The sequence below is a fragment of the Panicum virgatum genome, chromosome 2K, assembly GCF_016808335.1.
Source record: "Panicum virgatum strain AP13 chromosome 2K, P.virgatum_v5, whole genome shotgun sequence".
In the NCBI taxonomy this organism is placed as follows: domain Eukaryota; kingdom Viridiplantae; phylum Streptophyta; class Magnoliopsida; order Poales; family Poaceae; genus Panicum; species Panicum virgatum.
The window spans coordinates 41,800,845-41,945,023 of NC_053137.1; the positions used below are offsets into that span (position 1 = coordinate 41,800,845).

The 144,179-nt window shown below is 43.8% G+C and overlaps 5 protein-coding genes, 3 long non-coding RNA genes and 1 pseudogene across 13 annotated transcripts; 4 read left to right on the forward strand and 5 right to left on the reverse strand.

The window, feature by feature from the left end:
• The first annotated feature begins 5,708 nt into the window (after positions 1–5,708).
• LOC120696039 lies at positions 5,709–8,312 on the forward strand. Its single transcript, XR_005683997.1, has 2 exons — positions 5,709–5,947; positions 8,160–8,312. It is a non-coding gene; the product is annotated as an uncharacterized LOC120696039 (long non-coding RNA).
• A 4,372-nt stretch (positions 8,313–12,684) lies between these two features.
• LOC120696040 (protein ACCELERATED CELL DEATH 6-like) lies at positions 12,685–18,109 on the reverse strand. Its single transcript, XM_039979203.1, has 3 exons — positions 17,734–18,109; positions 13,776–14,410; positions 12,685–13,680 (listed from the first exon to the last, which is right to left on the reverse strand). The coding sequence occupies exons 1-3, from the start codon at positions 18,071–18,073 to the stop codon at positions 12,973–12,975; spliced, it is 1,683 nt and encodes a 560-aa protein (XP_039835137.1). The 5' UTR covers positions 18,074–18,109; the 3' UTR covers positions 12,685–12,972.
• A 3,527-nt stretch (positions 18,110–21,636) lies between these two features.
• LOC120677690 lies at positions 21,637–22,725 on the forward strand. Its single transcript, XR_005676404.1, has 2 exons — positions 21,637–21,682; positions 22,469–22,725. It is a non-coding gene; the product is annotated as an uncharacterized LOC120677690 (long non-coding RNA).
• A 1,924-nt stretch (positions 22,726–24,649) lies between these two features.
• LOC120677695 lies at positions 24,650–28,923 on the reverse strand. Of its 6 annotated transcripts, none has more exons than XR_005676427.1 (6): positions 28,767–28,923; positions 28,459–28,675; positions 26,275–27,742; positions 25,916–26,139; positions 25,265–25,427; positions 24,650–25,040 (listed from the first exon to the last, which is right to left on the reverse strand). It is a non-coding gene; the product is annotated as an uncharacterized LOC120677695 (long non-coding RNA). The 6 variants fall into 6 exon arrangements; XR_005676425.1 differs by having other exon boundaries at positions 26,275–26,609; positions 27,146–28,675; XR_005676415.1 differs by having other exon boundaries at positions 25,270–25,427; positions 26,275–28,675.
• Positions 28,924–29,815: 892 nt separating this feature from the next.
• Positions 29,816–33,009, reverse strand: LOC120696042 (annotated as a pseudogene).
• Positions 33,010–35,843: 2,834 nt separating this feature from the next.
• On the forward strand, positions 35,844–45,899 carry LOC120677722 (putative hydrolase C777.06c). Its single transcript, XM_039958894.1, has 12 exons — positions 35,844–36,139; positions 36,248–36,423; positions 36,538–36,650; positions 36,737–36,778; positions 36,877–36,932; positions 37,102–37,178; positions 37,359–37,478; positions 37,967–38,043; positions 38,131–38,194; positions 38,339–38,389; positions 38,469–38,517; positions 39,895–45,899. Exons 1-12 carry the CDS (start codon positions 35,965–35,967, stop codon positions 40,011–40,013), a joined length of 1,119 nt encoding a protein of 372 aa, XP_039814828.1. The 5' UTR covers positions 35,844–35,964; the 3' UTR covers positions 40,014–45,899.
• On the reverse strand, positions 40,360–45,557 carry LOC120677712 (protein HOTHEAD-like). Its single transcript, XM_039958885.1, has 6 exons — positions 45,180–45,557; positions 44,353–44,707; positions 42,346–42,659; positions 41,815–42,203; positions 40,718–41,289; positions 40,360–40,639 (listed from the first exon to the last, which is right to left on the reverse strand). Exons 1-6 carry the CDS (start codon positions 45,253–45,255, stop codon positions 40,585–40,587), a joined length of 1,761 nt encoding a protein of 586 aa, XP_039814819.1. The 5' UTR covers positions 45,256–45,557; the 3' UTR covers positions 40,360–40,584.
• Positions 45,900–56,295: 10,396 nt separating the features above from the next.
• Positions 56,296–60,728, forward strand: LOC120677728 (zinc finger CCCH domain-containing protein 59-like). The gene is made up of 10 exons (XM_039958908.1): positions 56,296–56,448; positions 56,544–56,820; positions 57,121–57,244; positions 57,374–57,493; positions 57,750–57,867; positions 58,420–58,838; positions 58,933–59,224; positions 59,325–59,421; positions 59,990–60,135; positions 60,258–60,728. Exons 1-10 carry the CDS (start codon positions 56,353–56,355, stop codon positions 60,384–60,386), a joined length of 1,818 nt encoding a protein of 605 aa, XP_039814842.1. The 5' UTR covers positions 56,296–56,352; the 3' UTR covers positions 60,387–60,728.
• A 54,042-nt stretch (positions 60,729–114,770) lies between these two features.
• LOC120695312 lies at positions 114,771–123,384 on the reverse strand. The gene is made up of 4 exons (XM_039978595.1): positions 123,108–123,384; positions 122,738–122,757; positions 119,723–120,404; positions 114,771–115,174 (listed from the first exon to the last, which is right to left on the reverse strand). The coding sequence occupies exons 1-4, from the start codon at positions 123,382–123,384 to the stop codon at positions 115,092–115,094; spliced, it is 1,062 nt and encodes a 353-aa protein (XP_039834529.1). The 3' UTR covers positions 114,771–115,091.
• Positions 123,385–144,179: the final 20,795 nt, after the last annotated feature.

Sequence of the window (144,179 nt, forward strand, 5' to 3'; positions counted from 1 at the left end):
ACCTTGTGGTGTAAGGATCACCGGGGTGTCCGACCCTAGAGGGGGAGGGGGTGAATAGGGTCGCTAATCGCTTTTTAACCTAGGGCTCAAACTACTTGCATAAGATAAACCTAACACGTCTTATACATGCTAGTTATGACTAAGGTTTATCTATGCTACTCTCTATTTACCCCTAAAAACTTGCAACCTATAGCCAATCATCACCGGTTTTGTCATCACCGGTTTAACCGGTGAGTGCATTTTCCAACTAGCCGTTATACTTCAACGGCTACCTCAATCGATCGACGTAATCAACCGATGCAGTGTCGGTTTAACCTATGAGTGTAGTTGCTGAAAAACTAACTCTCTGGACAACTGCACCATCGTTCACCAATATCTAATCGTCGGTTTAACCGGTGTATAGAATTTCCTCTGTCTTCATCTGTCAATGCACCGACGTATGCAATTTCTTTAGCGTCGGTTCAACCGGTGTACAACCCTAGCCTGGTATACTCCAAGTCAATGCACCGATGAGTGTAAAACACCCGACGTCGGTTAATCCGGTGCCAAGTTCATTGCACCGATGAGTACAAATTTGCTCATCATCGGTTTAATCGGTGATAGCAAATTTGCTTCGTCTTGATCTTTTCGACTTGGATTCTTCACGGTTTCTTCAATCTTCGAATCCTTCGGGCCTTGCTACACCTCTCTTCTCTTTGTCATCACTTGAACCTAAAAGCCTGAGAATGTTTATCTTAACAATCATATTAGTCCAAGTGTTGTGTGTGTCATCAATCGCCAAAACATTATATTGAAATATGGCATGAGAGGCCATTTTCGCTACATGTGGTCACGATAAACTTTCTCAACGGAGAGTAGAATTCACACGTGGTGAACGTGGTGAATCCGAACTTCGGTGAAACAAATCACTGTGTCTCCTTTGCATCATCTTCATTTGGTTTGTCTCACAACTTGTATTTGAGCTTTATTTATGCTTCCACTTCGATCTACTCGGTTGTGTTGTTTCTGTGTGTGTAGGGACGTAAAATATATTTGTTAGCACCTACAAAAACACTACACCAAGTTGTATTTGTGCTAGAGCTCGAGAAGAGGGAAGTAACTTTGTTTTGTGCAGGTTCTGCATAGGACTAGTCTAACCGGTCCGCTCAACTGGTCTGACCGGTTGGTTGGTTTGCTGTCTGGTTTAAGTGTTGGACCGGTCTGACCAGTCGGTGACTGACAATTGTGTTAAGTGTTTTAATCTGTAGAATTTATTTTAAACTCCTATTCACCCCCCTCTAGGCGACATCACGCGATTAAGATCCTTTCAGATATGTATCCTGATAATAAAAGTTATATTTTTATGATATCGATATCCATTACAATCTTATCCGGCAAAAACTAACTCATTGTCAAGGCCAGAGTGGTCAACCTTTCTGAAATTCCTTGGTTCATTGTTTGTTCAGAAGGCGACAAGTTTGAAGGTGATTGTTGGACGGCACAGTGTGAAATCCCCAGATTGCTTGGAGGAGGGGCCAAGATGAAGAACTCCCTCCTAGTCCAGTTGACATTCAGCCAAATCTGTTTCAATTTTTTTTTGGGTTTGGTCAACCTGGCAATGGGCCCAATGAACAGCCTCACCGACACATTAATCAGCCCAATCAGAACCTCCCAGCTAATGGGCCTAATTTGGATGGGATTAACCCTGCTGCTGGCTGGGGTTTGTGGCCCAATGAATTGAATCCTGAGGTTCAACAGAAAGTGCCTGTCATTCCTGGGATGCCTCAATTTATCTTCTGAAAAACTTGTCATTGAGCTTAATGATTTGATTAATGAGGAGGTTAATCAGGAAGGAGTTGATCTGAATTTTCCTCCCCCTTTAGATCTTGGTGGACTGGAGGATCTTGCTCAGGGAGTTGATGACTTTGTTGATGAGGAGATTTTGGATGATGGAGTACAAGTCATTGCTGATGATGATCTCATAATTGAAGAGCCTTTACAGGAAGACATAATTATGAATGACCTCAATGTGAATGTTTTTATACTAATGGAAAATGGACAGTAGTTGTTGTGGCAAGGAGAGGAGATTCAGGAGCAGGATTTGCTCGATCATGATCCTGAGCTTGATGCACCTGTGATAAATGAGATAGCTCATCCTGAAAATCATGTGGCTGGTGATGAGCAACCTTAAATTCATGATTTGGTGGAAGAAGATGTTATGAACAATCAACACATGCAGCTGGGGTTTGTCTAACTTGTGGAGCTGGAAGTTGATCCTATGTTTGGGAATTCATGTTGATACTATAAGGCTTTGGGCTAAATTTTTCTCCCCTGCACCTGGTTCTACATGTCGCAACTGGAGATGTGCGACTACAAAACTACCTGATTGCTTGTGTCTCGCGCGTTGGATCGGAATGGCCTAGCACACAATGACTCAAGGGATTTAGACTGGTTCAGACCGGAAATGCCCTACGCCCAGTATGAGGGGTGGTTCTCTAGCTCTATTGCTCGAGCCCAGGTGCTCAAAGTTGCAGAAGGGAGCTTACAAGCTTTCGAGTAGTGTAGGAGTGGTTCGATCTCCCTTCTATGTGGGTGGGATCCCCCTTTTATATTTCAAGGTGGGACCCCCTATTTACATTTCTCTATTTCTAACGTGTTCCTCTTGCTCCCTGGAGAGGGTTCTTCGTCCTTATCAGTCGGCAAGCCCTGCTCCACCGATCGAGAGTGGTGGCAGTCCTCCCTGTCAGTTTTCTTGGGCAATGGGTCTTCACACTCCCGTCCCATCCTGGTCGGTCGGGACGGTCTCCTCGCTCGGTCGGGGCTCGGCGGTCGTCTCGTCATTTGTCCGTCCGTACCGTTCCCGCACGTGCTTCCCTGTGAGGGCTTTGACCTGGGCGCGACATGCCTGCTGATGGGCGCTCAGCCGCTGTCAGGCAGCCTCGCCCTGTCACCGTCGCCCGGCGTGAATGAAGTGGTGTCAACGCGTTCATGATGACGGCATGCGGGTGGACGAGTTGACGCCCCCTCTCCCGTCTTCTGCCGCGAGTATGGGTAGGTGGCACAGTCCATATTGTGACCTCGTCAGAGGGTCCTAATCGGGCGCACGAATGCGCTCTGCGAGAGTGGGCGGTGCGTACGGCGGAATGGGGCTGGTGTGGCCGGCACGCCCTCGGCCTGAATCGCCTCCATGGATAGCACGGTCCGGTCGGCTTGGTACGGAGTGAGCCGGCGCACACGTCTTCGGTCGGGCGGCTGCCATGTGTCCCTTTCTCTTCTGGGGTGGTCGAGAGCTGAATGGGCCATGCCCGTTCGTCGCCGTTCTCTTGGGCCCTTTTTGGGCCGGTCGGTCGGCCTGTCTTCCAGCGGAAGCACGTTCGTTGGGGGACCCTGGGTCCGTATCCCCGTCACTACATTTATTAGCATCCCAGATATTTGGAGTAACTTCTTCACTGCTTTGCTAATGAATCATGCTAGTTTTGTTTGGGCTAAGCAGTTTCTCTCATCTCCAGCCTGGACTTTTTTAAGTCACAATGCTCACTTAAGTTTGCTCCGCCCAAAAACTGCCTCAAGTCTCTGGGCTTCTGCTCCATTAACCTTCCTCATGTTGACCTCTCACTGAATTAGACTCGGTTGGTAAAGAACCAGGTTCTGCCTGCTTCTAGCTCTGTGGTTCTTCCTGAAAAGGAGACAAAAGAAAATGAAAAGGCAGCTGAAGGCTCAATCTCTCCTTCACAGACTGTGGGTAGCAAGGATCAAGATCACGAGGAGCAACTAGGCCCAAAAACTTGGTCTCAATCTGTGCTACAAAATGTGGATCTCCTACATAATGATGGTGCTGTGGTGGAAAGCATCCTTCGAAGAAGTGAGAGGCAAAAAGATCTCAACAAAGACTTCAAAAAGTCTGCTTGTTCTATCAAGGGTTGCTTGGGCTGCTCTATGGACCCCCAACTCTTTCCCTTTCTGTCATCAGAAATCTAGGAAACTCTTTTTGCAAGATTGATCCTGCTTTATTGTCTGATGATGCTTTAGGCCCAAAACAACTCAAGAAAAAGAAGACTGCTCCTTCCCCTAGTGGCAAGAAGCTAAACAAGAAGAAGCCAGCTGGTGATGATGATGATAATGTCAAGCAATATGGAAAGAAGCTCAAGAAGTCAAGCAAGATGGAAAGAAGCTGTTTTTGGCCTTTCTTTTGGTTTTTCTTTTGCAGAAATTGGGGCCTGTTTTGTCCTTCAGCCTTGTATAGGCATGTGGTGACATTGTTAAACCAGTACTAGGCTTTTGTTTTGCACTCATGGTCTTCTTGTAGTGCAATGTTATCTTTTATCAGTTAGTTTAATGGGATCTGTGTCTAATACCAGTGCTTGGAAGGTTTTTTGTTGGAATGTCAGAGGACTTAACTCCGAAGGAAAATGGAATTCAATTAGAGACAAAATTACTGAAAGTCCAACTAATATTGTTTGTTTGCAAGAGACCAAAAAAGAATCCTTTGATTTGGCTTTTTATCCACAAAATCTGTCCAAGTGGATTTGATGCTTTTGAATTCCTGCCTTCTCTGGGTGCTTCAGGGGGAGTCATCACCATTTAGAAATCTAGATTTTTTACTGGATTTCTTACCTTTAGAAATGAATTTGGAATCTCTATGGAATTTAAATCGCTGAACAATGATGCTTCCTGGATTCTAACAAATGTCTATGGCACTTGCACTCCTGAAGGGAAAAGAATTTTTGTTCACTGGCTGAAAAACATCCAAATGCATGAAGATTGGGACTGGCTTATTGTGGAGGATTTTATTTTTTACAGAAGTCCTGATAATAGAAATAAACATGGAGGTGACATACAAGAAATGTTTCTCTTTAATGAGGCTATTAATGCTCAAGGCTGGGTGGAGCTATTTTTTCATGAAAGGAAATTTACTTGGACTAATAAACAAGAATCCTTTTTGTTGGAAAGAGTTGATTTGTTTTTCTCATCAATTTCATAGAATCTGTCATATCCTAATTCTTCAGCTTGGTTCCTCGCTATGGGAGAAACTTCAGATCATGTGCCTTGCACAATTCACATCAATACCTCTATTACAAAAGGGAAAAATTTTAGATTTGAAAAGTATTGGATGGAGCTCTCCCATTTCATGGATATAGTTCATCATATTTGGTCCTTGCCAGTTTCCTATACTGATAAAGCTAAAATTATCACAACCAAGTTCAAAAATCTTAGGAGAGTTCTTGTAACACTATAAAAAAATAGAAAAAAACAAGTGAAAGGAAATAAGGCCTTCAAGGGGTATAAGCCCCAACAGGCATGTCAGACCCGGGGCAGCGGGACTGCTCACAGGCATGGAATATTCTAGAGTAAGGAATAGTACATAGAATATACCTTACCTCTTTGTAACTACTCGTACAGCAGTAGGACTAGCTGAAGTACAAGGAAACTACTCGACCTCATTGGAGTAGGACTCTAATAGTACTTGGCTAAGACTTTCCACGTAACCCTGTCCCCCCAGATTGTATAAGGGTGGGCAGGGACCCCTCCGAAACATCGAACAATAGCTAAGGTAATACAAGCAACCACACAGGATGTAGGGTATTACGCACCGGCGGCCTGAACCTGTCTAAATCTCTGTGTTCCTTGCACCATCGCATTCTGATCTCGGCGAATCCCCGCCTACAATCAATCTCCTCAGGCTATACCTTGGAGAGCTTGCCGGTTAAACATCGACAAGGCAGCCCTCCCCCTTTCCTCTCACGGCTTCTCCTTCCCGATGCCTCCTCCCTTCTTCTCGTTCTCTTTCTCCTACTCCTCCTCCCATGGCTGCTCCACCCTTAAATCACCCAAACTCAGCGCCTAATACTTGAGGGGAAGTAGCAAAATGGAACGAGGAGAGCGAGAGGAGCATGGAGAGGTGTATCTTCGAGGTGGATTGACCCTTTTTCCTCCCTTTCCGTTGTCCTAGGGTTTGGGGAAAACCAAGGTGAGTCCGATTTTTCCGTTCTCTAAGCTGAGTTAGCTGTTTATGATGGAGTTTGGGTTGGAGATTTAGTGGATTAGTGGGAAGGAATGATGTTTTAGAGCTTTCCTATGATTTCAGATTCACCACTTTACTGCAGCAGTGTTGAGAGTGGATTTCAGGGCATGTAGAGGCCGAATTAATTTTTGGGATGACCTACAAAGTTGTAGGGGACATTCAGATCTAGTAGCTCGTCAAATTTCGTGATTTTAGTCCAAGAAGTTTGAGAGAGATGGATTTTTTGAGCTAGCTGTATTTTTCTGACGAAAATCTGGACAGGGCTGGAACAAGGAGGTTTATGAAAACCTTAAAGGCATAATTAAACTTTTCAACCTTGGGCAACTCGCGGTACTTTCCATTATCTTTCCAGATTGGTAAAGATTGTGTTTTTAGAATAAGTATAGCTTCAGTTTTAGATTTTACAAAATCAGCCTCTTTGTTTTGTTAGCAGAAATTTGAGTTAAGGTTGAGCCCATCTTTAGGGCATCTTATTGACTCTTTCAGCAAAAGTTCATACTACCAACGTTGGAGGTTATGCACTTCAAAAAAAGTTGGAGGTTATGGGGTTCTCTACCTTCTAGTGAAATTTTATAATATTTTTGCATACAGATGTGGAGATACATAATTATTTAGGCTTGCTGTCCTGCAGATTTGATCATCTTAAAGCCACAATAAAAATAAAGATCCTCAATGAAAGTTTTAGGTCTTTATCTCTAAATTCCAATAATGTATTCTTTTGCTATCATATCATTTGTAGATTAAAAGATACGAAAAAGAGAAACAACAGTGCTGCACTTGACTTAGGCCTCTTTTGCTTTTCGGGTGAGATGTTGGATTGGGAGAGCACGTAGGAGCGCCCTTACCATAAATACTTGTTGGTATGAGTCATTTTTATAATCTTGCAATGTCAAAACAGGTGGTAGTACTCTGGATTGCGCCTAAAGCGGTCATCCTTTCATCGGAGGCAAATAAACATAGTGGTGGTTGCTATTTGCTTTAACTTGTTATTTATTCTACCTCCACTTCAAAATTCAAAACTACAACTAATATATATGATCTATTTAAACATGTTTTAATTGGGTTGATATATGTTTTATGGGTTCGATGCGAATATTTATGTTTCTCTATTTTGTGGTAATCTAAAAAGTTATACATGACTTTCATAGTTATTGTAAAAGGTGTGAATATATTTTTCTTCCTAACCAATGTTGCTAGGTGGTGGGTATTTTTCCGTCTACTTTAACATTAGTGCCTATATGCATAAAATGTTTATTAGATGATGGTTTTGATATTGTGGTTGATGTTGATAAATTATTTACATATGATATATACTAAGTAATTTATCCTATGCCATGTCTTCCCGTGAGAAAAATCTATGGAATGCTTGGCGGTTTACTAATGAGTGGGCTGGTTATAGTAGAGGTTATGTTAATCTTAGTTTATGATAACCTCTGTAGTGTTTATGCTACTTATGTCTCCTAATGTTATCATCCATTGGGTAAATTGGAGTTTAGATTACGAATAAGGTTCAAAGTAGTTTCCTACTATTCTTTGTATATGTGTTTTAAAATATAAGGATTGAACTTTGGGTTGACTAGCTCTATTTAGAAACATTATTTTCTTTCTTTCATATGATAGATATGCTTATCGTACTTTGGATATACTATATGTGGGTTGTATGGATACTTGGATATTGGTTTAATGTAGTTTCATTGAAACTAATATAAGAAGTGATAGTTTTTCTAGTGAGGTGAGTTACGGTTTGGCTAAAGGGATCGTGGAGATATTATTTATTTTTCCCTTCCTTTCCATTCATAAGCCCCTTCAATTTTTTTTACATGTTATTTATTTGGTTATAGAATATTATCTACATTTATGCTACTTTATTTTCCCGGTTGTTATGGTAACCTATATGTTATGACTTGTATGGGTGACTTTCTATTATTCTATTAGGATCCTAAACTATTGGTCAGGGGTAACTCATTACAAACTAATGCTATATATGTTTTTCATACCATGATCACCTAATTCTTTGAGAAAGAAGCGATATGCGAGGGCTATTCTATACTTATTGCAATATTAAATGATTAATTAATCTGATGTGGTGTAAATAGCTTGTTAAAACAGTTTGCTTGTTGAAATTATTCAATCTCACCCTTATTTTTTCCCTCCCCAGGTTGTGCTTTGAAGAGAGCATGGGAAAATGGGTTAGTTGCACATCCTACACCTTTACAAGATCCCATAATGCTAAGACGGTTTGTCCTGAGTCCAAGAGATGGTAGAGAACCCTTGCTAATGTTGTTAAAGATAGAGTTGTTCTATCGGAGTATCACGCTTTTCTTATGCATCCATCTTTTGTGGCTTCCGCGTCATGCTTGTTTATAGGTTTATGCTGCTGAAATTTTAATTTTAACTTTTGATAGTATAGTTGTGTGACATCTCAGGGTTGCGTGATACTTGGGGTGTTACAGTTCTAAAAGCTTGGCAGCTCCATCTTTCCAGCTTAAAGACAAACATCTCCAATGTGAAGCTCGTTCTGGCTTTCTTGGAAATCCTTGAGGAATTTAGAGACTTGTCGTTATATGAATGGAACTTCAAATCTATTTTATGTGACAAGCTCAATTTCCTGCTTGATCGGCAGCGTATTTATTGGAAGCAAAGGGGCACCATTAAATGGGTAAAATTTGGGGAAGAAGGCACAAAGTTCTTTCATGCAAATGCTACAATTAAGTTTAACAGAAATTTGATTAGCACACTCAAAGATGGCAATGGGTCTTTGGTTTCTAACCATGAACAAAAGCTGCCAGTTTATGGGAAGCTTTTAAAGAAAGGATTTCCAACAAATGGCTTTTGACCTCCAGTCACTCATCAATACCTCCGATAGCCTCCATGACCTTGATGATCCTTTCATGGCAGAGGAAATTGATGAGGTTGTTAAACACCTTCCCTCGGATAAATCACCGGGGCCAGATGGCTTCAACACATATTTTCTTAAAGCTTGTTGGCCCATAGTCAAACAGGATTTCTATGAGTTATGCTTTGCATTCGAGAGAGGAGAGATTAACCTACAGAGTATTAATGGCTCATACATAACTTTAGTCCCAAAGACTGATAACCCAGAAGTTGTCAATGATTTTAGACCCATCTCTCTGCTGAACATTTTAGTCAAGATAATCACTAAATTGTTGGCAAACAGACTACAAAGACATATTATGAACATCGTTCATAAAACTTAGTATGGCTTTATTAAATCAAGAACAATACAAGATTGCTTGGCCTGGGCTTATCAGTATATCCACATATCATAAATCAAAAAAAGAGATCATTGTTCTAAAGTTAGACATTGAAAAGGTTTTTGACAAAATTGAACATCAAGCCATGCTTATGATCATAGAACAAATGGGCTTTAGCCAAACTTGGACCTCTTGGATAAGTAACCTTCTTTGCTCTTGTACTTCAGTAGTTCTTCTCAATAGGGTTCTGGGCAAAACTTTCCATTGCAGAAGAGGTGTCAGACAATGTTGACGGTCACTAACGACCTATTTTGACCATCACCTCCTACACAAAATTGAACCATAATGTGGAATAAATGCTAGGATAGACTTATTTACTAACGAGTTCCACAGATGATGTTCTAGAATGTGTGCATGTGATTTTTAGCTAATTTTACAGCATAATGGTGCGACATGATCCAAGACATGACGTTCCAGCGAATCAGGACACGACATGTGTCAAAACATGGATTAGAGGGCCCACCAGAGCAAGAAACCGACATACCAGAAGCCAAGACCAGTGCCAATGACAAGTGGGCCCAGAGCTCAACCCAACCGAAGAAGGCCGAGTTCGGTTGGGCTCACTGGGTGGCCGGCCGACCACCCTGGTCGGCTGACCAGCCCGTGGGCCCCACCGACCTAAGCTTGCCACGTGGAGACAGATCATTGGATGCTTAAGTCGGTTTGGAGAGGATCAGCTGCAGAACACACTCCCCTTGGCTCCCTCCTATAAATACAAAGGGGGGTAAAGGAATGAAACACAACACACAACTCAACTCAACTCACCTCTCTTCCCTTGGAGTTTGAAGCCTTCATCCTAGATGCTTAGATAGTCTAGGAGGTGTAGAAGAATAGGAGGCGAGTGAGGAGGAGTCGGGGGAAGTGCCGGACTTGTCGGCACTCATCTCCTCTTATACCTCGACGAATGCTTATTATTCGGTTGTAAGTGTTCGAGACTTTCTTATTTAGAATTAGAGTTTCGATTGCAAGTTATCATATCTGCCTTATATAAGTTGAGTGTATGCTTAGAGAGTAGCATTTGATCTTAGCTTAAGACCTCGAATAGAAAAGGCAAGTCTTGGCCAGGGCTAAGGTTAGTAGGGAATAGCGTAGACGTGGTGTCTAGGGTGGACTATACCACTCAGTTGTCTGATAGTCCCACAGTTTGTAGAGATAGCCGATAGGTGGTGACAGCCCTGTTCGAGCCCTAGTAATCCTCCATGTTCGGATATTGGATAGAGCATTATTATTGGAGCTATCGACTTCTATAAGCATGTCGAAACCAGTAGCTCGAAGTATAACGGCAATGTGATCTCTTCTTTTGAACATAGATTCTAGATCTTAGAAAGTCCTCTCTCTTCTATCTCTCCTACACCGGCGTGTGTGTCCTTGGATGAGCCTGAACCCATAGATAGTGCACTCACGTTCCCCAGTGGATACGATACTCTGGAATACTCTTGGGTAAAAGTTACATCGGTATCCGTGCACTTGCGGATTTTATTCGTGATGTTACAAAGTACCAACAGACAAGGAGATCCCTTGCCTCCTCTTCTTTTTGTACTTGCTGCAGATTTACTTCAAAGTCTTCTCAATAAAGCTAGGCAACAAGGAGTTGCCCATCCCTGTTCAGCATACTCTTGGCTTTCCAATTCTGCAATATGCTGATGATACCCTGATCATCATGGAGGGGTGCCCAGTTCAACTTTTCTTTCTGAAAAGCTTGCTCAATTATTTTGCTACTTCCACTGGACTCAAAGTAAATTATGCTAAATCTATGATGGTCCCCATAAATATTCAACAAGATAGATTACAGTTGTTGGCAACCACTTTCGGTTGTTCCATTGATGACTTCCCATTCACCTATCTGGGAATTCCTCTTAGTCTGTCAAAGCCATGTGGTGAGGACTTTTAGCCAATTGTATCAAGATATGAAAAAAAAAGGCTTTTATCCACCTCAATCTACCTCTCTCAGGCTGGGAGATTGCAGTTGACAAACTCCATCTTTACTGCACTTCCAATGTTTGCAATGTGCACTCTGTTCCTCCACAAAACGATGATCAAACAAATTGACAAATATAGAAAACATTGCTTGTGGAGAGGTGCTGATATCAATGAAAAAAAGACCTCCAAAAGCAGCTTGGGAGATGGTATGCCTGCCAAAAGATGAGGGAGGTTTAGGAGTGATTAGACTTTAGATTCAAAATGAAGCCCTTCTTCTCAAGTTCATACACAAATTTTACAACAAAGCAGATATTCCTTGGGTTCACCTTGTTTGGGAGAAGCATTACTCTAATGGTAAACTGCCAGGACAAGTCAAAAAGGGATCCTTTTGGTGGAGGGATATTGTCAAACTCCTAAACAACTTCAAAGGTCTAGCTGCTGTGACCACTTTTGATGGAAGTACTTGTTCCTTATGGGATGATATTTGGGCTGGTATAGTGCCTAAGCATGCTTTCCCTAAATTATTCTCTTTTGCAAAACTGAAACATGTTTCACTTTGAAAAGCGGCTGATGTTTCCTCCCTGGATGTCCTATTCCGCCTGCCCCTCTATGAATTGGCTTTTCAACAATTAATTCAGATAGTTCAAGACCTTGAAGATGCTGTCTTTAGTGAAGAACATGACGTTTGGTCCTTTATTTGGGGTTCCTTACAGTTTTCATCCTTAAGAATCTATCATCACTTGATTGGAAGTCAAAATGAGAATGTGATATTTAAAAAAATCTGGAAAACAAGATGTCAGCACAAACATATTGTCTTCTTCTTGTTACTTTGAAGGGACAGACTAAGCATTAGGAGTTTGTTAAGAAGAAAAGGGATGGACCTCCCCTCCTAATTGTGTGTTGTGCTCCTCTCATGCTGAAGAATCTCAATTTCACCTTTTCTTGGACTGTCACTTTGCCCAAAGGTGCTGGGAGATTTTGGATTTGCAAATCAATAATGATGATCCCTTTCAGATTATTGAGGATTTCAGTAATCAGTTAAGGGTCCCTTTCGCCTTGGATATTATCATCATCATGTCTTGGTGTATTTGGATGGCCAGAAACGATATGATCTTCAAAGGCATTATAGCGTCCTTAAGTTTGGTCAAGATCAGATTAAAATCTAAATTTGCTCTAGTTGTTCTCAGAGCAAAACAGTCTTCGCAGTCGGCTATGACCTCATGGATAGAAGCCCGATTGTAATTTTTTTTTATTTTCTTTGTCTCTTTCTTTGTTTCTTGAGCTCTTTTCTTTTGCTCTCTACACTCTGTGTAGACTTTGTACTCTTGCTCGCTTTATTTCTAATATATATATATATATATATATATATATATATATATATATATAGTAGGGGCATTATATCCAATCTTACACGATCTAATAATGGATAGCAGCAGAGATTTACATAAGAGATCAAATAAGTTGTTACAATACAAATCCCTTGCATTATATTCCAACAGAAACTAGAGATCAAATTTGCAGTTTCGGAGACCATATATAGGTCCACATATCTCCTACTTTTCCTTACTGGAGGAAATAACAAAGCAGATAGCTGAAGAACATGTGTCTCATAAGATTCTGAACTAATGTACATGGATGTACAATAAAGTTGAACACAGACGACTCGCTAGCTTGTACAATGGCTCATCAATTATCAAGCCATCTGTGACGACCACCGCCAGTTTTTACATGCCTCGTTTCATCGATTCAATAGCTTCCATGCCTCGTTTCATCGATTCAATAGCTTCCGTGGATCTTCAGAATTGCGGGCAAGCCAAAGATTATTATGTAGATCCAAAATCTCGTGCACATTATTCGAAGGATCGGTGTTACTTGAGACCTTGCAGCCAAAATGCCGAATCTAACGCGGAACGTGTTTGCCTGAACAAGGTAGTGCCAAATGTCCATATTTTCGCTCCCGCAAAGCAAAGAACCAAAACTGATGACCCACACAGCTATTGCAACCCTAAGAGCGACTGGGGCTAGCACGACGTACATACCCATCGAGAAGGCGGCGACCAAGCTTCTAATGGATGCATGCTGCAACATTCTCGATAACAGGTAGTACTTGCGGCGGACCGATACTTCCCTGGAAGGCACCCCGGAGTAGAGCAGACTGGCAGAGGAGAGCAACGAGAGGATGAACGCAAGGGTGTTAGAAATGATGAATGCGTCAAAAGCGTAGCTCCCGTAGAGTGTTGGAGTGCCTCCATTGACGTGGTCATCGGCTCTATAACCACCAGGGAGAGTGAAGGCCGCTGCGAACGTCACGGTTGCCACAAGTACAGACGAGAGGCCCACAACTTCCGTTGCCTTTGTAATGTACTCATAATCTTTGGTTTCATCCCTCTCCTTTTTATATTTATCATAGAAATGGTCCGGGCGACTGAAGCCAACTGCTGATCTTGCGTGCAGTAATGATTGATGTATCATGAAGCGTGGATTCTGCAAGATTAAGATAATTATTAAAAATGTCAACAACATACGGTTTGAGTAATACGTAACTGGACTAATTCCATGTTCCAGTAGTAGTACAACACCTTTCTATTGTACCATCGTTGAGGAATGTTAATCCATGAAAGATCACGTGGTGTCAGCCCATCTTTGTTCAACAAATCCAAGCGCACGTTCCTGTTTCGGAATAGAATGTTGAAAATCGAGAGAACTCCAACCTGGACAGCAAGGTGCAGCGCGGTGTCCCCTTGTTTGTCCTGCTCATTCAAAATGGACGAAAATTCTGCCCCTGTCGATGCGAACTTAACAATATCAAACCTCTTGTCCTCGACAGCAACGTGAAGGAAAGTCCTTCCCCTTTTATCACGCAAAGTGGCACATTCTGGGAACCGTCCGAGCAAGATCTGAACAGCCTTAAGCCTCCCGTTACAAGCGGCGACATGTATGGGGTATGATCCTTCATTGTCAGGCTGGTATACCATAAATTCGTTAGCATCAAGCAATTGTGTGGTCGGACTTGTTGGTTTCGGCCAAAACTGTTCGGACAATCTTGAGAAGCAACTACTCCAAGTTTCCAGCGACGCAGCGATGTGAAGAGGAGTGCTCCCATTTTTATCCCGTTGGCTAGTGAGGTGGAGCAGAAGAGACTCTGTGTGTGTTTGGCCCCCTTCTTGTATATCCACCTTCACATCCTTGCACTTCTGTATTAGTGTTGGTAGCGCTGCATGAGGTAAGGGCAAATCGTCAGTCTAATGTAGCCACCAGATGTTTTGTATAGTCAAATTAGTACACAAAAATCGTTTAGATAGGTTGTGAGCGTTCCGCACACAACACCTCAACCCTCTTCCACATAGCGTCTACGAAAGTAAGCAACATACTTGCGTATGTGGGCACATACACACTCTGCATGAAGGCTGAGCTATAAATGAACTTTAAACGCAGGCTGTAACATTTTAGCAGCCATCAATTGAAGAACACTTTTATATGACATTAATGTTGGATATTTGTGACCTCGGATAACCAAAATCAACTTGGTAAACAAGTTTCCACCTATTCCTATATTATGGACTCAGCCCCGCAAATTTTCGCGGAAGGCCGACGTGTGTATTTTTTCTGGCCCACCATAGATACCTGACCCATATAGGCTGAGAGCTACATGCTGATGCGGACATGCACATGAAGATTCATATGAAAAAGTTCATAATTTTGGGATCAAATATCCAAATAAAATTCTAATTGTACTATGTTTTGATTTTTTTTCACAGAAAAAAATCTTTTATATATGTGATATATTTTTTTCAAAAGGTGAATAATTGTTCCGCCTTCATAATAAAATTGTTTTAGTATAATAATTATTAAATATATTCAAGTATGGATATTATCATAAGAGATATAGATGGTGTGATCGGAATTTGATTTTAATGTCTATATTAAAAAATAGTATTGCTTTGTATGTTGTAATGGACTTTCTTAGTTTTCTTGGGCTCCATATCAAAGCCCATCCTATTTTTTTCTTTATGTGATACCATCCCTCCAAGTCACACATGTGACTGTTAATAGCTCCCCTCGGCCGGGAGAGGCTATATATCACTTCAGGTACGTGATGATTGAATCACCCATTGCCGGAAGAAGTGCGATTTATTTCCTGCACTGCTAACGTTGTATTGGGCCGTACATTAGGCCCGTTGGTGCAAATTCCTAGAGGGAATCCGTGCATGTATGGAAAGTGGACAACTAATGTTAATGTTAGACACATGCATAAAAATTTAAAACAAAATAAGTATAACTATTAAACTAAGAATCCAAATTTAATTTAGATTGCACCATTATCTTTCTTATAATAAAAACTTCAAAACAAGACCATACATGCCTATATTTGCCAGTGTTCTAAAAAACGTTTTTAAACGTCGTTTAATCTTGATTAAATGCTGAACGGTGGCCAAGCGTTGCGTTTAATCACAGTGTCGTTTAATCACAACACACGTTTAATCATGTTCAATCTACGTTTAATCACAAAAAACTCTAAACCATAGGCAAGCGTTCGCCTAGCGTCTAGCGTATTTTAGAACCTTGATATTTGCAAGATATTTTTAATAGTATTTTTAATAATAAATAATTAGTTTTGGCTACTCAAAACAAATATTTTAACAACACAAACAAAAAATATTTCTACAACAAAAAATTAAAAATAACAAACAAAGTATTAAACTTTGCGAACATTTGATTGTATAGATTAATAATAGAAAATAAATATCACGAACAAATATGTCAATATGGCCGAACAATTTAATCTGGAATGCGAACAAATAAAATATACACCTAGAACAATCATATTATAAAGACATAGTAAAATATTTCTATCTATAAAAAAATAATGTATAAATTGGACAATAAGGAGCAACAAAAGAATAAAAGAAAACATAGAAGGAAAAAATGTGGAAGAAAAATAAGGGGTTTAAGGAAAAGGATATGAGAAATAAAGGTGGAAAAGTTTAGAAGAAAGAAGGAAAATACAAGAGAAAGTATTAAAAAATAAAATAGTAGAAAAAATAACTCACTATTGTACCATATATCACATGCAACAAAGATGCGCTGGAAGCAAGCATCAACCTCGTCATTTGTTCTCTTTAATGCAGGTAAAAAACAAGAGAAACAAGTGAATAAGTTATTGGGCTAAATTTGGACAATACAGCCTACAATAAATCATCACTCTGGCTATATAGACACATCGCACCTAATGGGCCGAAAAAGAAAACAGTCAGCCCAAGAGAATGCGCGCGGGCCGAATAAAAAGAAAACAGCCCACGAGCAGGTGATGGCAGCCCGCGCGATGTATATTCCCTAAGCCCTCAGCCCTGCCCCACAGCACTACGTAAACAAAAGGGCACAGCAATGTAAACAATCACAAGAAAACCATAAGCTGGAGTGGTGCAGAAGGACGTACGTCCAGGGCATAATGGGAAACATTAAGAGGATGATTCTATTCTGGATGAAATTAAATTTGAACTTAAATTTAGATAATTCCGGACACGAATGTTACTTCACCGACAAGGATAGATCCCCACCCCAGTGTTCTTTTTTTTTTAAAAAAAAAAGAAAAAACCACCCCAGAGACCATGAACTGCATGACGTTTGCCATACCTGTAACATCTCAACTCGTGGCTATTGGCCCAGGGGCTAGGTGCTGGGAGCACTAGCGCTAGGATTAACATTTAGTCCCACATTGTCTAGACAAGAGGAGCTACATCAACTTAAATAGTTGGTTTGAGTAAACTAACTCCTATTGCAACCTTTTGCGCGGTGCGAAGATGAAAACTTAGTTAATTAGCAGATGTGGTGTGTTCATTTTGCTAGGCCAGATCGTTACAATACCCATACCTAGGTTTCTATGTTTGCCACTAATTAGTTCAACAATCTACCCACCTAATTTGAATGTTAGGCTAATTTGAATGTTAGGCTAATCTCAGTGGGTAGTTTCATTTTGTTATTTCCAAGAGTGTCACATCATCAAAACACAAATGAAATCAAAGATGAAACTCACTCCACAATGCATTGTTTCATGTGTACTATTTCATAGGCTCTCATTCCATTATTTAATTCTAAGACTCATCAAGAGTTGGTGACCGTACATACATGGTTTCATCTAGATGAAACTTTTCATCTCTCTTCTTATTAATCCAGTGTCACATCATCTAAAATAATGACATGATACCTTATTTAATGTGCATTAAACTTTCATGAAACCTCCACTGAGAACAGCATTAGTAGACGCGTTCATGTGCTTAGGATCTTTGATCCCCTGACTTACATGTTTCCTAGTTATGCTAATATTTTTATGAGAGAAGAAAAAAGTTCATTTTACTCCTCCCAACAATTCACTTTTTGCACTAACCCCCTAAACAAAATTTAGGGAGTAATAAAGTACTGTCTGAAGAATGGATGCCGTAATGCCTTTCATTCCCCCTCTATTTAAAGTTTCAGGAACATTTATTGGAAATGATATGTAAAAAAGTCTATTTAAACAGGAGTTAGTCAAGTGCGTACCTTCGGGCTTAAATACAGCAATATGAAAGACATTTTGACCATCTGGTCCAGAGTAAGACAGCCTATTAGAACTTTTCTTCATCATGTCCCACGCGACATCCAGACGTCCTAATGAAATGGCAAGATACAGTGGTGAAATGCCATCGGACGGAACGTTTGCCAGTCCCGGAGCCGTCGACATAAGCTTCTCTATCACTTCTGTGTTGGCACTGCGGACTGCCCCGTGCAAGGCTGTCTCCCCGAGCTCGTTCTTCTTTTCCAGGAACTCCATCACTTTCTTTGACGCATCATCGTCGCGTGTAGGCGTGGGTGTAGCCAACTTAATGAGATGAGAGACCATGTTAGGATGCCCAGCTCTTGCAGCGCAGTGCAGAGGCGTGTCTAGAGGGTTGCAAGAGCGTTGACCAAACGCCATTCTTCTTAATTAGAAGGACTGATCTGGATCCGATGTTTAGTTCCAGCTAGGCTGCACCTGGTTCTGATTCTTTAATTCGGAAGGTCGAGTTGCTTGTTGTGGATCTAGAGGTTTGGTCAACTCCCCTCCATTCTGGGAGGTATCAAGAACAATGAGAAGGGGTTCTGCAAGTAGTTTTGTATGTAGACTTTATTAAATATTTTTAAATAGTAAAATATTTTTAAATAGTGAAATTTTCTAGGACTAATTTTTAGCCCCTTGAATCCAAATACTTGTTTGTCCATAGATGTGGACTTAATTATCTCCAGCGACCTACTGGTCAAATAAATCTGGAATTCTCGATGCGAGGCTACAAAATCCCAGATGCAACTTGCAAAAAATAAGTATATACCTATCCATGTTTGACACCAAGACTCTTGTGTGGTTGGTCTGCTCCACTAATGTGTCGCATTAGCAATCACAACCGTAGCTTCTATCTATACTTCTCCAATTTAAACCTACATAAATATATTAATATGGTATGCTCTGTAAACATTGGTGACTTTGTATTGCATAATAGAATTTTTTTTGAATTAGGCCTAATCTTCATAGGAAACTAAGGCAAAACTAAAATAAACAAGATATATTGACTCTTGCTCCTATTTTCCTTGTGAATTGTCATTCCATGATTATTTAATATATACCATGACAAAATAGTCCATATTAGTGCGGTCAATAAAAAATAGTGCAAATTGTCAAATTGTTGTACCTACAAATATTATGGAGTTTGTTCGGCCCCTTTAAATTTCTTTTCAGTTCCTCCACTGGGTCTGCTAAGTCAAATTTTGTTTGTATGAATAGTTCTAAATTTGTTTAAGAGCATAATGACAAGGTTTGTTAATAAGTCAACATCCATATGCAACAAGTTGCAGCCGACTAAGGTAATATTCCTAAACAGCTGTCTCGTATGTTCACATCTAGCCTTGTAGCCGAAATTATTAGTTGGGGGCCACCAATACAATTTGCAAGGTTTTCTAATGAGCCGAGCAGGCTTATTTTAAACATTACTAGTTTTAAGGTTGGTTAAATATCAAAAAGTCTGCTGTTGGTATTTCTGTTTATGAATAAATCCATTTATAAATAAATCTGCGAGTGTACGGATATACCGTTGTAGCTTTCACCAGTAAGTATTTAAGGGTATCGTATCCATAGAACGTGTGTACTAACCTTCTAACTGATTCGTCCAAAGACAAATAAGAGGAATCCATAGAACGTGTGTACTAACCTTCTAACTGTCTCAGTAAGGTAGTCAAGCATAGAGATGAATCCTTATGGTTTAAAATTTTCTAGTAAAGATAAGCTCAGCCTTTACATACTTATTTCAGGCGTGGGTTTAACTCTAGTCTGCCAGGGATCTCCGGCCATTAGCTCTACTTTGACCCCTAACGTGAGGGCTTTCAGTGGACAGTGCCACTCAAGTACATTGCTACACGTCAGCGGTCTCATGGCTCGCTTCATGCAATGCCACGTAAGATTATTGGTGATGTGGAGGGGGGGGGAGAGAGAGAGAGAGAGAGAGAGAGAGAGAGAGAGAGAGAGAGATGTGAGAGAAAGAGGTCATTATTTCGCGAGACAACCGCCTCATAAGCTAAATTTTAGGACTATGAGACAATTAGACCACCATTGTACGAGTTTTAGTTACCATGCAACATACAACATTCCGTTTTTTATTTACATAAATTAAAGAATTAAAGAGTTTCTATAAGACAACCTTTAAGACAACTTATTGTATAAGTTGTCTAATAAATCATCTCAAAATTACATGTCATGCATGAGACTACCTTTTAGACGACACCAATATACTTGACCTTACCCTGCAACACCGTGGGGCCTCGCAACATAAAAGTAATCTAGAGCATAGACCCCACATATATGTTGTTGATTACAACTGTAGCGTCGATCAGGATTTATCTATCTTTATAATAGGCCCTTACTAGAGCATCCACCACAAAAACGGATGATGATCTCATAGGCAAGTAAAGAAAGAACTTAACTAAGAGACTCACTACCATAGGAGATCACAAATACTTACTGAAGAAAGGAAGCATTCATTGAGGTACAAGGCCGAGGAAGAGTGCTGATAGGCTGGCACCCCCTTCGTACTACCCCTAACTTTCTTCATATTTTCTGAGCACTACGGAGGTAGATTTTTGTCTTAGAGTGGAGCTCTTCTCTTCTCTTGTGGTGTGTTGAATGAGTGGCTCTCCTCCTTTTATAGCTTGGATAGTGAGGTTCCTGGCATCTCTTGGTATGGAAACATTTGCCATTGCTTTTGGAAGAGCACGGAAGGGATTACTGCCAAAGTTGGGTGTGCCGGGGGAGGGGGTCCTTATGTGGGTACATGGTGTTTGGTACCGCCAACCCCTCGGTGCCGCCTGTCGAACCTCCTTTTGTCGGTAACACTATCCTGTGGGTCCTTATGTGGGTACATGGTGTTTGGCGGTAAGTTTGATTTTCCTTTATTTGTGAGCCCATGGATCCACATGCTTGCCTCTGATTTGACAAAGACATGTTTCTTTACCCTTTGAATGTGTTTTGAGCACACACTCCTCCATATGCGGGTGTGGTCTTCGTGATTCACCAAAACTCATAGAAATGGTTAGAGAAAAACTCCTATGTTTAGTTTAGTGTTTGTTAATTTACAGAGTTGACGATTAGATATGACACATAAGGACAGTCAACAACAACCCCACACTTAGTCCTTTGCTCATGCTCGAGTAAAGATTTGAGGACTAAGGGGAACCATGTCCTCACATGTTGTGGTACGTACATATAAATTATTCAAAGCCTCAACCTTCCTTATGAACTTTGAACCTTCCAAAATTTCAATCTTCAAAATCGAGCGTGTTCAATCTCATATTGGAAATTCATAGGAAACAAAAAACTAACAACCCCATTTGAAAGTCTAACCAATAGATGTTTATACAAACTATAAGTGCTCAAGCGACCAAAGGCTCTTTGTTAACCAGCTTAAAACAATATCTTTGTCAAGATCATGAAGATTGTAGAGTCTGATGACAATCATTTTTTTCCTGTTATATTGAAATTTTTTTGACACTCCTGGCAACACTCGGGCTGTAGGTAGAACGGTTTTTGCTAGGGTCTCAATTCCACCAGTTGTAAGCTGAACACATCTAGCCTTTGTGCTATATTCAGTTATTTTTGGTTTACAGTTGTATAATTCGTATGCACGTTTTTTATCTTCTTGGATGAATGTGAGTATTTTTACCTTGATAACGGGATGTGTGAATCAGTGTAATACTGAATCATTCTGAACTGGATATTCTTACTGCACACTTATAGATTTGCGATGGTGCAGTGCTTCTTTGTCCGTGAGCCATTGCTTTTCCTAAGATATCTACTACTTTTTGCATCTGATGTGTATAGTTTAGTTTAGTATATCTCAAGATACATGTATATGCTCACAAATATTTGCGCTCAACAGATTGGAGCTCGTGCAGTGGCCTGTCGCTCAACCGTTCACCTCTGCAGCAGGTAATTAATAGGACATGCTCAGCTGGTCTCTTATTGTACGTGCATGCGTTTGGGTTTCACAATTGAGCAATCAGTTGCAGTTAGTCTTTTTTTTATGATGCTAATAAGCACCCAGCATAAAAGAGCCGCACAACAAATCATCATGCATTCTCCTTTCAGCTGCCATTGCAGCAGCTTGTACTGGACTAAGCACACTCATAATAGAAACCAAAAGTTCCAAGGTTTCTATTTATTTAGCCTGTCCTATTGTGCTATATATCTGTAGTCCACCAGGTCATATAAATTTTGTAGCAGTAGAGACAAAAATATTTTTTTAGGGTCCTTTCTGCGCATGTTATAACCAGCTACCTAAATTTTTTAGGGTCTGTACTAGCTCCCTTCTGCGCATGTTAGAACCAGCATGCTACATAAAACCCTGCAGTAATCAATCAACTATGTATTTATTCAGACTTGTTTTCTGATAATGCCATGATCTGTGCAAAATTCATCTGTACGAACTGTTACCTGAGTTCTCATATTAATGTCGATGTACTTAAGCCAGGTTTCAAGTACTTTGATCTTTTTCCGGCTTCTTTGTTCTGATCAGTTAGTAGCCAACAAGTTGTCAAGAGAATTTAAACTGATTTCAGAATGCTGCTGTGAACCATATCCATGAGCTGTGAGGCTAATCTGTATATTTTTGTTGGTGCTGGAAGAATCTTCACTCTACTATTTGAGTTGATTTGTGTAGTGATATATGAGGATTGCACATTAGCATGTTCACTGAAGGAGGCGGCGATGTTTCAGGATTGCAGGAATCCAAAGGGCTCCTTTGATCAGCTCTGGTTTGATGTTGGTGGTTTCTGCTTGTCGGATCACTCCAAGGTAAACCTGATGTCCATCACTGTTATGCCCGTCAGATCACAGTTTGTATGCTCTGGAATTTCTATCCTCTATACTGCTGAGCTATTTAGCTTCCATCGGTTTGGCCTGAAACTCTTGGTCGTTACTCTCTACGATCGATGAATATATGATGAATATTGTTATTTATTGGCAGTTTTACATCTTTTTACAACTTGATTTTTTTTTACTCCCGTAGCAATGCATGGGCATTGGGCATTCAACTAGTAATGGCAAAAGTGCCGTGTGTACTGACATCATTTGTACAGTATTACAAGCGTTAATAAAAAGGCAACATCACTAGCAGATTACACTTCTTGAGGCTTGGTTACACAAAACTGAATGCACAACTAAGAATTTGCATGACGATTTCCGGACTCCTGTCAATGAAGTCCAGCTGAGATGAGACGCAACCATGATGGCAGCTTTCTAACTCTATGCTCCACCAGGATGCAATGATCACAAGCTCCTCAGCCTCCTGTCACATTCAAGATGGCATAACTTCTTTATTATTTTCATCACGATGTGGAAATTAATGACAGAAATTAACACATACTTCTTGAGCATAAAAAATTACTTATTTCAATGCAAATTAGACTCTGATCACAAATATTTTAATGCATGATCGACAAGAATCAATTATATGCAATCTAGAATAAGCTAGTTTCATATTGTAAATAATAGCATTTGTACAAACTAAATCCTCGCTGCCAAAATCAAATGAGTGAAACATAAAAGTATCTCAGAAATTTGCAACCAAAATAGCCTAGTCCGAAGGAATGACATTTGTGAACAGAAAAACTGCAATTATAAATACATTCATGAGGATGGAAACAACGGCATGATGATATTGCGCAGAATTAGTTTGTAATGTCATCATATAGCATTATTTAGCAAAGGCATAGAGCTGCTAAATACTGTGCCTACGTTAATAATTACATTCATGAGGATGGAAGCAAGGGACTAACAGTATAAATATTAAACTCACACATAAAAAAGTACTTTCTGCATTGCATCCATCTTGTTGGAACCAAACTAAACAGAGTACAAGAACATAAGAATTTCAGCTTCTTGGAATGAGGAAACTAATTCGAACAGTATAGATGCCAGAAATCTTTTCTAAACTCTATACAAGAGAGACCATACCGTGTACAGAGAATTATTGGTGCGTGGAATGTAGATTTTACTTGTACAATACAATGTTAAATCCTGTTTTGAAAAACAGAAAAAAAAACTGGTATGACTAGATCAATAGCCAATTAGTAAATAGTGGCATGTGCCATGTGTGAGCAAAAAAACTCGAACCCTATGAAATTTATAGTTCAATTATTTTTGTAAAAAACACTCTAGGTTTTATAACCAAAGTAGCATGTGTGATCAGCAAAAACTTCAATTCTACGCAAACTAGCACAAAGTTAGTATTCTGATAAAAGTAAAAAAATATAACATCATATAAAAATCTCGATTACTTATAATTAAAGTTGCCTACTGATACAATCAGTTAGACAAATGATGTGATACAATCACCTCTGCTCTGCTTCTGCCATTGCCAAAAAATGAGGAGCAATGAAAAGTTCAGGAAATAATCTCCAATGTTAATATTTTATAGAAGAGCTCAAAACTGCATACAACCTTGTCAAAAAAAAGGAATAATCTTCAATGTTTCTAAAGCTAGTCAGGACATGAAGGGCGTGCTTTCATAGTTTCATTTATGTAATCGTAAAATAATTAATTGCATGGCTACTGGAAGAATCGTGTATATATCAGTATACTGGAAAGAACACTATACCACAGTCACAATATAGCGACTACATTATGGTTGCTATAAACCCCCATAGCGACCGACCATCGGCCGGCATAAAGCTATGCCGACTCTAACTATTTGTCGGTAAAAGTGGCGTCGTTATAAATCTATACCAACCGATACATTTTTACCGACCGACTGTCCGATGCCCCATGAAAGAAATACCGATCGACAGTCCAACGACAACTATTCCCATGAACAAACATAAATTTTATTCAGTATATATATATATATTAAAATTATTCTATTAACAGTTCAGGTGATAAATCGACAATTGGAACATATAACGATTCACTGAAAGTGAGCTTATAACATTGATACTAAATTATCCATAATTCATACACATGAGGTAGCTAGCTATAAGCTAGTCCAATTGCACATTACAGCCATACAAAGCTAGCTAGCTAGCTCAGAGGCATGAGGTCTGCATCTATGAGCAGAAACATCCATCATTTCTAACCAAAAGACATCAAGTTTGCATATGAGGAAGCCGTTAGCATTTCCACATCTACCATTACAGGTCAAACTATCAGACTTCACTACAGCCATTAAGCTTGTGCAAAATATTCTGCAGGACCTCCAAAACAAAATAAACACAAAATCTTGATGTGATCTTCCAACTTGTAAACAGGTTCAAGCATCCTTCCTAGTTCTTAGCATTTCTTCCAACACTGCCTGAAAGTGAATATAGCATGTAATCAGTTTTCAGCAAAGTATGAAAAAAAAAGAAATGACATACAACCATTAAAAATGTAGTTACTGTTATCTTAGTGGATATCACAGGACCAAGTGATCTTAATTGTTTACTATTTTGAGAAATATCTAACTAAGCATACTAGTGTAGTTCCTTATGTACACACTACACAAGCATGTTATATGCTTAGTCATTAGAGCAACACCTAACTATGTTTGCAGAATTCTTCTACTATTTTGACAAGGAGGCCTCGAGAATAAGGTCCTCGGGAATAAGGTCAATCTGATGCTCGATCCCACGGATTGGTGGCAGCCCCGGTGGCACCTCCTTTGGAAAAATGTTTGCATACTCCTTCAAAAGTTTAGTGACTGCAGGAGGCAAAGAAGAAGGTATGTCCTCAAGTGGAAACAAAAGTTTGTTTGCAAATCAAAGCATAGCAAACAACAGTACTAGCATCAATCTCATCCAAGTCAGATTTGGTTGCAATGAAACATAACCCTTTCAGCTTAATCTCATTTTTGTTATTAGGGCCAGATTTGGTGTTGTTCTTTTTGTGCTTTTCAAGCTCATTTGCCACAATCTGATTTTCAATCTTAGCATGCTTCTGATTCTTTACTTTAATAGCTCTAGCAAGTTCATATTTCAAAATAGCTTCAGGAGACATTGAATGTAGCACAATCCTTTTATCATGGTATAGAAAGGAATACTGATTTGATCTACCATGATGCATAGAATCTTTATCAAATTGCCATGGCCTTCCTAGCAGAATACTACATGCTTGCATTGGCACAACATCACATTCAACAATATCTTTCTAGGAGCTGATGGCAAAGTTGATTCACACAAGTTTGGTTACCTTTCCCTTACTGCTGTTATTGAGCCATTGAATGTAATATGGATGCAGGGGTAAGATTTGGTGGTGAGCTCAAGCTTCTCCACCATGTCGCTGTTGGTCAAGTTGTTGCAGCAACCTCCATCGATGATCACTCGGCACGAACGCTCTTTAATGACACACTTTGTGTTGGAACAATGTGTGCCGCTGATTTGTTCCGCCTTCTCCATTTGTGCGCTCAGCACGCGCTGCACAATGAGGCTCTCTTAGCGGTCAGCTTCAGCTGCATTAATGTTCTTCTGGGCAGCCCTCACTTCTTGTATGGTCAGTCGCAAGCAATGCAAGTGTATCTTCATCAAGTTCACTAGCAGATGAGTACTCACCATCATTTTTTACCACCAAAACATGCTTGCTTGGGCAGTCACGCATGCATATGTCCAAATCCCTTGCAACGGTGGCACTGAATGTCTCTTGTTCTGCCATGGATGCCACCGATGAAGTGGTTGTAGCAGGTTTTTGCGCGGTCTTTGCTGCTGAATTTGCGGGGCTATCACGAGGCTTGTCACTAGAAGGTGGGGTTGCTGTCCGAGCTGATGATGAATATGGTGCAGCAACATGTCCAGTTAATGGAATGCTCAAACTGGGCTGCGTGGAAAAATTCTCCCTGCAGAAATGTTAGTCTTGGTACTTGCACGTTGTCCCTGTACTTCCCTTTCAGCTTTACAAGCAAGATGGAACAAACGGATTATGTTAGTGTACTCTTTATAAGCCAGGATATCCTGAATTTTTCAGTTTAACCCACCAAAAAATCTAGCCATAGCAGGTTCCACATCCTCCTCTAAATTGCTGCGTAGCATAACCATTTGCGGCTCTTGATAGTATTCTTCAACATTTTTAGTATCCTGTTTTAATTGTTGTAGCTGGTTTAATAGGTCACGTGCATAGTAATATGGAACAAATCTAGCCCTCATGACCCGTTTCAAAGCATCCCAAGTTTATGGCATATTATTAGGATTTTTTTCCATGTTCTATTCACCAAACGGAAGCAAAATCTGTGAACTCACTAGTTGCAGCTCTAACACATGCATTTTCAGGAAAATTATGACAAGTAAACTTTTGTTCAACAGCCATCTCCCAAGTAAGATATGCATTAGGATCATATTTAGTATCAAAAGAAGGTATCTTAAATTTTATTTTACTGAAAACATTGTCATTGTTATATATGTACCTCACGTGGACGTTGTCCACACATACCTCGAAGGTTATGGCGTAGATGTCACTGGCCTCGATCCTCCACTTCGGTGTCAAAAGCATAATCAGCACCTGAATTTTCATCATTTTTCTCTTCCTCTTCGCCATGTCCTCTATGCTGATCATTTGTCTTTACATGGAGCTCATCAAAGTGCCTCAAATGAGCAGCGAGACTCTTGTCTACGCGACCAACCATTGTCTTCAACCCTGCAAGCTTGGTGTTGAAATCTGCGGGGCCTCCATTTGCCCAATCTTCTCATTTATCACCTGCAAATCATTATCAATCCCATAGGTGTACTCCCTCAGTAGCTTCTGAAAATACTGTGTGATGCTCTTGGTACGAGGTGTAAGTGGGCCTCCATCATCCTCATCCTTATTCTCTGAACCTGCCATGGAAAAGATGCAAGAGCAAACAGAAAACAAGTAAAGTAGGAAATTTCCTACAACTATTAGATGTAATTGTTGTCTAGTGCTCTCTCACTCTCAACCTGTTGTACAAGCTCCTATCAATTCTTACCCTGCTCGCAGGAGGGTTGGCAATCAACAAGTCAGGCACCAGGAAGGAAGTGTATCGGTGCTGCAGCAACAACTCCTGTAAAGCTGAAAATCGAGTATGTGGAGCTGTAGGTGGGCTAAAAGAACATAAGGAAATACTAGCACCATGTTAGTCACAAAAGCAAGCTGAGTAATCGTTCGACGGTAGTCTTGTGCTGATCCTAGCCTAGACCGTGCTAGATATGCGAGCCTAGACACAAGGGAAGTCACAAAGCACCAACCAAAACAACAAGAATAGCAAAGGAAGAATCATACCCTTTTCTTCTTCTTCTTGTTTTTTTTCTTTTCTTTTTTCCAGAGGACACTCAGAAACTGATTATATAAAAAAAAGGACTGCAATTGAGAAACTCAGCACATACTCTCTCTGTTGAGTAAGGCCGAACTCCACCTATTTGCAAAACTTACTTGGCCTTCTACACAGATTAGACCGAGCTCTATTTATTGCAGTGAGGCACTCGGTCTCCAACAGATTTGCTCTAGGCGCACTTCCAACTCGATCCAGAGATCAAAACCAACTATAGGTGATGCACGGCTGTGACTGAAAATGTGTGATAAGAACTCGAAACTCTAAAAGTACTAAAACTAAGACCAGCAACTCGACACAACCCGACGCAACCAAAGACTCAACAAGCCCTAACCAAGCAGTTCTAGTAAAGGCTCAAAGGGTCTATGGGATCTCAGAAAAACTAGTCTACTAATTTTTTTTGGCCTTTTCTAGACTATAGGACAAGTAAAACGATGAGGAAAAGGAAATCTCTCACCTATGAACCTTGCTCCGATTACCAACTGATGAGAACCCAAGGGGGATTTCCCGATCTTTCGGTGAGGACGAACTGGATAACTCGATTTGAGGGGAAGAGGAGACGTTGGTGGTCCGACTTCAGCAATCCAATGGCGCTGCGCCTTAGCAACCGATACACCTCCTCCCTGGTGGCCGCGCCCTTGCGATGCGCGACACCGGCCATGAGGGCACCCGTCCTGCAAGTAAATCCAAGAACTCGCAAGAATAAGTAAAAAAGCACTGAAATCGCAAGGGGGAAATCAAGAACTCAGCCTAGATTGAACGAACGTGGGGTTCCGAATACAAGGAGACGGACGGCTGGATCAGCACGCGCGGTCCAGGAGAAGTAGCAACTGCTAGTTCGTGAAAACAAAACCCAACTCTCCCATGGCGGCTGCTGGGGGGGATAAGTACTGGGAAGACGACCTCCAACCCTAGGACGCGCCCCAAGTGGGCTCAACTGAATACACGGCCCATTGGGCCAAAATAGAGTGGCACAACACCATGGACTGAAAACCGTTCTGTACGAAAATGACGACTGCGCCCAACTCAGAATAGGTATACTCATGAGGCCAGATCCGTTTGAAAGAGGACTTCATAAGCTTTCCGTGAAGTACTTGAACGTCCCAATCGGAGTCCGAATGAAGTCTTGACCGTTGTCACAAGTTTGTGCGGTCCTGCTGTCCGAAACCAGCCCACGCGAATCCGCTCCCCTTCTTATCCTCTCCATCATTCCTAAGCAAAACAAGAGTGCACGTCTTTCCATTGTCAAAATATAATGGACAAGAGCTTAAGAATGAACTTATTTGATGATTGAGTTGACGAGCATGAGCTTGAATAATAGAGCCAGGTGGTGGTGTGGATGTATCATTGGTGTTGATGTCCTCATCAAGGCCGATAGGGAGCGGATGGTGGCGGTGCAATTTTTGTTGTAGAAATTGCTACGGACAATGACAGGTGGGTCCCAGCGACATGTCTTCGGGCTGCAGGACACCTCGGCATGGTGACATGGCTCCATTTGACAAAACCGGTGTGGAAAGGGTCGGGGGGCACGTGCGTGGTTTTCACTGTTTGAGGAACCAAAATAGCCGATTTTCGACTCCAAGGTGAAAACATAGACTCGGCGCATCGTCCAGAGAGATAAAAAGATTTTTTTTTCCACCAAAATATCCTGGCGCACCAAAAAACTACAAGCGTCCAATTTTACCACCATCTTTTTTTAAAAAAAAAGAAAGTAATGGTCTAGGAAAAAGAAACAGATTTGTGTTGTGTTGTGTGCAGTTTCATAATTACACTTATCACATCTTACGAGCATGGTGAATTGGTGAAACAACACATTGTAGAGCACAATAATTTCTGCATCACAATTCCACATTTGGTATTTGTACATGCCTTTCTGTTAGGCAGAAAAACCTCAATGGCACAACGAAAAACAGTGTACTCTTAACAGCTTCAGAGCACGTAAACAAAAGACCACTAGGTGGATATCTTGGTTACGCACGTAAATGCATTCATCTGGGTATAGCTCATGTTGATATTTTTGCAGCCGGTGAAGCCAAAGAGTCCCCCAGGCCCACTCACTTACTGTCTTGTCCCTTCTTCGGATGGATAGCTTCGGCAATAGCTTCGATCTCTTCCTTGTCACGCTCAAACACATTCGGTCCTTTGACTTTGTCTACTGGTGTGTTCTCGCTTATGTCAGTACTTGTTCTATGAGTTTCATTTGTGTGAGTTTTTATTTTCTGCAGGCTCCCTTGTCTTCCTTAAGCGATTCTGCATGCATTCAGATTTCAGAGGTCCGCATCAATTGAGCATAAGTTCTGAATCTAAGTGCTGCTAGTAATATGAAACAGAATTAAAAACTTGGAACTAAGAATTTAAGATAATCAATACTGTTTTAAACAACAATTGAACTCTGCCCCAGTTTTTGCATTAGTATCTTGAAAAGCAGCACCTCAGTAAGTAGTCCAGAGAACCTTTATGCTTGAAAGACTATCCACAACTTTCCACGATCAAGCAGCAGTAAATTTTAATATTGGGACAATGACAATCATTATGAACTCAGTATGCTCAATAAGTTCTTTCTACAACTAGGAAAAAGTCGGTATGCTAATGTTCTGCGAATTTTTTTTTATCTCAGGAAAATTTTGACAAACCTACGCTTTCCCAAAAGGTGAAAGCATTAGGAAAAATGCATAATACATTCTTTTCATCAATACAAACAAAGGGACTGCACATGCTCTAGAAGGAAACAGGAAGCTGAGTTTTCACATTTGCAAATATTTTAGTAGAGCAGGAAGCCTAAGTTTCACATTTTCAAATAGTTTACTGTTAAATCACTTGTTCATCTAGATGGAGTTAGTTTAGAAAGAATTTCCCTTAGCTTATCATACTTATTTGTGTAAGCTTTGGGTCTTTGTTAAACTGTGCACTGTAAAATCTGTAATAGCTGGCAACCCCAGCATGGACCATCTTTTGCCTTTGGTCTAAATCACTGGCTTTTGTCAATGATCACATTAAGGTCTGAATAGTGTGAACAAATGACAGGGTAAACCTTGTGTAATTATCTTAATCACTATACTGAGTAGGAAGGCTCAAGCTGTAGATCTGCAGTAGATGGGCCAAAAGGTTTTCCTGTGAACTACCTAAAATGCACTTGGGTAGGAAGGATCGATCACCCATCCTCATGGTGACCAGCAAGTAGCCAAATTGTACTTAGCTCACATTGGTATAGATGAACAATACGCAGAGTTAAAAGTATACTATAATCCTACTGTAAAAAGCAGTAAGATGTTAATTGTTTCTTAGTGCAACTATTGTTCTTTCTTCCTTATCCTAAAAATTTCCATCTTCCCTTCTCTATATTAAAAAAAAACATAGTAGTAAAGTAAATTACCATCCTCCTTTTCATGAACAGCTCCAGCGAGAGCTTCAATCTCTTCCTTTGCTCGCTCAAGCAGATTAGGACCCTTCACCTCGTCTACAGATGTATTCTCATTTATATCGCTGCTTGTTCCGTGAGTCTCCTTGCCATGAACTTTGTCTTTATTCATAGCATTCCCCATTCACAGCAGAGTGCTTCCACTTCAGCACTCCACTGTGCCTGAAAATGCAAGAGCTTCCAGCACATCAGAAAACAAGAAGGTAAAACTTGGAAGTTGGAACATTTATTTGCTAAAAGGACCTGGGGCCTTCACTTAGAGAAGGGACGAACAAAGAGCACAACATAATATGAAACTCCTGTTACAGCTCATTTCAATGGGAAAAATGGCGAGTTAAGGATCTTACTAATCCTATACTGGGAGTGCTGAAGGCAGCCCATCTGGTAGTGATGTTCACAAAACTAGCAGCAAAGATGCGACATATATGCATGATTATCTTGTCGTGGCCTCAAGACATTGCCTGGGGAATCGAATCCCACCAGAGGTCTGGTTGCGAGGAGGATATTTAAGAACTGGCTAGGGTGCCCACGTTTTCCAGCAAAAGAATTTGGAAGCCCTAGGAATTGCCATTTCCCCTTTCAGTAGCATAAACCGATCTATCGCTCTATTAGGGACAGCAAGAGTGCACCGTGAATGCGATTCGCTCATTCAATAACCCGAAAGCTTCTATGAATTGTGAATCGAAGCATGGGCGCTGCTAAGAACCAACGATTCCTTCCTAGGACTGAAACCAACCAAGGGTCAGGCCAACACCATGCCTCAGTTGCTCCTCAAGATGGGAATGGGCCGACCCGGCCCTGGCTTTGGACCCGGCCCCATGGCCTTGAGGCTAATTCTAGGGGTCATGAGTCGACCCATTTTTCCTAGATGTTATGGCCTTAATGGCCCATTGGGTATTATAAGTCGACCTAAATATTTTTTTAATCCTAAACTATGAATACTATCAACACTTTTAAAAAAGATAAAATTCAAGATTAAAACATATCACAATAATATATTAAGATTGTTAGCAATGCATCAAATTAAATATGTTTACTAGCGATTCATGATTTTAATTTTATCCATTTTCACTTCTAACGTATAATATTCCTCACTATATTTTGAAGTATATAGAATCTAACAACTTATGACCAGTTGTATTTATTCAAAAGAATGATGAAAACCAATAAATCAAATAAAAAAATCATTAATATGATAAGTGGGTCGACTCATAATACTCATTGGGTCAATAGGTTCCGGCCCTATTGATCCATTTTGAAATTTAGGGTCGGCCCCTAAAATCCATTGGCCCTATTTTTTGGGTCGGGTCAACTACATCCATAGTTGCTCCACACGCCGATACCAACCGACATAAAGAAAAGAGTTAACAGATTCAGAGAGTGAGGGAGAGAGAGAGAGAGGCTGGTGGGAGGGAGAGCGGAGCGGTCGTGCCTGTGGCTAGATGGCGTCGCCGGCGAAGTCGATCGTCTCCGGTTCCGGGAGGGGCAGAGATGCAAGTTCCAAAATCCGCCGAACAGCGCACGCTTCGGGGAAAGCCGAAAGCAGCAGGAGGAAGCCCGGCCCAATCGAGTCCAAAGCCCAAAATCCAGATCTAGTCCAAAGCCTAAACTCCAGAATCTAACAAGTACTCCCACTAAAAAAAGAGGTTAATTGGATTCATACCACTTCAATTTTTGAAATTCCAAGATCTACCATTACAAATCACCTATTTTGAAATTTTCCATTATAATTCTTCATCTACATAATTCTTGCCATTTTTTATGTTTTTTGGGCGCATAAGCCCACTGTCATGTCAATATACGCGTATGCATCTTCTGTATGGATCAAAGCACCCCGGTCGTATCTCTATCTCCACTCGCTGACATATGTGTCCTATAAGTCAGCTTCTCCTTCAACCTCCAGTCATCCTCCACCATACAATCGCTGTTGTCGCCCGCATCCGCCTCCTGCTTGTATGTCCGCACGCGCCAGAGCTCACCGCGTCCGGCTGCCGTCAGCCCTCTGGGACCGCCAGCTCTAATTTGGAGTTTGGGGGCGGCTACTTGCATCTTAGTTGGAGTAGTAGAGAGGAAGGTTGGGCCTGCATAGGTTGTTTGCTCGGTAGATTGGACTGGAAGGAACCAAGGAGGGAAGAGTAGCAGCTGTTGGCGATCGATTAGGGCGATTCTAGTGCTAACATGTCCTACCGATTCATCCTTGTGCTCTCCTCCAGGAAGAAGTCGATGTCGAGCCGTGTGTTGCCATTGGAGCCCCCAGAGCTCTGCTTCAACGTCGTCGAGCATCTCCGACCATTCCTCGCCGCCTTTCGCCCCTCCCCCCAACGGATCCTTAGTGAGCTCCTTGACCGATCCGACCCTTCTCCAGTCCCCCGCTTGATTGCTCACCGCGTCGCCACGAATGTGGCGCCTCCGCACCGACTGAGTTGCCCCCTCCCTCCCCCCGCCGCCGCCGGGAGCCACGCGCCACGAGCTCCAAGTCAGATAGGGGAGGAACATGGCGGTGCCCGCCCGCTGGAGCGGCACATGAGTGCGGCGGTGGGGTAAGATGTGAGCTGCAGGCCGGCCACCAGCACCAACAGGGAAGGGTTCTGTTAGTCAAGGCATGGTCGAGACCAGCGGGTGGTTTATGGAGGATGGCTGGAGGTTGAAGGAGAAGCTGACTTGTGGGACCCACATGTCAGCGAGTGGAGATAGAGATGCAACCCGATGTGTTTTGATCCATATGGAAGATGCATACGCATATATTGACCTAATAGTGGGCCTATGCGCCCAAAAAACATAGAAAATGACAAGAATCATGTAGATGAAAAATTATAAAGACAAATTGCGAAATAGGTGATTTATAATGGTACATCTTGAAACTGGAAATTGAAGTGGTATGTCCCCTGTTTAGTTCGCGAAAATGTTTGGGTTTTGACACTGTAGCACTTTCGTTATTATTTGACAAATAATGTCCAATTATGGACTAATTAGACTTAAAAGATTCATCCCATACTAATCAGTTAGACTATATAATTAGTTATTTGTTCAACTACATTTAATACTCCATGCATGTGTACAAACATTCGATGTGACGGGTACTGTAGAAAATTTTATGGAACTAAACGGGGCCTAACCCAAAGAAAAAAAGAGGAGCCCTCCCACTAAAAAAAAAGGCAAAATAGCCAAATTCGTCCCTAAACTATCGCGCCGGCTCAATTTCGTCCCTCAACTATCAAAACGTCCAATCTAGTCCTTGAAATATCTATATTGGTCCAATTTCGTCCTTGTGCTGAGATGGCGTGCCACAGTGCACTGTCTCGTCAGCGCACAGTCATATTAGACTTTCAACTCATGTTGAAATGTCAATTTTACCCCATTCTTTTTTGTCAAGACATCTGCCCTCCCTCTCCTAGCCAGCCTCTCTCGCTCCCTGGCAGTCAGGACTCCGCCGTTGCAGTGAGCGCGGCGCCGCACCTCGCCGTCCCCCTCCTAGCCTGCTCGCCGCCCCCAGTAAGCCTGCTCGCCGGCTCCTTCCCAGCCGCTCGCTGGCCCTTGCAGAGCGCCACGCAGGTCACTGCTCCTACAATGCCGCGCGGATCTGCTTAAGGGCGAGGTGGAGGCTCAACCTGAGCAAGGAGAAAAGTAGCACACGCATTCAATGTGCACACGCAATGGGGCGCTCATCTAGAATCCGTGGGCATTGATTGGAGGTAAGTGTTTGTGATTCTTTTTTTAGGGAAGTGTTTGTGGTTTTTTTTCTTAGGGAAGTGTTTGTGATTCTTGGTTAGGGCTTGTGATTTAACTGAAATTTAGGATACAATGGTTCAATTTGTGACGAGAATGTCCCATTTTGCCTATTGATTTTGCAATTTGAACAGCTATTTGATGAGCATATGGAGGGGATGGTGGTCAGGATTGGGCTTGCTGAGGGCGGCGAGCAGGCTTGCTGGGGCGGCGAGCAGGTTTGGAGGGGGGTGGCGAGGTGCGGCGCCGCGCTAGCTGCAGCAGGCGGCAGCTTGACTACCAGGGTGCGAGAGGAGTTGGCTGGGAGAGGGAGGGTAGATGTCTTCAGAAAAAAACAGGGGTAAAATTGATATTTCAATGTGAGTTGGAAGTCTAATCTGACTGTACGCTGATGAGGCAGTCCACAGTGCCACGCCATCTCAGCACAAGGACGAAATCAGACCAATATAGATAGTTTAGGAACTAAATTGGATGTTTTGATAGTTGATGGATGAAATTGAGCCGGACGTGATAGTTTATGTACGAATTTGGCTATTTCGTCAAAAAGAAACAAAGAGCATCCCTGTAAGAGAATACTGTTATCAACGAGACGTCAACACCTTTCACCGACTTGCGGGGACCACAAATCATGGCCCTACCTGTCAGTGGCTGACACCTTTTCCGGGCTAAGTACGGAAAGCTTCGGAGCTTTCTCTGCCACCAGACGCGCACGGGGATCGGGGCCCCACCTGCCAGCGTCCCTTCCTCGCCCCGCGACAAGCGGCCGCCGGCAAGAGCGAGACCCGCCCCCGGATCGCCCGCCGGCCACCGCCGCTGAAGATGACGCGCGCAGCTACGGGCGCGATCGCCGCGGCGATCCTGCGCGGGCAGGTCCCGCTCATGGCGCCGCCGGCGTCGCGCGCGTTCCCCGGCCTCGCCGCCGCCGCGACGCGCGTCGCTCCCTCCTCATTCTCGTCCTCGACGCGGCTTCGCCACCTCCCGCGCCTCCGCCTCGGTGCGTCGCGTGCGCCGAGCTGCACGGAACTTACCGCCCTCTCGGCCGCGTACGAGCTGCTCGACGTAACGCCTCGCCCCGCTGATGGCTTGTTTGCTCCTCTTCCAGTTCCAGCGCGCTCATTCTGCGGCGTAGCCCGCTCGTCTCCCGGCGGCGCGGGCCCTGGCTCCTCGGTGGAGGAGGGGGACCAACCGCTGCAGTCCGAGCTCATCTTCATCGGCACGGGCACCAGCGAGGGCATCCCGCGTGTCAGCTGCCTCACAGATCCCACCAAGACTTGCCCCGTATGCCACATTACGCTCATTCGCCATCTCTGTACCAATCCCAGCAACATTGGCGCTGTCCGCGGCACAGTTTTGTTGCTCAATGTAGCTTTCCTTGTCCTGTCCTGCGTGCAGGTTTGCACCAAGGCGGCCGAGCCGGGGAACCCAAACAGGAGGCGCAACACCTCTATCCTCCTGCGCCACGCCACCCCTTCTGGTACTGCTAACATCCTCGTCGATGCCGGCAAGTATGTGCTATCAATGAGCGTTGCAACTTGCTTCATTTCTTTTGCTGACCCAAATAACTAGCTTATGCTTTGTTTATCTCTTCCAGGTTCTTCTACCACTCTGCGCTCCAGTGGTTCCCTGCATTTGGGTACTGTCTCTGATCTGATCTGATAAACTGTTCAGTGTTCTTTGTGCTTGCAAAGTTGGTCATGCAAAGTGTTTACTGGCTTTACTGCTACTTTGCAGGTTGAGGACGGTCGACGCTGTCATCATTACCCACTCTCATGCTGATGCCATTGGAGGTTTGCCACCTTTGCTAACCCTTTCTTATCGTGTTGTAACTGCTTAACTCAAAGCAAGGGTGATTGTATTAGCTGGGACATAATCCTTGCTACTTTTTAGATTGTTCTTTGTTCTTTTCTAAAAAAAGGGGGGGGGGGGGAAAGGAAGATAATTTCTACTATGGTGCAGGGCTTGATTGTCTTCGTGACTGGACAAACAATGTGCAGCCATCAATCCCAATTTATGTGGCGGAGCGTGATTATGAGGTTGGGATAACTTGTAATACTACTGCCACTTAGACAACAGAATATTGTTAGGAATTAGGATTAGACAGAGAACTATCTTAACATGTTAAGTGGTAGTTTTAAAACAGTGATTAATTTCTTCATTCTGATTTCGTCCTGATCATACCCCACTCCTCTCCCTTCCCGGATTTTCTTTGACAGGTGATGAAGATGACCCACTATTATTTGATCGACACAAGTGTAGTTATACCTGGAGCGGCAGTTTCAGCATTGCAATTCAACATTATAAAAGAGGAACCATTCATGGTTCACAATCTTGAGGTTCGTAATAGGAAACTATAACTAATGGAATGATGTATGGGGCCAAAATTATAAATTTGTTTGTATCACCTTATTTTGGTCAACTACTATGGATAGCTTCACTTAATTGATTGAGATTATTTTAGTAACACAACGTGTCCTTACAGCTCCTTTACAACCAAGGGCTCATAACCACTTGGTTGTAGAGGAGGTGTAGACATGGGTTATATGTGAAGCATTTCCCTTTAGTAATTTGGCAATTTGAAGCTCCACAGTTTCATTGATTTGGGTTATAATGACTGCCCGAAGCAAACTGGCAAAACTTGCCAGCATCTGAATTTTAGTAAATCTGTCATGAAGTTATCATTTATTCTTTCAATTATCTGTAAGTGCCCATTGATTTGTTTTTGCTTCTATACCAGTGGATACTAATATTATTTTGATGGTTAGAGATATAAAGATAGAGGTGCTTCATCTTATTTTCTGAATCTATGGTTTTTCCATCTCAGGTGATTCCTTTACCTGTTTGGCATGGTCAGGGTTACCGTTCCCTTGGTTTTCGTTTTGCTGACATATGCTACATAAGGTAAACTGAGTTCAGTGCAAGGCTAATTTACAACAATGAACTATGTAGATGTAAGGTCACTTGTCTGAATTACTATGATGGATGCAGCGATGTCAGTGATATACCTGAAGAAACCTACAAGCTTCTGGAAAACTGTGAACTTCTTATAATGGTATCATATATTTTTTATTATCTCTAATTATTAAACAATAAAGTTATTGGGTTTTCTGCAAAGCTTTTCTTATTGACTTCATGTGCAGACTTCTTAAGTATTAATTACTGATTGGATCTATGTTTGCTGGATAACTTTGTACAGGATGCTCTAAGACCTGATCGTTCTTCATCAACGCACTTTGGACTACCCAGGGTTAGTTCTAAAGCTCTAGAATAACAGCTCTTAGCTTCTTCCTGTTGCACTAATCCGTTTTTATACTTCAACTGTGCAGGCCATCGACGAAGTTAGGAAAATCAAACCAAAGAAAACACTGTTTACCGGTAGGAACTCATTGACCACTCATGTGCATGTTTCTGTTATAAATTTATAGAGAATTGCATCAAACTAGTTCAGTTTTCAATACTATTGTGTTTTGGTTTCCCTGTGGATGCACAGAAAATAAAACCCACTCTTGAACAGACTGCTTAGTTAGCTACAGCCTAAAAATATACATGCCTTTGTTAGCAGCCAAAATTGGCCAAGACCAAGGGCGACTGGTCTAGCCTGTTACAATCCGAGTAGGTTTAGGTTTTATAATTTGGATGATTTAGAAACCGACTCCTAACGTGGTTCAACTTCCCCGGCTGATTGAGGGTATCCCCAATCGAATTAAACATTCAGTGTGTTGATCGGATTTCGTGTCAACAACCTTTTTTATGCCTCAACCCTTCAAGTAGAAGATAAAGCATCTGAACCCACACCATCACACGCACATGTGTCACCAACAAGCTTTGACGTGATGAGCACATAAGTCACCCTGATCATTATTGTGCATCCATGTGTGAGGCTACACAAGAAGAAACTGGGGAACAAATCCCCGGTGCAAAACCCGCACTGAGGGGTGCTTGAACGTTCCCCCGGTGCAAAACCCGCACTGAGGGGTGCTTGAATGTTGGTGGTGGGCGCTCCACTGACCGAACCCAACCACTGAGCCAACGGCTCATTCAAAATGTGCACGCTTTCTGATTAGGTGGTTGGGGTCCCATGTCAAAAGAAAACAAAATGGTCAAGGTAATACAAATGAATCATCAAAATGCAGTTTTATGACCTTATATATGCCAGAGCAAAAATGCGGGGAAGTCCTGCATGCATTGTTCTAACTCAAGTTGAGGTTAATATTATTTTTGTACCCTTATTTGATATTATTTCCTTCAATACTTATGAAACAAAAGACTAAATATGTGTTCTGTCACCATTTAGAATTACTATTATTAGAAACGGACTATTTGCCCCCTTTCTCCAGCATTGAAGCATTAGAAACTCAAATGGTATTTCTTTCTTGTCTATGGGCATGGAAGTCTATTGTCCTTAATTTGACCAGATTTCATTTACATGTCTGATGTCCCATATTGTATTGTTGAGTTAAATACACCACCAGCCCTCAAACTTGTCTTGAGATACCACTTAGGTTCACGAACTCGCAAAATCGAAATCTGGCACCCTAAACTTGTTAACTTGTGCCAGTTAGGTCCATACCCCTTGAATATATGCAAAAGAGCTATCCAACTTAACAAGTTCAGAGTGCCAGAGTTCGATTTTGCGAGTTCATGGACCTAAGTGTACCTCGGGACAAGTTCGAGGGCTGCTGGTGCAACTCTTTATTGTTTATGTTGACCTGTGTTTGCCATTCGTTAAGTTGAATCAAATGGTATCTGCAGGAATGATGCATTTAATGGACCATGAGAAAGTAAATAATGATCTTTCCGCGCTGATGGAGACAGAGGGTCTTGACATCCAACTTAGCTATGACGGTCTCAGAATACCTGTAAGGCTCTAGAATTGTTATTTTATTTGGAGCACACCCATTGTTTTATCAGTTAGGTGCTGCTAATTAATGATTGCTGAGTTTCTTTAGTTCCAATTGAGTAAAATGATTACCAAATGTAATCTGTTGAGCTTGGTGCCTTCAGAGGCAACTTTTCATCCCACCCCTCCTCTTCAAAAGAGGAAACTTATGTGGCAATGTCATACCATTGTGTTATTCAGTTGAATAAAGTCAGATTATTGATTTCTTGAGTCTTTTTCTCTTTCGTGATATACTGCACTATACCATGGATCCGGGAGCATATGATGTGGTATTGTTAAACACAAGCTCAAACCTCCCTGTAAGATCAGGGATCATATGAGGGAGCAGTTCATGGGAGCTTGTTTCCCGAAATCCATTAAAACAAGAAAAAAGAAGGGGTCAATCAACCATTCAGTCTGCAATATCATATTAGACAAATGACTACTGGGTACAGATGAAACTCGTAGCTTGTTTTCTTTGCCGATTCATTCTGGATCCCACAAAAAATTAGTAATCTCTGTCCTAGGCCACACATAATAAAAAGCTAATGTCCTGGAATCGACTACACTCCAGCTGCACGTCCCAGCCTTTCTCTTAGGATCTTTACTCCCATGTATCTGAGCAAGAAACATGACAAAAAGAGATTCAGACTCTAAAATTGGAATTTATTTGGTAGCAAAACAAGTTTACCATACCTGCCCATCATCATGACAGTAGCTTGAGGGTTTGTTCCTGGTGATCTAGAAAATATTGAGCCATCAACTACACGGAGACCTGAGACTCCAAGCACCCGGTAATGCTGGTCAACCACCTTCCCCACATGGCATCCACCATGGTAGTGCCAGATGGTGATCACTGTGTCCTTGCAAAACTGCTCCAGGGATTCTGTGTCATTTGTATGCTTGGGTATCAGGTTCACATTAGCCTGCACACTCATATTGAGCACCCTTTCCATTGAAAATCCGGTGCCATCAGCAGAAAGTTCAGAGAAACGGTTTGTCCTGAGAATCCTTTCAATGGTCTTGATACCATAGACGCAACGATTGAGATCCTGTGGATGACTGAAGTAGTTGAAGGTAACTGCTGGGTTGTTCCGGACATCAGTGTCTGTGAGGACCAGATGACCTGTGGACAGAGGACCATCAATCTTCTCGAGTATAAAACCACCATGGAATACCTCTTTGGGTAGGTTAAGTTTGTTCTGAGTGTATTTCTGGGCTGCTTCCAGGGTTCTTTGCTTTGGAGGAATTGTAGACAGCTGTCCAATCTGCATTTGCAGGCATGCAGTGTGGTAGTGCATTAGATTGATGAGACCAAAGTGATAACAAATTTCACATAATCATGACAGGTATGGTGTCAGTTATAATTGAATTGCAAGAGTTCAGCCCATGTATGAAATTGAGATTTTCTTTTCTTTGTTTTGCTCCAAGCTGAAATCCTAGCACATAAAAACAAAGACTAAACATAAGGCGTGCCTTAAACACTGCTTACCACAACTATTTATTAGAATGTGCGATAACATACACATGCATATCCATTGTCAATTAATGGATGGATCTTACTTCTAAATTATGCTCTTCATGTAGCATACAATTGCTACATGCACTTCGTGTATTGACTAGTTTTTATGCATGCTAAATCTCAAAGAAGCAGGTTCCCTAATTGTGTGTGTGGCATTGGTCTGAAACTACCTATTGTGCTCTACTCTGCATAAAAAGCATCATAGTGTAATATGAAGCTTGTGGAAATATTGCGCAATATGAAACTGGTACGCAAGTGATAGATGCCAGACCTCGGCGGCCATGATTCCATGGTGGCAGTGGACACTCTCTGATGACTGGCCAAAACCACTGCTAGCCTCAATAAACACACCTTCTTCAGTTATTCCAACAGTTTCAATGAGGGACTGCCGTGGAGGGCTTCTTGTGGGTATGAAGATGGAGTTCATGGGGTTGTCAGCCATCCCTTTACCCACATATTTGTTATGGAGAACCACAGGAATGTTATGACTTTTGAGGTGGTTCTTCGGTCCAATTCCGCTGAGCAGAAGCAACTGGGGGGTGCCGATTGCACCAGCAGATACAATTATTTCACTATCTTTGTTGTTGTTCAGAAATGCATTGTGGTGTCTCCCATTTTCATCAGTGAATTGGACTCCAATGGCCCTTGGCTTCAGGCGTCCTGCATCAGAAATGATGTTTCTGAGAATGGTACGTATTGACTGCAGTTTCTACTCTTTCTATTCTTTGTATTTCAATAACTCTACTGCTTTGTAACACGACACAGCTTAAGAAGGTTGGATGCATATGTCCTCAATGATTACCTTGTCGTGAGTCGAACACTATCCTGTGCACTCTAGCATGGAGCAGCACCCTCAGGTTGTTAGGATCTCCAGCTGCAAGTAAGTCAGCAGCCGTGTGGCGGTACCCGGTCTCGTCAAAAATGGTGCCACCCACTTTTGTCCCAGAAACATGATCGTAGGTATACCCATTGAAAGGGGCTACACCTGCTTGTAGCAGCCCATCCCGTAATGCAGCCTGCCAAGGTGCGATCTTAGGCCACTGGACAATCTTCTCTTCAACCCAAGGGAAGGACTTGTTGACCAGGTCTTCATCCCAGCCGACCTCCTGGATGAAGCTGTTGGCACAGTAATACAGGTATGTAAGTCACAGCAACTGAATTACCAACAGGAATATTGTCATAATAGAATTATTGGGAAAAGAAATATTGCACCTTTTGATCATTGAATTTTCCTAATTTAGGTTCATGAAAACTATTTAAAAAGAAGTGGTGTCTTGGTAGGTTGATCTTGATTCTAGTCGTAGTTGGCCTGAGCTCTACAGGGGCTAGGTTATTTCTCAGGCTGTCCAGTCAACATAGTTACCATAGTCCATAGCATCAAAGCAATTATGACCCCATGTGATATTGTTTTGTTGCCTCTTTTAAATCTAGGTTGCTGCTGTAGACTGTAGTGGTACATAGCTGTACGACTCTGACAAGAAACACGAGGTAGTATTTTGTTGGGAGAGAACCACAGCATGTGTTACCCGCAGCGCTAGTCGCATCTTGACACTAACAAAGCTGAAGCACTTCAATACACACTAATCTAGTATCTGAATGTTTCTCTTTAAGTAATCAGGTTATCCATGAAACACTCTTTTGTATGCTATTTCTCAAGAATCAGAACTATAGCTGATTTAGAACTGTTCTTGTGATGGTGCCCTAAAACTAGAACATGTCCAACCAGAATCATCATGTCCAGGGGCGCCGAGACATATATGATACATTCAAGTGCAGCGTTTGTGTCCCCTATGCTGCAAGTGTAGTAGATAGTATATTGCAAGTCTTTAGTGCCTGTTTTGATATGGGCTAGCTGCTTTGGCATGCATTTTACTTGATAGTTTCTTTTCTGTGTGAGTGAGTTGATGTAAGTGCCTATAGGCCGTAGCCTGAGGGTCCTATTCGCCCGAAACATTTCATTATGGATAACTGAATGCTATTGGACATTGATCTGTAATAGGCGTTTACTTGTTCTTGGCCATGTTTGGTTAGACGTCAAATCAAAATTACACAAAAAGACGAATGTCTGCATGGAGTACTAAATGAAGTTTATTTGCAAAAAAAATTCAAGGATGGGTGTAACTTTTCGAGACGAATCTAATGACGATAATTAATTGATGATTTGCTACAGTGATGCTACATTGACCAACCTCTAATCGTGCGGTCAAAGGACTCGTTAGATTCGTCTCGCAATTTACACGGAGGGCAATTTACACGGAGGGCTGTGCAGGTGGTTTTGTAATTAGAATTTATTTAATACTTCTAATTAGTGATCAAAGGTGAAAAAAAATCCATCAATTCCTAACCAAACACGGCCAAGCTTGCTGAATGTTTCTGTACACTGCTAAGTTGCAGAGTGAGTAAAAGCAGCAGATAGTAGCTAGCAGTCAGGCAGACCTTACCATTTATTTCATCCTGTTCCTGTGCTATCACTGCTCTATTTACCCTAGAACTGACTCTACAGTCGTGAAAGTGACTGGTCAGTGTGCTGCTGGCTGGCTGGATACATTAGATTGACTGATGTCAATGCCATAATATATTGCCTAAGCTAATAAGCTAACCTTTGATTTCAACCTGTGCACTTGTTCTCTTGTGCGTGTGTGTGTGTATTCTTGTGTGACGCTGCCCACTGTATGCACTGGCAGTAAAAAAAAAAACTGATATCGTTTTTCAGGTAGAAATCTTCTTGTTTGTCATGCACAGGGGGAGCTATCATACCCAGTATCGATCATAATGCTGCACTATACCATGCATCCAATGCATTGCATACCTTGAGCTGGCCCGGCTGTAGAAGCCAGCATTGATACAGGTGCCACCGCCCAACACCCTTGCCCGGGCATTGATGACACCGTCGGTGGAGATGAAGGCCTGCGCCGGCGAGTCCGGCGCCATATTCATCAGCCCGATGTGGAAGTTCTCCATGTAGGAGACGTTGCGGTTGCCATACGGGGAGCCTCCTCTCTCCAGCAGCAGCACCTTGTACTTGAGCGACAGCGTCGCCGCCAGTGGGCAACCGGCGGTGCCTCCACCGATGACAATGTAGTCGTACGTCGCCGGGCACCCCGTGCGGTAGCTGCTGGCCTTCCGGAGAGGAGGGAGGTTCTTCAAGGTGAACTGCTTCTTGCCTACAAGGGCAGATGGTTACGTGGTTACAGTTAACTGAAACTGAGCTCTCACTTTTTGGCAGAACATGTTCTTGATCTGATTGAGCTTAACATGAGCTCATGACATAAGGCTCTGACATTGTGCCACCGTGGATGGCATATCATATCAGGTGCGTATCTTTTTATATTCATGTCTGTTTCTATTTCTTCCTAAACATTACTTTACTCACTATATATAAATATGTGATTGATAGCCTAACAGATGGTCTGCCACTTCAGCATTCTGAAACGATAGTGGCAGACGCCAACAGGCGATATGATAGCCGAAAACAAATGCCACCGACTACAATGACAGAAGATGGCGGAAAGAGAGTGATTCTGAAGAACTCTGAAGGAAACAAGAAAGCAGAAGCTGGGAAACATATCTTCAGCGCTTCTAAGAGAGACAGTCTTTCAGCATTGCAGTATCAGAATGTGAAACAGAGGCGCTCACCATGGGACAGCTCGAAGAGGCAGAGGAGGCACGCCAGGAGCTTGAAGAAGAGCACCGCTCCCCTGCTGAACGCCATTGGACTGAGCCTTGAGAAGCCCCCACCAAGAAAGCCTGGAGGAGCTCTTCACCAGCAACAGGCCAGCTGCTCGACCTGTCGCCCTGCCTCAACCCTCTGCTCCCCACCTCTCAACCTCGCTTGCCGCGTTCGAGCTGGTTTATGTAGCCAGCCGGCGGAGTGCTTGAAGGAAGGCAACATCAGATTGCTGGCTGAGGGCGCATTGAAGAGAGCTCACCCGCTGCAGTAAGAGCCATTCAATGCCGAGGGAGCACTGCCCTGGTACAACCGGGATTTATGGGCTTCATCAACCAACCAACCATCACAAAGCTGCGGCGATGGCGCCCCTCCCTAAATTGCAAGAATGACAGGCAGCACAGTTCTCCCTCTCTCTTCACTCTCCTACCTTTTCTTTATTGATTTCTGGTACCTGTGTTTTTGCCAATTGGTTGAGCAAACGAGTTAATATTGTTTCTTTTTTCTTCACAATGTAGGTACTGCCGCCATCCACGAGACCATGAATGCCAGCAGCAGGAAATGCGTGGTGCTGTTTTCAGCGCCAGTTTGTAGAAAATGTGTCCTGCCATCTGAGAGCATCACTTGCAGGAGGAAATGTGTGCTGGCAAATCCCATGGAAGTTTGCATCCATAGATCATGGCTCAAATCAAGGCCATGTGGCTCGTTCTCTGCTAGTACTTGTGTTTGAGTTCATTCATGCAAGTCTCTCTAGAAGCAAGACTAGACATATGGTCATCCAAAAAAGGAAAAAAAGAAAGACTAGACTTACTGAGTATGGTGCACCTTACAAGGGTATGGTCAATATGATTCAAATAAACAAATTAGAATCCTTCCTTTTCTTTGCAAAACATGAAAAAGAGAACACAGTTTTAAGTGATGATATCCTATGATTGATTCATACCAAACTTATGTTATACATTAATTTGTTCACACTGGAATGTGTATATATGGATTCATGTCACTAGAATCCTTAAATACAACTAATGTAGTATTGATGGCCATAGCAAAGACAATAATTGACATTCATTGTTATATGCTTTCATTTGGTTAGGGAGCGAGCATCATCATATTTGTCAGGCACTCAAACGCAGGCCCATCAAAGACAGGTACAATGCCGGTGAGGGGCTTCTCCTGACCATTCAATGGCTCCGATTTTTCAGCAGTACATGAAAACATAACTAAAAGTTAGAAATAGTACGTATTAACTCTAGATTAGACTGGGGTGCAACAAAGCAAAATTGAACAGTACCAAAAAGCACCATCATCAACTGCCGGCATCTATTTTGCGGCTATCAATTGATGCGCAAGAAACGAGTGAAACCGTAAGTATTACAGCTACCTTAACCGAATCAGGCTGCTCTCTTTTCATTTCCCTACAACCATGGAACTTTTTTTACTTCAACAAAAAAAAAACAACCACCATGGAACCTTTGAGTTGTAAATAGTAAAAAAAATGAAGTACTTAGTATTATTTTTAGCAACGCCAGCTACACTTGCTTTACATCTGCTTTCCTGTGTCATCCGTGAAACTTACTATGAGTTATGAACAGATAGATGAGCGTGGAACCTAGAGTGTTACAGCTATCACAAACAAAAGTGTAGGATGCAGCCATCTTTTTGGTTCCTTTGCAACTGTGGGGGGTTTAATTGGATGTTTACGTGTCTGCAGATTTGGGGCGAAAGGGACTCGGCATCTGTCCTGCTCTTTTAAGTACGGAAGGCCCACTAAGACCCGTGCAAGGACGAGAAAGGTGCTCAGTGTGTTCTTCCCCATTTGATGTTTTTTTAGATAGAGGAAAATCCCGGCCTCGAGCATTTCCCATTTGATGCTTTTTCCTCTCATAGCGTGATTCCGATCTTTGTTACTTGATTTTTTATTTTTCACGGTCTCTGCGGTCATGGTATTATTCTTAATAAACTGAATAATATCTTGTAGCGAATGTAACAGATCATTTTTTTTAACAAAACAGTAGTCATGGTGCGAAATACTGATAGTTGTTCCCAGGATGTGATACTGGTAGCTGTTCTCGTCGTATCTGAGTATCTCCCCTTTGCGATTGTGATCGATATGTGTACTACGGAGTACTCGATTTGTGTGGCATAAGTTTGACTCGATTTGTAGAAAATACGAGCAATGTTTGTATTTTCAAATAAATTTATTAAAAAACTAATTAAAAGATCTATCTAATGATATCAATTATGTATCATAAATATTAATATTTTTATATAAAATTAATTAAAATTATTTCTGGTCAAGCGAAAGCGACATTTATTTAAAGACGGAGGGAATATTTTGGACTTGAAAAAGTTTGATGACAGGGGTTTCTAAAATGGTACTTAAAATAAAAAGGACGGCTGGGGTGTGTCATCCATCCATCCATCACCTACCTACCTGCTGTCCGCTGATTCAGGCCAGGCTCACACAAAGCAGATTTGGATCATGTTTAGTTCCCACCCCATAAACCCCGTAAATGCAAAAAAATATCATCACATCGAATGTTTCGGCACATGCATAGAGTACTAAATAAAGTCTATTTACAATTTTTTTTGCAAAGATGGGCTGTAAATCGCGAGACGAATCTAATGAGCCTATTTAATACATAATTTGCAACAATGATACTACAGTAACCATCCGCTAATTATTGATTAATCATGGATTAATTAGCACATTAGATTCGTCTCGCGATTTACAACTCATCTGTGAAAAAATTTTGTAAATAGACTTCATTTAGTACTTCAAATTAGTAAGATTTCAACGCAAAAAAAATTACGCTGGAACTAAACAGACCCTTGGAACTGCAGGGGCTGCGTATGTGGCTCTTTGGGCAGCTAGGCTCGTGTTTTACGGGGTCTTTTTTTTTTGTTTTTTCACCAAAGGGAGCGTACGGGGGCCAAGGGCATGTGAAGCGCGAGCCGGCAGAAGAGCCGCTCGCCGTGAGGTTACATTCACGCAGCCGGCAAAATTAGGTGAAACGTACGGGGTGAAAAAAGAAAAAAGAGGTACTAGAAGAAGCAGCGCTGGTGCGTGCCGGTCTTTCAGGTCGCACAGGCAAAGCCTCCGTGAGAGCAGGATTTGAGCTGCTCTGCAATGTCTTCCCGGCGGTTTGCTGGTAGCTTACTAGGCAGCTAGCCATCCCGTGCGGTTCTGTTCCCAGTCCGGCAGTCCAGGGCGTAGCTCCTCCGCCTGATGTGCTCCCCCGTGACCGTGAGAAATGTAATCGTGCCCAGATCTCGCGAGATCTCGGAGCGGTTTTGGTCAGTTCAGGCCGACGGATTCGGTCTGCTCAGCAGTGAAGTGTAAAGCGTGCAGCTGAGAGTCTCAGACGATCCTTTTTGCACGTTCGAGATTTAGAGGGTGTTTGGTTCCTAAGTTTATTTTAGAGTAAAATTCATTTTACCTCTCTAAATTTGTGATCCAGTTTGAAAAACCCTCATGAATTTAAAAACCAAACAACTACGCCTCTAACATTACAAAACAGGATAACCTCTAGAATAACTTAGAGTGGTTTTGCCTGTTTGGCTTTCCGTTCTCCCACTTACATGGGCCCCACCTATCATCACCTGCCTCTTCTCTCTTCCTCTCTTCCACCATGGCTTTGCCGAGCCGCTCACAGATGGCCAAAATCTGGCCGCTTCCCATCATCTCGTCTAATTCTACTCACAGACTGCCACCCTACCTCCTCCGCGTTCCCACACTGTTCTCTGCCATTCCACGCCACTCCCCGTCCGAAATCGGCGCCGCTTACGGATGGGTTCGAGGAGCGCGTCGTGGCAGCGGGCAGCAGGGGCAGCAGTGCACGCCCACAAGGGAGGCGACGCGACGCGGCTCGAGATCGCGGGGCAGGCGTGTGGCGTGACGCGTGGTCGTGTGGGGCCCTTAGGGGCGTCGGGAGTGGCATAGGCCTCGAGGAGGCCACACAGTGTCGCGTCGCGAGGACTGCAGGCTGTGCGAGAGGAAGATGAGGGAGAGGGAAGAAGATGAGGAGGAAGTTGAGTTGCTTCACTGGCCGGCGGTGGAGGCTCCGGCGACAGCGGGATGGCAGGCTAAAACAGAGTGTGGTTAACATGGTTGAGAAGGGAGAGAAAGAGAGAAGACAAGAGGTGGGTGATGATAGGTGGGGACCACATGTGTGTGTGAGAGAGAGGGAAGCTAAATCAGCGAAAACCACTTCATAAACCACTCTGAGTTATTAGGAGGTAATTTGTTTGGTTTTTTGGAGCTTGAGGGCGTAGTTGTCTGATTTTTGAGTTTAGGGGAGTTTTTCAGACTCGGTCACAAGTTTAGTGGGGTAAAACAGAATTTACTCTTTATTTTAAGCTCAAGATGTTTGGATGCTAATTAGAACTATTAATCACATACTAATGACAAAACATAATCCGTAACCCCAGGTTTATTCACGAGACGAAACTATTAAACCTAACTAGTCGTAATTAGCCCACACGATGCTATAGTGAACATGTGCTAATCATAAATTAATTAAACTTAATGGATTCATCTCATGAATAAACCTTACGATTGCACAGTTAGTTTTGAAATTAGCTTATGTTTAGTCTTTCTAGTTAATATCTAAATATTCGATATGACATGTTTTAAAATAAACTCTGACATGTTTTAAAGTAAAATTTAGGAAACCAAGTAGAGTTTGCATCCAACCCATTGCAATTTGCAAGTTACTGCATCCTGACGGGTTGTTGGAGCATTGCCTTCGACGCAAATAGGGATGAAAACGGATCGGATACGGACGGATATAACTGATATCGTATTTTTTTCATATTTGTGTTCGAATACGGAGTTGGATATGGATAGTGTTAGTTTTTGTCGGATAAGATTATAATGGATATCGACATCATAAAAATATAATTTTTGAGCATTCGGATACGAATTGGTTACAGATATTGAATACTCGGAATCGGATACAGACGGATAAAAATCCTTTTAGACCGGATCGTATTCGAATACGATTAGAAAATATCCGTACCATTTACATCCCAGACACAAAGCCCCAGCAGAAAACGGGCAGCCATCTCTGCGTTCCGGTGACGATGTGCCCATGCATCGCCTGGCGCAGGCACCAGATCGAGCAGGCTCTTCCCACATTGATGCCACTGCGCGCGACAGAGGCCTCCTAAAATTTTTCGTACAGATTCCGTCACATTGAATCTTTCCACACATGCATGAAACATTAAATATAATTAAAAAAATAACTAATTATATAATCTAACTGATTAGCACGAGATGAATCTTTTAAATCTAATTAATTCATAATTGAACATTATTTATTAAGTAACAACAAAACATACTTTTCGTCAACTTTTTACTAACTAAACGGGCCAGAAGCAAGTGGGGAGTAGTAGTAGATTTGGAGCTTTAAAAACCGCTGGCCTGGCCTTGGCCCTCCCTCATCGTCTCAGCCAGGACCGACCCCAGCGCCAGCGCGGCTTGAATTCTACGCTGCTGGTTTCCAGTGGCCGTGCCAGTTGGGGGTCTGGCATTGGCACCGGCGACCCCCCACCCTGCCACGGAATTCAATGGCGAATGAAGGGTCAATGGGAGAAGCCATGAAACTTCTAGGCCTCGGACGATTGGTTTATCATTATGGGAGCGTTAACAGCAGTCGAGCTCGATCTTAAGGTGGGACGTCCTCGATCGGCCGCTCACGAGGGTACGGTACGACGGCGACTGTTCAGTGTTCACGGCGGCCGGCCGGTCTGATGAAACGGATGCTGCTGCTGCTGCCAAGTCGGTCGATCGCAATAGGATGAAGACCGCGGCGGCCAACGGGCGGCGCGGCGGCCAACGGGCGGCGCGGCGGACCCCGGGCGGTAGGTGATCGAGTGCGCTTCCGATCCTCCGCCGATGGAGGGCCTGGGCGAGTAGAAAGAAGCACGGACGACGGCGGATAGAGACGCGCCGGGCAGGCGGCGGGTGGGGCCTTGTAAATGCGGCCGCGTGCAGCACGCACCACGCAGGCGGCAGGGCAGAGCTAGCCCGGGCGGCGGGGGCTATGCCCTGATGAGCTGATCACGGCGATGCGCGTAAATGAGCGGCAGCCGGCAGGAAGAGGCCACATGGGATAGGGGCCGAGCTGGACCTCGACGCGAGCGGTGTGGTGCCACCGGTGACCGGTTCGCTTTGCTCCCGGCGGGCGCTCGTGCTCTCCGCTGTATCTCCGACGCTTTACACTTGTGCTTGCTGCAGTCCCGCTAATGGTTCCTTTCATCTGTTCTCTCCATTATAATCGCACCAAACTAGCCACCGGTTTGTCTGTGCCACTGGTCCATTAATTTAATCTGCGAGGTGTGCTACCTTATTATTCGAATGTCTCTTAGAGCATCTGCAGCAGATAGCTGGAGCAAACTTTTTACATTTGAGAAAAAAATAAGGTATATTTTGATGATCACCGAAAATATAATTAACAATCTGCTGGAGCACCTTCCATCACTAGAATCATAATGTTGACGTGAAAATCTCAAGAGTTGGATCTTTACGCCCCACGTACGCTAGGGCTGGAGAGATCTATTTCGCTCCATTATACTGAACCCAATCAGCGCATGTATGGTACGCTAGGCGTGCTAGTCAATTTGATCTGCAATTAATAAGAAGAATAAACGTTAAATTCCGGGGCTATCGACTAGCTAGCTGATATAGATAATGTGAGCAAATTGGTTGTCCCACAGCCGATTCAGGAAGAGGCAAGCCACGCCTAGAATAACGTGATCTGCAAACAACACCTCAATCCAGATCTAATCGGCTATGGTCGTGACGACACAAAAGAAGTCGATAACGAGTAGATCTAGGCCGGATAACTTATAACAAAAACGTAAAACAAACTAGATTAAACGGATTAACCTAGTAAGATCTAAGCAGATGTCGATAACTTGTGAAAACGACAACAAGCCGGATTAATGAATCAATTAATCTAACAAGCTGATTACTTCTATCGATAACTTGTGACAAAAGCAGCAAAAAACCAGACTAAACGAATAAATCTAACAGATTGATAACTTTTATCGATAAATTGGTGAATAAGTTAAACCCCGCCAGACGGATCTAACGTGCTCGATAACTTTGAGCGCTATAGACAGAGGAAGAAGCGATGCATTGTCAACCTGGACCTATCTACACAACTTGACTCGAAACTTACCAGCAAACGATGAATGTAACTGCTGAGAACTCGTACAGGAAAAAAAAACTACTACAAATAGGGTTTTGGCAAAACCGCTGACATGAAAAGTGGACGTGCTGAATAGTAGATTTGTGGTTAGACGTGGTTGATCAATGTTTACAAATGCCGGATGTATGCTATTTATAGCCAAAATCTAGACCCTGTTGCCCATACGGCGAGATTATAACTTACAAACTACGAAACAATTCTTTCTAATACGAACTATAACAGAATCAAAAAAATAATGATTGTAGCTCCATCGGCTCCTTGCTTAATTAGCTTCATCGGCTGCGACGCCCATCCTGGCCCAAAGGCCCAATGTCTTTTTTCTTCCCTCACTTCAGCGCTGGCCTATTCTCTATTGACCGTTCGCTCTAATAGATTGACACATGTCAAAAAATAGTATTAACAAATAATTATTATAGTAAGGAGATAATAAATAATATGATGGAGACAATCTTAGATACCGATCAACGCCGCCGGCCCCAATAACTAAAATAATTAAGCTGATGAGCGGTGGCACTCAATGACTCGCTAACTGCCCTAGTGGTGACCCCGCTTATGGTGTATTGGTGTATGCATACATGTCCGCATCCGTGGACCACGCACGCCGGCTGTGCCACGATCCCCGACCATGAGCCTCGCTCTAGGCCTTATCATTGGTTATCCATGACATGAATGAAGGTTTAGTTTCGCTAAGGAGCAAGTCGTAGATCAACAGTGCAGACGTTGCCCACTACACCTACTCTCTTCAAGTACGTCTCGCGTACGTGGCATGAATTTTGTGTCTATTCGTAAAACAAAAATAATATTTCAGTATGTTTGTGTCTTTCAATATAAGGCAATGATTTCTAAAATAAAGTTTCAAAATCCCACAGGCCACAGTTGAAAACACCCTGTTTAGTTCGCGAAAATGTTTGGGTTTTGACACTGTAGTACTTTCGTTGTTATTTAACAATTAATATCCAATTATTGACTAATTAGCTTAAAAGATTTATCTCGTGCTAATCAGTTAGACCATATAATTAGTTATTTTTTTCAACTACATTAAATGCTCCATACATGTGTCCAAAAATTCGATGTGACGGATATTATAGAATTTTTTTTTGGAAACTAAACAGGGCAATCGCAATAGCTTTGTGTAAATGAGAGATACTAGTGGTTATCCCACGCCGGGAACCTGGGAACCTTCCTTCAAATACTTTGACACTAAATGTCTAATTTTCACATTTCTAACCAACATTTTGGCCCAATTACTAACAAAGCTTTTTTTGAAGAAAATATCTGAGTTATTATTGCAATCGCAATTTCAGGTCAAGGTTTGCATCCACTCGTACGTGTTCATCAAGATGTTTGTACAAGGATGGACGGATTTTGTAGCACACAATGCTAATTCAGTACAATATTTGTCTCTTGACTGTAGTTCGCCGAAATAAAAATCATTTGATCGTAGTCTACTCAATACTTGCAAAATAAGTTCCAACAAATTCCTAAAACCTCGACGCGAAAAGGTCGGAAAGCTAGTGGTTACAGAAGTCTCAGTGACACCTCAGGTCCTGAGTTTGACTCTCTGTCAGGGTTTACAAAACCGGTGGGAACTGGTCCGGTTTGACTGGTTACTGGTCAAACTTGAATTAAAAAAAATGAAAAATTCCCAAAACATTTCTAAAAATACTTCAAGGTGCGACGAATCTAATGGTGTCAAATTTTCTCAAAAATTCGTTCGTTTAACATACTTTTCGGGCACTTAAAGTTAAACAAAAAAGAAAAAGAAAAAAATGAGACGGCCCATTAAGGCCCACTTGGTAAACCGGTCAAACCGGTCGGTATACCGTTCCAAACCGGTTACACATGCGATTTTAAATTTGGATTTGAATTCAAACCGGTCAAACCGGCCAGTAAACCGGTCAAACCGGCCGGTATACCGATCCAAACCGATTACACATGCGATTTTGAATTTGGATTTGAATTCAACCGATTTCCACCGGTTTCGGTCAAACCGGTCCGGTAAACCGCTACCGGAGGGCGGCGGTTTGACCGGACCGGTCGGGATTATTAACCCTGCTCCCTGTGGGAGCAAATATTTTAGGATCGACGTGGTGACTTCGTCAATCTCGAGGATTTGTCAACTCAGTCTTCAAATATGCTTATAGGAGTAGAGTTTGCGTTCGTGCATTCATAGGATGAGTGTGCGTGTGTGTAATCTAAAAAAAAATCCTAAAACCTTTGTCTTTTGGTTTACTTTTTCAGCATGAGATGCCAGCACGCATCACTAACACTAAACCCGCGCATTTTCTCCTCTCTCTTGTCCGAGTTTTTTTGAAGGAAACTCTTGTCCGAGTTCAGGAAATTCAATTTGTACCATGCATCCTAAAACAAACTTAAATGGTGCAACGGCTGTCGGCTACGTCATTTCAATTATCAATCTACCAACGGTACATGGGGAATTTTTTATTTTTAACCTATTTTAAGTTTTATTTTAAAAATAACCCACCCAAACATATATTTGCAGATCTAATCCTTTTGGTCACGCCAATCCGCGTGGCGTGACAAAAATATGCTGTCGCGCCACATGTATTAGCGTGACAAGTGGTGGCACACTCCGGAGCACTCGGAAGGGGTCTGCCAGCGCATACTCCATGTGTCAAGCTGTCATGCCACTCCCACTGGCACGACAAGGTCTGACATTAGAAATATCATATCTTTTTTCATACAAACTCGAATGAAGATGATTTTTATATGAAAATAGCTCTTAACGAGATCTACAACTTCGTAGATTTGAGTTTTTTTTATTTAAAGTTACTAAGATGTTTAAATAATTTATTTAATTTTTTAACTACATATTAAGCACTTGCATCTCTACCGGATCATCTCCAACTTAATGTGTTTACGATGATTCCATCAATTAAGTTCTATATAAAATTTGATAATAAAATAGTATGAACTAAATTATACTAATTTAATAAAAAAATATATAATGAAAAATTAAACTATATAATTGTAGAATATAGAATATAATATAAGAAGACTACACTGTCTCTTAGAATGATCAATGCACATCCATGTAGAGTAGCAGTGGACTGGTAGTTGGAAACTCATTGCTTATCTGCCTATTTTCGTGGTCACGCCATGCATGGACCACACTGTGACGGCTGTGCCATATATGGGCCATGACGATGAGTCATGAACTCTCCGGTGAATTGGTTGCCCAGTTTAATTAACTGAGAAGATCGCAGATGAGCAGTGGTAATAGCGTCAGTCAATGAGATCTGCCAAGTGCACACAGAAATCAATTAAAGCTACGGGTGAAAAACTCACTCTGTTCCAGAAATTAAAATGTCCATATTTAGAGTTCCTCCTAATTAGCGGACTCTCTAAAAACTACGATTTTATTTATTTGGTATATACTGACGCTCGAAATTTAAAATGATATGGGCATGCTTTTAATAAAAATCGCACATATTTCGTGACCGGAGGAAGTGGTAGTTCAGAAGGCCAAGACATTATGAAAGTATCAAATGGAACCGTATGTTAGAACGAAGGTGTCGCAGCTGGCACCGGATTCCTAGAACACAATGAAAAATTAGCGCAAAAGTATACTTTTTACAAGTGAACATTTAAATTTATAAAAATACCGAAAGCGAATAAATCATACTATCAATTGATACTTGATTTCCTTCATTTCATCATATTGTACTCGTGTATGGAATATAACCGATGAACTAACATTTTTATAAATTAATAATAAAACATTCTCCCTTTACTTTTATAAATTTATAAAAAGTTCACCAAGGTCCAGTCGGGTGAAATGCTCGAAGCCTGGGTCCAATTACACTAGACAGGCCCAAGATGAGGCCCAAAGGATTCACAATCCTTACAGATCCAGAAGTCTCTCACCCTTCGTCGTCGTGCCCAAAAACCAAGGAGCCCCACAATGGCCGCCACCCCGCCGGCCCCGGCGCCGCCGCGCATCCTCCTCGCCGGTGACGCCCACGGCCGCCTCCACCAGCTCTTCAAGCGCGTCAAATCGGTAACCACCCCCATTCCCTCACCGCGCACCTCTCTCCTCCCCCTCCCCTCGCCGCTGCCGCCGGTCCGTGACTCCGTGCGCTGCCCGCCCCGCAGGTGAACCAGTCGACGGGGCCGTTCCACGCGATGCTCTGCGTGGGGCAGCTCTTCTCCCCCGAAGCTGACGCCGAGGGGGCGCCGGGGGACGTCGCGGACTACCTCGTGGGGCGCGCCACCGTGCCCATCCCGACCTACTTCACCGGCGACTACGGCCCGACGGCGCCGCGGCTGCTGTCTAAGGCCGCCGCTGGCGCGCGCGGGTTCGCACCGGGCGGCATCGAGATATGCCCCAACCTCTTCTGGCTCAGGGGCAGCAACCGTTTCACCCTCCATGGTGTGTTCTCCTATTGTACGGCCAATCAATTCCGTTAGCCAACAAGACCAAGAGATTTGCTGCTTCATTACTCCATTAGTTAAAATCTGACATGGATCGCTGTAGTGATCATCAAAATCTTTCACTATGCTAAACTAATTCAACCTCTGCCTTCCCTAAGTTCAAAAATTTAAACCTATTCCTGTGCTGCATTCTTAAGCTAATACAAAATTACATTAAACATTCATATATCAATGCATGAAAGGCTGAACGCGCGCTGATTTAGTGTCACCTAACTCCACCATACATCAATGTTTGTAGGTTTGTCGGTGGTTTATTTGTCGGGGAAGAAGGGACCAGGAGGGCCTGGCTGCTACAGCCAGGATGATGTCGATGCCCTGCGGGCTCTTGCAGAAGAGCCAGGGATAGTTGATCTGTTCTTGACATATCCTTTTCTTTATTATATTGTTTGTTCCACTTCCCGCTAGTATTAATATTGAGTTGCTTTGATTTAGCATCTATTCTGGATGCTTACTTACACATTGGGTTCCCTTGACTGTAAATGTGATTGCACTAACGAATGGCCAACTGGAGTGGTGAACGGGGCTGACACTTCTAATATGCCTAATCAGGTTTTGGATCCTCATGGGTATGATCCTGTTGTTGCTGAATTGGTTGCCGAGATTAAGCCAAGGTTTGATTTCTGACCTCATACACAAAAGGAAAATGATTTTTGAGAAAGCCACCTTAAAGCACCCTAATTATTACACAGTTTCTGAATGGCTGTATGCTGATTTTCTACAATGAGATCACTAGTTACTATGGAGTTACTGAGTTATACTTAACTAGATCAGTAGTTTGTGTACTATGTAGCAGAAGACAGAATGTATGCTGATCCGGAATTGCGACACTGTTTGATCCAGAATTGTGGCATTTTTTGTTTCATGCAGATATCATATTGCCGGTACCAAAGGTGTCTTTTATTCAAGGGAACCCTATGTCAATGATTCTGCTGCACATGTTACCCGCTTTATTGGACTTGCTAATGTTGGAAACAAAGAAAAGCAGGTACATATATACTTGTCAAGTCAACTTAAAAAGAAAAAGAAATTCTGTTCGTTTCATTTTTATACCACCTTGTCCTCTACTGTAAATGGTACACAACTCTATCAAGTCACTAAAGTGCAGCTTTGACTAGCCATTTTTTTTGTGGTAATGTATTTGTAGAGTACAACAAAAGTAATACTGTTCTAAAACTACCTTTCAAGATAAGCCACATCATTTTCAAAAGTATCCAAGTTGAACACATAAAAAGTAAATTTAATCATTTTTAAACAGTTGACTGCAGACCCAAAATATCACTTATTTCTGACTAGAGGGAGTATGTTTCAAGAATTTCGTTATTCCTTCTGAGCTATAAAAAAAATTGTTTTTTCTTATCATCTTTATGTCTCAAAGCACCATTTACTTCTCCAAAAAAAAGAAGCACCATTTACTTTCCAGTTATATTGTTACCTACTGATAAAATAGTTCTTTAAATGTGCTGCTTCACTGATATGTTGCAACTGCTGAGAATTTTAAGTCATTAATTGGCTACTCCTTATTGCATTTACTTTTCAGAAATTTATTCATGCGATTTCTCCTACTCCAGCGTCTACCATGTCCAGTGCTGATATCCATGCCAAGCCTCCAAATTCTACGTTATCACCTTATGCTGCTCCAGCACAATCAGTCCCTATTGAAGAAGCTCCAAAACGTCCAGCTGACAACACTGATGCGCAATATTGGCGTTATGATGTCAAGCGGCAAAGGCAAGGGGAAGCTGAGGGGGGTAGATTATGTTTCAAATTTACATCCTCGGGGTCCTGTCCACGAGGGAGTAAATGCAACTTTAGGCATGATGAGGAGGCAGTGGAGCATTACCAGAGAAATGTCTGTTTTGATTTTCTAAACAAAGGAAAATGCGAGAGGGGCCCGGAGTGTAAGTTTGCTCACAGCCTATCAGGGGACACTTCTATAAGAGATTCAAGACCTCGCAGGTGAGCCAAATCTTTCTGTCAGTCTGATTCTGTGGGTCATTCCGTTTGTGCTGGGATTTACCTAATTCTATATTTTTCAACTCTGTGAACGAAGGCGTGTGGAGAGCCGTTGCTGGTTCTGCTTGTCGAGTCCAGATGTTGAGTCACATCTTGTTATTAGTATCGGAGAAGCTTACTACTGCGCCCTTGCAAAGGGGCCACTTGTTCCAAATCATGTTCTGATGATACCTGTTGAACACTGCCCCAGCACATTAATGATGCCCTCAGAAGCAGAGGTAGAACTTGGGAGGTATAAAAATGCTCTGGTTAAGTACTTTGAGAAGCAAGGAAAGACAACAGTATTCTTTGAGTGGGTTTCACAGAACTCCCGCCATGCAAACCTTCAGGTAAGGATACCTTTTGTCAGATAAAGATTGTATCTGTAGTGAACTAGTGATTTTTTTTTCATGTTGCACTATATGGTAATCCATTAAATTTCTTGCATAGGCCGTTCCAGTACCGTTTCCTAAAGCAGATGCAGTTAATAAGATATTTCATCTAGCAGCAAAAAAACTGGGATTTGAATTCTCTGTGGTGAATCCAGGTGAGGCTTTGTGCATTTTCCCCTTATTTACATTAGTTGCCTAAACTTGAGAAGCAGCAATGCTTTATTGCATGCAACAGGCACATGCATGCTCTTTATCATCTAGTAGTCCAAATTCCCACTTGTCTGAAACATCCGGTTTATTGCTCCTCACATAGTTAATTATTTATACTTCTTTATTTAGTATTAGTAATGTCATGCATCCATGCTTATGTACTATTGTGATACATAATGTTGCTTCTTGACAGTTAAGATAGACCCTCATTAATCAGAATGCGTTGAAGCCAGCTATATTCTATGTTGGTTTGCATGAACTATGGTAATCTGTTGCTTCAACAGTCTGTTGTTTCAGTCAGAATAAAACTAGTTATAAATAGGAAGTTAGGAACAGAACTAGCTTTCAGTAAGTGTTGATTGTCCCTTGAGTGTTTTTTTGGGAATGCTATTTCCACCCCAATTTCTATGAAGTTACTTTGATTCAATTTCAGTACCTTTGAGGGTTCGACCATCAGTAAATGATACATACATTCAATTTCTGCTAGCATTGAGTTCTGATTTGTTTTTACAGATGGTGGTGCAAAAGTAGCTAGAGAATCTTTGATATCTCAGTCTGAAAGCAAATCAAACCTGTTTTATGTTGAGCTCCCGGAAGGCAAAATACTCTTGCATAACATTGACAGTAATGAGAAGTTCCCTGCCCAGTTTGGACGTGAGGTATATGGGCCTCACCAGTACCTTTTCAGCTTAGTAGGACAAACTAGTTGAGATCAGAAAGAAAGTAGTGAGACTGCAATAAACTAAACGTTGGCTGTCTCTCCATTTGTCATGTCTAACAGGTTTTAGCGGGATTGCTAAGCATGGCGGATCGTGCAGATTGGAGAAACTGCAAGCTTTCGAAGGAAGAAGAGATTCAGATGGTGGATGATTTCAAACATGGTTTCCGTGAATTTGATCCCGCTGAGTGAAAAAAAAGAGGCTTCTTTCCTGTCCGCGAGACATGGGCCTCACTGAGTTTCTAACGGGAACTTGCATTTGATTATAACTGAGTGCACATTTGCATTGTTTTCTGTGTAATATTGGAGTAGCTCAGACGTGTACGCCTGGAAATTGGACATTATGTTGAGTAGTAACACGATGAAATTTTGGGTGCTGTGTTATCTGGCAAGTGAGCGTGCCGCGTGCGTGCGTGCGTAGCTTAGCTAAGCTGGTGTGGCGCTAGCAGTGACATGCCACTATGCCAGACTGGGTTGGAGTTCCTCTGTACGTCGACAACGGCCGAAGAAGTAAAGCTGCAGTATACATTTGGATGTGGTGAGAAGACAGGCTCGCACAGCTGCAGACCGAAGAAGCTTTCAGGATACTCCTGCAGGCTGCAGCAACACACAGTGAAAACAGTATGATCGATATGTTCAAGGGGTGCTTTGCTTTGCTCTTGGTGGTGTTCTTGAACATTATTCTGGGTTTGATCCAAGTTGATTTTTTCTCACAAACATGTCAACTAGCCAGTAACACCAGACATGCAAATAAATCAGAAAAAAAATTGAGAAGCAATATGAAACCACAAATACGTTAATAGAATATGAAAGATGATGATTCTACTATGTTAATTATGCAAAAGGAATCATCTCAGTTCTCAGACGGAGTTCGTAACACGTACGCATTTGAAGGCTATCAGTGAGTTAAATGAAAATAGTGCAATAATAGTGTTTTGATTTCAAGTTTTCAACTAGTCAAGAGCTAATTAGAAAGGTACCAATTGCAGAGAAGTAATGTTAAAACACATGCACTCGTTGTGAACTATGAAGCGAAGCCATGTGAGCTAGCCTCCCTCCAGCTCTGGGAGTTGCAGCATAGAATCATCAAGGTTTGGGAAGCGGATGAGCACCAACTTCTTCATGTCCATCGCGCCCTTGGTGTGGACCATGGCGAGCCTCTTGAAGTTGTGATTCTCGGCAGCCATAACCTCCAGCTTGGCATTGGCCTTGGCCTCCTGCACCTCCTTCGCCGCGGCCTAAGTATCACCGATACGCGATACGCCGATACGGGTACGGGTACGGCGATACGGCGATACGGCGATTTTCAAAAAATAAGGATACGCCGATACGGCAAGTATATATATTTTTAAAAATGTAAATTGCCAAATAATTCGTAAGAACGAAATAGATAATAAATATTACATTTCTAAAGAGCCAACATACGTAGTAAATGTTCAAGTCCAATCAAATATAGCTAAATGATTAGTTCAACCTGGATGAGCCTACGTTGATGGGCTCCCGATGCTCTTTCAAATGAGGTGTTATTGGCCCAAAAGTATCGGACGGAGTATCGGGAAGTATCGGACGGAGTATCGGGAATTAAATCTTTTATTTTTAAATCATACTTTTTCGATACGCGTATCGGGCCGTATCGGGGCGTATCGCCGTATCGGGCCGTATCGGATACGGGTACGGCATCCATTTTGAAGTATCGGTGATTCATAGGCCGCGGCATCCTTCACCCGAGCGATGTTGGCGGCATGCTCCTTCTCGAGCTTTGCGATGCCGGCGGCGTGCTCCTCCTTGAGCCTGGCGACCTCCACGCCGTGCTCTACCTTTATCCGTGCCATCTTGGCACTGGCCGCACATAACTTGTCCATGTACTGGGTGATCCTCAGGTTTGCCTCCCGCAGCTTTCCTCTAAGCTCGTCGACGTTGGCGTCCTGCAAATTCTCCCTCAGTTCGCTGCCGCCTTGGGCGCTAAACGCCCTCTGATCTGGAAGCGCTGGTGTCGGCGCCGGGAACGGGAATTGTTTTTGCTGCGACGGAGGGGCCGCGCCTGCGCCTACCGGAAGCAAGTCCATCGACGTCGTGAATCTTTGCTGCGCCGGATGGCTGCCGGATTCCGGCAACTTGCGCTTCCTCGCCGTCGCCGGCGACGGCGAGCTCCCTCCAGCGGTGTCCGCATCGGTTCTGGCCTCCTCTTTCACATCGGTGGCGACGGGCAGATCGCGCAGGCGCAGGGAAAGGAGAGACCTCACGTCCGTGCCGGCCATCAGCTTCAGCTTTTCTACTGCCTTGTGCGTGATCTACCGCTTGCGTACGGCCTCCCTCCTGGGCTTGCCCCACTTCACCGGGCAATTCCACGGCGTCGACGCCGGGGCCTCGAGGAAGAAGAAGCTCGACTTCCATCCCACCTTGGTTTGCAGCGTGCCCGTGAGGAGGCGTGGGCGGCTGCCGTCGCCATGGGCCTGGAAGTGGTGCCATCCCAAGGGGCCGCCGCGCCGCTGGTGCCTGTGGGCGCATATGGAGAAGAATGACCTGAAGACGGACACCAGCGGCTCCACGCCGGCGTCCTTGCAGAGCAGGACGAAGGCGGCCATGTAGCTCCAAGCGTTCGGTGTGAGCTGGCTTGGCGCCAGGCCGTAGTGCTGAAGGACCATGGCGTGGAAGTCGTGGAGGGGGGATCTCAGGCCGGCCTCGAGCGCAGCTGTGTATACACAGATCGCGTTGGAACCGGGCGGCGGCGGCGTGCAGGCTGCCCATCCCGGGTGGTCGGCGTACCACACCAGCTTGAACCCCCTCGGAACGCCGTGCCTGTCGAGTAGGGCGCGGAGGGATCTTTCGGAGGTCAGTGTGGACGTGATCGCCTTGGCCACCGGCCAAGACGACGGGGCGCCGCTGTCGCTGAAGAAAATCGCAGAGGTGGCCGTGTCGCCATCCGCAGCCTTCTCGAGGTCCACCGACACGACGGAACTAGAGGAGGACGAGGAGGCTGCCATTGCGGCGTGGTTTTGGAAGATGGTAAGCTTTTGGGGCCAATAATATAGTCTGGCGATGGGATTTCTATATATATATCCATGCGGTGATTGAAGACATGAACAGAGCTCGTGGTTGTGCAGTCGATCAGAACTCATTGCGCCTTCTGTCTGTCAGAGATTCTGGAATCCACTCAGCATCACACCATTCATTGCACTTATTATCAACTTGTATTAACCCTCCTGGGCATCAGAACTCATTGCGCCATCTGCGTTCATGAGACCTCCTGTTAGAGATGGTCCTTATTTAGGTGTACCTGTCAGAGATTATGGAATTCACTCAGCATCACACCATTCTTTGCTCTTTTCAACTTCTATTAACCCTCCTGGGCGTGCGGTTGTGCAGCGTTCATGAGACCTCCTGTCAGAGATGGTCCTTTATTTAGGTGTACCGTACCTGTAAGAGATTCTGGAATTCACTCAGCATCACACCATTCATTGCGCGTATCAACTCCCTCCTGGGCGCGCGGTTGTGCAGTTGATCAGACTCATTGCGCCGTCTGCGTTCATGAGATCTCTTGTCAGATATTCTAGAATTCACTCAGCACCACACCATTCATTTGACACTGCCTTTTTGTGCATCGTCGTCATCAAAATGATCACCTAACTTTGCAAGGTCACGACATGTCATAAAGGGAATGTACATTTCATTGGATGTTAACTCTATTTGCAATTGGAAGCCAACGCCTGCCTTCCCGCCGGCCGCATTGGGCCACGTGCCGAGCATTGGCCTTGGCTATAGGTGTTGTGTTGGGCTGTTGGCGGGTCGCTCCCTCAGGTTGTCTTGTACCGTCCCACTAAGTGCTTCACGTGTCCATCGCTTCAGTACATATTGTGTTGGGAGAGATTTGATATTCATTATATCAAGAACTTTTAAAGCATTGCTACGCAATATTCCCACAGCTGCATGTACTAGTTTGCTCTAAAGGCTCACCAAAAACTTTATACTCCTTCTCAAAGGTACAATTTTCATCAAGACTGCCAATTGCCACAAGATAGCAATTGTTGCCTTCCAATGTTGTGGTGCATGCTACCATGGACCTTTCATATTCACTCTCGCTCAATTATGTACTTCTCATACCTAAGGCAAACATATCCTTCATGTAACATTCAGTCCATTTTTCTTTCACCTTGTATATACTATCCAACCAACTTTGTTTGCTCGACTTTTCTCTTATGGTGTTAAATGCTTGTTCAAATGTTTCCTCATCTTCGTACTCAAACATATACATGCACTAAAATATGTGAGAATACTTGGTTTTTTCTTGTTGTCTTCGATTGTATGTTTGGGTTGGATTCTTCATCGTCGATTTCAGCTAGATGTTTTACAACATTCTGCATAATATGGAAAGTGCACAACCCATGCCATGCCTCTAAAAACACTTCCTTAACTACTTTTACCATTGCAGAATCTTGGTCAGTGTAGATTGTTTTAGGTTGCTTGCCATTATGTGCTTTTAGGAAAGTCTCAAATAACCACTTGAAGGACTCAAATATCTCATCGTACATGAAAACAACACCAAAAACCACAGTTTCCCTGAACTGGTTGAACCCAACAAATACACCAAAAGGCCTTTTCCTTGTTTGTTCCAAAAGTAGTGTCAAAACTAACAACATCACCAAAATATGCATAGTTAGTGAGCATTTTAGCATCAACCTAAAATATGTTTGCTATTTGTTCCTCCCGATCCATCTGCAATGCATATTGGAATGATGGGTTCTCGACAATTTTGTCTTGAAAATACATGAGCATGCTTCCTGCTTGACCATATGCCATCTCTCGTTGGCGCTTACCACGTAAATAATTCTTGAGGTCATGGAGAGTGTAGCTGAGATTAAGTGAGCCACCAACTTGGGCCCTGGCCAACTCATGTGCTGCTTTGGGCCCAATTCCCGCATCGTCGGCTGTCTCAATTTCAAAACCTTGTAACTCTGAAATTTTACTTTGAGACACCATCAAGTGCGAGGTTTCTGGCAACCGAAGGATGTGATTGTGTTCCAAAACTAGATTAGCCACTTTATAATTCCCCTTCTCTCGATCTAGTATAACACCCATGCGAACTTGATAATCGGTTCTAGTTTCAGCTCTTGAACACTTTATTAGATGATCCCTTTTATCTTCCTTTCTATGTTCTTCATTTGCACAAACATATCTACAGGACCTAACCTTCGCATATGACTTTCTTTTGTTTGTGTACCTTTTTCTAACCTCAAACCCTTTTTGACCTCCATAGCTAATCCAAAACATCCAAGCCTCATCAATAGTATTGAATTCCATGCCAACTTCAGGTAACAAACTAGGCACAGGCAACACACCCACTATAGAGGAACAAAAAAAGAATGATTTGGTGGTCATTCAACAAGTAAAATCTATCTCATCTCATAGTGAAAAAGTAACAAACATGGCTTTACAGACCTATTTTCTTCCATCTCAAATATGCAGATATTTCTTTCCTCCCGACACGTTCAGATTAACCCTGCTGTGCCCGGAGTGCTGAAAATTATCATTTGCAGTGCCAGTAAAGCAATTTAGAAACTAGAGATGGTATTATTACACTCTGAATTACTGAGGACAACCATCAATCCATGTACGGGATCCCTCCATGTACGCATGTAGGAGAGCAGAGTAGGGTTATACCTGGTCCTCTGCGTGGAGTTGTTTCACGAGGCAGCACTCTGGCACTCCGGGCGATGGCCGGCAACGCAAGCAGCCTCCAGGCACGTGAATCTGCTTGGAGCTATTTCACGGGACAGCAGTCCGGCACTCCGGGCGGCGGCCGGCAACGGCAAGCAGCCTCTAGGCACGTGAATCAAAAATCAAACTAGCTATGGGCATTAGGTATAACAGAAAGGAAGCTTGGAATGTTTAATCAAAGAAATGAAAAAAAAATACTTAGGCAGAAGCAGACTGCCGATTCAGGGTCTGTTGCTGCACGGGCACGGGCACGGGATAAAGACGATGGCCGGATCGCCGCCGTGGCTCGTTCTCGCGCCAAAACGCACGGGTGCCGCCAAACAACGCAATTTCCAAAAAAACTGCGTCATTTGGCGGCACCACGTGCGTCAGGACGAGCCCGTGGGCGGCGGCGAGCCAGCGATGGGCGCGATTATGCATCGCTACAACCATCGCCTGAAGCGGAAGGAACTACATGCACATGGTGTTTTGGACTAGCCCATTAAGGATTTTCGAAAGCCAACGCTACGCATGGAAAGATTCTACAGAGTACAATGATGTGACATGTCCAATGTGCGTGCAAATTCAAAATTTAGAAATGCAATAAGTATCAAATCAAGCATCCAAATTATATTTAGTTTGGGCCCTTGTCTTTCTTATGCCAAGATCTTCAAAACAAGACCACACATGCTTACGTTTGTGCGATATTTTTAAAAAGTATTTTTTAAATACTAAATATTGAATTCTGGCTACTGGGAACAAATATTTTAACAACACGAACAAATAATTACTAGAAAGGCGCGCGGCAAAGACTAGTTGATATGGACTTTAGTTTGTACAATATAGTAATTATTGTATGTAGGCAAATGTATCTTTTTTAAGCGACGTAGGTAAGACAAATCCGTCGCGTCATTACTTTCGTATAGGTGTCATGGTCTACAACCTATTGTTGCACTTGCTATATATTTTTGGACACTATTGTCGTGACGCTATTATTTAAGTGATATATTATTTTAGAAAATAAGTTACAACAATGCGTGTTGTTAGCATAAATGAAAAATAATATTAATAGAAAAAAATGTAGTACCAGGTAAAATGTGTTGAATATCCCTGTTCACTACCTAAACGTTCAACCTACAGGAATGGTAAGAAAAGCATCACAATCACTGGTTAATGGAGGAACATGCAGGGACCCCTCTTTGGCATTTAATAATGAGACAATGCTTTGAAAGGCTTTCAGTTTAGATAAGGAACACATCAAACTTTCGAATTCGCTCAGTACAGATTAGGCATGATTTAAGCAAAGCTCCTCAATCTGAGAAATTGTGAAGGTTATCTTTACATAGCAAAGAATTAAATAAGCATCTAAAAAGAGAGAGAAGAATCTACAATGTTAGAAAAAGGTTTTGAAAAATAAACTATTTTATCTTACCAATTATAGATTTTCATAATATTACATAGGAAGGTCACTTCAACTCCATCAGATCACTACCCTGACATCAGATATTAGATCATGTTCTGCTTTTAGCAATTGTGCACTTGTGAAACTTTTTTGAATAGTAGCAGAGGAGATATCTTTTGAGTATATGCTCATTGATTCCAACTTTAGGCAAGCACCCATGTTTGGTTAACAAGGAGCTCTGTTTCATGTGTATCTCAAATGCAATTCATGAAGACCAAAGGTTAGGGACACCTAAATGCATATAGGATAGGACAATCAGAAATTCAGAACTGAATCCAAAAACAGCATCATGAAAATATTGTTCCTGAAGATACATGGTAACTTGGTAGCTTTTTGTTGGAATAAGTAGTATTGAAACTGAAGCAATGGAAATTGACATAGCATCACATTCCTGCATCAGCCAAGTATTCTGAAAGTGTCAAAAATTGAGGCTGCAGTCAGTCATTGATGACACTTAAGTGTAATGAAATGATTTAGTAGCAAATCTCCGACCATAATTCCAGACTGTGTCGCCCAAATTTTGTCTCATATTGGTTGGTAGGAGGGGAATTGAGCATTGATGTTTCGTTTGATAGCAAGCTAGTTGATACAGGCTGCATTTGCAAGTGCAGGGTTGTGCATCAAAGGCCGCACGGTGGGAGGACCATGGTGTGATGGCTGGTGAGCAGCGAGGAATAGGCAGGGACCAGTATGGCGCAACAGCCGACTGACAGCACGGCGCGCCTAGCAGGCGACGGGGCGGCCACTTGGTGAAGGCGACGGGAGGGCTCGGTGCTGTTGGCAGGCGGAGGCAGTCCACACCCTGCGCGTGGCCGGACGGAGCTGCCCGGCGGAGGCGAGCGCCAGAGCAGCCAGGCGGAGGGCGCGACCAGGTGGGGGGGCTCGCCGCCGTCGGCCGGCGGAGCCAGCCCACACCTCTGCGCCTGCCTGAGCTGATCGTTGCGGGCCAAGCATGTGCGACCGGACGGAGCTGCCCAGAGCCAGTCGGCCACCGAAGCGGCCAACCGGAGCGGCCAGGCACCGTAGGCCGGCGGAGCGCCCAGTGCGGGCTGGCGGCCCCTTTTCTGGAACAGGATGAAAAAGCTCTCTTCTGGCTGAGGCTTGCTCCAACGGTTCCCTGGAACTGCCCGGGGGATTCCCTCCAACGGTTCCCCCAAAGCTCCCTGTATGTACGGACTCCCCTCATATATAGGGTGCGTTTCAACTCTCCTATATTCTAATCACATCGGTTCTTCACGATATTAATTCCGTTTGAGCCCCGTAACATGATGATAATGCGTATTATGACAGTACAAATACTATATGATTTTTTTAAATTCAAAAATGATAAATAAATAGTTAGTTAATGAGTGATAGTATATAGAGGGAATAGATATGGGGGAATGGTTGGAGAGAAGGAGTTATAGGGGGAGGAATCTTTTGGAGGGATGTAGTAAAATATAGTAAATAGTACATTTGGGGGGAGTTGGAGAGGGGGAATGGTTGGAGATAGCCTGAGACATCTCGAGATTTCACGAAGGCTTTCGAAGTGCACAAAGGTACTAGCCAAGTTGAAATGTTTGATAGCGTTGGTTTCTCATCTAACGCTTGAGAAGAAAGTAGGTGACGGGAGTAGGGACCCGAGGTCCCCCCAAAGGACGAGCTTCCGCCGGAAGCCAAGCTGACCGACCGGCTCAAAAAGGGCCCAAGCAAACGGCGTCGAGCGGGGCCGACCATCTGGCTCCCGACCACCCTAGAGGAGAAAGGGACACGTGGTAGCTGCCCGACTAAAAACGTGCGTGGGGTCGCTCCGTACCGAGTTGCCCGAACCGTGCTCACCAAGGAGGCAACTCAGTCCGAGGGTGTGCCGGACACGCCAGCCCCATTCCGCCGTACGCGCCGCCGACTCCCATGAAGCACGTTCGTGCGCCTGAACAGGACCCTCTGACGGGGTCACAGTGTAGACTGTGCCATCTACCCGTGCCGGCCGCTGCGAAGGAAAGAGATAGTACTTTGCGTGATGGAAGCGAAGGAGGAAGACTCGCTAGCGTTTGCAAAACCTCAACTTCACCATCACTGTTATCCGTTTCTACTTTCCTAGGGACAGAATCAAGGACCCAGAGTTGTTCTGCACCAAAGGGAAAGAGAGATAACATCAAGCTTATACTTCTGCTCGATGCTAATTAGCCCATCCCATCAAGTACTTGATTTCACCTAGATTGAATTTCACATAGAGAGTTCCTCACCGAGCATCGCCTTTGAAATATCATAGCCAATCCATTGGCGGCCATGCTCCATCATTATTGGTAAACACTTTAATATATACACGATTTCCATCTGCCAAATCAACATATGTTGATGTTTTATTAGCGATTGCAGATTAGGAATTCCATGATGAAGCTGAAAGAGAGCAACTAACTTATGTCGAGAAGCTGTTTGGGGACGCCATTGTTTGGGAGAGCGAGCAGCTCCAGCGACCACGTTCGGACCAAAAGGTTAGGTGCTTCGCTTGTGTTGACAGCCAAAATTGACACCTACAGAGGCCGACTAGTCTGACCGGTCAGATCGATCGGTCTAGTCTGAGCAGACCGAGTAGAATTAGAGGTTTTTGTATAGAGTCTTTTTGTAATCCTACTCGTGAGGGGGTACGTCTTCCTTGGCCTATAAATATAAAGACTAAGGCCGATTGAGGGTATTCCCAATCGAATTAATTATGCATTACTTTGGTCTCTCAAACCCTAGCCTTTTCCAAACCCTAAATTGCTTTCTTCTCTCATTTCGATGGCGTTTGAAGACGTTCTGAGTGGCCTGCCGATTTCAGAACAACCTTATGTTCTCTAGCTCCGATGGGGTCCCTCCCGAGCTCGCTGTTCTAGGCTTTCGCGAAGCTCTGCCTACACCGGTCAGACCGGTCGGCAGCACCGGTCAGACCGATCTGCCCAGGGTTTCGCTGGTGTTGATTATTTTGATGATCGTCACGCGTTCTAGCGCATTCTAGTTTGTTTTGGTGTGATTATGCATCAACAGCTTGCTCACTTGGATTTTGCCTAGAGGCGGCGCATCCCACCGCCAGCCTCAGCCTCTTCCACCCGGGCTCTATAGAGCCGTGCCACTGGAGGTGTCGGGCGCCTCCACGCCAGGCCACGCCGCCGCACCCGAAGAGGCGCCAGCGCCAGCAGCCCAGCACCACCTTCGGCAGTCTCCACCGTGCTCCACCGGCCTCTGCCACCTGCACCTCCGCCCAGGCAAGGAGCCGCTCCTCCGCTCGTGGTCGAGCCGCCGCCGTCCGCGTGAGGTCGTGTCCATCCTCCTCCAGTTCCACCGCGTCCACCCTACCGACCGGCTCACGGCCGTGCCCCTCCCTCGCCGGGTCTCATTCTGCCCCTCCTTCGCGGCTCCCCGGCGCTCGTGTCGCCGTCCCCTCCTTCCGCGATGCGGCCTCCGGCCGGCAACGGATCTACGGCTACCTCCCTTCCGGTGTTGGCCGTGCTGGTGGCCGAGGACTCGGTGTTGGTGTTTTAGCGTCGGATTCTCCGAGGGGTATCCCGAGGAGAGTGGTTATGAGTAGGGACTCACCGAGATCAGAACACGATGGTGCAAGGAGCACAAGGATTTAGACAGGTTCAGGCCACCGGAGCGTGATACCCTACGTCCTGTGTGGTGGTTTGTATTCCCTCTAGTATTGTTCGATGTTTTTGGAGGGGTCCCTGTTCGCCCTTATATAATCTGGGGGAACATGGTTACATGGAAGTTCTAGTCGAGTTCTGTTAGAATTTTAGTCCGAGAGGTTCAGCTAGTTCCTGAGACCGTCGACTAGTTCTACTCCTATTCGGGTAGATACAAAAGAGGTAGGGCATAACCATGTACTACTCCCTACTCTAGAATATTCCGTCCTGATGAGCCAGGTCTGACAAGCCCCTGAGCTCTTTGTAGTTGAGTTCTGTAGGCATCGAGTGCTTTCAAAGGCTTTCGTCGAGTTCTTTGAGAGCTTCTGGACTCCGCTTGTTTGGGCATCGAGTGCTTTGAGCGCTTCTGTAGCAGTCTGACTATCTTCGGAGTCCATCGAGTGCTTTGAATAGTCTTTCAAGTGCTTCTTCAGCTGCATCGAGGCTATGAGGTGCTCAAGCCTGAATTTGTCCTTATATATGGTGTGCGATGTACTCGCGCTCCATATGGAGTAGCCCCTGAGCCTTAGTTTGATTTGGCGAATCAGGCTGAGGATCCGCTCAGTCTTCTTGGAGTTTTGAAGTATTTTCGAAAAAATTGCCTTTTATAACACAGATCCCGTAGCCCCCGAGCCTTGAATTCAAATCCGCAATTTGGGGTTAACGGTCCTGGAGATCATGTTGCGTCCTCTGTGATTTTTCTGAGATCATTAGTACTGCAACGAATCTTCAGAAAAGGTGACAGTGCGGTGTACTGTTAGGTCGTGGGTTCACGTGGCGAGTACTGCTGCAACATCTTTTCTGTTTTGCCCGTGAGCCTCTCTGTCCTTGGATGTCACGGGCTGAGCTGCGGCTTTGCTGCTTCTTCTATTTAAGCAGGGTTTTCTACACTTGAATCTTCATTCTTGCGGTTGTAGTCATGGGTTCCAAGTGGAGTTCTTCACTTGAGAGTACTTGACCTCCTGATGAGAGTACTTGGTTCATCCTTGTAGGTGCTAGAAGAGTGTTTGCGAGCAGCACAAACACTTGTTATCTTCGTGGCCGCCACCATTGCTCCTCACATCGCAGCCATCCTGGCTGTCTTGGTGGGCTGCTGGTGGAAGCCATGTCAGAAGCCTTTTCGGGTGGGAACTGTGGTTGTTTCCCCCTCGATGGCTTCTGGAGAGATGGCATTGTTTTTGTTGCAAAACCTATCAGGGAGAAGAGCAGGTGCAAGAAGAGGATTTGCGATGTTTTTGACCACGCATATCTTCTTACAACAAGCATTTTCCTCCCTGAATGTATCTAGATTTCTCCCCTTTGGGAGTAACAAGCTTTGTATCTTTGTATCAGCCTTTGGGCTGTCCTCTTTGTAGTTGAGACCGAGTGGTTTCGAGTGGTGAAACTGTTGAGATCTGTGTATTTTCTTCTATTGGAATGTAATCCTTGAAAGGAAATTTCCATTTTTGCGCTGATTTCTCTTCTTCTGTGGAGAGGTTCGGAATTTGCTGGCTGAAATAATTCTGAAACTGGTGCGTGACCTTGGAGCTTTTTGTTATTTACCATACTGCCATTGGCTCTGCTTATTTAACTGTTCGAGTAGATCTAGGTTTAGTACGCTTCCATCGTTTGCTGCGCCGCTAGAAAACTCATCTGCTCTCGCCTCCAAGTGCCACGAGAAACTGGCCACCGCTAGCCCCCGAGTGTGAAGCAAGATAGAATATGTTTTTCTCTGTTCCCATGGCACCGAAGAAATCCACTGTGAAGGGGAAGGTGGGCGATGCTGCCGGTGGCGAGGCGGAGGTCCATGGATGGAAGTCGAGTAAGTGTACCGACTCCCATCTGTTGAATCTAGTAGGGAGTCATCTACTTCAGCCCCAGAACGTAATCCATTGGAGACGTTTCGGATGGGGAGTCTTTTCCACATGAGGAAGGGAACGAATCTGTTGTTTTTCTTCCTCATGTTCTTCGGGGACTCAGTTTTCCCGTTTCTGATTTCTTCCGAGGCCTTCTTCATCATTGGGGGGGGGGGGGGTTCAAGTTCATCACTTGACCTCTAATTCTATTCTCCATATTTCTATCTTCGTCCATCTTTGCGAAGCTTTCTTGGGGATTGAGCCCCACTTCGACTTGTTCCAACACTTTTTTCATCTGAAACCCCATCCCAACGAATCTAAGGTAGATGTAGTCGGGGGAGCCGGGTTGCAGTTTCATCAAGGGAAGAAGACCAAGTACATCTCTTACGAGTTGAGTGACAAGGTCATCGACTGGAAGGAGATGTGGTTCTATGTTAGGAATCTTTCTTCTTCCCTTTCTCTTCGTACTCCTAGTCCCCTGTGAAGAGACCAAGTTGGAATTCCAAGGGGGGCGGGATGGACCAGGTGAACTTTCTCCATGGGGAGATTGAAGTTTTGAAGGCGGAACACCAGATCACTGGTGCATCTGTGGTGGCGCACTGGACCATTCGTAGGGTCCAGCCTCTTCAGCGGCGGGTTCGTCTCGCCTTCGAGTATACGGGAGAGGAGGATCCTACTTGGTATTCTCGGGAGATGATTTCCGAGGATGACTTGGAGGTTCGGGTGGCCGCGCTCCTAAAGAATGTGGAGTGGAGGCCTAGTCTTTCTGGGGCGTTCAGGGCCGGAAGGCGTCCTTGGGAGGTATTGCTTCGATTAGTAGACTGTAGTTTTAAGTTGAGTATTTTTTTGTCGAGTAGTCGAGTTGATCTGATATCTTTCATGCAGATTAATCCTGAAAACTATCAAAGTAGGCCTCTACTGCCTGAAGATGTGCCTGTGGCACATACTGACTCAAGTGTGGATCTGACTCCTTTTGTCTTGCATCTTGGTTTGATTGGACTGCTGGATCCTTGATTGATCGTAGGTGTTTCTTGTTTGCGGGTCCATCGGCTAGTCGGAGGTGTCAGACGTCCAGGACCGGGCGGCGGACGAGCCGGCTGTCAATTCGGGGAGGACCCAGAAGCGGGGGGCTGCCTCCACTGGTAACATTGATAGGTGAGTCCGAGTTGTTGCTTTTCTGAAGTCTTGCATTCGTTTTTTGATGGCCTTTTCTTTTCTTAGGCCTCCTTCCCCTTCCAAGAGGCAGGCGGTGGGCTCTGTTGAGAGCCCGATCGTCACAACTCCCACTGCGCCGGCTGAATCCAGTGGGAGTGGCTCTGCTAAGGGGCAGAGTGCTTCGGGGCTGAGCGTGGTCCCGGAGTTTACTAAGCCGAGAATATTCGTGCTTAAACATTCATCTCTGTAAGTGTAAATGTTGATCGGCTGCTTATGTTTGCTTTCTTTTTTCTTGCGTTGAAGTGTCGAGTACTTCTTTTGTTTTGTAGCAACCCAGCCGCTCTTGGGGTTGCTGAGTCGGAGAAGGGAATTTTAGATTCCCTTAAGAACATTGCCCAGTTGCCTCCTGGCTCGCCGAAGGAGGATGATCGACTGGCTGATTCTTCTGCTGGGACGGCGAAAAACCTGGGCGTCGGGGAGACGGACAAGAAGTCTTCTGCCGCTGGTAGTGGTGAGTGTTTTTATGAGGTGTGATCGAGTTGTTTTCTGTCGTTCTTTTGCTGATATTCTTTTGCTTTTCAGATAAGCAGAACAAGGATCAACCAATGAGTTCTTCGGTTGTTGCCAATGTTGATCCGTCCTCACAGGAGGTGCTGCGGCAGGAGGTGGAGAAGTCGGTCGAGGGATCGACTGCCGTCACCCAGGAGATCTTGGGTTGCCATTCCTCTCTTGTTGTAAGTATCTTTTTGTATTCGAGTAGTTGAGTTTGTCGAGTACTCTGTTTTGACTTTGTTTTGTTGACAGAATCTGGCTAAACAAGTTGCTGAGTAAGCCGAGTTCCTTCGGTGGACTGGGGAAGATCTCCAGTTGATGGCTGACTAGGTGCGGTAGCATGAGAAGATGGCTACTCTTGAGAAGTCTTCTCGGGATCAGTCGGAGAAGATCAGGCTTCTGGAGGCCCGGGTTGAAACTTTGGTGCAGGACAATTTTGCTCTGAAAGATAAGGCCTCCAAGCTATAAGAGAAGGCCAAGGCTGCTGCCAAGGAGAAGAAAGGTATTCTTTTCCTTCTTTTGTTTCCTTCAAGTAGTTTTCTTCTATGCTCATGTTTTTGACAGAGCTTAAAAGCTTGTTGTTGCGAAAGGATAATGAGGTGATTGATCTGACAAATATTACGTATCGTTACGCAGATGCTGTGGAGAAGCTGACCAAGATTAAAGCTGATGCTGACAAGCAGACGGTCAGTGACATGAGGTAGATCAAGGAGTTGTCTCAGCGGCTAGCTGATCTTGAGACGGCGGCTAAAGTAGTCGTCGACATGGTCGAGGATGAGGAAGCTGGTGGCAAGAGTCTGCTGGATCGTCTTCGTGAAGCTCCCCAGCGACTCAGCAGTTTCTTCTCCGACACCTCTAGGGATTACTTAGCTCATGCCCTAGGATTAGTTAAGTCATTTCTCCCTTCCGCAAACTTGTCCCCTATTGGTGATGGGGTGGACGTTGGCTGCTCAGAGGAGAGATTCTCTGAGTATGTCGCGGGGATGAAACCCATCACTGATAGGGTTATCAGTGGCTTGGAGCCAGCGCCAGAATCTTGAATAGTTCTTTGTAATATTCTTCTGGCTTTTGTGTGGGTGTGTGTCCACACGAGTACTTTTGATATGTATAGTACATTTTCTTTTTGAGTTGTCGGCCAGTCGGCTGGTTGCCTTTTTACGAAGCTTGTCATTGGCTGCTTTGAGTCGTGACTTCGAGTACCGTAGTAGTCGATTTGCTTGTCATCTCGTGGACGAGATAGTTCCTTTTAGTAGATGGAGATCTTGTCCTTTCATTGCTCGGGTACCGTAGTAGTCGAGGCTTTTGATCATCTCGTAGACGGATGAATCCTCTTTGGAAGTAGGAGTCTCTTATGCTGTCGAGTACCATAGTAGTCGACGGGTCTTGATCTTCTTGTGTGATGATTCCTTGATTGAGATCTTGTCTCTTTTTGATCGAGTACTATTGTAGTCGACGAGTTGTCATCCCATGGATGAATAATTCTTCTTGTGAAGTAGAGGTCTTGTCTGGGCTTGAGTCGAGTACTGTGGTAGTCGACCGGTTGTTGTTTCTTATATGAAAAAGTCCTCTTGGGAGATAGGGAACTTGTCCCGTCCGAAGATCGAGTACCGAAGTAGTCGATAATTTGTCGCCTCATGGACGAAGAATTCCTCTTGGGAATTAGTGAACTTGTCCCATCCAAAGATCGAGTACAGAGGTAGTTGAAAATTTGTCGTCGTCTCATGGACGAGAAAATCTTCTTAGGAGATAGGGAGCTTGTCCCATCCTAAGATCGAGTATCGGAGTAGTCGATAATTTGTTGCCTCATGGACGAAAAGTTCCTCTTGGGAAATAGGGAGCTTGCCCCATCGATTACCGTAGTAGTTTATCAATTGTCTCCTCGTGGACGAAAAAATACCTCTTGGGAAATAAGGAACTTGTCCCTTAGGGCTGCAAAGCTCATGTCTCTTAGCCCCAGCTACTCGATTTGCCGTGCTTTTTACCATAACTTAACAAGGAAAGGTTGGTATTCGAGGTAGCTGATGGAGTAATGACCCCTGAAGGAGGGGGAGCTCATGTCTCTGGTTTTTACTCCTGAAGATGGTAGAGAACTTGTCTCTAGGGCTGCAAGCCTCATGTCCCTTAGCCCCGACTACTCGATTTGCCGTGCCTTTGACTTTGAGTAAACAAAGAAAGGTTGGTATTTGAGGTAGCCGATGGAGATACGACTCCTGAAGAAAGTAGAGAACTTGTCTCTATAGTCTTTGTTGACGAAATCTTCTCTTTCATCCAATTCTAAAGCACTTGATTTCTTCTTTGTATTGGAATCTTGCTTGGGGGGACCCATCTGTTAGACCCGGGGCAGCAGGACTGCTCACGGGCGTGGAATATTCTAGAGTAGGGAGTACTGCATGGGTACATCCTACCTCTACTGTAACTACTCGTACAACAGTAGAACTAGTCTAAGTACAAGGAAACTACCCGACCTACTCGGAGTAGGACTCTAAACGTACTCGGCTAGGACTTTCCATGTAACTCTGTTCCCCCAGACTATATAAGGGCGAGCAGGGACCCCTCCAAAACATTGAACAATACCTGAGGGAATACAAACCACCACACAGGACGTAGGGTATTATGCTCTGGCGGCCCGAACCTGTCTAAATCCTTGTGTTCCTTGCACCATCGCGTTCTGATCTCGGCGAGTCCCTTCTCATAACCACTCTCCTAGGGATACCCCTCAGAGAACCCGATGGTAAAACACCGACAGCTGGCGCCCACCGTGGGCCCTCTCGCCAACGATCAACAGAAGAATTCGATGGCATCCTTCGAATTCAGCTTCCCGGCGATTGACGCCGGAACCACATTCGTGTTCGGCTCGTGGGTCTGCATCGCCAACAGACCAGGAGGTTTTTTGAGCCATCTGATCAACCCCGCAAGCATGGAGACACCCCGGAGAGAACAACTCGGCAAAATCACTTCCGCCGAAATCCTTCTCCCCAGAATCGTTAAGGAAATCAAGAACTTGTCCTTATCGGACCCGACGCCAACTCGCTTTCCATTCGGACTGAAGAATTCAGCCGCGTCGTACTCCGCACTCCTTCACCAAAGGGGCCAGACTAGGACTCGGACTCCTCCCCTATTCGACTCCTATCCGGACTCCGATGACGACTTCGGCTTCGACCCGGATCCACTTGGCTACCGGAATCTGACCATCCTGGCCACACCGCAAAGCCGGGTCATCTACTGGAAGGATCCAGAGCTTAGCAGCGGACCCAATAATACCCGGGTTGTGGCCTGCCTACATGATTTGCCCTATCAACCAGGTAGACCCCTCTCTCCAATCAGAGGAGAAGGAATTGGCGACACTGCCTTGGTCGACTACAGTACAACCCACTCGACTCTAGATAGACAGGTGTACGTCTCACTTCACGGAGATGAAAGTGTGCTTGGTTCTCAGGCTGATCAATACGCCAACGAAAATCTGGACCAAATATCAGACGATAAGCTGTCAGTCAATGCTCCGCAAGATGAATCCCAACAAGACAAAGAAAGCCGGCGACAACACAACCGCCGCCGTGCCACTCGCAAAAAGAACGCGACTGCTCAAGCTAGCACACTCCAGCTCCACATGGAGCACGAAACCTGCAGCAAGACCTAGACGAAGCCGCCGACAATGCTTTTGTCAGCCCTCTGATCAACCTAGCAGAGGCGGCTATATTGATGCAAGCCTTGCCAGACACTCCTCAAATTCGTAAAATTCAGCATTTGACCAGAGATGCCTTGTGTCAAATTGGGAGACAGAACCCAGCCCCATCTGTCTCCCACAACAGCCGGACCCCTGCTAAACAGAAGGGCCATCAGGATGCAAATCAAGGCAACCACCCGCGTGGCTAGCCCCGACCTAGGTACCAGGATGAGAGCTATCATGCTGGTCCCTCGAGAAGCTATGACCGATATCCTAACGACGCACGGGACATCATCAACGCTAAACGTCAAGGACGACCTGCGGACGAAACTGATCGATTCCCAGCCTTCAGCCAGAACATAAATTATGCCGAGTACCTGACTAGTTTCAACCCAGTAAACATGCAGAATCTGAAGAAGTACGATGGCAAACAGGATCCCAAACAATGGCTATGGATCTACTCGACCGCTATCGAAGTAGCAGGAGGCACAAACTCTACTAAAGTCATATATTTCCCTATGGCTCTGGAATCTGCCCCCCTGACATGGCTCGAGAGCTTAAGACACGACTCGATCCACTCGTGGGAGGATTTGAAAAAGATCTTCATCGACAACTTTCAAGGCTCAATTCATCGCCCAGCCACTCGCCATGACCTACGACTGTGCAAACAGGAGCGAGGTGAAGCCCTGAGATCATACATAAAGAGATTTTTCGATACCCGAGCAACCATCACCAATATAGCAGACGACGATGTGATCGACAGCTTCCACAATGGCCTCGCTGCGCAACAACTATACCGAGACTTTGGTTGAAACATACCCCACTCGGTCATAGCACTGCGGGACATGATGCTCGCATGGGCCGACCAAAAAGAACAAGAACGCGATCGCTTCCCCCGTCGCGAGGATAACAACCAGAAACGCAATGGGGACTCGCGATCAGATAAAGGCCGACGCAACTTCAACAAGAAACGAAAGCCTGAGGATACAGTGGCTACAATGGAACGGGGACAAAAAGGCAAGAAGGAAAACCAACAAGACGATTTCCAAAAGCTACTCGAAAGACCTTGCCCCCTACATCCTAAAGAAAGCACACGATCCTCGAGTGCATTAACCTTCGCAAGCCTCTCCAACAACGTCAATTGGAAGAAGACAAGAAGAAGAAAGATAAACAAGACGACGAAGATGGCGACAAAGATGGAACCATGGGATTCCAGCAACTCGCCAACAGGGTCAACATGATATACGGAGGAGATTCTTCCTTCAATAAGAGAAACCAGAAACTGGTCTGCCGCGAAATATTGAATATGGAACCAGCCGTCCAAAAACCACTAAGGCACAGCGAAACACCCATAACCTTCTCAAGGGAAGACCAATGGACCAGCTTTTCCGAACTTGGAAAATTTCCACTCATCCTGGACCCAGTGGTAGCCGGTTCCATCCTCACTCAGGTACTAATCGACGGAGGCAGTGGCCTAAACCTCATCTTCATGAGTACAATCACCAAGATGGGACTCGATACATCCGACAAATTAAAACCAAGCAAAACACCCTTCTACAGCATCGTCCTGGGGAATGCTTCTTTCCCAGTTGAAACCGTGGTGCTCCCAGTCACCTTCGGTACACCAGATAACTACCGAACGGAACTAATCAAGTTTGAAGTAGCAGACTTCGAATCTTCATATCATGCCATACTCAGACGGCCAGCCCTGGCCAAATTCATGGCAGTCCCCCACTACGTCTACCTTCTGCTGAAGATGCCAGGAAAAATAGGAGTCCTCACCTTCCGCGGAGACCTTCAAAGGTCCTTTGAATGCGAAAAGGAAGCTATAACCTATGCTTCCACTAATTGACTCCCGGACACCGCAGGAGAAGTACTAGCAACAGCCCAGCAGTACTCGGCATCGGGATCAAAGATCCCTACAAAAAAGATAAACCGCTCTGCTCCAAAGCCACCCGACAACATCGGAGTCAAGGCAATTCAGCTACAAGAAGACGACCCGTCAAAGATAGCCTTGATCGGAACAGGACTTATTGACAAATAGGAAAGCACGCTCGTCAACTTCCTTAGGGCCAACCGTGACGTATTTGCTTGGAAACCAGCCGATATGTCCGATGTCCCAAAGGAGTTGATCGAGCATTCCCTTAATGTCAACCCTACTGCTACTCCGAAGAAACAAAGGCTACGGAGATTCTCGGCAGAAAAAAGAGAGGCCATCAAGAAAGAACTCGCTAGGCTACTCGTAGCTGGATTCATCAAAGAAGTTTATCACCCCGAGTGGCTAGCAAACCCAGTACTCATTCTCAAAAAGAATAACAACGAGTGGAGGATGTGCGTCGACTACACAGACCTCAACAAACACTGCCCGAAGGATCCCTTCGGACTCCCTCGCATCGACCAAGTCATTGACTCGATGGCCGGAGGCGCACGACTATCATTCCTAGACTGCTACTCGGGCTATCATCAAATAGCTCTCAAGGAAGAAGACCAAATCAAAACGGCATTCATCACTCCGTTTGGCGCATACACTTACAAGACCATGTCCTTCGGACTGAAGAACGCTGGAGCAGCTTATCAGCGCGCCATACAGTTATTCTTCACCAAATAGCTCCATCGCAATGTGGAAGCCAACATCGACGATGTGGTCGTAAAAACAAAGGAATTCGACTCCTTTATTCCCGACCTAGAAGAAACCTTCAACAGTTTGCGAAGCTTCAGGTGGAAATTGAACCCGACTAAATGCGTCTTTGGCGTACCATCCAAAAAACTACTCGGCTTCATAGTCAGCCACAGAGGAATTGAAGCAAATCCAGAAAAGATCAATGCCATCATAAACATGGAAGCTCCGACCTCTATCAAAGACGTTCAGAAGCTCACCGGATGCATGGCTGCCCTAAATAGATTTCTATCGAGACTCGGCGAAAGAGGACTCCCTTTCTTCAAACTACTGAAGAAACAAGAGAAGTTCAAATGGTCCCAAGAAGCAGCTGACGCACTCAAAGACCTAAAAGAGCACCTCCAGTCACCTCCTATCTTAACGGCTCCAATGCCAGGAGAAGAGATGCTCCTTTACATCACAGCTACCACACACGTTGTCAGCGTAGCAATTGTGGTAGAACGAAAAGAAGAAGACCACGCCTACGGCGTCCAGAGAGCAGTTTACTTCATAAGTGAAGTACTTTCTGAATCAAAGGTGAGATACCCACCAATTCAGAAACTATTCTACGCAATACTGATCACATCAAGGAAGCTGCGACATTACTTCGACGAGTACAAGATATCAGTCATCACTGACTTCCCACTGGTTGATATCTTACACAACCGAGACGCGACTGGTCGCATCTCAAAGTGGGCAGTCGAACTAGGGGCACTCGAGCTGAAATTCACGCCAAGAACAGCAATCAAGTCCTAGGCTCTAGTCGACTCCCTGGCTGAATGGAAAGAAAACCAAGTACCTACCCCAGCATCCATATCAGATCACTGGACCATGTACTTCGACGGTTTACTCAAATTGGGTGGAGGAGGAGCAGGCGTACTTTTCATCTCTCCAAAAGGCGAACAACTCAAGTATGTTTTCCAAATTCACTTCGAAGTATCCAACAATGAAGCAGAATATGAAGCTCTCCTACACGGTCTCCGACTGGCCATCTCACTCGGCATCAAGCGACTACTCGTCTACGGAGACTCCCTCCTCGTGGTCGAACAAGTAAACAAGGAGTGGGACATCAACAAAGAAACCATGGATGCGTACGTTGCAGAAATTAGGAAACTTGAAAACAAGTTTCTAGGACTGGAGATCCACCATGTCGTCCGCGACAACAATGTGGCAGCAGACGTCCTTTCAAAACTCGGATCCGACCGAGCGGAGGTTCCTCCAGGGATTTTCGTCCATGAACTTCATCACCCCTCAATCAATACTTCCACCCCAATGGAAGTCGACTCAGTTCGTCAAGAAACCAGTCGAGAGGTGATGATGATTGAAGTCGACTGGCGCTCTATGTTTATTGACTACATGAAAGACAAACTACTCCCACCGGGAATCGAAAAAGACGACGCAGAAGTAGTATGCATCATGTGCCGCAGCAAGAACTATGTCCTTATTGATGACAAACTCTACAAAAGAGGCGCAGGATCCGTAATCCTCATGAAATGCGTAACAACAGAAGAAGGCAAAGAAATCCTACATGAAGCTCATGAAGGTACATGCAGAAACCACGCAGCCTCACGCACGCTAGTCGGCAAAGTCTTCAGATCAGGATTCTACTGGCCAATAGCATTATCAGACGCGGAACTACTCGTCAAAAGATGTCAAGGCTGCCAGTACTTCGCCAAACAAAGCCACTTGTCTGCTCACAGCTTAATCACCATACCTCCATCTTGGCCCTTTGCCTGCTAGAGCCTTGACATGATAGGACCACTCCCAACAGCGCCAGGAGGATTTACACACATATTGGTGGCAGTAGACAAGTTTACCAAATGGATTGAGGTCAAACCAATCACAAAAATCTCATCAGATCATGAAGTCGAGTTCATCAGTGAAATACTCAACAGATTCGGTTTCCCCAACACGATTATAACTGACCTTGGATCAAACTTCACTTCGCAAGAATTCTGGGATTATAGCGAGAACTCAAGCATTGACATCAAGTACGTATCTGTTGCACACCCAAGAGCCAACGACCAAGTGGAACGCATCAACGGACTAAAAATTGATGGCTTAAAGAAAAGAATCTTCGATTCTACAAGCAAGAAGGGAGGTAAATGGCTAGCAGAACTACTAATGGTAATCTAAGGGCTACGCACCCAACCTAGTAAGGCCACAGGACAAACACCTTTCTTCCTGGTATACGGCTCCGAAGCAATACTGCCGGCATACGTCATGAGGAAGTCACCTCCACTAGAGATGTATGACTCAGCAGAAGCCGATGGAAGCCGACAGCTAGAACTTGACTCACTCGATGAGATGGGATGCAATGCACTACTACGATCAACCCGATATCTCCAAAACATGCAAAGATATCACGATCGCAACATCCAGACAAGATCATTCAACGTCGGAGACATGGTCCTCCGCAGAATCCAAGATGAGACAGGCCTCCACTGTCAGACCTGGGGCAGCAGGACTGCTCATCAGGACTGCTCATCAGGATAGAATATTCTAGAGTAGGGAATAATACATGGTCGTACCCCACCTCTTTTGTATCTACCTGAATAGGAGTAGAACTAGTCGAAGGTCTCGGGAACTAGCCGAACCTCTCGGACTAGAATCCTAACAGAACTCGACTAGGACTTCCATGTAACCCTGCTCCCCCAGATCATATAAGGACGAGCAGGGACCCCTCCAAAACATCGGACAATCCATGAGGGAATACAAACCACCACATAGGACGTAGGGTATTACGCTCCGGCGGCACGAACCTGTCTAAATCCTTGTATTCCTTGCACCATCGCATTCTGATCTTGGTGAGTCCCTACTCATAACCACTCTCCTCGGGATACCCCTCGGAGAACCCGACGGTAAAACGCCGACAGCTGGGGCCCACCGTGGGGCCTCTCACTAACGATCATCAGAAGAACTCGATGGCTTCTCTCGACGACAATCCTATGCTCGAAAAAGGCACTTCCTTTCGCGTCGGCTCCTGACCTTCATCGCCGACAGATCAGGCGGCTTCGAAAGCCGCTCAAACGATCAAGATCCTCCAGAAGTTTCAGAAGCTCCAAAACGCCGGGAATTCGACGAATTCATTGATCAACTCGGAGAAATCGAATCTCCGAACTTCAGCAACGAAGCCTAGATTCAACTCGAATTCGACGCAATCAAAGCCAAAATGCTCTCCGAATTGGAAGAGGATTTGGAAAAACTGCTGGAAGATTCCAAACAAGAAACTTACGCGAACGGAAAGACCATACTTCCCAAGTGCACCCACATCGCTGAACCAAGTCTTTGGAAGAAAAAGTCAAAGACTAGCTTCAAGAAAGCTACCCATAAAAAGAAGCAGTCGAAAAACACTTGTTCAAACATCGATGTTATCGATGAAAAGATCGAGCACTGCCTCCAGAAAGCTAAAGATACGTTCAACGTCAGCACTTCTCTCGAAGAATTCTCAAACCACTAGATTTTCAACTCTGCAGAGTTAAAACAAGATCAAGCTTTCATCAAATATCTCGAAGAATTTGACGAAACAATTTCCAAAGATGAACTAGCTGAATGGTCACTCGACATTGACCTATTCATGGAAGGATTATCTAATCCCGACAGGCTTGAAGCTCTCTGGGAACAATCCAAAGCGAAGAAGCTATGGGATGACTGGCACAGGTCACTGGACCAACATTTATCACGACACCACCCTGCAGAAGACACTGTGTCAATCGAAGACTACATGAGTCGCTGGTGTAACGTTGTTCAAACTCCAAACTCCCCACCCCGCAAGAAGATCACCGCACACGACGAATTCATAAATGAACTATCAGTTCGAGTCGAGGGCGGATGGCCCCTAGCGGACCACATCCCACACGACGAAGACCTTCTGTGACATGCTCTCGGACTCCCTCCCCGAGCCAAACAAGACAAGGAAACCTACCCGGTTTCGGTTCAAAACATTAACCGACTCGCACTACACCCCGATTCGGACAAGAGGACGGAACCCGACAAGGAGTCGACTTTCACAGTCACTATAAAAGGAGAACTACAGTCCTCAGTTCAGGGGGAGAGACAACAATTCTCAGAAGACGAAGAACTACCATTCCAGCAAGGCTTTCCACTCAAAAAAAGACTACATCAATTCAAAAATTCGCTGTCACAATCGCGAAATTTTCATGGCCTTTCTCTCAGACGCCACGAAGCAAAAAGCTAACTCCACAGCTTTAGAACACCTGGACTATGATGATTTCTTTTCTGAACCAGAGTTGAATGAAGCAACAACAACTAGCTGCGAAATTCCTTCACCTCCACCAGGAATCACAGTCACTGTCCACTTGGACAACAACCCGAAGATGATTTTCAAGACTGAGAACTATCAACAACTTGGCGACTCATTCGACTACTCGAACAGTGACTTACACAATGTCATCAACATTGGTCGCAATGCGAAAACAGTCATCATCAACAAAGGAGATCACGAAGAAGTCGAAGCTTACAGTCCGACATCCAACTATCGGATACCTGATATCTACGGGTACAACTCGCGAAAGAGGCGCCGCGACAAGGCAGCACCACCTTCCCAGCCAAAGCAGTCGACGATTGATTCCACTCACCAGAAAATTCATTCAAAATACTTCCTGCACCCCAAAGGAAAGCACTCAAGTTTTCAATGCATCACCCTTTGCAAAGCACTCGGAGCACCTCCAACTTCTGCCAACAAGGACAACAAAGAAGAGAGCCAACATGAGCAATATCATGTCTAACAAATGAAGCCAAATATGCCAGTTACGTAATGGAGTCATCTATAGGGCTTACCTTCGGTCTTATACCCAATAAAGGCTAGGATGGGTTCGCCCAAGCTCTGACTAGAGTCATCTATTGGGCTTACCCCCGGTATTATAAACAATAAAGGCTAGGATGGGTTCGCCCGAGCTCTGATTCAACATCAAAACTACTCGTACTGCAACCGAGTCATTTATTGGGCTTACCCCCGGTCTTATACCCAATAAAGGCTAGGATGGGTTCGCCCGAGCTCTGACTCAACATCAAAACTACTCGTACTGATAACCGAGTCATCTATTGGGCTTACCCCCGGTCTTATACCCAATAAAGTCTAGGATGGGTTCGCCCGAGCTCTGACTCAACATCAAAATTACTCGTACTGGCAATCGAGTCATCTATTGGGCTTACCCCCAGCCTTACACCCAATAAAGGCCACAATGGGTTCGCCCGAGCTCTGACTCAGTTCACCACTCGTGTTGGCAGAAGACAAATACTCAAATCGATCCCCGGTCTTACACCCAATAAAGGCCAAGATGGATCCATCCGAGTAAAAATTTCAATATAAAGAATTCGAGTGCTTCAAAATTTGATGAAAGAGAAGATTTCGTCGTCGGAGACATGAGCTCCCCCCTCCCAAGGGGTTACTTCTTCAGGAGTTGATACTCCATCAATTACTCCGAATACCAACCTTTTCTTGTTAAGTTAAGGTCAAAGGCACGGCGAATCGGGTAGTTGGGGCTAGGGGACATGAGCATCACAGCCCAAGAAACAAGTTCTCTACCTTTAGGAGTCGATACTCCATCAGTTATTCCGAATACCAACCTTTCCTTGTTAAGTTAAGGTCAAAGGCACGGCGAATCGGATAACTGGGGCTAAGGGACACGAGTCTTACAGCCCTGAGGGACAAGTTCCCCATTTCCAAAGAGGAATTTCTTCGTCCATGACGCGACATCGACTACTATGGTACTCGATGGGGGCAAGCTCCCTATTTCCCAAGAGTAACTTTTCGTCCATGAGGCGACACTTGATCGACTACTACGGTACTCGATGGGGCAAGCTCCCTATTTCCCAAGCGGAACTTTTTGACCATAAGGCGACACTTAATCGACTACTACGGTACTTGATCTTCGGAAGGGCAAGCTCCCCATTTCCCAAGAGGAACTTTTCGTCCATGAGGCGACAATTGATCGACTACTATGGTACTCGATCTTCGGATGGGACAAGATCCCTATTTTCCAAGAACTTTTCATCCACAAGGCTACAATTGATCGACTACTACGGTACTCGATGGGGCAACCTGCCCATTTCCCAAGAGGAACTTTTCATCCATGAGGCGACAATTGATCGACTACTACGGTACTTGATCTTCGGATGGAACAAGTTTCCTATTTCCTAAGAGGAATTCTTCGTCCATGAGGCGATAAATTGTCGACTACTACAGTACTCGACCTTCAGAGGGATGTACTCCCCATTTTCTAAGAAGATTCTCTCGTCCATGAGACGACTATTTCGACTACTTCGACACTCTCTATCCTCGGACGGGACCAGCTCCCCATCTCTCAAAAAGGAATTCTTTCTCATCCATGAGACGGCAACTGATCGAGTACCTCGCCATTCAATACTCGGACGGGACAAGGTCCCTATCAAAAAAGACTCAGTCACCCAAGAGATGATAATTCATTGATTGCTACGCACTCAACTTTCGAAAAACTCAAAACTTCTAACTCCTAGAAGGAACCCTCCGTCCTCAAGACGACAACTCGTACTCGACCAAATAGAGACGAGTTCTCAACTAAAGGAATCGTCACACGAGAAGATCTGCCCATTGCTACGGCACTTGACAAAGAGGATTCAACCGTCTACTAGGCAAGAAAAACCTCGATCACTATTCGAGTAACTATGGGACAAGATCTACATTTCCTAAAAGGAAACACTCGACCACTATGGTACTCGAAGATGCAAAGCCGACGACAAGCTTCGCAAAAAGACAATCAGTCGAACAGTCGACAACACAAGAGAAAAAAGTACTATACATCAGAATGTTAAAAGTACTCAAGTGGACTGACACCCACACAGAAAGCCAAGAGGATATTACAACAACTGTTCAAGCCTCTGATGCTGGCTCCAAGCTGTTGATAACCTTATCAGCAATGGGCTTCATCTCCATGACATATTCAGAGAATCGCTCCTCCAAACAGCCAACGGCAACCCCATCGCCAATAAAGGACAAGTTCATGGAAGGGAGAAAGGACTTAACTAATCCTAAAGCATGAGCTAAGTAGTCCCTAGAAGTGTCGGAGAAGAAGATACTGAGTCATTGGGGGGCTCCACAAAGACGCTCCAATAGACTCTTCCCGCCAGCTTCCTCGTCCTCGACCATGTCGACGACTACCTAAGCCGCCGCCTCAAGATCAGCTAACTGCTGAGCCTTCTGATCACGATCAGCTGCCAAGTTTCTGATCTGCTCCATATCACTGACCATCTGCTTGTCAGCATCAGCTTTGATCTTCGTCAGCTTCTCCACAGCATCTGTGTGGCGATACATAATATTGGTCAGATCAGTCACGTTGTTATCCTTTTGCAACAACAAGCTCTTAAGCTCTGTCAAATCAAGGAAAACATGAGGACTAAAGATAACTACCCGAAGGATACAGAAGAAGGACAAGAATACCTTTCTTCTCCTTGGCAACAGCCTTGACCCTCTCCTGCAGCTTGGAGGCCTTATCCTTCAGAGCAGAATTGTCCTGCTCCAAAGTCTCCACTCGGGCATCCAAAAGCTTGACCATTTCCGACTGCTCCCGAGTAGACTTCTCAAGATCAGTCATCTTCACAAGCTGCAGCGCCTGGTCCGCCAACAACCAAAGATCCTCCCCAGTCCACCGAAGGAACTCGGCCTACTCAGCGACTTATTTGGCCAGATCCTGCCAACAAAATGCAATCAAGACAAAGTACTTGACAACTCAACAAAAGTAATCGAGTACAATAAGATACTTACAACGAGAGCAGAATGGCAGCCCATAATCCCCTGGGCGACAGCAGCCGACTCCCCGACTGGCTTCTCCCACTCTTGTTGCGATGGCTCCAGCGGAATTGGATCAATGTTGGTGGCAGACGGAGAACCTTTCGGCTGCTCCCCGGTCTGCTTGTCTAAAGAAGCACAACAGACATTAACAAAAGCTTGATGAAAAAACCAGTTGACTGCTTAAACCACTCACCAGTGCCAGTAGCAGGAGACTCCTTGCCCGCCTCCCCGATGAACAGATCCCCCGCCGAGCCAGCAGTGGAATGGACCAACCGATCCCCCTCTTTCGGCGAACCCAGAGGCAGCCGGGCAATATTATTAAGAGAATAAAAAATCCCCTTCTCCGACTCATCAAACCCAAGAGAATCTGGATTACTGCAAAAGGAAGTACTCGACACTTCAACGACGAAATCAAATGAAAGAAAAAGCAGTCGACCAACAATCGCACTTACTGAGAGGAGTGTTTTAGCACAAAGTTTCTCGACCTAGTAAACTTCGGGACCATACTCAGCCCCGAAGCACTCTACCCCTTGGCAGAGCCACTTCCGCCGAACTCAACCGGCGCAGAAGGAGTCAAGATAGTAGGGCTCACGACTGAGCCCACAGCCTGCCTCTTAGGAGAAGGAGGCCTAAAAAGAGGAAAAGACATAAAAAACAAATGTAACACCACAAAAAAGTATCAACCTGTACTCACTTGTCTATACTCCCAGTGGAAGCGGCGCTCCGCTTCCGGGTCTTCCCCGAATCGACGGCCGATTCGTCCACCGCCTGGTCCTGAACATCCGACGTCGTTCGACTGGCCGACAGACCTGCAAATAAGATACAACTGATCAATCAAAGATTCAACAGTCAACCTGAATCAAAGTGCAAGACAAAAGAAGTCAGATCCACACTTGAGTCACTATGCGCCAATGGCGCAACTTCGAGAAACGGAGGCCTACTCTGATAGTTTTCGGGATTAATCTGCATGAAAGATACAAAATCAACTCGACTACTCTACAAAAGTACTCGATTTGAACTATGGCAGACTACTCGAAGCTGTACCTCCCGAGGACGCCTGCTAGCATTGAAAGTACCAGCAATGTTAGCCGTCCCAACCACATTCTTCAGAAATCCCAACACCCGATCCTTCAGATCATCCTCAGTAATCTTGGACCGGCTATTACGGGAAGGATCCGCCATTCCCATATACTGAAAGCCCAAATGAACCCGCCGCTGCAACGGCTGGATCCTTCGCATCGACCAAAGCGCAATCACAGAAGCACCGTAAATCTGATGATCTGCCTTCAGCCTCTCAATCTCCCCAAGGAGAAAGTTAACCTGATCCCCCCCGTTTCCCTTGCGGTTCCAACTCGACTTCTTCACAGGGGGGCTAGGAGTGCAAGTAGGAAGGGAAGAAGAAAGGTTCCTAATATAAAACCACATCGAAGTGAGGCTCAATCCCCAGAAAAGCCTCGCAAAGATGGATGAAAACCGAGATGTGGAGAATGGAGCTAGGGGTCAAGTGATGCACCTGACCCCCCCAATGGAAAAAGTGGCCCCGGAAGAAATCGGAAATAGGAAAACCGAGGCCCCGAAGAACATAAGGAAGGAAAACAACAGATTCGTTCCCTTCCTCATGGGGAAAAGATTCCCCCGCAGATCCACGCCAATGGATCACGTTGCGGGGTTGAAAAAGATGCTTTTCCACAAGATCCAGAAGATGGGAGTCAGCACACTTACTCGACTTCCACCCGTGGACCTCCGCCTCGCCAACAGCAGCATCGTCCACCTTCCCCTTCAAAGCAGATCTATTCGGCACCATGAGAACGATTCTCTCTTGCTTCACGCTCGGGGGCTAACGGTGGCTAGTTTCTCACGGCACTCGAAAGCAAGAGCAAATGAGTTAGCGGCGGTGAAAGAGAGCTAAGGAAGCGTGCTAAACCTAGATTTACTCAAACAGTTAAATAAGCAGAGCCAGTGGCAGAACGGTAAAATAACAAGAAAACCGAAGGTCGCGCACCGGTTTCAGAGTTATTTCAGCCAACAAATCCCGGTTTTCTCCACAGAAAAGGTGGAACCAGCGCAAAAACAGAAATTTCCATTCAGGGATTACATTCCAAAACAGCAAAATACAAAGATCTCAACGATTTCAACGCTCGAAACTACTCGATCCCAATTACAAAGGGGACAGCCCAAGGGCTGATACAAAGATATAAAGCTTGTTTCTCCCAAAAGGGAGTAACCCAGAGACATTCAGGGAGAAAAAGGCTTGTTGTAAGAAGATATGGATGGATCCAGAACATCACAAGTCCTCTTCTTGCATCTGCTCTTCTCCCTGATATGTTTTGCAACAAAAATAATACCATCTCTCCAAAAGCCATCGGGGGGGGGGGGGGGAGACAACCACAGTTACCACCCAAGAAAAGCTTCGGACACGGCTTCCACCAGCTCCCCATCAAGACAACCAGGATGGCTGCGATGTGAGGAGCAAAGGTGGCAGCCTGAGAGATAACAAGTGTTTGTGCTGCTTGCAAACACTCTTCTAGCACAAGGACAAATTGAGTACTTCCATCAAGAGGTCGAGTACTCTCAAGCGAAGAACTCCACTTGGAATCCATTGCCACAACTACAAAGATTGAGGAAACAAGTGCTAGAGACACCGCCTAAATAGAAGAAGCGGCGAAGCCCCCTACCCCTCCTGACACCGAAGGACAGGGCAGCTCACGGGCCAATCAGAAAAGATTCTACAGCAGTACTCACCACATGAAACCACGGGCAAACAGTACACCCGCACTGCCACCTTTTCAGAAGATTTGCTACAGCACTAATGAGCTCAGAAAGATTGTAGAGGACACGATATTACCTCCGAGACCCTTAACTCGAAATCACATATTCGAATTCAAGGCTCGGGGGCTGCAGGATACGTGTCATAAAAGGCAACTTTTTTCAAAAAAAGTTCCAAGAACCAAGAAGATAGCTGATCCTCAGCCTAATTCATCAAATCAAACCAAGGCTCGGGGGCTACTCCATATGGAGCGTGATTACATCGCGCACTATATACCATGACCAATTCAGGGCTTGAGCACCTCACAGCCTCGACGCAGCCAAAGAAGCACTCGGAAGACGACACAAAGCACTCGATGGACTCCGAGGATGGACAACCTGCTCCAGAAGTGCCCGAAACACTCGGCTACGTGGACAGAAGTCCAGAAGCTCTCGAAGAACTCGACGAACGTCTTCAGAAGTGCCCGACGCCTGCAGGACTCGACTACGAAGTGCTCGGGGGCTTGTCAGACCTGGGGCAGCAAGACTGCTCATCAGGACGGAATATTCTAGAGTAGGGAATAATATATGGTCATACCCTACCTCTTTTGTATCTACTCGAATAGGAGTAGAACTAGTCGATGTTGTCGGGAACTAGCCGAACCTCTCGGACTAGAATCCCAACAGAACTCGACTAGGACTTCCATGTAACACTGCTCCCCCAGATCATATAAGGGCGAGCAGGAACCCCTCCAAAACATCGAACAATACCTGAGAGAATACAAACCACCACACAGAATGTAGGGTATTACGCTCTGGCAGCCCGAACCTGTCTAAATCTTTGTGTTCCTTGCACCATCGTGTTCTGATCTCGGCGAGTCCCTACTCCTAACCACTCTCCTCGGGATACCCCTCGGAGAACCCGACGGTAAAAAAATTCAATAAAACGTAAGCATCAAATAAGAGAAGCAAATACTTGAATAAAAAATAAAAAATGTCAAAACATATAGTTAAGATAACTATGACGATTTCTATGACATTAATGTTAAAACGTCATGTTTTGTGGGCTCAATTATGACGAATTCAATAAAACATCACTAAATTTTGGGCCTAGGGTCCATATCTTCAAATTCATGATGAAATATTGAAAATTGTCATAGATTGTGTGTAATTGTGACGCTCTTTTAAAATGTCAAAAAATTTTCATCATAGATCACCATATTTCTTGTAGTGGGTCTTTGTCCCCTTCTTTGCCTCCGCAAATCCGCATGCCTGCGCACCACTCTAGGCACATGTTGCATCGCCACGGTGAATAGGAGTGGCATGCGATGGAGGGGTGGGTAGGGATGTAAATGGATCGAACACAGACAGATATTATAGATATCGTATTTGTTTTCATATTTTTGTTTGAATACGGAGTCGGATATGGATAGTGTTAGTTTTTGCCCGATAAGATTGTAATGAATATTGACATCATAAAAATGTAACTTCTAATATCCGGAATCAGATACGAATGGATAAAAACCCTTTCAAACCAAATTGAATTCGAATACAATTGGAAAAATATCCGTACCATTTGCATCCCTAGGGGTGGGGGAGCAAAGGCTAGCGGTGTCAAGGAAGAGTGAGAGGTCAAGGGATTAAGATTACAACTGCATATAGAGGAGTAGTGTCATAATCATGGGAGAGGTGTAGTAGCATGCTGAATACAGTTTGGTATTGAAGAAAGATTCAAATACCAATTCCTAGAACAATTCAACAAGTGATATTTGGTGCACCAATGCAAATTTCAAATTAAGAGCTTCAGTACATACTTTCTTAGATATTACCATTTAATTTAATGAATTATTGTTATTTCAAAGCATTCCCAACAAATATCCTAACTTGTTGACAGTTGGACTCCACCCACTAGTATGGTACATGTCCAACCCCCAGCTCATGCGCTTATCAAAAAAAATCCCCTGCTCATCCCCTCCCCTATCTTGTGGGCCCAACCGGTCAGAGGTAGGCTTTCGGCGTGGGATTCTGAGAGATTAGCTTGACCAGCAGGTATAAAAAGCTCCACAGTAGTAGACGAGTCCACCTGCTTAGCCATGACACAAACAGAAAGGGGGAGCGAAGGGCGACAGGGAGAAGGGAGAGAGGAACGATGGGTGGGAAAGAAGGGTGGATGGGAGTCGAGCGCATCTAAGAAACCAAGAGGAAGATGACTCCTTTGGTCGGAATACACGATGACCAGAAAGGTAATGGGGGAGTTTGTTCAAAAGATGGTCTGCAGCTACCATGACCTCGCACAAGGTCAGTCTGGCTCATCGATTAGTGTGCCGCACACATCAGGTGGCTCCTCATTCGTCGGGTCTGATACACTACTGACGGCACTCCACCGCCGCCATGCCTCTAATTATGATATGTTGTATGCAATGCAAGCTTTAGTTTTTTGGTGGGAGTTGCAAACTTGATTCGGACTTCTGTGTTTCCCATAAAAAATTGGTCCAAATCTCACTTTTCCAATCTTTCTACTTCTACTCTCTTCCATAGGAGATATGGAGATGTCGACCGTCCATGTGGGTAATGGAAGCAACACCATTGGCATCAACTATGACATTGACGCGGGGGAGCACGCCAACAATGTCCTCAGACCCGAAGGGGCCAGCGCATGGGATGGTGCCCACAATGGCTTCGCCGAAGAGGATGGCGACGATGACAATGATGCGGGGAAGCAAGAGAAGAACAACAACATGGTGGAGGAGGGAGGCCTCTTGGCACGCCCGAAGTAGAGGTACATGGAGGAGCTAGGGGACGCCGTACGCCAGGGCTTGTTGAGGCAGCTCCGGACAGGAGCACTTTCAAAGCTCAAGACGCTGGGCTCGAGGACCAAGAGTCTGTTCACGATGTTCGTCCACTACTTGAAATGTTGTTTTTTGTTGCGCATCTACTGGTGAGGGCCTTCCTCTTGTTCCTCCCCCCATGTCATCTGTGAATGATATTTACAATCCTCTTGCAATTTACGTATTCTTGGCATTGTTGTGATGCTTTGTCAATTTCATAATCATGATCATGTCTCTATTTATAGGGATATGCAAAAGTTTTAAAACAAGGTCATAAATTTTTCAGATTATATAAATTTGTGTTTGTTTTCCTGAGAATTTGCAGCCTTTAGCACTAGAACCTTTTGATCCTATGAAGGATCAAGGATGCGGGTCTTTATTAATGCTTCTGCTCATTTAAAACTGATAAACTGGAAAGACCACTGTGTCGGTAATTGTTGTGATTGCCATGTGTTTTAAGGTTGCACAAAGTCATGTTACAAAAAACAGAGTCTTATGTGAGTGTACGAAATGAATAGTAACTACTTGCAGAAATGATAATGATTGACTCATGTAGTGGCTGGGTTTGGAATTTTTATAAAAAAAATACAAAAGGTAGGAGAGATTATTGGTCATAGATTCTGTAATATCTTTAGCTCTTAGTCCCTAATCTACCAATACAAAAGGTAGTTCACTTACCTTTTGATATGGGTGAATAAATTGGCACACTTGTTAACTATTAAATAAATAAAATTCATGAACTTTAAATTCTAAATCTGCGCCCCTAGCCTTGGCACCAACTCCTTATATGGACCCTTACCCACACTAATTTCTCTGTGGATATCTTCACACCAACACTAATATAGGAGACAACTCTCTACAAGGGAACTCAAACCTTTATTTACAACTCAACTTCATATAACATGAGAGGACACTTACACTCTTTATTTGGTTGTCCTACCATGACACCACTATACTACTTGACAACATTGTCATCTTCTACTTGTGACCTTTTATGCCACGGTATGGCTTGGGGGAGGGGAGTGACCCATATATATATAGGGCTTCATGGCTCATATGATGTTGCCCTATGTCCACCTTCTACACATTTCTACATTTCTAGAGTTTTCTCCATCTTTATCCTTTCATACAAGTATTTTTTCTCTAGAGAATTCCACACTTTACCATGAAGCATGACAACTTGTAACATCCCGAAAAATTCACCCAAGTAAATTACTCGCTAAAAATAATTTTCAAAACTTTTCATCGCTGAGCTTGAATCGTTTCAGAGTCTTTTTCAGTCCGAGATCCTATTTCCCCGAAATTGTTCCCGGCGATCCACCGTCCCGACACCGGAATCAATCGCCGTCCCTTCTCTTTCTTTTCCTCGTCCCGCGTGTCGTCCGACCGCCGCGCGCGGTCGACCGTCGCCGCGAATCCTGCCGACCGCCGCTCGCTCTCTCTCTCTCTCTCTCTCTCTCTCTTCTTTTCTCTTTCTCCTTTTTCCCTTTCTCTTTTTCTTCTTTTCTTTTTCTCCCTCCTCCTTTCTTCTTTCTTCTTCCTGCTCTCTGCCTGCACACGCCCCTGAGCCCACACGCCGCACGCACGCCTTGCTCCCACGTGAACCACATGTCCCGGATGCTCGCCGCGCCGCAAGTCATCAAGCACAGCGCCGCCTCCCCCGCTACGCGCCACTGCCCGACCCGTCACATCGCCCTGTGCCGCCTCGCCGCTCATTCCGCCGCTCCGCGACGCCGAGAGCCATTAATGGCCGCTGGGAAGCTCGACGGCCGGCAGGCCACCGTGCCCCCTTCCTCCACCGCCTCTCCTCGCCTATAAGTAGGCCCTCCGCATCGCCCTCGAGCCCCATAAGCCACCCAGCCCCACGCGCCCCCCTCCTGAGCCGCGCAGCGCCGCCGCCTAGAGCTCCTCCGCCCGCCGCCGTTGGCCCTAGTGGCCCGGCCTCCACAAGCCGCCTCCGCCCAAGGTGAGAAGGGGAAAAGAATCCCCTCGACCCCATCGTGCTCTCCGCCCTAGCCCCGGCTGCCGCCGCGCCTCACTCTGCTGCCACCACGGCCGCCGCCTGGCCACCATGGCCATGGCCAACGCGCCCCTCCCCGTGGGCCCCCTCTGAAATTGTGGAGAGGAATCGATCCCCCGTGCACCCCTCCCCCTTTTCCCCTCCTTCCCGGCCGCCGCCGTGCCCTGGGCCGCCGGCGAGGGCCACCGCTGACGCCCTGCCCTCCTCTCCTCTGTTCTGTGCGGGAGAGAGGAGGAAGAAGGGCGTTTGGCCCTTAGCCCCCTCCTCTTTCTCCTATTCTTTAAAGAATCCCCCCTCTTTAGTCCTTTTACAAAGAAGCCCCCTCTTTATTATTTTATTCAAAACCAACCCTTCCACCATATAAACATAATTTCAAATATACCCCTGGCCATTTCTAGAGCAGCCCAAATATTTTCCAAAATTATAATCAAGTCCCTTCCTTTCCTAAAGTATTTACGAAGAGGCCCCTAAACCCCGGTTTAACCTCTAAACCCCTCTTCGACCTATCATTTCATGCGCCAAAAATCCTCCAATCACCCCGAAACTTTACCACGCCATTTCTAATATGGTTTTGGTCGTGCCATTGGGAATTCACCCATAAATATTATTCCTATCTCCATATTTTAATTTTCTCTGATTCGAGCTCAACGATAAAACATTTATTTCTTTGTATTTATTGTGTGTTTGTTTGTGTGCGTCGTAGACACCGGTGTGAATGAGGGAGAACCTGTCGGGGAGTTCGCTGAGCAGTACCGCGAGCCGGAGCCTGAAGAACCGTACCGCGAGAAGGAGCTCCCGGAAGGCTTCGAAGACGGCAAGTTCAATCTCATCCTTTGATTACATATTTTGACCCAGCTTTATAAACACAACCTATTGGCCTGTTTTACAAAATTGTATATGCTTTTACTGCTAAAAATATGGTTGGATAGCCACCCCTTGATTTGTTATAACCATTCCTTGACCACCTAGATTAATGTATAAATATGATTTATTCTATTTGGATGTTAATTGCTGCTAGAATGCTTTGGACCTTGCGTTTAAAATTACGACACAAAGAACATGGTACAACTTGTTTTATAAAAGGAAAAAGAGTGAGTGTGTGGGAAAGGAAAATGTGGAATTTTTGGAAACTAAAGAAAAGGATGTTAAGATGGGATGGATGAATGGCATTCCCTGGGTGGATTGTCATATGTTGGAGGCTCGTACCGTTGTGGTAGAGCAAGAAGGTTGGGAGATATCCATCCTGTCACAACTAAGGACCGAGTTGATGTGTCATCTTACCTAACTCAATTATCGTGCAAACCACTCGACCATTGTGTGTGGCAACAGATTAGCATAAACCCCACTAGTTAGTCTGATAGCTTTCAGGAGAGCTGAGAGCAACGGATGATCAAGGAGAAGGGATATGGTCGTGGTGACTTATGCCCCGGCTAAACCTCAGTAATAGGTCAATGGCCCCTTGGTGGAGTCCGTGTTGGATAGTCAGGTCTAGCTAAGGTGGGGAATGGCTTTGTTGGGATCTACACCGACACTAAGGTGATCGTGCTATGGTACCCCACTTGTGGGTAAAGTTGCACACCCCTGCAGAGTTTAAACCTATTCGAATAGCCGTGCCCATGGTATTGGGCGAGTTACTGTTTGGTCACACAACTAGCACTCCTTCTAGGATTGGTTGGGTTGGCGGATGGGGAGTCCGGTAGCATTAAAACTTGGGTCCTTTGTGTAGGATCAACCCCACTCGTTAATCGGCTAGCAAGAACTGCTTTAAGAAAACTCTTTTCAAAATAAACCACTGCATGTGTAAAATCTAGCTTTACTGCAAATAAACCCCAGCCTTATCCTTGATTTGTCCTGGGCATATCTGTGTTGCCCCCTCCGTGGATGGGGTTGGACTTGTTGAGTACTTTTATACTCACCTGATATACATTTGTGGTTTTTCTTCAGAAGAAGATCCGGACTTCATTGTTGAAGACGTTGAGTAGAGGTTGCGTCCGCGCCCAACTTGGCCTGTGGTGTTGGCCTTCTGCAAGATGTTTCTGCTAGCGCATCACTCTGAGCCCGAGCTGGAGATGGCCTGGGTCGTACTTTGGTGTATCAGCATAGCTGTTTTATTACTTATTGTCGTTTGTATCTAGTGTCCGCCTCCCCAGAGGTTTGTACGGTAACTGAACCATCTGTTGAATAAATGTGTTATCAGCCTCCTGGGACTGATATTTATATCACATTTAGTCTCTACTTATGTGGGGACGCTTCAGGTGGCATCAGAGCCGTAGGTTGGCCGTAGGACGTGACCCTTAGGACCGAGGACCTTTTCTAAGCCATTTCCCCCCACAACCTCCCCTGTTTAGCCCCTCTTTCCACACAGCACTAACCTTTGGCCTTTGCGTGGTTCCAGATGACTGACGACGAATGGAGTGGCGGAATCTGCCCCGTAGAGCCTGGCCTTCTTAAGTTGTTGCTACTCAGCCTGGAACGCCTTGAAATTGTGGATCCACCGGAGTATGTTTACCGGGAGTACGACTCCAGGGTCACCCTTCGGTGCGACTTGATGATCTTCGTGGGAAAAAGCACCCGCTATCCTGACGTGGCACTCTGGTTCATCTCCACCACTGGTTTTTGCTTCCCAGACACCTACCGAAAGGCTGCCCGAAAAGCCCTGCGACGCCTACGTGTGGTTTACAAGCATCATCTCCAGCAGACTCCTATGGGATTATTTCCACCTACTGGAGGAAGAGGACGCACATGGATTGCCCGGATGAGGGGACTTGGAAGGGAAGAAGAAGAATTAGAAGATACAGTCTCCCATCTATCCATCTACCTCACCGGCTTGGACCAACTCTATCAAGAACAGGCGGCACAACTAAAGCACCAGATTAGCAGGACAGAAAAAGCAATCCAAGATAGGGAAGTACAACGGATAAGAGCCATACGAGCTGAGAACTCCCTAGCCGCTCTCCAAGCCTAATGGCAAAACTATGAGGCGCCCGGGACAGAAGCTGGGATGTTAGAAGAAGAACCCGAAGAAACCCATTGGGAAAAGGGTACTCAGACCGAAGATGAAGAGCACTATCTTCCACCAAAGAAGTGCCGCACCTGGTTTGAGGAAGCATCCCCATGAGTAGAAGATAGTATGTCTAGGCTAGAACTGCTATCCTAATAATGTATCCATGAATCATGTACCCAACCTTGTTATGAAATAAGGACCGTCTATTCCCGTTTGTACTCAAGTATTTGTGCAAAACTTGTTCACCTAATCTTTGTTTTCAGATGGCTGAGGATGGTTGGACCCAGGGCATTTGCCAAGCTGCACCTGGCTTTCCCAACCTTTTGATCGATGCCTTGGAGAGCCTTGGCATTACGGAACGCCCAAGGTATTACAGCAGGGAGTAAGAGCACCATGGTACCCTCCGCTGCAGGGTGATCCTGGTCATCGCCAAAAGTGACCGCTACCCCGACATCCAGCCATGGCGAGTGACCGCCACGGGGTTTAGGTACCAAGATACCTATCTCTTGGTCGTTAGGAAGGCGCTCCGTTATTTGTGCTGGATTTTTGAAGGACACCTCGCCCCCACACCAATGAGGTTCTTTCCTCCGGCCATCAGAACCCCAGTTTGGGAGGCCCGCATGAGAAGCCTGGAACGGCGCCGCCATGAAGAGAACCCCCTGTACCAAGTGGCTATTTACTTAGCCTCCTTGGATCAGCTCTTTGACGAGCAAGCCAGCATCATGAGGGAGCAAATCCACCGAGCCGAGCAAGCAGAGCTCGTGGTAAGGATTCATCAGATCCGGGTGGCTCAAGCCGAGGCAAGAGCCGGAGCCACAGCCGCGGTCAGTAGTGAAGCGGTTCCTTAGGAGAGCCTCAGGCAGGCCCAGGACCGGCCTAGGTGGAAGACGAGGTTCGTCGGGACCAGACGGGGCTCGCGACGCCGGGCAGGCTCCTGGCGCTGGGTGGGCGGCGTGGGGCCCTGGTTGAGGAGATGCCAGATCCGGCGGGGGGGCGACTAGGTGCCACCCATCCCCCGCAAGCAGAGAAGGGGCCGGGTGTCAGACATGGGGCAGTAGGACTGCTCATCGGGATGGAATATTCTAGAGTAGGGAGTAGTATATGGCTATGCTCTACCTCTTTTGTATCTACCCGAATAGGAGTAGAACTAGTCGACGGTCTCGGGAACTAGCCGAACCTCTCAGACTAGAACCCTAACAAAACTCGACTAGAACTTCCATGTAACCCTGTTCCCGCAGACTATATAAGGGCGAACAGGGACCCCTCCAAAAACATCGAACAATACCAGAGGGAACACAAACCACCACACAGGACGTAGGGTATTACGCTTCGGCAGCCTGAACCTGTGTAAATCCTTGTGTTCCTTGCACCATCGCGTTCTGATCTCGGCGAGTCCCTACTCATAACCACTCTCCACGGGAGACCCCTCGGAGAACCCGACGGTAAAACACCGAGAGCTGGCGCCCACCGTGGGGCCTCCCGCCAACGATCGTCAGAAGAACCCGATGGCTCCTCTCGATGACAATCCGGTGCTCGAAAACAGCACCTCCTTCCGGGTTGGTTCCTGGATCCTCATCGCCGATGGATTAGGCGGCTTTGAAAGCCACTCAATCGATCAAGATCTTCCAAAAGTTTCAGAAACTGCAAAACACCACGAATTCGACAAATTCATCAATCAACTCGAAGAAATCGGATTCTCGAACCTCAGCGATGAAACCCGAATTCAACTCGAATTCGACGTAATCAGAGCCAAAACACTCTCCGAGTTGGAAGAGGATTTGGAGAAACTGCTGGAAAATTCCAAGCAAGAATCTTCCACGGATGGAAAGACTCTACTTCCCAATTACATCCGCACCGCTGATCCAAGTCTTCGAAAGAAAAAGTCAAAGACTAGCTTCAAGAGAACTACTCGCAGAAAGAAGACGTCGAAAGACACTTTTTCAAACATCGATGATATCGATGAAAAGATCGAGCACTGCCTTCAGTTAGCTGAAGAAACGTTCAACATCAACACTTCTCGCGAGGAATTCTCCAACTAGTGGGATCTCAATTTTGCAGAACAAAAACACAACCAAGCTTTCATCAAATATCTCGAAGAATTGGACGAACCATTCTCTGAAGATAAGCTAGAAGAATGGTCACACGACATCAACTTATTTATGGAAGGATTAACCAATCCCGACAAGCTTGAAGCTCTTTGGGAGCAATCCAAAGTGAAGAAACTATGGGATGATTCACAAAACAAGTCATTGACTCAACTGGATCAATATCTATCACAACCCTACCTTACGGAAAACTATGTTTCAATCGAAGACTACATGAGTTGCTGGTGCAACGTCATCCAAACTCCAAATTCCCCTACTCCACAAGAAGATCACCGCATGCTGCGGCTATTTTCTCCGAAGGAACGTGACAATTTGGACAAATACAACAAATTCATAAATGAACTCTCAGTCCAAATCAAAGGCGGATGGCCCCTAGCGGATTACGTCCCACATGACAAAGATCTTCTGCGACATACTCTCGGATTCTCTCCTTGAGTCAAGCCAGACAAGGAAGCCTACCCGGATTCGGATCAAGTCATCAAAAGAGACCGACTCGCGTTACAACCCGATTCGGACACGAAAACTGAATCCGACAAGAAGTCGACTTTTACAGTCACTACAAAAATGCAACTGCAATCCCCAGAAGAGCAGCAATTCTCAGAAGACAAAGAACTACCGTTCCAGTAGGGCCATCCACTCAAGGAAGACAACACCAATTTGAAAATTCGCGGCCACAATCGCGAAATTTTCATGGCTTTTCTTTCGGATACTACAAACCGAAAAGCTAATTCCACAGCGCTGGAAGACCTCGACTATGATTAATTCCTATCCGAACCGGAGATGAGTGAAACAGCAGCAGCTGGCTACAAATTTCCTCCACCTCCACCAGGAATCACAGTCACTGTCCGCCTGGACAACAACCCAAAGACGGTTCTCAAGGCAGAGCACCATCAACAACTTGGCGACTCCTTCGACTACTCCAACAACGACTTACACAATGTCATCAACATTGGTCACAATACAAAAACAGTCATTATCAACAAAGGGGAAGATCATGAGGAAGTCAAAGCCTACAGTCTGACATCTAACTACCGAATACCTGACAACTACGGGTACAACTCGTGAAAGCGGCGCCGCGACAAGGTAGCACCTCCTTCCCAACCAAAGCAGTCGACGATTGACGCTACTCACCAGAAAATTCATTCAAAATGCTTCCTGCACCCCAAAGGAAAGCACTCAAGTTTCCAATGCATCATCCTTCGCAAAGCACTCAGAGCACCTCCATCTTCTGCCAACAAGGACAATAAAAAAGAGAGTCAACACGAGCAAAATCCTTTCTAACAACCAAATGAGAAGGAGTTAAGTACGCCAGTTACCCAATAGAGTTATCTATAGGGCTTACCCCCGGTCTTACACCCAATAAAGACTAGGATGGGTTCGCCCTGAGCTCTAACTCGAGTCATCTATGGGGCTTACCCCCTGTCTTATACCCAATAAAGGTAGGATGGGTTCGCTCGAGCTCTGACTCAGCTTCAAAACTACTCATACTGGCAATCGAGTCATCTATAGGGATTACCCCTGGTCTTATACCCAATAAAGGCTGGGATGGGTTCGCCCGAGCTCTGACTCAGTTCACTACTCGTGTTGACAAAAGGCAAATACTCAAATGAGTCATCTATAGGGCTTACCCCCAATCTTACACCCAATAAAGGCTAGGATGGGTTCGCCCGAGCTCTGACTCAGTTCCCAAACTACTCGTGTTGGCAGAGGACAAATACCGAAGCTGAATCCCTCAGGGCCAACCCCAGGTGTTACACTCAATAAAGGCTAGGATGGTGTCGGTGTTTTACCGTCGGGTTCTCCGAGGGGTATCCCGAGGAGAGTGGTTAGGAGTAGGGACTCGCCGAGATCAGAACACGATGGTGCAAGGAACACAAAGATTTAGACAGGTTCGGGCTGCCAGAGCGTAATACCCTACATCCTGTGTGGTGGTTTGTATTCTCTCAGGTATTGTTCGATGTTTTGGAGGGGTTCCCGCTCCCTATCCTCCCGTGGTACTTGCATATGTGATTGAATAAAAAAAGTGATTGGAAAAAATTTGAATTTGGCGTTAAACCTATCCTCCCGCGGTATGCATATGTGATTGGGAAAAAATTGGCGTGCGAAAAAAGATTAGTGTTAAATAAAAAGTGGAAACAGGGAATCAAACCCTACATCCTTTGCTTTGGAGGAGAGCGTAAATACCACCACACCACTTCTACATTTGTGTTATAGTGTAGTGTTGTAATTATACATACTCTACAGTCAGTGAATAAATTTGGCAAAATAACGGCGCCACCAGGATATAGTGAATAAATTTGGCAAAATAACGGCGCCACTAGGATTCGAAGGTCTTGAGGCTCCAAAATGCAAGTGTTACCAGTACGCTGCGCCTCTGTTTGCGACTAACTGAGTTATTATTTGCTTTTATCTAACTACTGCGAAAATAGATCTGCTAAGAGAAAAATAGTGAGGCAATAGGGAATCGAACCGTGGCCTTGAGCATCAGACGCGCAAAACATTTACCAAATGGGCTGCATCTTATGTTGTGACATTGACTGGTATTGCTCTATTTATACAAGTATCGCGTATTTATACAAGTAGTGGGGATTCGAACCCGGTTCACGGAGGTGGGAAATGGGTGCCCTACCAGCGCGCCAGGGCTTCTCTTGTGAAGATGATGGGTAACAAAACACTCATATAGTCTTTATGTAACGTAGTCTGTAATGAAGAACAGATGTTTGATTCATATTTTTCTTTTTAATCTGCAATTAAATTTTATAATTGGTATTTTCCCTCATAAGAACTCCAAATTTGATGGTTCTTTTTTCCCAACTTTTCTAAAATCATGATCTTTCATGTAATGGCATTTGTTTATGTTAATTACTATTTCCTGGATCTTTTTCATATGGCTTGTTTTCTTCCACCTAAATTGGAAGTAGGAAAAATATGTTTTTTCATAAAAATTGGTAATGTAAGTTCATAGTTTCTAATGATATGGTGAAAATAAGGTTGTGTCCAAATTTGAGGTGCATACGAGTTCAAAAATATGACGAGGTATTGAAATCTCAAAGTTTTGACTTGAATTACAGGATACTTGTGAGAGATGTATCCATTATGAACAATGTATACATCAAACATCACAAAATTTTTTTAAAAAACTATTTCAAGATTATACATTCATAAAATGATTCTATAACAATTTATAGAATTTTTCAGTGAAGTTTTAGATATTATTATCATTAGTTTATAATAAAGTTGCAAGTAGAAGTTTGACTTATCCCTAGTAAACATTTGAAATTTTCAACTATTTTCATGATATGAGCTATAATAGAGCAGAGAAACTTAAAATAGATTTTTAGGGATTTTTTGGATATTATTCTCATTATATTATGTTAAAGTTGCATATAAACTCGTAGAAATTCATTTAAACAATTAAAAATAGTAAATAAGTTGTAAAATTATCGATACTTGTAGAAGAAAACTTATATAAAGTTTACTATATATAAAAATATATTGGTGTCTATAAGATAACTATTTGAACATGTTACTTTACAATTGTGCTATAAAATAAAAAAATAAAAAGGAAAACATTTGACAGACAAAGAATGAGAAAGCCTGTTCAGCCCAAACAGCCCAACAATTTCTGGCCCACCATATATGATCCAACAGCTATCATTAGTTTCTCATAGTATAAATACATTGCCCCGAGTTGCAAACCCTAGCTCTTCTCTTCCTCCATCTACCTCCTGTCGCACCCCCTGCGGCCGCACCAGTTCACCAACCCGGCACTCGGCTTCCACCTCCACCTCTAGCCGCGCCCCTCCTCGCCTTCCCCGTCCCTTCCATCATCGCCTCCTCCCCGGCCACCGTCGCGCGTTGCCCCTCCCCTCCCTTCCCTTCCATGGCTCACGAGCAGGAGCCGCAAGATCCACGGGCGGAGCGGAGGCCACGTGCGCAGATTCGCGGTGCAGCAGGGGCGCGGAGGTCGACGGTGTAGATCCACGGAGCAGGGCAGCAATGCGGGTGCGAAGGTCGACGACGCGCTAGGCCAGCAGGGCAGCGGCGCGTCGGTGTGCAGGGCCGGCGAGGGCAGCGGGCGGGACAAGTGGGGCGGCGGTGCGTCGGCCTTCCTGGGAGCAGCGGCGCCGCACCCCTCGTTTTTTGATTCGAAGTGTCAATTTCGTGGATCTCGTGATGCAAAGGCAAGTAATCTTTGTACCCCTCTCGATTTCTTCCTTTTCAGCATCTAATTTAATGGGATTACATGTAAATCTCATGAGATTCCTCACTTTCTCCTTTGATATGTGAAGGAATCGAGTGGATCTGCTTGTCCTCACTTGCCTCTAGCGGCGGGTTGCTGGCGGCAGCGCCCAGATCTGGTACGGCGACGCGATGGCCGGCCTCCTAGTGCGTGACCCGGCGTCAATGCTGCTGCCCATGCCCGATGGGCTCCGCTCCCTCCCCTCGTCATGGAAACGGGAGCCCCTAATTTCCATGGCTATCCAGGTTAATCTACACATCTTGTTAATCTGCACGTCACTGAATTTTGACTCGTCACTAGATTTGAGTTCTGCTCTTATTACTCTACCGCGTCACTAGATATGATTTGTGGGATGTCAACAGATTGGATGAAGGAACATAGTAATAGAAACAAAATATCAAGAAATGAAGATCATTTATGTCTTTGTTCCTGTTTTGATCAGTCACTTTCATGCAGAGTAACATTTGGATAATCATTCCTTTTATACATATGTGGCTGGCAGCAATAATTTTATTTAGCTCATTGTTTCAATCATCCATGACTGGTAATATCCATTTGAGTTCTAAGTTTAGTATGTAAATGAAATGCAGTCCACATTATTGTTGAACTTGGATCAATTTACTATCAACATTTGATTTCTAAGAGAGGAGAAATGATTTATTGGGCAAGCATGCTTGCATTCTCCAATTAAAGTAAAGAGTCATATTGCAGTTTGCTTGTCACTAAGATTTGCCCAATGTCTTATCCTTTTTGGGCCTCTTTACCTATGTGATATCTTTCAATGTGTAGTCATGACATATTGTAAATCCATATGTATCATCTATTTATTTGATCTGCTACTGCTAGTGCTCTCTGCAATTTGATATGCTGATCAAGTGCAAGCAATGTGATCTACAGGTATCAGCAGGGATATATAGGCTAAAGCTCCATATTGCTGGGATCCATGGCCAGGTTAATATGGAATCTTTAACTCTAATCGAAGTTGCTTTGCTTGATTTTTTAGCAGCTCCGTTAGCTTTCAACTAGCTGTCAGTGCCTGCAACTTCTTCTCTTCTTCTCTTGGATATAGGTAATTGTTTTGGCGTGGTGCAGAAGCCCAGGAAACAGCCCACGCTCTACTTTTAGGTGAGCAGTAGTTCAACAATTTGATTGCAATGTCTTTGAAACGCCTCTATCAATTTGAGTAGTCTGATTGCTCATTGTTCAATTCAGTGCCACATAATTCCTAGTGCGACACTTAGCTTTCAACACAAAGAAAAGACTACACTGCTACTGGTTTGCGGTCAATTTAATTGCGATGCTGATCCTGTCATGCATGCTTCTTGATTGAATAGAGCTCTGATTATTTATAGATGCAGCAGTACCCTGTGTAGCTGGTCTCATTTGGTGCTAGAACATTTGGTTTGCATGTCCTTTTTGATTACTTTTTTTCACTAGTGTCAATTGTCGAGCGTAGTATTTTAATTAATTCTGCAACATTAATTCCACTGTTATAATTGAACCAGTTCGTGCTAGTATCAGTAATTTCCATCACAAATATCCCTCTGATTAATATTTGTCAATGTGAATTTCTGCTAGTTTCAGTAGTTTCCATCACAAATACAAATATTGTCCTCTGATTAATATTTGAAAATGTGCTCTTTTCATGTTAGGATGAAATGGAACAAGGAACAAACAGTGAGAAGAGATTGGAAATTTGAAGGCAAATGCTGGAATATCTGATGTTTTTGTTTCTAGTGTTGCTTTTGATGCAAGATGAATGTAACTTGCATGTAAATTTTGAGGTGCTTCTCAATGTAAATCATACGAGATATTGTATTTGATTTGATGCTGTGGTAAATGGTCTTGCAATTTTGGTATATATATTCTGTGCTGTAATGACTGTTCTAATTAAAGGGTTGAAATTAGGCCCAATTTGGTGGCCCACTCTGAATTGGGCCCATCCACTCGTGGGCTGTGCTGCTAATGTCATTTGTCACGTCACGTGTGATTGCCACGTCATTGCCATGTCAGCATCCATGTCATTATTGCTATCCACATCATCGTCAAGTCAACAGCCACGTCATCCTCCATGTCATCAATGTGTGACATGGCAATTTAATCTATGACAAAAAATTTACTGTTTGTGATGTTTATTTTCGTCATAGAAAATGGGCTTGGTTGGGCTTTGGGGGCCCGGGGACATTTTATGATGATTTCAAAATGTCATGGATCAAGCAATTCATGACGAAATTTTAAGGAACGTCATGAGGTGTGATCTGTGACGCTCAATACATGACACAATTCGAGATCGTCATAGATAATGATTTATGACAGTTTTTTAGTGATCTCTCACGAAATTTAATCGTCATGGATCAACAGATTTTTTGTAGTGACCATATTGATGTCAATGGAGTCGGCGACCCGCATAGTGGCGCGCGGCACAGGAGTGGAGGATGAGGTCAGGAGAGCGTGACACAGTACTCGATGCTTGCGGCAGTGTGAGAAGCAATACTCGATGAGGATGGGTTGATTACTAATTTTTAGGCATGCACATCCAAACACATGTTGGTATTTGCTCTAGTTGAGTTCTATCTAGCAATTGCATTAGGTCCAAACAATCGTATTGCGGCATTGATATTCAATTCAAAATCCAGACTGATTTTGTATTGAACAAAATTCAATACTAAACTCTTCAATATTGACATCCAAATGGAGCAAAAGTTATTATTCCATCCTGTCGCAACTGGAAATGGGCGACTACCAAACTACTTGATTTCTCGTGTCACGCGCGTTGGATCGGAATGGTTTAGTACACGATGACTCGAGGGATTTAGACTGGTTCGGGCCAGAAATGCCCTACGTCCTGTATGAGGGGTGGTTCTCTCGCTCTATTGTTCGAGCCCAGGTGCTCAAAGTTGTAGAGGGGAGCTTACAAACCTTCGAGTAGTGAAGGAATGGTTCGATCTTTTTGCCTACGTGAGTGGGATTCCCCTTTTATACTTCAAGGTGGGACTCCCTGTTTACATATCTATGTTGCTAGTGTGTGTTTCTCATTCACCGGGGAAGACTCTTCATCCTTGTCAGTCGGTGAGTCCCACTTCGTCGGTTGGGAGTGGCGGCAGTTCTCTTGGTCTGTTTTCTTGGGCAACGGGTCCTCATGCTCCCATCCCATTCCTGGTTGGTCGGGACGGTCTCCCCGCTCGGTCGGGGCTCGGCGGTCGTCCTGTCGTTTGTCGGTTCATATATCCTCCGCACGTCCTCCCCTGAGTGGGCTCTGACCGAGGAGCGGCACGCCTGCTGACGGGGTCAGTTTGTTAGATGGCCTCGCTTGGTCGCAGTCGCCTGGCGCTAATGGAACGGTGTCAGCGCGGTCATGATGATGGCGTGCGGGGTGGACGAGTTGACGCCCTCTCTTCCGTTTCCCGCTGCGGGTATGAGTAGGTGGCACAGTCCGTACTGTGACCCCATCAGGAGGTCCTGTTTGGGTGCACGGACGCGCTCCGCGGGAGTGGGCGGTGCGTACGGCAAAGTGGGGGCCGGCGTGGTCGCCACGACCTCGGCCTGAGTCGTCTCCTTGCCGAGCAAGATCCAGGTGGTTTGGTACGGAACGCCCTTGTGCGTGCCCTCGGTCTGGGGGCTGCCGCGTGTCCTCTCCTCCTCCGGTAGGGTCAGGCACCGGACGCAGCCGTGCGCGGCTGCAGCCGTTCGTTAGGGCCCTTCTTGGGCCGAGCGTTTGACTTTGGTTCACAACGGGAACCTCTTTGCTGGGGATCCCGGGTCCCTACCTCCATCACATCCTATAGGTTTTGAGTGAGCTTTCTCCATTTGGACTGCAGACATGGATATATTGACATATAGCTTGATGAGAGATGATGAAGTGCATGAAATTTAGACATCAAAAAAGTGCACGAAATTTATATCATTAGCTAATATTCTAAAAATCTATACCAAAAAAGTTTCAAAATTCACCAAACTTTGTAATATATGTTATTAAAGTGTGTATGTTCCATTTTACATAGTAAAAAGTCTAAATTACTCCTCTGAACTATACTAAAGTTTGCATAACCCCCTAAACTATAACTTGGTTCAATTTACCCCCTAAACTATGCATTATAGTCTATTTTACACCATAACACAATTTCTCTTTTTTATTTCTCCATACACAAGTTGAAGTTTAATTCCAAATTTTGCAGGGTAGTAGTGGACATCAAAATGCATATTAAAGAAAAAAATTTATAACTTTTTCATCATTATTTTTCATATAATTTTGAATTGTAATGATTAATTTATTATTAAATATCCTAACATATCAAAACAATGATAAAAAAATTATGATGTATTTTGTCTAAGATGTGTTATGATATGTACTATCATCTTGTAAAATTTCAGCTTAGACTCCACCTATGCATGAAGAAATGAAAGAAACAAATTGTATTAGGGGGTAATTTGAACCAAAGTGCATAGTTTGGGGGTAAAATGAACTAAACAACAGTTGAGGGGTTATCCAAACTTTAGCTATAGTTCAGGGGAGTAATTTAGACTTTTTCCTTTTACATACATGGTTACCAGTTGGTGCTATGTAATTAGCATTATTAAATTTGAAAATGGGTAACCGTCTTCTCGCCTTCTTGGTAGAAAATTCATATCTTTCTAACACTATTCACCCTTCCAAAGAAATAGATAGCATTATTCAAAATTCACCAAACATTGCAACATGTTTTTTTTCGAGTAAGTGAACTTTACAGACATGTTTTTTATCCGAGCAAGTGAACTTTGCAAACATGTTGATTAGATGTGTATGATCCATTTTGTAGACAAGGTCATTAGATGAGATATAGTGCTATTTAATTTCAATAATTGTTAGTTATTTTCTTTTCTTTTTGAACGGGGTTAAGTGTTTTCTTGATATGCATAGCTAAGTGTTGGAAATACCAGATCATTTGGCATCATTTAGCCTCTTGAAATATATAAAATATGTCCACTAAGATTCAATAAAATTTGTGTCGCTGTCCACCCAATGGTGCATCCACCGGTGCATCCACCGGTGCATCCAACTACTCAGGAGCATGCCGCCACCAAGGAAACACCCAGGAGCTCCATGCCTCCCTGCTGCCAAGAGACATCTGCTGCCCACGCTACCCCAAACTGAAAGTACCTTGGCGGCTAGAAATTTACTTGACGGCCAAAATTGAACCGCCAAGAAAGTTTCCTTGGCTGTTACAACTAAAAGCCAAGGAAACGTATAATCTTTGACAGGTGAAGGTATCCGCCAAGAAAATTGTGCAATTCCTTGGCGATTTTGCTGAACCGCCAAGAAAACTGGCAATTTCCTTGGTGGTTTTTGCAAGACCACCAAGAAGACAGACCATTTCCTTGGCGGTTTGATTGGGAAAAAATGGCGCAATTCCTTGGCGGTTTTGATTGGGCTGCTAAGAAAACATGTACTTATTTTCAGTCATATGCATACAACACACATGATAATTTTTTGGTGTATAAATTTGATATATCCTTAACTTAACAAGTTTGTTTTGGAAAATAATTTAATAAAATTTATACAATAATATACTTTTTGAGTATTTAAACATATTTATTCTAATCCATTGAAACTACTTCATATATATTTGAACCGCATGTGTTGTACAAAAATGTCTTTAAAGTAGAAAACAACATTTAGGCAAGTGCATTCATACATTTCAATACCACTTGCAAATTTGAAAAGGTAAATCCAAATTTTGTATGCTTCACACCCTAGTTTTCTTAGTCACTTTATAATTCCTAAATTTAATATTACCAAAATTTGGTTGCAAAAAATTCTAAACTTTTGTTGGGGACCAAAAAAATACATCCCAATAACATCCTCAAAAAAGTTCCACCAAGAAAATTGAATTAAGAAAATGATTCGCTTCATGTGGTGTTCATTTCAAAGCACGTTTATACTGTGAACTCTCCCCTCTCTAACCAGATTTAAGGTGATTAATAGCTAACTTTCTCTTTATTGCATGAAAATGTAATATAACTTAATTTAGTTTCTTGGCGGCCAGCTGCCAAGGTAATTTAGTTTCCTTGGCGCTCTATTCTTGACAGATTTTGCTTGGTGGCCGGCCGCCAGGAACTATTTTCTAGGCAGTTCTAGTATTTTCCTTGGCGGTTTTTGGGTGCCAAGGTAATTCCAATTTTTGGTAGAGCTCCATGCCTCCCCGCTGTCAGAAAATATCTGCTGCCTAGAAGCTCCTGCCAAATTGTGGGCTTGCTATATACTATGTACTGTATAGCATGCATATCATATTGGTCCCGGAAGTATAGGATGACTAGGCTCGTCTAAACAATCTAATCAACGACTAATCTCAACTAATTTTCTTATCAGTGCCATGGCGACTAGGTTCAAGTAGACGACTATGTAAAACATTGCACTTGACCTAATGTTCCTACTCCTAATCCTTTTATAGAATTCAAATATTTTGAGAAATTTTGCACAAAATGGTCAAAGCATTTATGTGCTCTGCAAAAACAGTTGTTTGAAATCAATTAGGTATAGACCAAGTTCAAAATCCAGGAGCTGAACATCTGATTATGGTTGATATCCGGAACATGCAAGGAATGGCTTTGTTTCCACAGAAGACAGAACTAATATTATGGTTAGCTTTCTTTGCAAGCATTGTTTTCTTTGATCCCTTTTTTATCTTTTACTTTTACTTCCTGCATGTGGATTGATCTAATGCGTTGTAATAAGGGTCTTGTCTCTAGACTGAGGACACTAGACATAGGTCTTTCTGGTGTCCAACAGGTGCCCTACTAGGCTTTCATTTATCATAGTGCTTGGAGTATATATAGCCGGAGGGTGCAATCTTATATTGTCTAATTATTCTTTCATGTCGAGATGCCACCACATATATATAAGCCCGTAATTTTAAATAGGAAAGTAGTTTTTAAATGGAGGAAGTATTAAATATAGACATCTTTTTGGGCAAAAAATTTAAACTAGACTTTTAGTTAAATGAAACAGATGTATCTGTATACTCCCTCCGTCCCATAAAGATTGTTTATTTACAAAACTAGACATATTACTAATAGTGAAAAATAACCATGTTACCCGTAATTAACTATAGCCGTTGTGATTGAAAACCTTGTTGTTTATTCAGTTCCTAGATCTCAATAAATGCATTGGAACTAAAAAAGTAACATCTACTTAAGCATTTTATATATTGGCTCCATGTCCTCTATATAATTATTTATTGGTATTTGTTATTACTTTAATTAGATGGACTTTACTACAATCTAAATCAACAGTCTTTATGAGATAATATTTAAAGGCTAAACTAAGCATCTTCGTGGGACGGAGGAAGTATATTACTATGAATATAGCAATAACAAATGAAATTTGAAACTTATCAGCTTATGTTTCTACTTTATTATCATTACACTAAGAAAGTGTTTGGTTCGGTGATTTTTGTCCCGTCAATCGATTACGTCGTTTTTTTTGTTTGGTTTCAGTCACTACGTAATCTGATGACACGGTATCGGTTACAGCGTAGTTCAAATCTGACACGTGACACCCGCTCAGATCCCAGTTCCGTCTCCCCTCGCTGGAGCGCTGGGTGTGCTTCCTGCCGTACGCGGACTGAAGCCGAGGTTCGAGATGATGCGGTGCCAGAGCTTGCACATGAGGGAGGCGCGGGCGAGGACTGAAGCCGGGATCCGAGATGATGCGGCGTCAGAGCTTGCACACGAGGAAGGCGCGGGCGAGGTGCGCGGACTCGTCTGGGGGATGCGGACGAGGATTCTGCCCGACGACGTCATCGATCAGCATCAGCTCCGGTGGCGCGCCCGGTTGTGCCATGGCAAAAGGGTTTGCCTGCCCAAGCCCAAGCCCAACCCATCCATGGACTCCCACTGTTTGCCAAACTAACGAGATCTCGATCGGAGCTAGCAGAGGCACGGCACAAACTAATTTGGGGGGAGGTTCAAAATTTTTTTTTGAAGGGATTTGAAATTGAGGATCTGGCTACCACAGGAGGGTTCAAAGAAATACAAGGCACGCAAAAAAAAAAGAGATGCTTACGATCAATTTTAGTGCAAGTTATTTTTTTTACCATAAGCATTCATACATGATATTTTCAACCATGGGGGTACGATACGAACCCAGACAATGCAACTCCACAACATTCATACTATATAATCTGACAAATCGAATATAGATAAATAGTTAAAAGGATATAGATGGAACAATTTACATATTTTTAGAAAATATATAATAGAAAATTAAAGCTTCACACGGCGATCTGCCATAGCTTGGAAGCATTTGATAATATCATCATCGCTAACATGTTGGAAAAACTCACGTTGTATGGTGTAACCAAGCAATCATTTAAGTATTGTTCATTGCCCCTCTTCATACCGTGATGTTCTAAAATTTTTGAATTACATATTTACTAAGTCATATAGATGAATAATTCCTAAAAAGTTGACCCTGGAAAACAAGATTGCTATTCAAGCTTCTAAAAATAAAACTAAAACGAATTGATCAATAGAAAACAATACTTAATTTTACATTTTCTAACTTTGTTGCTGGTGCTTGCTCCCTAATTTCCATCATATACGTGGGTGTGTTGTGTATTTTGGGCTTCTGGGCATCGGAAGGAAGAGGATTAGGCTGTTTTCTCTCTAGGATGAGCAGTTGAGCACTTAAGTCTAAATAACTGCTATTGGATAAGGTGCTGTGTATATACAATGTAGTATAGGGTAATACCGTAATACATACATCATATTTTTACAAAAAAATTGGGGTTACAGCTGTACCCAGTACCCCCATGCACCAACATTAGATCCGTCCCTGAGGCACGGCACAAACTAATTTAGAGGAAGGATTCAGAAAGATTTGAAGGGATTTGGAATTGAACAAGGATCTGACTGCCACCACAGGGTTCAATGAAAAACAAGACACGCCAAAAAAAGAGACGCTTATGGTCAATTTTAGTGCAATTTTTTTGAAAAAAAAAATTGAATAGGGTGTTAAGCAAGCAACGGAATTTTTAGTTTGTTGGAAATAATTTAAATTAAGGTCAAATTTTTTGTGGTTTTTAGCATGAGGACAAAACACAGGGTCCTCAATGGCATGCATGGACTTGCAGTAATTTTGACAAAAAAATAGAATATAAAAAAAACTTGGTCGCTCATTTTCCTGATAACACGAGGACATTCTGGTAAAATGAATTCTACTCATTCCCAGTCTGATGGAAACCTATAGTTCGAGCACACAGAGAGTTGGATAGCGCTTGTATCACCACTTCTACAGCTGAGCCACATTAAGGTTCACACCAGAGCTCACAGCTACCACTTTTACAGCTGAGCCCCATTAAGCTTCACACCAGAGCTTACAACTACTACATTATAGCTAATGGCTTATAGTGAAGATTAAGAAAGCATGAAAGCGGCACATATGATCAGCGGCAAAATCACAGATCCTCATTAGTAATCCATTCACAAGTACCATCAATGATCACCATTACACTTCTTAGAAGTTCAAAGGCCTTGCAACAGCACTTGAGGCTCTGATGCACCCGCACTTGGTTCAGCTCCATCACCTTCAGCAGATATTTTCAGTGCTGCAGAAACATAGATATATGAAAATAACATCAGCAAACTGAGGAATCGAATTGACCTTAATAAACCCCTGTTTTGCATCAATGACAAGGACCAACAAGTTGCAGTAACCAAACAGCACTAACTTATTATCCATACCTCTATCAGTTCAACCCAAACTTGCAAAAAAAAATGTTTATGGTGTTGGCGCAAAATTAGGGCCAACACACACGAATGCGCACGATAGTGCAGCGAGCGACGGCACAGATGCAGCGCCGATGCTCAAGGCGGTCAGACCGGTTAGGATGACCGGTCAGACCGGTTCGCCGGCGAAGAAAGGCGAAGTCCGACGAACGCTCGCCCGGGAGGGACCCCGTCAGGCAGGTGCACGTAGGATTGTTCTAGGATCGGCAGGCCACCTAGAACGCCTTCAGACGTCGCGGAGACGAAGGAAGAACAGCAGATTGGGGTTGAAAGAGCTAGGATTTAGAGACAAAAGTAAAGGTAATAAACATAAAGAAAAGTAATGTATTGATGTGTTTTGATCGATTGGATACTCTAATCGGCCGTGACACTTTATATTTATAGGATAGGGTGGACTTATCCCGCAAGAAATCCTGTTTACAGATCTAAATCTATAAAAATCTCTAGTTGTACTCGGACTCTGCTTGAACCGGTCAGACCGGTCGGTCGTGCCAGACTGGTTACAGGAACCCCGACCGGTCAGACCGCTTAGAGGTACCGGTCAGACCGGTTCCTGCCAAATTCGGTCGTCAACATATGCCCCCCCTGTTCTTTGGCAAAGCTTGCGTGCCAAAGAACATTCATCTGGACTAATAAAAATTGTCTAAGGACGATGATTAGTAAAACATCGGCCATTTTTGCACTAAGGGCGATAAAAATTATTGGCCATGACTTGTTTTTCTTCAAGTTGAAACAACTTGCTTTGGTCTCCAAACTTTCTTCATGGCTACTGGTTTTATTGGATCGGCCTCCACTTGTTGCTTCATTGATTCTCTCTTGCGCATACGTTGTAGTCTTCGTTTCTGGGTATGAGACAAGCCCGAGGGACACCACCTCGGCTGTAAGTATTTTGAGTCTTGCTTCATGTCTTCTTTGCTGCAACCAAAGTCTCTTTTGACCAAATCATTGCTAGCAATAATTGGTCTTCGTGGTGAAGCACAATTTGGATACATAGAAGGATATTGAATGTAATATGATTGCATATGCATCCTACTATAATCCATAGGCGTATAAAAATAAGGATGAAACCAGGGAGCAAACGGCCCATGATAATTTCTTTGATGTGAACAACAAACCGATTGCTCTTGAAGTTTTGATGATGAGCTCACATCCTTAGGTTCATCTGATCACTTCTCCTTCTTCTGAATAACTTCTTGCTTCTCATACTTAGCCAAGAGTTCTTTAAAACTCGGCATTGTCTTGTTTCTGGAGAAACTCCCAGATTCTCTGCACGCACCAGTCAGACCGGTCTTCGTACCTGTCAGACCGCCTCTGGAACCGGTCAGACCGGTAAACTTGTTTTTAGTCTTCCTTTTGTCTTGCCCCCCGAGTGTTGAAGGATCTCAAGAGGTTTTGTTCTGCTGCATCTTCTTCTCAGGTCTCTCTTCTCCAATGATCACGTTTTTTCCCTTTGCTGATTCGGCTTGATTCGGCTGAATTAAAACTTTGGGATTTTTCAACTCAAGCACATGTGTATGCATTGGAAAAGTATTTTGATCGACTTTCATTCTAGAAATAACTAATCGTCCTTCGTCTATGGCCGATTGTATTTGTCTACGAAAAACATTGCAATCATTTGTAGCATGAGAGAAGGTATTATGCAATTTACAATAAGCATGCCTCTTCAACTCATCTACCGGTAGAATAGTGTGAGAGAACTTAATCTTTCCAAGCCTTGCTAATTCATCAAAAATTCTATCACACTTAGACACATCGAAAGTGTATTTAACTTCATCACGCCGATTTTTTTGGAATCGGCTTTAAATAAGTACAAGTGCTAGGTTTATCGCTAGGTGACCACACAAATTCAGCAGCATAAGCCTCACTATTCTCATCGTCTGAAGAATCACCATGAATCATATGCATACCAAGACGATCATATGAATCATATGCATACCAAGACGATCATATTTACACTTAGACTCTTTGCTTCGGCTTTCTTGAGCCAAAGCCCTCTGCAGCACTTGAGTAACAGTTAGAAACTCATATCCTTCTAATTTTTTTTAATATGAGATCTCAAACCATTAAGACCTAATTCGGCAAGATCCTTTTCAGAAATAACCAAGCTATAACATCGGTTTTTTTATCTCTAAATCTTCTAATAAATTCAGCAACATACTCATCATGCTTTTGCTTAACCGATGTTAAATGACATAGCCTCAACTCATTTTCACTATTATAAAAATGATCATGAAATTTATGTTCTAATTGAGACCAAGTTTGCACAGAATTAGGAGCTAATACCGAAAAACATGAAAAAGCAGTGCCAGATAAAGACAAAGGGAACATTCTAATTTTCAAATGATCAAAACTCTCATAAATTCCCATTTGTGCATTAAACTGACTAACATGCTCCCATGTAGTTCTACTATCCTCTCCAGTGAATTTAATAAATTCTGGTACTCTAAAATTCTGAGGATACGGAATAAAATCAAAACTCTCAGGATAAAACTTTTAACAGACTAGAGTTTGTCCTTCAATTCTACGCCGAAAGTTTCTTTAAACATAACAGCCAAATCTTTCTTATGCTTCTCAAGTATTTGATTAAAATAAGAATCATTTGGCCTTTGAACATTGGTATTAGAGCTATTCGGCACATGCGGTATATGATTCGGTTGTGTATATGGTATTTGCTGCAAATGTCCATTATTTGGCATTACACCATATGAATAACCTGAACCCTGAGGAGGCATAGTGTATGAATTATTCATTCGGATAAAGCCAGCCGAAACATAAGTACACTAGTAATTGGTTCATGAGACGATGGATATGCAACTAAAGCTCCAGAACCGGTCGGACCGGTTGGAACTGGTCCTCCATGACCGGTCTGATCGGTCTGCGAGACCGGTCCGACCGCTCCATGCGCGTGATACTACTCTGGAGTTCTCTGACCATAAAAATTCATCGGCATGCCGTATTGGGGTGCATGTGCTGCCGATGATTCAAGATGCATAGTATTATGATAAAAAGTGTCATCAATATTAGGTCTAGAGTACCACTATCATCAATCAAAAGTTGCTTGTCTAATGATTTATCAATTATATTTTGAACAGTAGCAAGAATTTTTTCTTGACCACTAACCACCAATTAACTAATTTTCTCTAAAGTAGGCGGTGTTGTAGCACTTACAGTAGCACTTGATTTGGCTTGCTCATCTTCATCCGAAAGAATGACCACCTCCTTGTCCTTAGAGATATCACCATTCCGATTCTTGGAAAAGTGATACAAGAACCACCGACGCTTTTCTTCAAGTTCTTTTTCCTTGCGCCGCTTGTTCTCTTCTTCATACTCCTTTATGAAGGCTTCATAAGCTTGACGATCCTCGGGCGGCAATTCATCAACAGACGGTCTGCTGATGTTATCGGGATCAATATCACTAGGATTCGACAGCTTCACCATGGTAGTAGATGAAATAGATTAGATCAGTTTCAAATAACCAAGATCTTCTTCCCCAGCAGAGTCTCCAAAATATGTTGGCGCAAAATTAGGGCCAACACACACGAATGCGCACGATAGTGCAGCGAGCGACGGCATAGATGCAGCGCCGATGCTCAAGGCAGTCAGACCGGTCAGGATGACCGGTCAGACCGGTTCGCCGGCGAAGAACGGCGAAGTCCGACGAACGCTCGCCCGGGAGGGACTCCGTCAGGGCAGGCGCACGTAGGATTGTTCTAGGATCGGCAGGCCACCTAGAACGCCTTCAGACGTCGCGTAGACGAAGGAAGAACATCAGATTGGGGTTGAAAGAGCTAGGGTTTAGAGACAAAAGTAAAGGCAATAAACATAAAGAAAAGTAATGTATTGATGTGTTTTGATCGATTAGATACCCTAATCGGCCGTGACCCTTTATATTTATAGGGTGGGGTGGACTTATCCCGCAAGAAATCCTGTTTACAAATCTAAATCTATAAAAATCTCTAGTTGTACTCGGACTCTGCTTGAACCGGTCAGACCGGTCGGTCGTGCCAGACTGGTTACAGGAACCCCGACCGGTCAAACTGCTTAGAGGTACCGGTCAGACCGGTTCCTGCCAAATTCGGTCGTCAACATAGGGATACTGAGAAACTATAGCTAAAGAATGTACAAGGCAAAGGGGACAGTTGTAATCTCTCTAAAATGTAGAATTGCCATCATCCATCCATAGCTAGCATGTACGATGAATAACAGACAGACAGTTTCCTATATACAAGCTATGAACATCGACCCAGTTTCTAAGGCTAACTCGTTATTCTTATTTGGCACACACAACATTGTCCATATTTTCATGTTATTAGCTGAAAGTTAACCATTCCAAATATCGACAATTTGAAAAGTAAGCTTAGTTATACCTGGAATGTAGTAGCTCACGTAAGGAACAACGCCATAGATGTCCCTGTCGATATCCACGTTTCTCAGCAGACCAGATCCCAGATTGACGAGGAACAACCCACCAACAGCCGTCCACACGAAGAGCACTCCAACACCATCAGCAAAGCCAATCAAATAGGGCAAGGCCCAAAGGGCATCAGCAGGGAGCAGCGTCTCGAGATCAATGGCTCTGCTCTGCGCCCACCGTGCTTCCCCGTCAGCGCCTACCTCCCGCGGCCACAGGCAGAGTCTGGAGTTGAGCACCGAGGCGAATCCCAGCCTCCCATCCTCCATGGTCATGAGCAGAGGGCGCCCCTGGAAGTCGGTGCATGCCGGTGGCCTCTGGATCACAGACACTTGTCGCGCACCCAGATCGTACCTGAGGATGCTGGCGCTGGCTTGGAACAGGAAGTGGAGCGCGTCCCCCACAAGGGCACGGATTCGAGGCATGTGGGGGTGCTCGGGGTGCTCCGCGGAGGCCGGCTCGCTCCACGCGCCATCCAGGGACGAGTAGACGCAGGAGAAGATGCCGTCCGCGTCGGTGCCGACGTAGACCACGCGGAACGGCCCGAGGTGGCAGCCGTCGCACGCGCCGGCGGCATCGGCGCAGCCGCAGAGCACCGCGGCGCTCCAGCTCTGCGCGCGCCGCGGCAGCATGGGGAGCTGCAGGGAAAAAATTTCCGGACGGAAAATCCGGTTTTTCGGAAAATTTTCCGTTTCCGGTGTTACTCGGAAAGTATTTTCCGGCCCAATTTCGAATTTTTCGGTTTCAAAATTCAAAAAAAAAATCATAAAAACGAAAACCAGATTTTTCCGACCAGATTTCGTTGCTTTCCGGTCAGATTTCGGTGCTTTTCGGGCGGAAAAAATTGTTTTAGCAATGTAAAAAATATTTTGGTATATATGGTATTGCAAAAGAACTATTACACATGTATATATAATTTAAACACGAAATATCCATTCAAAATCCGTAAAAATAATATATCCCTCACATGACTAAACACATATAGATCCGTATATGAAATAGAAATGTAAACTCTTAATAAGTATCTCTCACATGACTAAACACACATAGATTCCGTAAAAAATAATATATCCCTCACATGACTATTACACATATTGGGATTATTTAGCAAAACATGTCCTATATATGATCAGTTTGTATAACTTAAACAATGGACTTTGTATTGTATTATTGCAATGAACCTATGGCTTGTATGCTTGTATGACTAGGACAATGGACTTGGTATTGTATTATATTGGATTTAGATTATGTGTCTTGTATGGACAATTGGATATACATGTTTTAGGTGAATCCTATTAATATTTGGTGTGTGAAATATTTATTATGCTTTGTGAACTGTTATATATGCAAAATTAGACGAAGTGCTGTAAATTTTTTAATTTTTCCTCACTAATTTTACAACTTCCGATCACCAACAACATTTTCCGGTCGGAAAACACCGAACTCCGGTCGGAAAACACCAAAATCCGGTCGGAAAATGTCGAAAACCGAAATTTGAATTTCAAATCATTTTCCGATCGGAAAATCTGAAAAAAAAACCGGAAAACCAGAAATTTTCCGTTTCCGGAGCAGTCCGAAAAATGGTTTTCCGACGGAAAATTGATCCCTGGGGAGCTGCCGCTCCTCGCCCGTGGCGGGGACCCACACGGTCAGGAATCTCGAGGGGGGTGCGAACCGTCTGCGCAGCTGGTAGCAGGGTTTACATTTTCATTGATAAGCACTTTATCACTCACCACCGGTAACGATAATCGATTGATAATCGCTGATAAATCGCCAATACCAGCTGACAAGGACGTCCGAATTCAATAACCGATTATCGATTATTTATCAGTGATTATCGACAAAAACCGACGATAAATCAGTGATGTGTGCTGATAAACATGTTTTTCGGAGAAAAATAAGAAAACTAGATATTAATATTTTGCACTTGGGGTCTATACAAATATGAATACATTAATTAAGCGGATACATGATACTCCATTCAAAGTTTACTACATATCCATACAAATTAATAAAATGAGAGTCCATACAAATATGAGTACATTAATTAAGCGGATACATGATACTCCATGCAAAATTTCCTACATATCCATACAAATTTATGAAGTCTGAACACATTGCAATTTTCATTCTTCATCCTCTGCCTCATGGTGTTCATAATATTGTTCCTACATTTATTAGATGGAGTGAATATGAGAGGTGAACAAAAGATTGAATAAGAACACTTAAACAGATACACACCTGCAATCCATACGCACTTGGTAACCAAAAGGTAAGATGAATAGATTGTTGCGGTAGCGGTGGCGGTGGCAACCTTCCCCTATACGGTGGGGGGAGTTGCAGTTGCGGTGCGTATTATGGAGTAGATCTAGCTCGTCTACCGCTTCTCGTTTGTCGTTGTGAGGTGGGTGCACCATGATCTTGATCCTGTGTGGCATGAGTGAAATTTGTCTCCCCAGTAAACTGAAGGGGTGACACCTTACCACACTCCCTCCAGCACCACCACTCCCTCTAACCCAACCACTCCCTCCAGCATCACCATCATCACTCCCTCAAATGTCGTCCTCATCATCATCATCGCCGTCGAAGCCGCGGCCTCCATCATCACCGCTAGGCTCAGGTGTTGTGTCGTCACTCCTAAATTCTTCCTCTTCACGATCTAGGAACATGTAATTTGTACCAAACCTTGTTGCATTCCACTTCACCAATTCACCCCAATAGCTTTTTTTATCATATGGTGCAAAGAATTGGAGTTGTATAACCAACTACAGATCCTCTTTGCACTCTCAATACATGCTTTGTGATTTGGCCACTCTCCAATGTCCTTGAGCATAAGATTAATATATGCTTTGTGATCTGTCACTATTTGGACAACATTCTCGGCGCTGACATCTTTGATGATTTTTTCGATAAGCTGCATTCATGTAAAAATCCATTAGCATGCTCCAAGTAATGGAATACAAAAATCGACCTTGCACAACTTCGACATACCTTGACAATAAAATTAGCATCATTAGAGTGACCAGTTACATCAAATGACTTTCAAAAGTATATTGTACATTGACAATATTTTTTTGACTAATTAAATCGAGGCTATTTTCATGGAGTGATATCATTTTAGGTCATGGAGAAGCTCTAGTTTTTTATAGAATTTTTTCCTTCACTTTTATAATTTTTTTTAAAAAATTTAAATTTTAGACTGATTTCTTTTAAAAACTCAACTGAAAACCGATTTCAGTCTGTGTCGGTAACAGTGAAAATCAATAATAATTGTGAATATCGACAGATTTTTAAAACCTAGAGGAGGACGCGGCCGCGGCGGGCGTCGGTGGCGCGCTAGCCGCGGCGGTCGGCGTGGCGGCGCGGGCGGAAGGAGGAGGTGGGGACGAAGCGGGAGATGGCGCCGTCATCGTCGCCCCTGAGGTCGCAGAGGAAGCCCAGCATGGGGGCCTCGCGGTGGAGGGCGCGGAGCCGGGCGCGGAAGCCCGGGCCGGAGACGAGGCGGGCCCACTGCTTGCAGGCGAGCGCGGCGCGGAGGAGGGTAGCGGGGTCGTCCGGTGGGAGGCGTGCGAGGATCTCCTCGACGATCTCGTCGAACAGCGGCGGCGCCGCCGCCATGCTGTGTTTGGTGCGATCGGTGATTTTTTTTTTTATCAGCGATCGGTGTTTGGGGGAGGTGAAAAGTGATATGCGAGAGGGAGAAGGCGACGGATCGGGGTCGGATCCACATTTATCCCTCTACCAGGTGGGGCCAGCGAGTCAGCGCCAGTGTTTCATTTGCAGGTGGACTCCGGTGCCCTGTCAGCCGGCTGGGAGCAATCCTCGTCAACAAAAATCTGGATGTGAGAAAATAGGGAAGAGAGAGAGTAGAGCCAGCTGCCGGTGAAACACGAGGCTAAGATCCGTTTGATTAGCATAGAAGTTTGTAGGAGTGACTGTTCACAACTTTGATTACTAATTAGGAGTATAAAAAAAGACAATTTACAAAATCAACTCCAGAATTCCTGCATCAGGAATCCTGACGAATCTAATGAGACCTTTAACCACATGATTACAGGATGATTACTGTAGTATCAATGTAGCTAATCATTGATTAATTACCGTAATTAGATTTGTCGCGAAAAGTTACACTCATCTCTAAAAAGATTCTGCAAACAGACTTCATCCTGGTCAGTCGGCTGGGAGCAATTTAATTCTCGTCACTTTGTTCTGCTGGCTATGACTGATGCCTGGTGCTGATTTGCTATAAAAGAAAAGTAATGCTGGCTGGTTAGTAGCTGATGCCTGGTGCTGATTTGATGTGAGAGAAAAATACTGTTGCTGGCAACCAGCGAAACAGATGAGCTGGATGTCAAAAAATAGGGGAGAGAGCATAGAGCTAACTGCTAGTGAAACATAAGGCTAACACAAGAATAGTAGAGAAAAAAAAGTGATAGCCTTGTTTCCCTCTTAAATGACAAGGCAGTGCTTCTGCTATTTTTTTAAAAAAAATGATTGCCTTCATTCCGGTCAGCCGGCTGGGAGCAATATATGAGCAGCCAATAGGCATACAAATATTAATGGAAAAATTCGATTCATGCCACCACAACTCCGTGAAATTGGGTGTCATGTTGAAAATCATGCCACTCAATGGCATGATTTTCAACATGAGATCCAATTTCAAGAAATTGGAGTGGCATGGATCCAACCATTCTAGCAGCCAACTAGCATTCAAGTTTCTATATGAGCAGGCTATATTCTCAATTTTATATGATATGGCAATAGCATTAGTCTTCAGCGGGCTAAATCATTAGGCATGCTCTTACGGTGGATGCTCCACTTCTTGGGGCCGCCGCTGGACCCCTCCACGCCTCATCTAGGTAGGATCAACCACAGGTGTTGTTTGGATTCATGAACTAAAGTTTAGTTTCTACCACATTAAAGAGAATTTTACTATTTATAAGTATTAAATAAAATTTAATTATAAAATTAATTGGAGAATTTTGGGGTTAAACGAATCTAATGAGATATATTAATTTATAATTAGTGAATGTTTACTATAGCATCACGGTTTCAAATTATGGATTGATTAGACTCATTAGATTCGTCTCGTTAATTAACACTGATGTGTAAAAAAAATTGTAAACATATTTTATTTAATATATTTAAATAGAAAGATTCCATTTGATGTGACGGGACTAAATTTTAATCCGCAAAAACAAACAACCCCCTAGTCTTTAGGCAATACAAAGAACCGGCCCTTGGCTGCTCCCAGTGCTGCGAAATTTTGAAGAAAACATATCAGCCCGGAGGAATTTATTTTCGCTCAACGAAAATTTATTGCTCAGCAACAAACAGTGACCAACAAATTTGCGACAGCCGTAGTTAGTAGTAACACCAATAAACACCAACTAATTAATTACCCACAGCTCCTCCAGTTTTAACAAACTTTAATCATAATCATTGACATATATGATACAGTTAAATTGCAGACAAATTAAACATCTGTCTTTGTTTAGCACGGCACAGAGCTGAAATAATACAGCATATATGTTCTGAATGTAAGAAAAATCATAAAGGAGCAAAAGTAACAAACTGTACCTGCCAACATGGAGTGTAGAAGCTCAAGTAAAGAACAACATTGAAAGCGTTGCAGCCAGGCACCCTTCTCATCTGCCCAATCTTCGTACCTACAAAAGAACTTTTAATAGAAGTCCTAAACCTACTCGGATTACACATACATATTTGAACTACACAGACCAGATCGGTCAGACTGGTCAGCCACGGTATTTGCTAATTTTAACTGTCAACAGTAAGAGGTACATCTTTTCGTGTTGGTGAGCTGGTTTGGAAGACATTTTTGCCTCTTGGTACAAAGAGCAACAAATTCGGTAAGTGGTTGCTAAGTTGGGAAGGAATATACAAGATTGTCAAATTTATCTTCGATAATTCATACATGGTAGAGACACTACAAGGAGAACGTCTACCTAGAGCTTTGAATCGAAGATACTTGAAGAAGTATTACTCCGCGTTTGGCAAGACGCTTGAAGACGAAGATGGAAGGTGTTTGAATATCGCCCTTGCCACTTTTGTTTAAGCCAGTGCATTCTCTGTGTAAAGTTTTATTTTTGTTCTGGTACTTATTTTTTGGCATGCAAAGCTCACCAAAAAAGCAGAGGAACATACGTTGACAGCAAAAATTGGCAAGTACCGAGGTCGACCGGTCTGGCCTGTGTAATCCGAGTAGGTTTAGAATTTTTGTCAAGAATTTTTTTTAAACCTATTCGTGAAGGGATAAGACTTCCCCGGTATATGAAGGGTAAGACCCATTGAGGGGTAACCACAATGAAGTCAAACATTTGTCATTTATTTTTTTTTTATTTCAAACCCTAGTTTTTTCAACCCTAATAATTCTGTTCTTCTTGTGTCTCTATGGCATTTGAAGACAATCATAGATCTTCGAGCTCCGATGGAGTCCCTTTCGAGCTTGAGGTTTTAGATTTTCGCGGTGTCTTTGCTCCAACTGGTCTGACTGGTTGGTGCGGCTAGTCTGACCGGTCTACGTGGGATTTCACTGGCGAAGATCGTTTGCGATCTGCGCGTGCTAGCGCTTGGTGTGTTGACCTAATCTGCGTCAAAGGCCATGTCAGGGGGCAGAGGCAAATGTTTGAGCGCCATCTTTTTGCTTACCCTCTTGAAGCCTACTAGTCTACTACTGTAGTACAAGTCTGCGCTGCAGGGCCAGCCCTGGAAGCACATAAATGAAATCGGACACAGGCAGAAGACAATGCCTAGGCATGCAGCTAGATAGCGTATATACTACTGCACAGTGATGCCGCGCACACTATCTAGCACAAACATGCCTTTGTTCCTAGCTATTTGTCCCGGCAGCCTTTGGGCCCGGGACAATAGGTGGCTTTTGTCCCGGGTCCAACAGCTAGCCGGGCCAGCGGGGGGACGGGGGCCTTTTGTCCCGGTTGGAGACACCAACCGGGACAAAATGGGAGCCTTTTGTCCCGGTTGGTGGTTCCAACCGGGACAAAAGGCCCGCGTAGCCTTTTGTCCCGGTTGGAACCACCAACCGGGACAAAAGTCCCCCCTTTTGTCCCGGTTGGTGCCTCCAACTGGGACAAAAGGCATTGCGCCCCTTATCCCCTTCCCTCTCCCCCCGTCCGAGCCATTCAGCTCACTTGTTTTCTTGTTGTTCTTGGCTCGGGATAGAGGAGTTCTTGCTCATTTCTTCACCACATTTGTGAAGATCTTTGATTCCCCGTCCATCCATCTGCTCTAAAGGTTTGGGGCTTGTTTTTCTCTTCTTCCTTGGCTTGTATAGCTCATTTCATACTTTAGAAATAGAGAAAATGTATAGCTAGCTCATTTCTTGGACATTTAGCTAGCTAGATTGCATATGTAGGTGTAATTTTCTTTTAGATTTAGATGAGTATATGGATAGTAGAAATTTTTAGAATGAGTGTAGATACTTCATGTGATGTACTTGTATATATGACCATATTGTGGATAGTTGATTTTTTTTATTCATGAATGAATTAATGAAATGAGTATATTATAGAATTTTTTGTATTATGAATGGATTATTTTGACACTCTAGTGATGTATTTAATCAGGCTCACATTGAAACCATCTAGAAGCTAAAAAAATCTTTTTTTCGAAACAAGTATACGTCGTTAATCTCCATCCAACGGTGATGGCACTACCTTTCAGGGATACACGATGCGCTATAAGGACGTCGCAAATCGGTTGGTCTCATCACCAGCACTTCCGATTGATAAGAAGACAGCATTTGACGCAGTCAGCATGCCCGTTGTTGTACTGAGAGCATATCAACGAGCATGCTGCCTGTGCCAAGTGATGTGCCTATTAATCGTAAATGTTGGTGCTGCGACTAGCCGATTGGTGACATCCTTGTACCGCACCGTGTCCCCCCGAAAGGCAGTGTCATCACCGCAGGGTTGAGGTTACTGACATATACATTTTCAGAAATAAAGGTTTATTTTTCTTCTAGAGGGTTTCTGGATATTGAAAAGAGTGTACTCCTGGAACTGAAGGGTGTCAAAGTAATTAGAAGTTATAGAGATTTCTTTCAATTAATTAGAGATTTCTTGAGGATTAATGATACATTTCGTCTTTTTTATATAATTTCATTGTTATTTGCAAGAGTTATTAATCTGATCATTGTAATTGTAATAGTAAATAATTTTTGCTTTGTAATGGTAAGAATTTATAATTTTGTGGAAAATAAAGGTATTTTTCAGTAAAATATGGCTTCAGCAGCTGGAGGGAGTGGCGCCGGTGGGGGTGCTCGTTGTCCTTCTGGAGAGAAGGGCACAACTCGAGTAGGTCGTCGGTCCAAAAAACCTAGTGCTTTTCATAGGGCAGCGCTCCGTTATTTGGAAAAAGAATATAGAGAATGCATGGCAAGGGGCGAGGAACCTCCGTTTGATCTTGAGGATTTATTGCGGCGTTACGGTTCGTCACCACCAAACTCGGAGGTTTCAGCTCCGCCATCTTCTTCTGCGCCAGCAAGAAATCCGTTAGAACATTCTGCGTTCCAACGCAAGGACGGTTGAAAACCTATGTGTTGTTGACCGAATTTTTAAATTTCATGTATAGTACTCCTTTGTTAAGTTCTGTAATGGATTAAGTACTCCTTTTAATTAATCAAGATGTATGATGGATATTGCATATCTTTTAATTATTCATGTTATGTTACATTTAGTTTAATTTAGGTTTGATATATTTTATTTATTCGATACGTGTAAAGAATTCAAATCGATTTATTTAAAATGCAGATGGACCGGCAATGGATGTACAATGCTGACCGACGTTCGAAAGAATTCATTGATGGCCTGCATTATTTTTTGTCTATGGCTGAGGCAAACAAGCAGAATGGTTTTATGTGCTGCCCGTGTGTTCATTGCAACAATAACAAGGATTACTCATCTTCAAGAATCCTACACAGCCACATTTTCGCAAATGGTTTCATGAAAAAGTATGTTTGTTGGACGAAGCACGGAGAACAGGGGGTTACCATGGAAGACAATGAAGAAGAAGATTTTGACGACCACTTTCCCGGGAATGCTGGAATCGGTGCATTCGATGACGATATTCCCATGGAAGAGCCCGAAGTAGATGTAGCAGAAAATGATCCCAGCGACGATCTGGGGCAAGCATTGCACAATGTGCAGGCAGACTGTGAGAGTGAAACGGAGAGGTTGAAGTTCCAGAAGTTGTTAGAGGACCACCATAAATTGTTGTACCCAGATTGTCAAAATGGATTTAAGAAACTTGGCACCACCTTGGAGTTGCTGCAATGGAAGGCGACAAATGGTGTATCCGACAAGGGATTTGGTGAATTACTCAAACTTGTTAAAAAAAATGCTTCCTAAGGACAATGAATTGCCTGCCACAACGTATGAAGCCAAACAACTTGTTTGCCCTTTGGGACTGGAAGTGCAAAAGATAAATGCATGCCCCAACGACTGCATCCTCTACCGAGGCGAGTACGAGAATTTGGATGCATGTCCCGTATGCAGTGCATTGCGTTACAAGATTAGAAAAGATGATCCTAGAGATGTCGAGGGGGAGCCTCCCCGGAAGAGAGTTCCTGCGAAGGTCATGTGGTATTTGCCTATAATACCACGTTTGAAGCGTCTGTTTAGAAATAAAGATAATGCTAAGTTGATGCGATGGCACAAAGGGGAACGCAAGAAAGACTCGATGTTGAGACACCCCGCTGATGGGTCGCAGTGGAGAAAAATAGATAGAACGTACCCTAAATTTGATTTGGATGCGAGAAACATAAGGTTCGGTTTGAGTACGGATGGCATGAATCCTTTTGGTGAGATGAGCAGTGGTCATAGCACTTGGCCTGTGACTCTTTGTCTGTACAATCTTCCACTATGGCTCTGCATGAAACGAAAGTTCATCATGATGCCAGTGCTTATCCCGGGTCCAAAGCAGCCCGGAAATGACATTGATGTGTACCTAAGACCATTGGTCGAAGAACTCTTATTGCTCTGGGGCGATGAAGGTGTACGGATGTGGGATGAATACAAACAGGAAAACTTCAACCTACGAGCATTGCTGTTCGTAACGATCAATGACTGGCCTGCTCTTAGTAACTTGTCAGGACATTCGAACAAGGGATACAAAGCATGCACACACTGTTTAGATGATACCGATAATATATGGTTGACTCACTGTAAGAAGGTTGTACACATGGGTCATCGTCGGTTTCTTCCCATCAGGCATGCGGTACAAAAGAAGGGCAAGCATTTCAAAGGCCAAGCGGACCACCGAACAAAACCGATGCACCGTAGTGGTAAAGACGTCTTCAACATGGTAAAAGATCTAGAAGTTGTTTTTGGAAAGGGATCTGGTAGCCAACCTGTTCCGAACGAAAACGGAATGGCGCCCATGTGGAAGAAGAAATCTATATTTTGGGAGCTACCATATTGGGAAGTCTTAGATGTTCGTCATGCAATTGATGTGATGCATCTCACGAAGAATTTTTGCGTCAACCTGATAGCATTCTTGGGAGTGTACGGAAAGACAAAAGATACAGTAGAAGCACGTCAAGAATTGCAACGTATGGAATAACGAGATGCCTTACATCCACAACAGCGAGATAATGGACGACAATACTTAAATCCTGCCAGCTATACTCTTAGCAAGGAAGAGAAAGAAACCATGTTTGACTGCTTGAGCAGTATAAAGGTTCCATCTGGATACTCATCCAATATAAAAGGAATCTTAAATTTGGCAGAGAAGAAATTTACAAATCTCAAGTCCCATGACTGCCATGTGCTTATGACCGAACTTCTTCCGGTTGTGCTGCGGGGGATTCTGCCTGATAACGTCCGGTTAACCATCGTGAAGATATGTGCCTTCCTCAACGCAGTTTCTCAGAAGATAATTGACCCGGAGAATTTGATAAAGCTGCAAAACGATGTGGTGCAATGTCTTGTTGGCTTTGAGCTGATATTTCCACCATCTTTCTTCAACATCATGACACATCTTCTAGTGCACCTTGTCAAAGAGATTGATATTCTCGGACCAGTATTTCTACACAACATGTTCCCATTCGAAAGGTTCATGGGGGTACTCAAGAAATGTGTTCGTAATAGAGCTCGTCCAGAAGGAAGCATCGCCAGTGCCTACGGAACTGAGGAGGTCATTGACTTTTGTGTTGACTTTATTGATGACCTTAAACCGATTGGAGTCCCTGAATTGCGATATGAGGGGAGACTAACTGGAAAGAGTACATTAGGAAAGAAATCTTATGTCTGCACAGATGATTTCTCATTCAAGAAAGCGCATTATACGGTTCTTCAACAATCATCCTTGGTTGACCCATATATCGAGGAACACAAGAAAATTCTGCTCTCCAATTTCCCGGAAAAGTCTGAGGCATGGATTACACGTGAGCACATGAACACTTTCTGCAGCTGGTTGCGGAAGCATCTAATGCATAACATGGATATAAGTGAACAACTGTTCTTATTGGCTAGGGGACCATCTTGGAATATCTTAACATACCAAGGGTACGAGATAAATGGAAACACATTTTATACGATAGCCCAAGATAAAAAGAGTACCAACCAAAATAGCGGTGTTCGTATGGATGCCACGGACAATAATGGAAAAAAAGACACATATTACGGCTACATTGAAGAGATATAGGAGCTGGATTACGGTCCCAATTTCAAGGTGCCTCTATTTCGTTGCCAATGGGTTAAGCTATTTGGAGGAGGGTTAACAAAAGATGAGTATGGGATGACAATAGTTGATCTCAACAATCTTGGGTATAGAGACGAGCCATTTGTCCTAGCCCAGGATGTCGCTCAGGTTTTCTACATTAAGGACATGTCCAGCAAGCCAAAGAAGGGGATCAACAAGCAAAAGGATGAGCCTAAGCGACACATAGTTCTATCAGGAAAGAGAAACATCGTTGGAGTGGAGGACAAGACAGACTTTTCAGAAGAATATAATAATTTTATTGCCATTCCACCTTTCGAAGTAAATGCTGATCCATGCATCCTGCTAGTCAATGATGATGCTCCATACTTGCGCCGTGATCATAATCAAGGGACATTTGTGAAGAGAAAGTCTGTTACCGCTAATCCTTCATGTACTTGAATCATTTTATATTATTATATAAAAACATAATCGCAATTCGAATACTTTTAATATATATGTACTGTACAATTATACTTTATGTGTTATTTATATTATTTTATATATTTTTCACTTAATTACTAGACTCAATTATAATTTTCATTCAATAATGGATTACTCAACTAATTTTATTTATTTTATTTCAATAATCGAAAAGCAACAGTTTGAAAAAAAAATTCACCTAATATATTTTTGCATGGTCAAAATAACAAATATGATTTCAAAAAAGTTAGATATTTCATTGACCCAATCACTTGAATGAAAATTAATTATTTTTGTTGCGTGTATCAAGTTTATATAGAGATAAGAAATTTTGTTCCATAATTTTTGGAATCATAATTTTATTAACTGAATTAACAAATGAAAGCCAATTTTAAAAGAGAAGTAAAAAGAAACAAAAACAAACATAACATTAGGCAGGAACGAGGGAAAACGGGACCCTTTTGTCCCGGGTGGTAGATCCACCCGGGACTAAAGGTGGGCCGCGGGCTGGGAATTTTCCCGGCCCTCCCAAAAACCCCTTTTGTCCCGGGTGAAGCCACCACCCGGGACAAAAGGACCTTTTGTCCCGGGTCGTGGCTTCACCCGGGACAAAAGGCCCCCCCCATATATTTCCTTCCTCCTTCGCCCTTCTCCTAACACTTGGTTTCTTATCTGCGCCCGTCCTGCTCCCCCCACCGCGCGAGCCGAGCACCGCCGCCATCGACGTCGCCGCCGCCCAGAGCCCCGACCTCACGCCGCCGCCCAGAGCCACCGCCGCCGCCGTAACGCCCTCGCCACCATCCCCTGCTCGCCGTCGACCCACCGCTATAGGCCATCCCAGCCCACGCCGCGTACCCAAAGGTAGAGCTCGATCTCGTCCCCTCCAACACAGAGCACTAACAGAATCACCATGCTTGTCTGCTGCTCTCAAATGTAGGTGCATTGATGCTTGGTCATCAAATAGGAAATGAGGCTTCACAAAACTATTATAGTGTTCACCCTGAATCTGACTTAAATCATCTGTCACAAATAGGAAATGGAAGGAAATAAGCTCACGGATCGACACAAATGCACCGTGTAAATCATCTGTCAAACTTACAGTACCACAACAATGACTAACATAACTTTCTAATTATGATCTGCATGAGAGAAAAATTATTGATAAGTAATTGACATGAATCTATGAATTTACTATAATAACATTCAGGGTCCAACTTAATTGACGTAAATTGCTGACTTCGATTTACTAGAAAGAAAACTCTTGGCAAGTAAGTAACATGGATCCATAAATTTTCTATAACATTTACTAATTGAAAGTGATCGGGTGCTCTAGCCTAAGAGGGGGAGGGGGTGAATTAGGCTCTAATAAAAACTTAGACCTATGGCTCCAACTAGTTTGCACAAAGCTTAAACTAAAACAAGCTATCTAGATGTGCAACTAGGTTGTTCTAGTGTAAAACCCCTATCCCAAAAGAGTTTAGCAACCTATAGCCTTTCCTATCAAGAAACTATTCTATGAAAGTAAAGGCATACAAATTACTAGAATGAAATGCGGAAGCTTAAAGAGCGGGATAGGAGATAGCAAACTCTTGACGCGGGTGTTTATCCCGTGGTTCGGTTAGCCACAAAGGCACACCTACATCCACGTTGTTGTAGCACTCACTAAGAGTATTGCTACTCGGCCACCAAGTCTCTTCCGTGAACACAATCACGGTCACCTTGGCCCCCGGGTTCCACTAAGGAGCTTCTCCACAAAGGATGGGGGTCTCCACGTCCCCCGCACAAAGGTGTCGTCGCCGCTCCACACCAAGTCGGAGGGTCGATGACGTTGCCGGCGAGCTCCACGCTCCAAGGTGCCGGCGCACCAAGCTCTTGTTTTGGTTCACTAATGAACCACAGCACAAAGGCTCTAAGCCTTGCAAACTCACTCACTAAGAGCTAATCCTTTACACAACACTCTCAAAGTGTGCTAAGGGCTAAGGATATGATCTTGATGCTTTTGTATGGCTTGGAGATGTTCTTGGGTGTGTGTGGGATGTCCAGCAACTCCAGCAATCTTCAAATGGCCGGGGTGAGGCGTATATATAGGCCACCAAGTCTTGTAGCCGTTGCTCCAACGGTTAGCTGAGAATCTGCGTACCACCGGAAGAACCGATGCCTCTTGGCAGGGTAGCGTCGGTTCATCCGGTCACTCATAACACGAAGTAGCCGTTGGACTCCTGATGGCTGACGCAGAGACCATCGGTTGAACCGATGCTTTGCACCGATGCCTCACCGGTTCAACCGGTGCTGAAGGAATCTTCTCCTGGACGCTGACGTCATTACACCGGTGGTATGCACCGATGCACCGTCGGTTGAACCGGTGCTGAAGAAACTTCTCCTAGGCACTTGACATCGTCTCTGGTACAAAGGACGGCCATTGCACCGATGCCCTATTTTAGACCGTCGGTTCAACCGGTGCCTATAGGCTGACTTGGCTTCGATTCCCTTCTGCACCAAAGTATCAAGGCGTCGGTTCTTCCGACTACCATCGGATGCTCCGATGCCCTGGCGTCGGTTCTTCCGGTGCTCCTGAATCGAAGAGCTTTCAGGGCGCTGCCCTGAGACCCGCGAGGGGCGGCTCCCCCTCGACCCCCGTCCGCTAACCGGGTAGCGGAACCCCCGTAGGGGCAGTCCATCGGGCCTTGCTACGCCTATCTTCTCTTCCTCTTTGTCATCACTTGAACCTAAAAGCCTGAGAATGATTATCTTAACAATCATATTAGTCCAAGTGTTGTGTTGTCATTTGATCACCAAAATCACTCGAAATGGCATCAATGGTGCCATGTTCGTTACACTAATAAAAAAACTTTTAGTTTCGTGCTACTTAGACCTAAGTCCATAAAATCAACCACAACAAAAGAACCTGATGAAATCAGCACAATTCAAAGAAAGTAGCAAATTATATGATTAATTTAGCATTGTACAAGATCAATGAAGGTCTAGAAAATTACGAGAATTGTGTACTAAGAAGCATGGTAAACTAGTATAAGAGCGATCAATCATTCAACAATACATTTGTTATACCTAAAAGGTAAAAGTAATGCAGCAGCCTGGTACATAAACTACTAAAGCTGCCTGTACCTAAAAATAGATGGAATCATACTGGAGAAAGGCCGAATCCCACTGCATTTGACACCGAGGTTTCATCTCCTAAAAGATCGTCCTACTACGAGAGTCCCCTCAACACCTTCTCCATTCCATTGAACCCCAGAACCTCTCGCTACGTTGGGAAGCTCCTGCCTCTGTATAGTTCCCCAATGTTCTTTAATTTTTAGTTTTCAGAGTGTGTCGAGTGTTTGCAGCACTGAGATCGACATCGTCGACCAATTATGGCTCATTTTCAGTAGCTAGGAAGCTACACTCATGTAACTTTGGGACATGCTCATAATTTGAAATCATAATTTAGAGTTCATGTTATTTAGAGTGAAATCATAATTTGTTGTTAAGAGTGAAATCATAATTTGTTGTGTAAATAAAGGTATATTTACAAATTTTTAAATGTATGAATGTATGTATGTATGTATGTATGTATGTGTAAAGTGAGTTTAAATTTCTTTTAAATATTTCATGTATATTTCTTGAATTACTTAGTGAAATATTTCTCGACCTCATCCATCGATCGGTACTTAGTGAAATTATCGATAGAATATTTCAAGTTCATTTCTTGAATTACTTAGAGAATATTACTCGACCTCGTCCATCGATCGGTACTTAGTCAAATGCTCGCAAATATGTGGATTATTTAGATAATTTTTTAAGGGTTTTATTTGTATTCATATTTTAGTTACAATGGACCCGCGACACACAGACGCGGAAGACGAACAGTTCTTGTTGAATATGATTAGCGAAGGTCAAGGAGATGTCGCTGAACAAGCTGATGATGGCAGCAATACCGGCATATATTTGAATATGTCCGGTGATGGAATTGAGGCACCATCTATTCAGGATGACGCTGCTGCTGAACAAAGTGCTAATGTACATATCACAACTATAATTATTTGTAGTGACAATCATATTTTCATCTGAATCTATATGAATACTATGAATGTTTTTTATAGCCGTCTGGATCATCGTCGCAGCAGAAAAAGACGAAGCGAGGCCCAACAAAAAAACTGGAAGGGCGGTTCATTATAACGGAAGTTGGTCCAGATGGCGAACCGATCGCTCCAGAAGCTGCCGCCAAAAAATTCATAAGACAATCCGGATGTATTGTCAGGGACCACATCCCGATCAGCTTCACGCTCTGGAAAGCTTCCAATCCAAGCGAGGAACGGGATGCGGTACCCGAAAGAGAAAAAGAATGGTGCTGGCGGGAGCTTAAGAAAAACTTCACGGTTCCAGCTGAATCCGAAGAGATATGCAAGCGCTGGACCCTGAGTAAGATGGCCGAACAACTGCGATCATTCAAGAAAATTTTGACGAAGAAATATGTCAAGACCGGGACCACACCCGTATTTACCGGCGAGCTCGAAAAGCTCAGGGGTCATTGGGATGCATTTGTGGAATACAAGTCTTCAGAGCTTGGGCTTCAGAAGGTGCAGAAGGCCAAAGACAACGCCTCGAAGAAAGTGTACCATCACACTCTAGGCCAAGGAGGCTACAAGCTTGCAGTACCCAAATGGGAGAAGATGGAGCAGGATCTGCTTGACAGAGGCATCCAACCTACGACCATGAACTGGCCTGAAAGGTCAAGGACCTGGTTTTATGGTCACGAGGGAAGCTTGGACCCATTGACTGGTGACTGCATCTATGGGCCAAACATCCAGCGAGCAGTCCAGAGACTACAGGAGGCCATACAAGCAGCGGCCGAGGGAACATTCCAGCCGGATAGAGAGAGGGACGAGCTGACTTACGCCCTTGGGAATCCAGAGCATCCGGGCCGCACAAGAGGCAAAGGCGTGGTTCCGTGGAAGTATGGGTTCAGGGATTACATTGATTCATATAGAAGCCGGCAAAGAAGAAAGAATGATGAGCGAGAGCACCTGCGAAGGCTAGAGGAACGGCTCATGTCACACGATCAAAGACTGGAGGAAGAGGTTCAACGCCAAGTGGCCGTAGCAATGAGCCAGCAACAGCAAGCGCAAACATTGCCTCCAGAGCCTAGTGTCGCAGCCGATCACCTGTCTCAGCGGAAAAGCAGCTGCGCTTCCACAGACGTCGCCGCCGCCGAGCCCACGGGGATCCAGGCCGCAGTTGAAGCGTCGGCCCCGCAGCGATTTCCAGTGGATGAGATCACACACCGGACACCTTGTGACCTGCAGACTGCCGTTAAGAACTTAATGTTCACTGTTGCGTACGGTACCGCCATGCCAACCGAACCAGGCGACGTGTACCACGGGCAGCAAATTCCGCCTAGATACACAAGAGTTGGCGTGGAGCAGGTGTGCCAGGGTTGGGAGACGCTCGAGCTTGATATTCCTGGAGGCGATGGGGAGAGGACACTAGCAGAAGCCATTCATGGCTACATCCTATGGGATAAGCGCTACATTGTCCTAAAGTCGGATGATCAAACACCAAGACCGGCATCTCAGCATGCCTCTCCAAGGCCGGCATCTCCGCAAAACTCCCCAAGGGCAGTACTGTCTCGGCAAGGTTCACCGGCACATTCTCCATCACCATCATCTCATGTGCCGATGAACACTCAAGCGTCATCGTCACCTCCATGGTCACCCCCTCCGCCGCCGGCAAAGAAGCAGAAACGGCCGCCGACAAAGAAGGTAGCTGCACCGGCTAGGGAGCCTCCAAAGAAGAAGGAAAAGAAGAAGAAAACCAAGGAGGCTCCTATTAAACCCTGTGACATGAGCCTTGAAGAATGCGATCGGATAACTCAAGAAAGAGTTAAAGAGCACTTCAAGCCGAAGCCGAAGCCGGAGCCCGAGAAAGTCATAAATCCGATGGATTTGAAATTTTTTAAGGGAATGTGTGAAGCAAATAAGAGAAAATTCATTCCGAGAGACCCCCCTTCAGACTACGAACGCACAATTATCAAAACTACTGAGAAAAAGAAGAGACAATCAAAGTCGTCGTCGTCCGACGTTCCACAGCTCGGAGCCCAAAAGAAACAATCAATAGAGCCTCTCGTAGTGGGACAAACGACGCAAGAACAAGACTTTGTTACATTTCTGAAAGAATCAAACCTGACGGCCGCTCAGATTGCAGGGGGAGAAGATATTCCAAAGGCCGATGTGGTCGTCAAATGGACGTTTGAGATCGGCAAAACTCTTGTACCCCCCGAAGTAGTGTCTGTGCTTCCAACGCAAATGTATAAGCTGCACCAGCACTACATGCGTGCGATGGCCGATTGCATCTTCATGCAGGGCGCAAAGATTAAAGATGACGATTTCTTACGGGGGGAGGCCATTATATGGATAAACTGGGAAGAAATTTACCAACTATTCCATCAGGAGGCCCTCGACATCTCTATGGTCGGCTTGTGGGTTCTGTAAGTATTTTACTCTCGTTACGTATTGTTTTGCATGATCTCAACATACTGATCTCTTGATTTATTCGGTATCATGTAGAATGGAGATACATACTTGCAGAAGAAAGGGATACTCTCACCTCGGCTTCATCGACCCAATTACTTGTAATTGGAGGCTTCTACGGGACAATCCCGATGACATATTCCAAAACTTGTTCAAGTACATAAGCGTTCATCACAACAAGCAAATGATATTGTTTCCTTACAACTTTGCGTGAGTGATTCCTTCCGTCTAACTCTTTCTATTCTATAATCGAATTGTTTAAACCCTAACTACCAAGAACTGCCTCCGTATAATCTTGCAGTGAACACTTTGTCCTAATTGTCATAATTCCCGAGAAGAGCCTACTCGTGGTTATGGACTCATTGAGGAGACCTCCAGAACAATACGAAAATCTTCTTAACATGATGAAAAAGTAATTCTACCACTACTCCGTCCATGACCGATAATTTGAATCACTTTGTTACTTGACTATAATTGTTCTAATCATGCACAGGGTTTGGAAAGAATTCGCTAAAAATCATCCAGGCAAATTTGACAAGGAATTGAAGATCAAGACAGATTTTCCGGTACGCGCTTGGATGATTCGTTGCACGATTTATTAGTTTTATTATATATTCATGTAAATACCTGATAATTTCTTCTCTCTTAAAGTGTATGAGGCAGAAACCAGGCACTGTATTGTGCACATATTATGTATGCGAGAACATCCATGGTCTGGTAGGTCCTCCAAAGGGCTGGACAGATTGGGAGGAGGAAGTAAGTAAAAAAACTTGTTAATATTTGAACTCGTATTTTAATTAGTCGAAATTAATTATCCCCTTTTTCCATAGGTCGGGGAGATGCGCGATAAACTCAAACCGGAGGAAAAGATTATGGCGATTCAAGAACAATTCTCCGGATTTATTGTTGAGCAAGTCCTCGATCCAAAAGGCGAATTCTACTATGATGAAATATCTAATATTGACAATCACATTAAATATGACAATATACGCGTATATATGTAATTAAGACCGAATATAACTATGTAAATATATATGTGTCTATGTATTAAATTTCTATTTATGAGTATGTATGTATGTATTAAATTTCCAAAAGGCGAATTCTACTATGTAATTAAGAACGAATATACCTATGCAAATATGATGGAGTATGTATGTATTATATATAAGCACTCCAATAATATATATGTGTATATATATATTTATATAATATTGGTCCTAGACATTTTCATATGTAAAGGAATTCACATGTATAGATATGTGTATACATATATATATATAAGTGAATTAATTTATATATGAAAACTATCTAGGACAAATATTATATAAGTAACTATATATATGTATATATTTGTGGAGATATACACACTGAATTCCAATACATAAGTTTAATTGAAATGCAAAAGTATAATTGAAATAGAAAAAGAATTGAGAAAAGAAAAACATGAAAAAAAGAGACCTTTTGTCCCGGTTGGCACACCCGGGACAAAAGGGCACCCCTTTTGTCCCGGACAGGCGTTCCTGGTTGGGAAACCGGGACAACAACGGTTTCCCAACCGGGACAAATCAACGTTTTTGTAGTAGTGTGTCTTCCGGCCGCGGCCATGCCTCTGCTCACGAACACGAAGAGAAACGGCAGCCTATCTAGGCTTCAGATTCACCGTGGTACATGCATTACTACACAAACAGCACAACATGCACGCTTATTGTGGGCTGTGCTTGATATCTTTTTTCGAAAGACGGGCTGTGAATCTCCATCACGCCGGTGGTCACCGTCTCACCGAGGACGGCTGTGGGCTCCGAGTTCGAGCCACACGCCGGGGCGCCGCCCTTAGCTTGCGGCCAGCGCAGGGCCAAGATGCTAGTGACTTTGGAAATTTTTTTGTCAAAATGCCGACAAAAATGAGAAAACATGAAAGGATAAGAACGCTGTGAGATGCTCGTTCCGCGTCTTGATTGGAGGCGCAACCAACCTATGGCCCTAGGTTGCCCAATACCATAATAAATAGGGGGAGTGGGGGCGATACTTTTTTGAGCTCATGTGAAAACCTAGCCTAAGGAAAAACTCTAGCCCCCGCCTACAGCCGCCTGATCTCTAGCGGTGTTGGAGTAATTTGATGGTCCCAGCCGACACACCATCACCAACGTCGGGCAGTGCTGGTAGCGACCCAAAAGCCGGCGGTATCCATGACTGTCTTTTTCCTCTATGGTGGGAACAATTACATGAATGACTACGAGTCTATGACCCCTACGTCAATCTCGTCTCCAACCAAAATGGCCAACCTCGTCTGATGCTTCGCTCATTGCCGGTCTAGATCTACGCTCTTATTTTTGTTTGTGCTCATGTTGTGGTAGGTGTAAATCCTGTTAAGTTATGAAAAAAGTCAAATTTTTCCGCCAGTGACCGGCCTGGTCGCTAGCAGCTGGCAGCTGCTCGATCTTGTTGCATGGATGCAGATCGACAATACCTAAACCACATCCCCTGTAGCACACCATCCATGCATACTCCTAGGTGTGTGGAGTTTGATGCAGACTTAGGAGCCGAAGACGAAAGTCATTCCCTCCTCGAGCACGAGTGTGGAGTTCTCCAGCGGGTCGTTCATGAGCACCCCTATCTTGTGTGCCAGTTATTGGTGTCTTACCACCTAGTCCACCAAGAGATACACCAAAGTGGTGGATTTGTAAGTAGGGTCTCATCGAGATCACGAACTCGAAGGTGCAAGAAACACAATGTTTTTACAGGCTCGGGCCGCGAGTTGCGTAGTACACTATGTCGTGTTTGGTGGTTTGTATTGCCTGAGATTGTAGAGGCTTTGGAAGGGGTTCCTGTCAGCCCTTATATAGTCTAGAGGATAGGACTACAAGGAAATCTACCCTGTTACAAGCTTAGGAGTCCTACTCGGATGCTATCCAAGTAGTTTCCTTCTGTACCGACTAGTTCTACTCGTATTTGAGTATATTACAACACGTTAGGGTATGAAACATGCCCAATCCCCTATTCCGTACATATATTTACCATGTAAGCTATCTCGTGGCCCTTAATCTGATAAAAATCATGAATTAATTTTGTAATTTTGCATGTATGCACTAATCTTAAAGTGGGTGTATGCTTTCCATCTTCCGCAAAATATATAGGATTTTGGAGCCTCCGTGCGCGCCTCAGGAGGGCCACGAGAAGCCAAAAAATGCAATGGGAGGAAGGTATGCTTTGCTTTTTCTTTTTTCTGCTAGTTACTTTTGCTAAATATCTTGAGACTAGCATATTTGAAAGATTACAGTAATAGAGATAACATTTTGAAATACAAGGTTAAGCATCTATGCAAACTTTATGCAATATTTTGGATAAAGTAGTTCAACATTTTAGGTGAATATTGAAGCATTATAATGAAAATGTTGAACATTTATACTGAAATAGTACAGCATGGAGAACGAATATTGATTATTTTCATAGAATAAATCAAGTAAAATATATATTAAACATGTTGGTTCTTATTTTGTTATATTTATTCTCAATGAGATAATGGTTACAAAAAATTGAAAACACATTCACGGTTGGAAAGAAAAATATGTTTAAAGGTCAAAAAAATCAATCTGAACCACCACCTACTGCCTAGCCAATCTCATTGGAAAAGGCCTAGCTTGGCCCAATGCGTGAGAAATGCCAATCTAGCTTAGTTTATTTTTATTCCATATTTGTAGGACAATTTCTTTTTAATACTTTCAATAGTTTATTATTTCATTAAGGTCGTAATTCAACACTTTATGGAGGATATTTGAACAATTTTATTAGCATGTATTGAACATTTAATGTTGAAATTGTAATGTCCAAATGCTGATATCGTAAATCTCAAATGTTAAAATGATACAATAAAAAGTTGATTAACCAAGAATCTATATATCAAGTATCAACATTTACAAAAGTCAGGTCTATATTCTAAAACACATGGTTCAATATTCTTCCAAAACTAGTTGTTTTAAATAATTGATTAATGGATAAGTATTCTGTATAATATTTTATTCATTGATTAATTATGAGCATCATCCTTCTCCAATTGATTTTTAAAACTGGTGCATGAATTGAGAGAGAAAATATATTCGGATTTTCAAACTCCAATCAAAATACCCATCAAATCGCTCATGTTGCCCGTCTCAATCTTCCACGTGTACCCATCTCACTCTCAGTCGATTCTTCACCTCCTACACAGTTGAAAGTTTTTAGCTTTTTCACTCATGTATCTTGCATGATCCTCATGCATGTATTTTGTGAGCCTCAAATCTTTACCATCATGTTCCATGCATGAATCTCCAATAGCTGAATGAATATAGAAGATATGATCTTTTGGCTAAGATATTTGCAAAAAGTATTTAAAAGTGTATCCAAAATAAGTGTGAAATAAAATATATGAATTTGAGAAATTGCCATAGAGCAACCGAACAACCATGATAGTGGCAACAGTCTTTGTAGTCTCGTAATTAAAGTGCAACCTACAAAATATCAGAAACATATAGTGTCCAAAACTACAAGTACTATTTGATATTTTCTAGATCGTATGTCTTAACTCAATTAATAACTTGACATTTGGCAATAAGACTATGACTAAACTAAGTGTTCTTATATGTTTGGATACACCTTAACAAGTATGCAAATCCTTTTGAAGTTTTAGTTTAAATAGGAAAGGAAACTTCTCCAAGTGAGAACTCAGGTCTATAATTTGAGAATTAGGTTGTACTTGAAGTGAACACTTAAATGAATAGGATGTAGATGTTCACTTTGAGAATCATTGGTGTTCTATCCGTTCTTCCTCTTTGATACAACAATATGTATCTCTTCTATATGTTTGAGAAAAAATATCAGTGTAAAAATTTAAGAAAAGATAAGGATCCTGGGTGTATTATAATCAATTATTTATGATATCATGAATTTTAAAATTTTAGAAACTTAATGTTAGAATGATATAATTATGATAAATTTAAAGACAAATATATTTACACCCAATAATATAATGTTGTGTCTACCCAGGTGCAGTAGCCGGCAAAGTGGAATATCAATAAGTATATGTAAGCCACTGTCTCAAATAAAAATGTAACTCCCATCTCCATAACCATGTATTTGATATCAGCATTTGTGACAGGTGGGTTATCTTTGCCTTGTTGTGCATTCTTCCTGTAGCAAAATCATATATTAACTCTGATAGATGTAAGGTATTGTGACTATAACAACAACCTCGCAATTATGTATGGTATTTTGAAGGCCAATAATGCAACTCCAAAGAGAACTGTGGAAAGTACAGTGTTTTGCCGAAGACATCCTTCTAAGGCTTCTTCTTATTCTTCATATCATTTATTATGGTAGTTGGATATGTCGATGGCTGTTGACTCGCGAATGTTCACGGACTTCACCACAACCTTATGTACAGTCTATAGGATTAAATCATTCACTGCAGCACTCCTTGACAGTCTGTAGGGTAAAATTCTGCATTGCACCGCTCTCCAAGCCTAGCTTCACTACAGAGGCTTCTTGAGAGTGCGTCTAGGCCCCTAATGGGATGGGTTTTGGTGAGTTGAATGATAATGTGGTTAAAGGACTAATTGTTTGTTAAAGAGTTGATGAGCAGGAACTTATTTGTAAATCAATTTTTGAATTGGCTCATGGTATATGCAATCAAATAAAGAGGTTATGTTGATGAATGTCAAGCAAGATAAGCATATAAATTACATGTTTTTTCTT

Bases quoted from the DNA above. Each gene is read 5' to 3' on its own strand.
- LOC120696040 (XM_039979203.1), bottom strand. From the start codon at position 18,073: ATGGTCTCTCATCTCATTAAGTTGGCTACACCCACGCCTACACGCGAC. The intron at 14,411-17,733 runs GTACGCACTTGA...TACCTCATGCAG, and splicing joins TGCTGTATTTAAGCCCGAAG to CGCTACCAACACTAATACAG. The intron at 13,681-13,775 runs GTGTTGTACTAC...TTAATCTTGCAG, and splicing joins AACGATGGTACAATAGAAAG to AATCCACGCTTCATGATACA.
- LOC120677722 (XM_039958894.1), top strand. From the start codon at position 35,965: ATGACGCGCGCAGCTACGGGCGCGATCGCCGCGGCGATCCTGCGCGGG. The intron at 36,779-36,876 runs GTACTGTCTCTG...GCTACTTTGCAG, and splicing joins CAGTGGTTCCCTGCATTTGG to GTTGAGGACGGTCGACGCTG. The intron at 38,044-38,130 runs GTAAACTGAGTT...TGATGGATGCAG, and splicing joins GCTGACATATGCTACATAAG to CGATGTCAGTGATATACCTG.
- LOC120677712 (XM_039958885.1), bottom strand. From the start codon at position 45,255: ATGGCGTTCAGCAGGGGAGCGGTGCTCTTCTTCAAGCTCCTGGCGTGC. The intron at 44,708-45,179 runs GTGAGCGCCTCT...CTGCCCTTGTAG, and splicing joins CCTCTTCGAGCTGTCCCATG to GCAAGAAGCAGTTCACCTTG. The intron at 42,204-42,345 runs GTAATCATTGAG...TTTCTGATGCAG, and splicing joins AGTGTTCGACTCACGACAAG to GACGCCTGAAGCCAAGGGCC.
- LOC120677728 (XM_039958908.1), top strand. From the start codon at position 56,353: ATGGCCGCCACCCCGCCGGCCCCGGCGCCGCCGCGCATCCTCCTCGCC. The intron at 57,494-57,749 runs GTTTGATTTCTG...TGTTTCATGCAG, and splicing joins GTTGCCGAGATTAAGCCAAG to ATATCATATTGCCGGTACCA. The intron at 57,868-58,419 runs GTACATATATAC...TTTACTTTTCAG, and splicing joins TTGGAAACAAAGAAAAGCAG to AAATTTATTCATGCGATTTC.
- LOC120695312 (XM_039978595.1), bottom strand. From the start codon at position 123,384: ATGGCGGCGGCGCCGCCGCTGTTCGACGAGATCGTCGAGGAGATCCTC. The intron at 122,758-123,107 runs GCTAGCGCGCCA...TTTATTGTCAAG, and splicing joins CCGCCACGCCGACCGCCGCG to GTATGTCGAAGTTGTGCAAG. The intron at 115,175-119,722 runs GTATAACTAAGC...ATGTTTCTGCAG, and splicing joins CGTGAGCTACTACATTCCAG to CACTGAAAATATCTGCTGAA.